The sequence below is a fragment of the Thalia democratica genome, chromosome 4 (assembly GCF_965202585.1).
Source record: "Thalia democratica chromosome 4, ktThaDemo2.hap1.1, whole genome shotgun sequence".
Taxonomy (NCBI): Eukaryota; Metazoa; Chordata; class Thaliacea; order Salpida; family Salpidae; genus Thalia; species Thalia democratica.
Window position 1 is genome coordinate 27,001,587 of NC_139168.1, and position 144,179 is coordinate 27,145,765.

Genomic DNA, 144,179 nt, shown 5'->3' on the forward strand with positions numbered 1-144,179 from the left:
TTTTTGAACGTATTTATATACCATTTGCAACTTAATATCAATTGGTTCATTGTCGACAATTCAACATTTAAACAAAATGAAAATATTAACGCAAAAAATGAAAAGAAAACAGAAACCGAAAACTACGCTTATTTCACAACAGTTTACGTTGGAAGTTGTTGAATAAGATTCCAAAAACGAATAGCATCCATATTTCAAAAACACAACATTAGTATTAAACCGGCCTACACCAGCAAAAAGGTTTCTGACTACTTCAGCAACAAAAGTAAATGCTCGGAAGTATTTAACGCAAATGTTATTTATAAATATACCTGCTCTGCAGATCAGAGCATCTCTTACATTGGAGAAACATCACGGCAAATATTCCGACGAATTACAGACCACTGCGGAACAGATAAAAACAGCGCAATATTTGAACATCTTTTTAATTGCACATCCTGTCAAAACTCTGACATTGTTCAAAATTTTAAAGTTTTAAAACGATGTAAGAAAAGCGAACTTTACAGCCTGGAATTAATATTGATTGAGGAAGAGCGACCTAACTTAAATACGCAAGTAGCATTAAATGGTAAAACAAAATTATTAACAACCTATTAATAAACATGCCTTTAGTTTTAATTACTGAATCTCTAATTTTTGTATTTATTTTAACTTATTCATACGTCATAACTTAAAGTTATTTTTTAAGCTATTCACTCAACGAAAATTTTTTCAAATTTCATTTAAAATTTATCACTTGACAAAGAAATCTTGTATGATTTTGAAAAGCTTTGTGTAATAAAATATAAAAAACAAATTGAACCTATAAATATTAAGTTGCAAATGTTATATAAAAAATTTAAATAGTTTTTAATTTATTGTTCAAACAATATGTTCTACAAAAAACAATGAAATATACTTTAAATCATTCCACTGCTTTGTTTAACTTTCACATTTTTCAATGCTATTTTAATTATCCTTTTTTTGTTATTCTTTTATATTTTTTCTTCAACTTTTCGCCATATACTTTTGTACATAATTTTGTTTAAAAAAACAATTTTTATCTATTTATAAATGCTTTATCGACAGTTTCAAGTAAGATTAATATCAAATCAGAATAAGATGTTTGAACATTTTTTAAATCATGAAAATGTTAACAAAACTCTAATTTTTTTTTTATGATGTTTAGATGAGTCCTAAAAGAATTACAAGCTTTAACCCATTATAAAAACTAAACAAGTTTCATATTAGTTTGTACATATTTAGTAAAAACCTTTAAAAGTTCAGTTTTGGATGTATTTACTTTTTTTTGAATTTAGTTTATGTATCAACTTAAAATTTTATACGTAAAATATATATATAGCCAAATTAGCAGTTTCTAGCAGATCACTTTTGCGTAAATTTTTACATAACTTATTTGTATGAGCGTTCTGTAGTACAAGTTCTAAAATTTATTCAATGTTTGACTTTTAAATACATGACAATCAAAAGCTTCTAAAAATATGAACTTTTTTCGTAGAATGATAATTGTTTATTAGAAAATTCAAATTTATACACGCTCAGTTTATCTGATTAAATGTAATTAAACATACTTGTTTATCAAACAACATTTAGAATTTTAACCAAATTTTTGCTAGTACTTTTATTTTCATTTAAGCGAAAATTAATATGTACTGTAAACTATTTTTATAAAACATTTCGTGACTAATACTTTAAATTTTTATTTTAACTTAAAATGAGTGTAGAAACTTAAGTCCAAGTTGGTATATTTTAGAAAATTAGTTTAGTGCCTTAAATAACAACATGCAATTAATCTTTGTTAGCCTAAGAGCTAAGAAAACAATTTATAACAGATACTCAAAATACTTATCAAAATAATTTGAGATTTTGTCAAATGGTTATTTTGATTTCAGTGCATTTTATTTTTTTATAGAAGAACTGTATTAATAGTTAATAATAATTTTAATGCAAGAAAGTTTACTACGTAAACGATTGACTTGCAATCAGAAAGTTTGTTTCAAACAGTTCGCTGTGAAATTAATACTTCTCCCATGAACAAATCAATACAAACATTTTCCCGCGAGGACCAAACTTTTCTTTCGAATTCAAACACATTCCAGTCTAGTGGCTTTCTTTAAGTCACACAATCCAGTCAAACGTAAAAGCAACATTTACTACTCTTGCCATGCTGTTTTTCCATTCCAAGTTAGAGCAATTTTGCGCAAAACTAAACGGTTTCTAATGATTCAAACAAACTAATTCAAGTTTGCTTTTTAGTAGGTAAAGTCGAAAGCATTTATGAGAAAACAACTTGCAATTAAAATAAATTTAGTATAATTTAAAAACTTACTACAAATGGTTTCATTCTGCGATGAACAGTAGCATTGAACATAAAGTTTTCGTTTTTATCTTATAATGAATATTTGAATAAGTAGTTTTGGTCCTGATATGTTTTTTAAAACAAATTTTTAATTTAATACAACGGCTGAAAAACATTAATTTCACTGTTTGTAATCTGTGGAATAAAATAAAAGTATTTAGCACTACAGCTTAGTGTTTTTTTTATTATTACTTATCTAAAAACTAAATGACGATATACAGATAGGACAACGTTAGCACAAGTTCCACCAAGTATACAGTTAACATAAAAAACACGTCAATTACACAGAGAAAGGCAATCTTGTGTGACAAATTTGGTTGTGTCGTCTTTAGCTAAACAATTGATTATTTAAACACAAAGCTGCTTACAAACAGTTATATAAGCTTTATTTTAATTATTTATATTCACAGTTTTGTCTTTAAGAAGAAAAAAATAGCTTTAATCAATCTAGACAGGTTCGAAACTGAAGTTTTAAAACTAAATGTTGTTTCATGTGATAGTAAACATTTCTCATGAAATTAATGAGTTAATTGAGAACAACAATCTTAGTTTGCGCTGCAAGAATATTTTGTCTCTCAAAAATATTTTAAGTGATTCTTTTTTAGTTCTGAACTTCTTTTAAGATAACATGTTTAAATGATAGGGTTATAAACGAACTATATTATTTTTATAACTTAACTGTGTTTTTAATGAAGTTACGAAAACTCTAGTATGTAGATTCTGCAAAAAATAAAAACATAAGTAAAAAATAATTAAGAAAAGTTGTCAAAAACACGATAAGAAAAATTTTAAATAAATCACTATAACAACATTTTAAAGTAAAGTTATTTAGGTTTGCTAATACTGCAGTTAGATTCAAACTAATTTTAGCGCATTTTCATCATTATGTACTTAAACTTACGTATAAGAGTTTCATTTCGTTTAGCTGATTGTTTTTTCACTAAATATTTAAACATTTAAATGATAAAAAAGTAAATCTAATAGCTCGTAAGAAATTTTTGAGCATGTGGTGTACGACTAGATAACCGAAAGGTTCCTTTGTACACCAGGTCCTTAGACTAAACTTTTTGAGCGCTTTTTTATTGTTCAATAAACAATATAATAAACGATGGTGTTTGAAAACAATGTTCAAAAAAGTTTGATTTGAGTTTAACTAATTTCTAGAGTACGTGTTTTTTCAAAAAGCAGCTAATAACAACGACAACAAAATTTTTTAAATATAAATATAGATAATGATCATAAAGTTAGTTTTAATGCTAAAGTTCTAACTCATAAATTGGCATTAATTAAACGGTGTATCAGTAATGAATTAATACAAAGTTCCACATTCTTTTGTAAATAACGGGCTATATATACAAACAAAACTTTTCACTGGCCGGATTCGTTAAAAAACTCTTCGTGTGTTACGGCGTTTTGAGATATTGTACAACATATATAAAAACTCTTTTTAATCCCAAGTTAATAAATATTAAATAAATCATTTTACTGTTGCCAATCAAAATAACATTATATCTCTTAGAATTAATTACAAAAAACTACTGTTTTACTTAGGTTGTTTTAAGGCAGAAAATTAGTTTTTATGTTAAAGGTTTTATAATAAAGTTTTAGTTACAAATCTCTCTTTCATTATTAGTTTTAGCTTTGTTTTTATGAAACTAAGTCAGAGAAATTTTTCAATATAGGTTGCTTTGGTAACTCGAAGTATTTCTCTTGCAAATACTGTAGAGTTTAAAGCCTAGACCAGGGTTTCCCAAATTTTTTTTCAAATAGCCTCCTTTGAAGAAATTAAAAAAGCTATGGCCCCTTCATGAATATTACTCAAACTACCACTGAAAACATCAAGACCTTTTTTTCTGCTTATATTAATATCTAGTGTAAGTTTCAAAACTACTTATAAAAACACCTGAGACTTTTTTTTGCTCTTCATCATTAACTGCAGAATATCTAGTGTAAGTTTCAAATTATGACCTCAAGGCTCCCCTGTGGCTCCTTTGTGGCTGCTCAATCCCCCCCCCCCCAATCCCTTTGGCCCCTATTTTTTTTTCTAATATTAAAACACTCATTAATGACTATCTCGATTTTAACGAAACAAAAATAGTATTAACATATCTGAAGTAAATTAATCTATGTTTGGAAGTAGAAATAACTTTGAATTCAACAGTATAAATATATTTGTCGATGTGAGCCCCTAGGGAAATTTTGTGGCAACCCCATCTTATAGGAATAAACATGAAGTTAAATTTGAATTGAACGATAGCATTTAAGAGTTTCTGAAAAATATTTTCATTTACTGTAGTTTTTTTTACTTTAACCCATATATAATACTAACAATACAATGTAACCACTTAAAGAAATACACTGCTAGAAATAACTTTTGACGTCAAACGACGCAATAAAATCGTTATTTGATTTCATATTTCTAACTTAGCAAACAAATGTGAAGAAATCTTTTAAAATATAATCTTAAAATAAGTGCTTATTTGTTTAATTTTTTTCTGTATAAATGCGAAAATATTGAAGCACTTACTTCACTTATAAAACATAGTTTATCATCTTTGTCTTTATAGAATATCTGTAAATACTTATTACTTATAAGTTTTTCACCATGTAATAGCTAGGTGCCAGTATGTCTGTTTATAAAATTGTCTGAATAGTTCGTACAAATACTAATTACTTTTCTTTTATATAAATATTGATCGGAGTTAATGGTTTAGTTAAAACTTTTAAGCAATTATAGTTTCTGAACTTTAGAAATTAAAAGCATAAAGTGCAACGTAATATCCTTAAAACATAATAAGGTGAACGAATACAACAAGTAGACAAAATTTAAACACTTTATTATGTCTAACCATTGTTGTTGAGTTTTTAGAAAGCGGTATTTTATTACTCCAATTAAATTAATGATGTTGCTTATGATTAAAGACCGTATCAATAATTAAGGCTAAAAAATTAAAAACATATATAATTGCAATAAAGTGTGAAGTATTTTCGTAAAAGTTAAAGTAGAATGCATTTTTTCTATTTAGTAATTCATCAAATACTAAACTGTAAATAGCTTGCTATAAATAAGTTAAACACAATACGTACTTCATTTAGATAACTTATTTTCAAAATATTGTTTTAGAACACGTTTGAAAGTTTATGCATTTTAGAAATAATTATAAGTCACGCAGATAAAAATAGTGCAAAATATTTGAAGTACGTTAAAGCAAGCATATATAACCCACTTCATTAGTTGCATAAAAGAACAAATTTTAGGTTTCAAACTATAGTAAAATGTATTATGTTCCTTTGCACCAAGTAAAGAATAGCTTTGTAGAATAAACTTAAAACAATTCTTAAGTATTAGGGGCGTTTTTTTTTTAAGTTAAAAATATTTAAAGATTTAGTTTTAAAAATTCTTATTTTGGTAAGCTTTTAAATATGTTTTAGTTTCTTTGTTTACATCACTTTATTAATAGTTATAATGCCAAAATCTTTTTGAAAGTCTTAATTCAATAATCTTGCTTAACAATTTCTAATTAAAGTAAGATAACTTTATTTTTCACAACGTTTCAATGTTAGAAATATTAATCTTTTTTAGTTACTTGAGTTTTAAAAATTATTGATTCTAATTACAACAAGTTTTTTGTTCATATTTGAAAAAAAATTGACTTTTAGAATTACGAAAAAACTTTAGCGTCTGTAATTTAAGATGTAATATTGATGACATCAAGGACTTAAATTGTATTTCTTAAAGTTACTTCATTGATTGAATTTGAATTAAAAACAAATATATATTATTAAAAATATTTTATTTTTTTTATATTTTGAAAATCAATTCATTTAGAAACGTAATTTTAAATTTTTCACTATCACACTTTATATCATGCAAATGAATAAAAAGAGTCATATAGAAAACTATACTTAAACATTAAAACCATTACTAAGATGATTTTCAAAGAATTTTCGAATATTTCAAAACTAATTAGAAATATAAAATTCCATTAATTCTAATAAACTAATATAGTCTGAAAAGTGCTAAGTCATTTTGAAACTAAAATCTTTATTAGAACTTTGCAAAAAAAAAGTTTAAACTTTATATCTATTTAAAAAAAATAAAAGATTAAACGCAATATTAAATTTAAAACTCCATATATAAAATATCAAAAGCAAAAATACTGTATTTAAACACAGCGTATCCGTTTTAGTAAAGTTTTAGCAAACATACTTTGAAATGAGAAACTATTGTGTATTTGGTAGAGTAATACATTACGAGCATAAAGTTAATTTTATAGGCAAATTTATAAATTTTTCAAAAAACATAAAACTATAATGTCAATTATTTTCCTTATCTTAAAAGCTATCTAAAAAGTTTTTTTTTATCTTAGAGAACGCACCTTTGTCTTTAATTTAAGAAAAAAAAAATTTGGTTTGGGGTTTGAATTATTTCATGGGGTCCCTCCAAAAATAAAGGTTTTTTTTTGTTTTTTCTATTAAAATTGCTTTAGAACCAAAAATTTTTTTTTTTTAATTTTTTTTTTTTGATTTCCCTTAGTTTGCATGTTATTTAAACTCTTAAATAGTTATTTTATAAATAATGTTAATATCTTTTACGATTTGGCCCCAAAACAAAATGATGTATATTACACTATCATTTGCCTTGGCCATTTCCTAGATAAAAAATTGATAAAAGAAAAAAAACAATTAATAAGAATGTGAATTACAACAAATGTAATTAAATTATTACAGTTTAATTAAATTTATTGTAATTTACATTCTTATTAATTGTTTTTTTCCATTTATCATTTTTTTATCTAGGAAATGGCCAAGGCAAATGATAGTGTAATATACATCATTTTGTTTTGGGGCCAAATCGTAAAAGATATTAACATTATTTATAAAATAACTATTTAAGAGTTTAAATAACATGCAAACTAAGGGAAATCAAAAAAAAAAATTTAAAAAAAAAATTATTTTTGGTTATAAAGCAATTTTAATAGAAAAAACAAAAAAAAACCCTTTATTTTTGGAGGGACCCCATGAAATAATTCAAACCCCAAACCAAATTTTTTTTTTCTTAAATTAAAGACAAAGGTGTGTTCTCTAAGCTAAAAAAAACTTTTTAGATAGCTTTTAAGATAAGGAAAATAATTGACATTAAAGTTTTATGTTTTTTGAAAAATTTATAAATTTGTCTATAAAATTAACTTTATGCTCGTTAATACATTCCAGTTAGATTTGTAATTTTTAATAAGCAAAACATTCTAAACAACATATTAAGAATTGCCAAATAACAAATTAACTTACGGCGTAATTAACTATCTTAAAACGCTTTTAAACAAATTAAATCAATTATTTAAATTTTAGAAGCAGTTTGACTACTACAAGTAAACTATTTAACAACTACGAAAGTTAATAAAAATCAAAATTTATTTTAAAACAAACTAAAGTTGTTATGTTTTAGAAAAGTAATAAAGTACAGTGTTTAAAGTTTATAAAAAGTTATAAAAAGAACTATTTAAAAATTTGGTATATTTTTTTCATTTCCGTATTTTACGTGTGTTATAATGAGAAAAGTAAACAAAACTTCTATAAATCTGTATTGGTTTCTTTAAAGTTAATATTAATTTTTGTAGTATTTAGTATTTTTTGATAATTATTGAAAATTATAAATCTTAATATTTTTTGTCTATATTTAACTTTACTTTACAACTTTAAGTCATACAATTTAGTAGTGCTGTAAAGTTATCACTAAACTTTAGTAAGAACTTAAACTGAATGCTTTGAACTGTAGAATAAGTAAATTTACTTTACGCTCAGTAAAATTATTATTTAAAAAGCCATGAAAAATTAAAAAAGTCTTTTTCTAAATTATTTTTTTTGGGCTTTGAGAGAAAGTGTTGTTACGAAAGTCAGACATAGTTGTTTAAATATAATTTATAAAGTGTCTAACATTAAATGTTTAGATAAATGTTGTGTAGTAGTAAGAACAAACTAGTTTATATTTGATAATTAACTAGTTATAATTAACTTTAAAATGCGGCAAAAACTGTATTTAAAATTTAAAAATTAATTCTTTAATTTTGTAGAGTGTTAAATTAGTAACTGATTCAAAGCTTGAACGTTGTTGTTTTAAAATTAAAAGCACTAAAATCGTACTCTGTTAATAATTACCAACAAAGCAAGTTGTTAGTAGTTTATTATACTAAATGTCTTAATATTAAGTTTTCAAAATTTTATTTTTTTATTTCTTGATACAGTCGAAGCCAAAAGTGCATAAAATATTAAATAATCAAAGCTTTCTTTTTTAACTACATACCTTTGTGAAGTTACAATTAAATTATATAATAAATTGTAAGTTCAGTTTTTGACTTTATTTACAAAAACTAACAAAGTCTTTTGTTTTACAAAACTTAACATTTTTGTATTGTTTTAATTTTTACTTTTTAAATGTTTTAATTTTAAGAAATATAAACTTTTTACCCATTAAATTTTGGTAAATTTAATACAATCTATTAATTGCTTGATAAAAAAATTAATACTAGACGTTACCAAGTTTCAAGGAAGTAATGCAATACTTTATTTCTAAATATGTTTTATATTTGGTATATAAAGTAGTTTTTAGCGGATTAGAAACATTCATTTGCTTGAAGAAGTGTTCTGAAAAAGTTCTGAAATGAAATTTCTTAAAGTAAGTTCTTAAACAAGAGATGAAATTAAATAAGTAACAGCTTTAACAAGTTTTTAAAACTTTACTTGTATCAAACTACCGAAAAAAAGAAAGTATCAAAAAAGTTACTTTTAAAGCTAACAGATATACACCTTATAGTTTATTGAACAAAAAAAACCACTAAATAACGTTTGGTCCTAGGACCTGGTGCACTTAGCTCCTTAAGTATTAAGTAATTTAAACTTAACAACTTTTATATTGTTTTTAACAAATATCTTTCAAAAAAAAATTGACAATAAATTTAAAGGTTAATGATAGTTAGGTCTTGATGTTTGTTGTGAATAACATTTTTTACTGTAGATAAAAAGTTTTTAGTACGTTAAACAAAAACAAATTAGTTTAGATTAGTAGCTTGTCTTCATAAAACTTTATTGTGAAACTTTAAAAGTGTGAAACATTTAACTTTTAATAATTTTTTAAAACGATACGTATAAATTCTAAACAGTTAGGAATTACAAGCGTCTTTATTTTTTTATCATCACAAACGATTGTTCTTGGTCGTTCTGTTGACGGAAGTGAAAAACACAATGAGCTAGATGCAGTTAATTACTACCCAAGAGAACCAGCTTATATTACTTTCAGGTTTAAAATCAGATAAAAAGAAAAATTATATTTTGTTTTAAATTAACTAAATCTCAATTAAACTGCAGAATTTATGATAAGTATGTTATAGAAGACACATAATGAAATTGAAATATATTAAAGAAAATAAAAATTAAACTTATTTTACAGCTTTGTTATTTTCAGGTTTAAGCAAATGATCAAAACATCTTTTAGAATAGTTTTATAATAGTTAAGTTTTAAATATTTATATGAAATTATTGAAAAAAACTTAGAGAATACAGTAACTAAATATTATTATTTCAATTGAATTATAATTTGTTTTAAATTATTCTAAAACTAAAAGAACTTTAGATTTATAGAAAAAAAATTATGGATGGTACTAGTCTAAAAATATTACTTTTAAGTTTAAACAACTTTTAAAAATATTATCATATAATCTCTTTTAAAAAAAAGTCACAGTTAAAACCAATTAAACTTATTTTAAGGGACTTCCTCGAGCAGAAGGAATGCTCGATGAGGAAGAAAGCTGGCAAGGTGAGGAAGCTGGTGTTGTCAAATGGAGCTAACGCGCTGGCAGCTTGGGACTTTGTCGAGATCAGGTGCAGGAAGTTGAGGGAAAATTTCGTGGCTGCGCTGTGCCGAAACAAAAATTGCAACATAGGGAAATACCGGATGACGAAACCGGATTCGTTGAAGCTGGTGTCAAGGCCGATATTTGCCAACAGAAGGATATCAGGAATGCGGGGGAGAAAGACGGTGCTGGTTCCTATCGCTTGCAGCTGTCAGGCAAAATTTAATTAATCTTTATTGAACTATTTTGTAAAAAAACTTATTGTATAAGTTATGTTTTTTGCAGCCTTTATATTTACAGCTTTTTGATGTTGAAGTTTATATTATTATTTGTATTTTAACTTTTTTTACTATTTGTGATATTTTAGCAAGTAACAAAATTTATCACATTTTAAAAGTACTATATAAGTACACTCATAATAATAATAAAATAACATGAAGTAAAACTAAATTTAATTGTATATTAGAAATTGTTTTCATATCAATTTAATAAACAAAAATTTATTTCTGTATTTCAAATCACATCAAATGTAAAGTTATAAGTAAATAAAATGTTTACCTGTTTTTATTTATTTTTTATAAAACTTAAAAATTAATAGATAAACTTTTAAAATAAATTCTTCTATAGATAAAAAAAAAAGAACTAACAGTTTAAATACTGCAGTTATTATTATGCTTATATAATACAAAGTTTTTAAAAATAGTATTACTAATTATAAACGAAGTGAATTAAAAAAGGAAAACAAAATTTTAATGTTACAAGTTTGTACTGCTAGTCTAAACACCAATTTCATTTGCTACGACTTGAGTTGAAAGTCGTTTCGTGAAAAAATTTGTATTGTCTCATATTATGTTATGTAGCTATTTATGTTAAGTAAAAACGATCGCTCAATTGATAAAATGGTTAATTAAAAATAAATGTGCAAACTAAACGTCTTATTTACTACCAGGTTTCGGTGGCAAAAAATTTGCGACCTTTTCAATTATAATAAGACACTAAACTGCACATGACAATGTTGCTTGTTTATAATGTTATTTAAGAACTTACTCATGCATGAAAATCTTAACAAAAAACTAAAATGTTACATATTCGAAAATTCAAGCTTTTCAGTGTATAATTAGGTAAAATTACTACTAATTTTAAAACAAATTTAATTTAATTAATTCAAATAGTGAAAATACACAAATAAATTGAATAAAGAGCTTTAAAAAAAATTTAAATATATATATACCGAGAAACTTATCGAAATGGAATTGAAAACTATCTAAAATTGGAAATTAAGCTTAGTATCAACAAAATATTAACAAAACTGAAAGTCACTAAAAATTTCAAAATCTAATTTGTATTACGCTAATGTAACAGTCAAAATTTTAATGGATTTGAGAATTACCTAAAAAAATTTCTAAATATTTATCTATATTGAACTAAAAACTATCTAAAATTTAAACCAGATACGAACAATACTCAATGAAAAAGTAAAAAAACCTATTTTGTACCAATATTATATTCTTATTTAAGTTTTATCTGTTTACTAGCTTAATAATAAAATATTGTTTCTGTGTCTGCATGAGTTCATTAATTCCGTTCTTTTTTTGATGCAATTTGTATCAGTTTGAAGTTCAAATATAGCTTCTTTTAAGCACAACCTGCATGTTGTTGTTTCTGGTTTAGAATTCATTTTTAGTTCTTGTTTTTTTTTTTTTTTTTGTGTGTTAGTTTTGAAAGTTCGGTTGCTTGTTTGTACTGGAGGTAGTTTTTGTCGTTTGACGATTTTCATATGCATGAATACGTTTTCAAATAACATTACAGATAAGCAGCATTTTTATGTGCAATTTACTATTTTACTATAGTTGAAAAGATCAAAAATTTTGCCACCGAAACTGGTAGGTTTAATTTGCTTATTTTTATCTTATACTATATTAAAAACTATTTTTTTTTTTTAATAAGTCAAATTGCTTAAATATAATTACTTCTGTATTTCAAATCACATAAAGTTTGACTGATTATGACGTATGCTGTAACAAAGGGACACACTGACGTCAAAATTCTTAATATGAATTAATTAATTTATTATTTGATAATAATAGTTTAATAATAATTTTAACTTTATATTAGAAATAGTTTTCATATTTATAAAGAAAATTAAATTTACTTCTGTATTTCAAATCATATAAAGTTTGACTGATAATGACGTATGATGTGACAAAAGGAAACACTGACGTCAAAATTCTTCATTGCAAAGAAATACTTTATCGTTTTCTAAACAAAATATAATTACTTTAATTACCACAAATTAATACAATTCTGCTTTTGGGATATAAAGCATACATAAAAATTCAAGACTTTTCCTAATGCTTGAATTAACTCTTAATAAAACAAAACTTTTCTGAAGTAAATTCAAACTTGCCGCGATTCTTGATTTTGTGTATTTTTATCTCTGTTAAAGTTAAGAATATTATATGTTTAATATATTGTAAAGGTTTTAAGTGCAATTATCTTTAAAAATATTACGATACCATATTTTTTATGCCAGTGTTTTTTAGTATATATTAGCGAGTAAGTCTATACCAGGGTTTCATATTTTTTTAAAGGCCTCCTAAACAGAAATCAAAAAAGCTATGGCCCCCTCCAACTAGATTACTCAAAAAACTAATATTAAAAACACCAAGATCTTTTTTTTTGCTCCTCATCATTAACTCCAGAATATCTATTTTAAGTTTCAAATTATGACCTAATGGCCCCTCTGTGGCCCTTTACAGCTCATGGTCCCCCTTTGGCCCACTAAAATTAATTCATGGCCCTTAAGGGAGCCACTTAGCCAACTTTAGGAAAATCTAGTCTATATGGTGTGCAGTACAGTAGTGTGCAGAGAATTTAATTTAATTTGCACAAAAGTTTAGTTTATTTAAAAATAACGTGCATTTTGCATTATTAATTTCAAAATGATATTTACAACTTAAGTCTAGAATTTTAATACTATATTTATACCTTAAGCTTTAAGGTTTAAAGTACTCGAATTTTTTAGTACTAAAGTTTTTTTTATAGTCTAGTGTGCACAGAAATTTATTTTCTAGTAGTTTAGTGTGCACAGCTTTAGCGCATCTACTTTAAATTTTTATACACTTTATTTTAGTAAGTATATTTACATGTAATAAGTATATTTACACGTGGCTTAAAACCAGCTACAAACTTAAAGTAAACAACAAACTGTTTACAAAACAATAAAACTTTTGCACAAACGACAGCTGCATCTGACCAATAGATTCGAGAAGTTGCCTAACCATGTTTTAGTTATTAACAGTTTTTTCTTTACTAAAATTTTTGTGGTAGATTTAATAAGAAAAACTTAAAGATATATTCAGTAAATTTTTGATTAACAAATAGTCTACATAAAATACAACTTTTATAAAAGATAAAAAGCTATGTATTGATATTTTTCGAAAACAAAACAAGTTTTTAACCAAATTAGTTATAAATACTTACGTAATTAAATACAGCAGCAAATGCAGTTTAAAATATGCGAAACTATGAAACTAGACCAGTTTAACCTAATTTAAACTCAAGTTCTAGCTTCTTAGTTTTTTAACTTATCTTAGACACTAAGTTTTTAGCAACTTTTATAATAATTGAAACGATTATAAATATATTTAGAAATATTTCCTATAGCTAGTAGCTATTTTTTCGTTTTAATACTAACCTCAAAACACGTTTTTTTATGTGTTTCTTATTTTAAAACGTTTTTTTTGTCTTATTTAAAAAACTTTCTGCTTTATTGTATACTTTGCAAAATATGCTTCATATTTACTCTAAAATTAGGTTTAATAATATTTTGAGCAACATACAACTCACAAAGCATTAGTTAAAAACTTATTAGATAAAAAGCAACAGACTAACTTAAGTAACAAAATAGTTTAGCAAAAAAAATCATTTAGATATTTTTAAAGTCACTCTAATCATTTCTTAAAAGGTTCTCGCAAAGATATCAATTAAAATAGGTTGACCACAAAACACCTAGATCGTAATACAATTAAAAGCTAAAAAAAAGAATTAGGCTAAAAATAAAACTTACTCAAAAATAGAAAACACTTTTTATATAAAACAACACTACTTTATATTCATATAGAAGTGTTGCTTTTTTATATGCATATTTTGTTATGATTTTTTTCGACTACAAAGCTGTTTAGAATATAAATTAATATTTTAATATAATTTCTTGTCTTTATTATTTAAGCCAGATATTAAAAAGCTGTAGAACCCTTCTTTTGTACATATTATAAGGTTTTTTAATGGGTTAAAATTAGTTTAAATACAAAAACTTGTAGTTAGGAAAGTTTTACTTTATTATCTTTAAAAGTAGTTTTAAGAGACTTAGTGAAAAAGGAATTTGAGCAAAATAAAAACTAACTAATATGTCTGCGTTTAATGCAATTGCATACCATAAACTATAAATTATGTTAATTAATTTTAGTGCTTTTACACAAAAAATAGAACATTTCTCATTATTTCTTTTGCTTTAAGGTTTTGTATAAGTTCTTTATAAATTTAAATATCACAACAAAAGATTATAAAAAAAAGCTGTGTACAGTCTGTATACGTTTTACTACTTTAAGATTTTGAGAACTGTGTATTGTAAAGTTTAGTTTTAAAACATTTAAATATTTTACAAGCTGGGAAAAACGGAATGATTGAACTGTAAAGATTAAGACGATCGTTTTAAAAATCAAGTGGGTTGAAACATAATTGAACAATTGCATACGAAACATACATTCGAAATGACAGAAAATCTAACTGTACTTCTACTGTGAAAAAACACAGCTGAGTTTATTAGCTCGAAACTATGTCGAGAAGCTAGTTTAGAAGAAGTAAAAATTAAAGCAGTCGGAGCAGGTAACAAAACAATAACTTTGGATAACTTTTACTGTGGCACACAATTTTTAGTCGAAGGCTACTTATTTCAAAGCAGACACTTCAAAAACAACATTAAACTGATTGTGTAATTGTTGATGTTTTCTAAAAAGTTTGAGTTTGAACTGTTGTTAAAAAATCCACTTTACATTGTACAAAATAAATGCATCATACTGCTTTATTCAGACTTTTTGTTCATTTAACTTTATCTAATATTAGTCTTCAGCTTTTTGTGTTTATTATGCAAACTTGTTAATAGTTAATTGTATTTTTGTAAACTTATACTTTAAAAATGTTTAAACAATGAAATTGTAAAAAAAAACATTTATTATATAAGTACCATAGCTTCCTCACAATCACAATTAAGAAAGCCTTTTAGTTTTTTCGCCCCAAGGTACTAAAGTAGTTTGTTTTGTTTCATATAAAAAATTAATATATTTATGGTGTACGGGCAGTAAGTATTTCTATTTATTTCAAAACAAAACAAATTTTTATTGAGATTTATTAAAATTGAAGTAAATGGTAATATTTGCATTAACTTTGTAAATATTACTTTAAACTGAAATGTTTTTATGAAATGATAAGATATTCAAGCATGTAGTACATTTCTGTTCTGCCTTAGGTGTTCTAAATGTTCAGTTTCAGCTTTCATGTAAGAGTGTCTGTAATACCGTATCAACGCCAACAAAATAAGATCAATGAGAGCTATAAATACGTCGATTCCGAAAATAAGATAGTTAACCCTGAAATTTAAATTAATGAGATACAAAAAATAAAAAATATAGAATAACATACTGCTCACTACTACTCACCAATTCATTTCTACAAAAAGTAAGTTTAATTCCATAAACTTTTTATTACGTTGTTAGTCGCTGAAAAATATGTATATATTTTTTTTTCAAATAGCTTGTTATCTAGTTAGATACCGATTGTAAATACATAGCAAAAAAATTAATATTACAGTTTTAATCACCAATTAAAATAGAATTCGCATACTCATTTTAATTTATGTTTTTCTTATATAATGTTTACAACTTAACTTAGACCGTAATTGTTACACAAAAATAAGTATTGAAATTAATTTTCAATATCATAACTTTACTTTTTAAAACTAAATCGATTAAAGCTAGTATTTTAGATTAAAGTTTTAAAAGTATCTACAAAAATTAAGACTTTTAGACCTACAAAAAGTTTACTTTATATAAAAAGTTTAGATTGTAATAAATGTTTAACACTTAAATTTCATTTATTGTAATTAAAACAGATATTAATGTTTCTAAAGTAACTTGACAAATTTATTTAATCAAATAAAGCTATTTTATCTTTTTATTTGTTAGAGAAAAGTTTTAAGTTTTTATCTCATTAACATGCAGAAAATATAGTAAATTCATTAAGTCTTTTTTGATTTCTGTTAACAATAAATTGATTAGGTTTATGTCCGTCAAGTTTTCAAAATTATAAAACAATTGCTGCAACAGAACATAGAAATATTAAAAAAAAATTTTTTTTTTAATTTTCCTGATAGTTTTGTACTCTATCTAACTTGCAACAGTGGTTGAAACACTTTTCTAAACGATTAAATTTAAGCTTTCAATGATGTTAAAGTCGTGCTAATTATTAGTTACTACATAACAAGGTCATATAAAGCCAACAGACATTGTTTTATTTCAGTTTTTTATTTGAAATTAGAATAAGCTTGTAAAATTTTAAGAAACTGTTTTATGATTATAAATAACTTTAAAAACATATATAACTTACTTAAGGAATATAAACAATTTAAATGTTAAAACTACAAGATAAGGTTGGCTTATAAAAACTTGCTCAAACATATTTTAAGGTAGATAATATGTATTTTATTTTGAGCTAAACATGTTTTGTTTCTATTTTTTACAAAATAGTTAATCTTTGAAATATATTCTATATGTTCAGTTAAGAATGTTTTCCTTTGCTTTACAAAGCTTTTTAATTTGTAAGTTTTTTGTAACTTGTTTAGGAATAAAGTAAGAATTTGAACTAAATAAAAAAACTCTAGTTTGACTGATTTAAATGTGTTTACAGCTATAGAAAAAAATACTAAAATGAATGAATTTAACTACACTGTTTTATCATTTGCAGTGTAGTTTAAAAATTCTATGTAGTTAATAATTTATCTTTTAACCATCTTAGAAATAATATTAACTTCTAATTTAAACTTTTTTACCCAAATCTATTAAAAAATAAAAAAAACTTGTTTACAAATAAACACAGATAGCAATTTTTCGAACTTATAACACAGAAATCATATTTAACTTTGTTTATACATATATTATGTGCTATGCTAAAACAAAACTCATATAAAGTATGGAGTTAAATTATACACTTTAAGTTTTTAACAAAGTTATGTGACATTTTTCTTACATTTATACAGAAAATCAGTCAACACAACTACGTAAAAAAAATCTAAAAACATTTTGTTTATAAACTTTTTTCAAATTTTAAAACATATGATACACTAGTTTTATGATAAACATCATAAGTATCTGCATAAAAAGTCCTTAAACTGCTTTAATTGTAACACTATATGTAAATTAAAGTTTTACCAATAACAATAAGAGTCAATTAGAATTTTTTAATGAGAAAACCGGCGTGATTAAATGCTATGTAATTAAATGTTATAAAAGTACTAAATAGTCAACTTATTTTTTTATTAACTTTTAAACGATATAAAAAGGATTTTATATTTACTTTATGGTTTGTTAATAACACTTATAGTATTTTACTTAGTTTATAGTCTCTAATAACAAACCAGACTTTGTGTCAAAAAAAATTTAAATTTAAAACTGTGATTCTAAAAAACATAAACAAAAACATGGTTTGAAATGATAAAATTACTACGATATGTTTAAAATAAATCAATATTGATCCTTTAATTTTTATAAAAATTAAAATATAATAACGAAATGTTATTTATATAAGTTATTTCATTATTACAAGAAAGTTTTGAGTTTATATAAAAATAGTTTAAGCTTGTTGCTTTATACCTAGATTGTCTTTAGTCTTTTATTAAACTCACTTATTTAAATAGCAAAAATATTTATTAAAACAATAAGCAATTAAAAAGTATTACATCGGAGCTTAAGTATTTCATTTTGGGTTTTTAATGCACTTAATATCTTCAAAAATAGTTTTTTCTTCTTAAGTTTAGAAAAGTAGCACTAATTCTAAATTTATAAACTTAAAAAAAATATTTTTTAAATGAACAAGAAAAGCAGCGCTGATGTAAACGATTTATTATAAGCTACATAACAAAATAAAAACGACTTTTTGATAACTTTTTTTTTACTTTTCTATCGCTTGATTAATATTTATTAAACATTTTATTTAAAACTTTGAAGTTTTAGAGACTTTTAAAATAGTTATTTGTCCTAACTAAAAAATATTTCACCACTTAACGTAAATTAAAAAGCTTATTTAATCATATTAACTAAGTTGCAAATTAGCTTTTCTAATTATTACCTGGCTTCAGTGTGAAAAAGTTCCGATCTTGTCAAATAAAATTTAATTTGATAAAAACTATCTCGCTCTACTTTTTTCTATATATAAACAATATAGGTATATATGTACAGTGATCAGTACTTAAATAAATCGATTGAGTATTTAACTTAAATCAATGTTTAATATTTTATACATATGTACGAGTTTTAAATACGTTTAAGTTTAAGTCAATTTTTGAAAAAAACAAGCCATAGTATACAAATCTTTTTGTTTGAAAATTAAATTTAAAGCTAAAATAAAGTTTCGTATGTTGCATTACATAGAAATGACTTTTTAGTTACAATATTACTATACGGTCTTTAAACACTTAAAATCAGTTTGAGTTAAAATAAGTTTAGAATAGATTACACGTTTGTTTTACAAAGTAATACTATTTTAAGCAAAGCAAATTAGTTTTAAAAACTAGGGTAAAGTTTTAAATGATAACATACACAAAAGCAATTACTTAAGTTTAAATTTAAATATTTAAACAAAAATCAAAGTAAATAAACATTTTATCAGTTCTATCTTTTAAATACTTAATTTACTATTATCTTCATAACTTTCAGTTAGATTTTGTTAAAGTATGTTTTATAAAAAAAAATTACTTTTATTTTTATTACCAATGCTTAAAATTGATAATAAGAACTATTAATGTAGTTAACAAGCTGTTTTGATTCAAAGTTTAATAACTGTTAGTCTTTTAACATTAAAAGTTTTGACACAAATACTTAGATTTATGAAGCTTACACGAAAATCAAAACATTTTTACAATAAAATTACAATTATGTCGTTATTTACTTAGTTAAAAAAAATATTTATAAGTTTTCTAAATTAGTATTCAAACTGGTATTGATTTTGATTTCAGCATTTAATCATTCTACTTAAATTATTGTATTAAATTCAGTTTACAGTCTATCTGTATTCAAAACCTGTATTATATTTACAAGTCAGTAAGCTAAACGAACACTCATTTTTTTCTGGTTACCTAGCGACTTGGTAAACTTAATTCTCACTAGTTTAAAAAAAATATTAAAAGTCTATATTCTAAAAGTTTAAATGGTTCTAGAATTTTAAAAATGCGTAATTCAAGTTATCCAGTTTATTTTCGAATGCTTTTTATGTAAACAGATTTGCTAATAAATAAATAAACTTTTGAGAAGAATTAATATCAGAATAAGCTGTTTTAATTTTATTAAAAATTTACTTAAAACAATATAACTTTATGTTACTTTGATAATTTTTTTATTCAAAACGTTATTTGCGTTTTTTGCTTTACATTAGCTATTAAACTGATTTTTTTGTTGCTGTGTGTTTTAATAGTTGAGGCTTTATACTGTTGTTATACCACATAACGAGTTTTCGTTTAAAATTAGCGACTAGCAACACTTTTAAGCATTGTTTGCTAAAGTATAGTTATACAATAGCAAAAAAAAATTGAACATTATTGTTCCTAATAACATTTAAGTTAACCTTGGAAACCTTTGTTTGGGAATAGTACACTTATTTATTTTTCTATGAATGCAAGTAGTGTGATTAAATAACATTAAACAACAAAACGCAAATATATATACAACAGTAAAACTTTTCAATTGTATTCATTTTGTTTGTTTTTTAGGTTAGTTTACAAAATTTTCAATAGATCGGTTTTAAACAAAAAATGTTTTTAAGTCGGTATAGCAATGACATCAGATGAAATGTTTAAAACTGCAAAGCACAATTAGTTTTTACAGTAATTAGAAAAATACTTTGAAGATGTTGGCAGAGTTTTAGTACTCCTAAGAAAAAAACTTAAAGCTAAAAATACTTACTAAGGAAAAGCTATAGAAATGCTTTAAATTCAAATTTACTAGTTAAAAAATATTTTAGAAAAAAAAACGTGTTTATTTTAACTTATTATTCATCTTTATAAAAACATTTATTTAAAAAAACTCCGCTTCAAGTCTTGTAAAAGTTTTAGATACTATTATTGAAAAGTTTTGTAAAGTAATTGAAACAAGGGTTAGTTTTATTTTATTACAAAAAGTAAAGACGTGGTATTTTTAAGTTGAAAATTGCGAACTTATTATGTTCTTTTAAAACGTTTTTGTAAACGTTTCAGCATACTTTTTACTGCTTCTAGTAAAGAAAAGAAATTTGAGAAAAATGTTTTGTTCTAGTTTTTTTATAATAGTTTTACTATAAAGTTGTAACATTTTAATTAGAATTAATTTTTTGTATTAATGATCAGATTGTTTAATTTATTCAAAAAACAAAACACTGGTTTTAAAGTCCTCAAGTCCTTTTAAAGTAATATTCTTATACATTTTACTTTGCAAAACATAAATTTAAAACAGTATTGAGAAAAACTATATTTTAGTAAGATTTTAACTACTTCATTAGCTTATACAGTTTTTTGATTTTTCTAATACTACTGCTTACATTTTTTTCACTAATCAGCTGATACACAGTTTAAATTTCAAATAAATCATGAAAAACAAAATAAGTTTGTTGTTTTGTCTGATTATATCATCAACATACTGTTCAATTGCCCAAGAAAACGATTGTCACAGTTTGAACGTAAACATAGGGTCAGACTTCCAAGTAAAAATTTAAAACTTGAAAAACAACTCGATAGCTACCAAATGCAATTCGAATGAAAAGCTTTTTTACAAAACCTGCAACGAGATGAAAGTGTTTAATCCGGATGCTCTCTCGGGAATGTACACTCTGAACCCGTCAGAACGCAATTACGTCACAGTGTTTTGCAACGTCACCGACAAATTTGGTTAGTTGTCGAAAAAGTTTTGTGAAACAGTTAAAAATATAACATGATTTTGTTGTTATATAGGTTTATACTCATGTGATCTAGAGATTATTTGGAGGTTAACACTTGTTGTTATATTTAAAAAAAAACTTCAGTTTTTATGCTAATATAAGCTAAATATTAACAAAAAAAAGTACTTTAGCATCAAAATTACAATTTGTAATAAACTTTACTTAAGTAACTTTTGCCTTTTAAAGCTTTTTTCTGTCTTTTTTTTAACGTTCTTAACAATAATTTTTTTTCTAAACTTTTCAATATTTCTTTGTTTTTATATAAAATATTAACAATATTATAAATATTTGTTTTTCGTTCATTTTAAAACTTAAAAACACATTACACTACCAGTAAAAACATGCTTTAAGTACTTACAGTGAATAACTTTTATGCTAAACAAACATTAAACCAACATTTAAAAAAATAAATATTATAAATAAAAAAATATATAAAACTAATAATTTGTTGATTATTTCTTAACAGCAATCACTACGATCAGACACAACATTCAAGGTGAAATAAATATAAAAGGATTTAAAGATAAGTTTTCATACGCAAAACGTGTTGAATATGAAATTCCTTCAAATTACATCAGAGAAATTATCGATTCACATTTGTATTGTCGTCAGTTCATAAAGGTAATTAAATTTCAATGTTATCATCAAAACAAATTTAGCATAAAGTTTGTAAAAAATTCTACTAGAACAAATTAAAGCTTTAAGACTTAAGACAAAAGTCGCTGATAACTAATAAAAACAAAACAAATTACTGATTTTTTGTAAATAAAATATGAATGTATACGTATATGCAATGTTTTCAACCAAATGGTTTGTAAAACTATGTGATTAAATAAAATAGTTTTAGATGCTTTTATCTAAGTAGAATTAATATTGTAATTGGGAAATTTGCATATGCGGTAAAAGTTAGCAACTATTTTTTTTATAACTAATACTTTTACATGCGAATATAGTACGGTAAGGTGTAAATAATGTTTTTAATGTATTGTTCAAAATTGGTGTTATAAATCCCAATACTTAAGTTATAAAACGAGAAAGCCATATAGGAACTAGAAAGAAAAAATATATATAAAGTTAACCGCTTTTTTGAATAGAATTTTATAAGTTGTACCTTTTTTGAAATAACGTTTTATAGAAAAACACTAGACTATCATAATTGTAAGTCTATATGATAGTAACGATTTTGTTTTCATATTACAGTATAGATGTAAAGGATCAATTTTGCTCAAATCAAGCGATCAATATGGATATTGGGCTTCTCAGGACAGCACAAGAAGAAATTACTGGGGTGGTTCTACGAAATCTAACTATTGTGCTTGTGGAATGACTGGTTGTTATATGTTTGATATGTAATGTTTATTAGAAAATACTTAAAAAAAATGTTCTAATCATTTAAAAGTTTGATCTGTTTGGCAGTCGATTTTTCTTATAAGTTTGTTTCCAAAACACAAATAAGTTTTTAATGCTGTTGTATGGTTTTTTTTATACACGTGCAACAAAATATCATTAGTAATTATTAAAGTATAAAAAGACTTTTGAGATGAAGCATTAAGCTATAAGTTGTATATATAAATTTAGTAGGTTTTGATGTTTTTTTTTTCAGTTTTACTAGTATATTATGATAGCTAAATTTAAAATTTAATGTTTTTCAAACATTTTCCAACAAAGTACTAATAGTTTTTACTCAGTGTTTTTAAACAATTTTTAGCAGATTTTAACAAAAAAACTAATATTTATAATACATATTATAAAGTGTTATTTTTACATTTAAAATAGATAGTTGCATCAACAAAGCTTGGAAATGTAATTGTGATCAGAATTCAAAAAGCATCATTACATCAGATGAAGGGTACTTAGAAGAAAAGGACCACCTTCCAGTTGGCTACCTTCGTTTTGGTGATACTGATGGTCCTGGTGAAAATAGCTGGTACCAGCTTGGACCTCTTGAATGCTTTTAATTTTCGTTCAAAAAACTTTTTGTGGAAAAGTTTTCAAAAAAACTTATCATGTTTTAAAAGGCTGCAGTAATAATTTACCTTTTTTATTATTGCACTAAAGTATTTTTATATGTTTTGATTTATTGAATATGATGAAAATCATAAGTATATAGCTTTAAGTAAAATAAACTATAAATAATTGATTAGTTTTCTTATTTTAAATTTTACATAAAAATCACAACACAATCCAAAACAAAACTCTAAAAGTTTTTATAAGTAATTTAAAGTAAAGTACTTGAACGTTTCTTTAAATCAGTGGTCGTCAAGCTAATCAAGTTCTGTGTACCCCAATCTGCAAAAAATAGTATCGGTGCACCCCAAGATCTAACTTTAATAAGCGCCGCTAGTGGTGGGACTACGTAATGACTTTCATTAGTGCATTTCTCCTTAAAAGTCATAATTCAGGTTGTATTTACATGCAAACCATTTAACAACTGAAGCTGAAACTTTTTATTTCATCCTCTTTTCAATTGACCTCTTAATTTGTTTTACCTTATTTTCACAATGATATGTTAGTTATATGGCTTTGTCTTACATACTTATTAATTGAACACTATTACTACAAAATCCATAGTTGAGTATTCTTTAAATACTTTGTTAAATATTGACTACGTACTTAATCTAACTCTATGTATTTTGTAATCTATGTACAGTACACTACCGCTTAAGTACGCAAATTGAACCCGACCAAAAAGTGCGTACTTAGCACGGGTAGTGCGTACTTTTTGACGACATAGTATATTATGAAATTTAGTTGTTTGTTTTCTTTCTTACAACTAGCCACCAAATAATTAAGCCAAACAAACAAGTCTTTTTATTTTAAATAACATTTAATACATAACTCTAATTTGTAATTTTTTTTTATAAATTTTAAAATGATTTATTTTTTCTATAAAAAGTTTCTACATAATTAATACATACATTTAATATAGAAAGTCAATGTCAGTCAATGATTTAAAAAAAAATATTAAGCTACATTTTGTTTTGTTAGAGGAAAAGTACCAAACTACATTGTGTTTACCAAACATTTTCAAAACATCGATGTATGTACATTTAAATTAATTTATGACTTAACTATTTTGTATTTGTAGGTTTTTTTAACTTTGTCATCTATATTTATTTATTTTATAGCATTACAGCTCAAATATCATTTTTTTTTTTTACTTTTCTGCAACCACTACATAAGTATTTAGTTTATTAACATTTAATAACAGGACTGTCACAATCTCAGGTTACTTTAGACTACTCAGGATTACTCACCTTAGTTTAAAAGTTGTGAAAGTCTCAGGCTAACTCAGCAGGTTGGCCATTCTACCTGGAAACATAAAATAATCTGGAAAAACTTGATGATTGAAAATTTAGGTAAAAAAACTGGAATTTCTTATAAGTTCTAGTATAACATCCTTTACTTTGTCTTTCTGGATAAGTGCGTACTTAAGGCGTGATGCGTACCAAAAAAAGTGCGTACTTAAGCGGTAGTATACTGTAATATGTTTTGTAATCTATGTAATCTATGTATTTTTTTCGTGCACCCTAATGAGTTTCGTGTACTCTAAAAATTTCGTGCTCCCCAAAAAAATTTTTGTGTACACTAGTGTGTACCAGTGTACACCTTGACGACCACTGCTTTAGATGGTACCTAACTTATTTACTTAATTTATACAATACATTATCAGTACTTATGTTAAAAACAAAAAAAATATTATTATGCAAAAAAGTTAATAATGTACTTAAAGTTATAAAAACAACTAAATAATATTTCAGACGTGACTTTTTTTTTCATTTTACTAACTTTTAAAGAAGAAGTTTTAAGATTAGTTGACTTCTACAAATGCAGTCTAACGCAACAAAACAGTGACAAAAAAATTCTTTAACAGCGTTTCTTAAACATTTAGCAAATAATGAACATTACCACACGACCATCAACAGCAGTATCCGAGACAACCTACGACCGGTTTCGTCCTTATTAGGACTCACCAAGAAGACATGCAGGCAATGTCTGTCTGATCAGTCCTAATAAGGAAGAAACCGGTCGTAGGTTGTCTCGGATACTGTTGTTGATGGTCGTGTGGTAATGTTCATTATTTGTTATTGATGGCGTGAAGCATCTCAACTTTGTTGATGATGGCCGTAACAAATACTGGTTTAAAATATTCAATTCCAATCCAAACAAATCCGAGAACCGCTTACAGGCCAAGAGTAAGGGTTAGGTGTGTTAGTGACATTAAAAAGAATTGAAAACTGTATAAACAAACAAATAATAATAAATTAAGTAATCACTTTAAGTGGGAATTGATCGCAGGCAAGAATGAGTAAATCTAGCTTATAGTATGTTAATTCAGATCTTAAGTAAACGAGTTAAGTATACAACAATAACAACAACAACAACAACAACAACAACAACAACAACAACAACAACAACAACAACAACAACAACAACAACAACAACAACAACAACAACAACAACAACAACAACAACAACAACAACAACAACAACAACAACAACAACAACAACAACAACAACAACAACAACAACAATTTGTACAGCACTTTTTTTGTCTATCTAACATACAGTTTATTTTTGGAAACACACCATTTAGTTAAAAATCCCCCACTTTAACCTTCAGCTCATATATGCAAGTTGAATTTGAGTTATTTTTAAACTATAGTTTATTTGAAGCTTTTATAATCTTTATAATAGCTAGTTCTTTTAGTATTTTATTTTTAATATTCACTTGGATATTTATCACAATTCAGTTTAAATTTTAATAACCAATAAAAAGCATTAATTCAGATTTATTATTTAAAAAACTTTAAAAACTATTTTTAATTTTAGGACTTTACAAACTTTCCGTATAATTCTAACTCATATTATTAGATTATTAACGTCATTACTATACTTATGATTTTTTAGACTGTATTTTAGATTATTGTATACGTAAAAATAAAAAATAAAGTAAAATTGATTCCAATCTAATACACTAATGCACACTAGATAAGTTTGTGCTAATAGAAAAACTTTGGTACGTAGTAGGGTGCATCTATTGCCCCTCAAAAATAAAAATTTTGTAGTATAGCTTAGTCTAACTTTTTGTGCGTGGCAAATCACATAAACAAATAACACAAAAAAATCTAGCTACCGAGCTTTTACCAACGTCGCGCTATTTTTTTTTTTTTGAAAAAAACCCCTATGTAAATTGTATGGGACCTTAAAATTTCGACTTTCTAGTTTTTGTAACGAAAAATGATTTAAAAAAAATTTAAAATACTTCAATTAAACTTTCTTCAAATTGTCTGAAAACGCGTAGAATGTGTTTTTGTGGTGATTACTACATGTAAAAAAAAATCAGCCAAAAATTCGACGGTATAAATTTTAATTACCCATACAATTTACAAAGGGGTTGTCTTCGGAAAAATGTAAATAGCGTGACGGTGGTAAAAGCTAGGAAATGTTTTTTTTGCGCTGTCTATTTATGTGTTTTCCCACCTACAAAAAAATGGACTAAGGTCGGGACAACGGATTCACCCTATTAAGTAGGCAATTTTGTGTAAATAAAGTCTGTTATGTAAAATAGTTTTGTTTATCAAATAAAAATACTATTTTAATCTAATAAAGTAAACAAATAAGCAATAGAATTTACCCATTTACAAATTAAGACTAAAGTTGTTAGCTTTTATTCCTAAAAATTTGTTTTTATAGTTTATATATATAATAAACAATGAACTTTACCGCAAGATCAACAACAACAGCATCCGAGACAATCCTACGACCGGTTTCGTCCTTATTAGGACTCATCAGGCAGGAATAATCGCGAGAAACCGCTATTGTGATCTTAAACAAGCGGGCTTAAGTACAATGTACTGAAGCGACCGTTTGTGAGTAAAGTTGAAAAAATGACACAGCGTAATCATTCACAGCTCAACGTCTCAGACATTGTCAGCTTGTTGTGAGATTATAGTCTGCGCTCGTTTGATCTTTATATAGTTTGATCTCGTTAGATTTTTATAGTTTAACAGAACATTTATAGCTGAAAAGTCCATGTCGACCAAAGTATTCAAAAAGTGTGCTTAGACTGGTGGCTGTGCGACCCCTGAAAAAGAACCATGTTTTAATTGTTAAATGAAAATGTCGATTACTAGGGAAACTTTCTTAATATAATAGATTTGATTTTGCTTACTTACAACATTTTCAAACTGTATAATATAAGAATTGAAACAGTTTAATGCAACATCTTAACACTTCATAACGAGGTTTCACTTTCGTTCTGTACGCTAGTAAGAAACAGCAGATACTGATTTTGGATTGAACTACCTTTATGACGTGTCATAATAAACTTAATCATTTTGAGAGCCTGTTTGTAAAAGGAAACTCTTAACTAAGTTGTGCCTTACTTTTGAACTATATAAATTTCAATTTAACTTCAGATTGAATCGTTATTAAAACTGAGCTACATCTTTTACTTGTAAAGAGTAAAAAAAAGTATTAGTAACTTTAAACACATACAATCTTAAAACTTAGTGACAATACAGTTTTTTTTTTAATTACATTGAACTAAAATGTTGTTAACTACTCTACTTTTTAAAGATAGTTTGATAATACTAATGCTAAAACTATTAAAAGTTAAAGTTTTATCAGTTAAATTACATTTTTGAAATATTTAATAATTTATTTTCAATGTCCTGTTCTTGAAATAACATTAAACTGTTCTGAAGTACGAATCGATAATTAAAAGTTTTTTTCGTACACCAGATCTTTCGACGAAACTTTTTGAGCGTATTTTTATCGTTCAATAACAAAATTTTAAATTTTATTTAAATATCATGATCTGTAAAACTAAATTTACTTAACTTCTTTGTTCTTTTTTTTTAATATAATTAAATTTAGTTTAAGAACTTAAATTTTCAATTAATACTAACTATACTATTTACAAATTTAACAAATAATAGCTGTTTTATAATTAAATTTTTAAACAGAAAAATAAGAAGAAGGACCCTCACCATATAAAATTTTGTCAACAATAAAAAAAATTCAAAATTAAATTTCACTTATCTAAGTTAGTGTGTTTCTTGAATTTTTTAACATCTAAAGTAAGATTCTAACTCTATAACAGTGCAATAAAAAGTTCAATACCAGAGTTATCGAAAAACAATAACTATAGTCACTGAGTTTTTTAGTAAGATCAAGTTTTTTGTTTTCATTTTAAAAGTTTCTAAAAAAGTAAATACTCTTCTATTCCCTATCCACAATTAAAGTATACATTGAAAAATGAACATTATAATTTATTTATGTGTTCACTGTGAAAAGAGAACAAATAAAAAAGTATAAACTAAACTTTTTGTAAATGCATTTTAAACATGTATCCATTAAGGAAGTTATTGACAATAAAAAGGTTAGCTGAGGGATTAAGCTAATTTTATGCTACTTTTTACACAGAGTAGAAATAATAAGATTTGTTTATAGCATTATACACTAAAGCAATGAATGATTTTATTTTTTGTTTTAAAAAGTAACTATAGTTTTTTATTTGTAAATTTGAATAAAGACGTTTTCAAAAAAGTTTTAATTTCAATACACGATATTGTTGATATTATCATTAGAACTCTCAGTTTGTGTTATAATGTTTTTATAATTATTAGTGTTTTTTGTGTAGTGATTATATTTTAAAACAAACAATGTAAAGTAGTTTTCTTAAGATCTTAAAAAAATTGTGTGAAGCATCAAACTATTTAAACTAACTGAAATTAAAACTAAGCTGCAGTAAATTGAAAGTTATAAAGAAGTACTTTACTAATGGATTAGTTTCTGTGCTTCCATTATGATACTTAAAATAATAAAACCTTTGTTTTAAACTATTTCTTTAAAATACAAAATAGAAATTAAACAAAATTTAGTTTTTTACGAGTTCATAAAGTTTTTTTAATCTTATTTTAAGTAACGAAACGGTTTTCGCTAAAAAATCGACAGTTTTTAACACTTTTGTGTCTAAAACTTATTAGTGACTGTTGTACAGTTAATATATTGTTTTATTTCATTATAAAATGAACAAAAACGTCTTATACCGATAGTTGCAAGCAATATTTAGTTTTAAATAAAATTTTTTACATAATTTGCTGTTTAAATATTTTCAAAATATTGAATATTTTTATTGACTTAACTTAGATATAAAATACGGATTATTTTAAAAACAGTGTAAAAAGCTTTTAATTAGACTTAATTATTTGATTACTTTTAAAGTTTTTCTTAGATAAAAGTTTGATATTATTATTTGTTCAATTTAAAATGTTATAAGTACTTTAATGTCGCTGATTTTAAGTTTAATTCAGAAAAATTTAAGCATTATTTTTATTGTTGTGTGGAAACATTATTCTCGATTTTAAACTAATAATAGTAATATAATTTAAGATTAGTTTTTGTTCTGTTTACATTTAAATTAAATTGTAAACTATGAGTATACTATTTTTATAAGAAGCTGCAACTTTTTTTTAGTTTAGCTTGATTGCAGAAAGTTTATCAAGAAATAAACAATAATAAAAAGTGTTTCACACAAAAAAGTTTCACTTTTTCAGATAAATCGTGCACTGCTGCTGAAACTAAAGAATATTTTAAAGTAGGTTGTTTCCCCTTATTAACAATAACTTAGCATCATACTATAGCTAAGGTAAGCAAGCCATTAATTAACTCAAGAGAAGCAAAGAGCATCATTAAGAAAAACAGAACTGTTTAAATTTTAAAGTAGTTATTCTTGTTACCTTATTTTTCAAATATATTTTTTTTTATTGCTTTTATGTTATTTAAAGTAGTTTCAGTTTTTTATTAAAGTAATGTTTAAAAAAATATTATGTACAATTATTAAAGGTAGAAAAACATCAGAAGCTCTCCAATCTCTAACTCTCCGATCTGTAAAAGAATTAAACATATAATTAAGCAAAATTTTAAAAATAAAGAAACACACATGTGTTACAAAGGGTAGAGTTTGACTGATGTTTTTTACCATAAAAAACTAGTACTGTTTAAGTTTAAATAAAATAAATCTTGAAGTTTTTAGTACTAAAATACATACTTCTGTTTTTAAAATAAAAAGTTTTATTAAGTTTGTCACAAATAAATCTTTATTATGTTAAACTTTTTTCTTCTTACTTTAAAGCCATTTAACAAAAAGTTTTTTTTTTGTACAGTCATAAATTTGTTAAGTTTCTACTACAAGTCTAGGTTTAATTTTGATAATTTTTATTGTTATTTTTATATACTTTCATATTTTTTGTTGAATTTTAGAAATGGTGTTCACTAACTTATCTTAGTAATTATGTAGAATTCTCATGACCAAATAGTTAGTTAAAGATCTGTTCTGATGAAAACCTTGGTTTTTTGTAAAGTTACTGTGCCATAGGTTACATAACAATTCAAATTCTGGCAACTCAAATTATTTGAAAACAATTCAAGGGCCACAGTTTAAAAAGTGTTATATGTTCAAAAAAAAAGCATTTGTAGGTCTGATAATTAAGATTAGTTGTAACTTAATTAATTGTAGTTAAAAAAATAAAATGAAAACTATTTTTAAAAGCTACTAAATTTTCTTTGTTTTAAAAATTGTTATAGAAATATCTCAAAACCAATTGAAAATGTTGCATAAATTTATAAAAAAATGTTGCAGGTGAATAATAAAGTTATTATAAAGTAAGAAATTGTTTGAATTAACAAATAGTAAAATTCATAGAGTTTTAATTGAATTTAAATACATAGTTTGAAAGTTTCCCAAGTTACTGTACAGTAAATATAACTATAAAAATGTTGTACAGGTACTGATAACCATCATACATTACTTTTTTTTTTAATTTTAGTCTGTTGATTTTAAAATAATCTACGGACTTTTTTAATTTTGATTTTTTGATACAACGTCATAGTTACTAAATTAATCAATTTGAAGTTTAATTTAGGTATTATAAATATCTTTAACAGTAAACAAGTTTTCTTAACTATATGTGTAGTAATTTTGCTAAAAGTAAAGTTCTGGGTTTGAACTAGAACTGTCCTCTAAAAAGAGGTGTAATGTACTTATATTTAATAAAACAATGTATACATATGAATTAAGAATTATTTTTTTTTTGCAGAAATTGTTTCTTTAATAAAAATACATATTCTACAACTTTTAGTAATCATCATTAAGTCTATAACTTAAAAGTTATGAAAGAAAACTTAAAGTTGCTTTTCTTATTGGCAACAAGTTGTGTAATAGTTTTAGCAGGTATGTAGTTTTGATTTTAATATGCGAAAAACTGTAATAAAATATACTATATTTGTAAATACTTTTGTAAAAATTGACACATAAGTATATACAAAAATTATGTTTAAACTATTTAGTATGAAAAAACTATTTAAATAAAAGGTTTAAACTTGCTTGATGAAGTTAATTTTTAGTTTATTACTATTTTTTCTAAAGTTATCATGTTTAAAAATTATTACATTTGTGAAAAATATAAAAAACAAATATTTGCCCTTATGGCTTAGATAGTACACTTTTAGTATAACATGTTTGAAATTTTTTTATTGGGAAACTTTTTATTAGTTGTACATTTAACATTCACAGACAAAATAGTATTAGAATTTGTTTATTTGATAGTATATATTGCTTTCAAAACTTTTATTTAAAAAATATATTTATATAGTTTTTAAGCAAGTTTTAATGAAATAAAGTAGTACATTCTTTTAAACTTAAATTGATGTTCTAAAATCATTTAAACTAGCGATAGTAATTGTAAATTTCAAAATAGCAAGTGAAGAGTGTGATCCAGCAAAGTGCGAGCCGCTTCTTGACTGTCATGAACCAAACCAGAAGATAGATTACAAGAACACCACTCACCCTTGCTGCATAACGAGAGTCTGCAGTACGTTTTCACTTTTATTGTTTTTTTGTTATTATTGCCTTTTAACTTAAATGGTGTTTTGCAAGCTATTGTGCTGAATTATGTTTTTGGTTATATTGACAGAAATTATTTTAAGAGACAAAGAACTGTTTGACATATTCATGATTGAATGTTTTTATCCACTGTTAAATATCAGTGTAGTTTTGAATTGTATTTTGTGTAGTAATTTACTAAACTGCACATATACAAAATAACTTTTATGGATGTACTGAAAATAACTTCTCTATATTTTTTTAATAGCTGTTGATTTATTTTTAGTTTTATTTTTAGTGTTATTAAATTTTTTACTGTTACTCAATTGTTAGTTTTTCACATAGTCTTAGAAACTGCTGTTCTGTGTTATAAATAAAGGATACCTGTGAGATATGTTCAAACTTGAAAGCGTTTTAGTTTCTTTTTATTTATTTTCTAAGTGAACTTCTTTTGAAATAAATGAAATTAATAACAAAAAACAATGTACTATTTATTCATACGTCATAATTTAAAGTTATCTTTTAAGCTGTTCACTTAACAAAAAAAAACTTTCAAATTTGATTTAAAATTTATCACTTGAGAATGAAACTTGTATGGTATTGAAAAGTTTTGTGTAATAAAATATAAAAAACAAAATGAATAATATATTGATATTAAGTTGCAAATGGTATATAAAAAACAATGGTTAAAACAGAATTAAACATTATTATTAAAACAGCTTGTCAAGGTTCAAACAATGGTATTGCACAATTTCATGTATTGGATCATTACACATTTATAAAGGACATGTACACAAACTGTACTCTAGTAACTGGAAATTTGGAAATAGTTGGACTGACAGATGAACAGTATGAACTTATTGACTTCACAAAGGTACTAATTTCTAGTACTAAACTCTATGTAAATTGATTAAGATATCTTTAAACTTAAAAGGATAGTTCTTATACATATAAGTTGTACTTAACTAAGAAATATTTTCTACAGCACATAACAGAAGTGCACGGGTACGTTCTCATTCACAGGAATTACGTAAAGTACATTGACTTGAGCTCACTGCGCATCATCAGAGGAAAGTATCTGTACGAGAATGACAATTTCAAATGCGACGGGATACCAGCATCCTCCAACAATTCTCTTCACGTCACTCTAAACGAACACTTGGAAGAGTTGTGGTTTGACAGTTTAACAGGTGCATGAGCAAAGTTAATGGGATAAGTTAAAAGAGCAGTAAATTTTTGGTGCAATTTAGTTATAAAATTTAATTTTTACCCATCATATATATTTCTTTGGTATAAAATATTAAACACTTATTAATACTTTCTTTATAAGTAATTGAAAGCTCATAGTTTTCAATGTCTTTAAAATTGTCTCATAAATGTTGTATATTAGTTTAAAAACTACTTAAATTTTCATGCAAAACAATTTCTGCAGAAATTTCAAATGGGAACGTTACAATTACTGACAATAAAAAATTGTGCTTTGTTGATCAAATTGAGTGGAAGCACGATATATTTGAAAACAAAATCGCAGATCAGTATGCCAATATAATAATAAACAGCACAACGTGTAAGTTTTAGATTGCTTCATAATATATTGATCATATGATCTATCAAAAAAATTAGGTTATAAATTGTAATTATATCCTTGCAGTAGTAAAGTAGTGACTGGAAAATTTTTAAAGTTCAGGTAAACAGGGTGGAAAACCTGGAATCTTGGAAAAACCTGGAGTTTGATAATTTTGGCTAAAAAAACCTGGTAAAACTTAGAATTTTAAGCAACTTTACATGTTAAGTAGTAAAATTTTGATTTGATTTGAAAAACCTATAATTTTTTATCATCATCAATTATTTTATTAAAAAACGCGTTTAAGTAGCTAAACAGTATCCTTTCAATATTGTTACACTATTTAACACAGTTTTTGACCTTAAATTTAACTTAAAACTAAATATGGACCCCAAAACATGTACTTGTAACCTTAAAAACATTTCTCAAAAACCAGTGGCCACCCTGGGTAAAGCTTTTTTTTTGATTTAAAAGAAAATAAGTATCAAAGTAGTTACTTTTTTCAAACTTAACTTAAAATTTACTTACAAAAAAAATCTATATGCTTGATTTTAATTAAGAGATTGCAACAAAGTAAGGCTTCAAGTAAACTTTTTATGACAAAAACAACTTATTCTAGGTCCGAAATGTCCTGATGCATGCAACATAAAAGGTGTGGTGAGCGGAAGGTCTTACAGCAAAAACTTTTGCTGGGCTGTCTCGCCTCTGAGGTGCCAAAAAGGTAGAAAAGTTGTTTGTTTGTTCGAGAAAATATTTGGTTTAGTTTTTTAAACAACTTGTTAAGGAGTTTTAACAGTGAGCTCCTGCTTTCAGTAGTTTATTTATATAAATTTTGAAAAGAAGTAAAAGTACAAAAAAGAAACATAGTAAAAAAATAATTTTAATTTGAAAAATAATTTATATGGTTTAAAGTTAGTTTAATAAACTTTTTATAGATAAGGTAATAAAACTCTAATGACATTGGCTATAATATTAAAACAACATACTGACTTTGCTAATGTGCACTGATTTTTTCTTAAGTGGTTTAACATGAACATAGTTAAACTTTTTTAGAACAAGCTAAACAACGAAAATAAATTTTAAAAATAACAATTTTACACAAGTTGCTCTTTTTAAAATTATTGTTCCAATTTTTTAAGTTATACAGCAACGAACAAAAAAAAAATAAAACAACTGCATAAATTAACCTAGGTGGCCATAATAGTTACTATTTTACTATTTACTTACTATTTTAGAATACCTCACAGAAATTTCATTGTACAAAACTACCTATGTAAATAATAAAATTAAAATTTTCAACTTGCAGCCACAAAACTGCCCTGCTCAGAATGCGTCTCTGGGCGCTGCAATCCGGCCAATGGGAAGTGTTGCGCGACGGAGTGCGCCGGAGGCTGCTACGGGAAAGGCGGGGACACCCACACGTGCAACGTTGGTGAAAGCTTTGATGTTTTAAATGTAACGAGTACTAAACGCCTTTGTACTAGTTTTTATGGTGTTGTAAAACAGCATGCGAAACACAAAAATTGATTAATTTGATGTTTTGTAAGAGCTACTTCTATGATAAGTTTATATTTTTGTTCTTTCAGTTTTAAAAGTATGTAAGCTATCACTTTTACAATAAGTAAACTTTTTTTATAAAAGTACTATATAGTTTTTATTTCAACCAGGCCTGCACGGAAAAGAGAAAACGCGGGATTTGCACAAAGTATTGCGATGAGAAGACGGACGTGGACGTCGAAAGTAACGTGGTCGCTGTTGAGGAACCGTACGCGTACCAGTTCGCAGAATACTGCTTGCAAAGTTGTCCACGTTGGTTCTTGTTAATTTACTTGGTTATATAAAACGTCATCATGTTTACTGTAACAGTTTTTTGCAAAGCTCGTAAAAATTTTACTAACAATAATATTTTTAAAGTTTTCTCAATACTACATCTCTCTAAAAGTGTGTGATTTTAAATTTGCCAATTATGTTTCTCTGGTATTTGCAAATTAATTGTTTCGTACTGCTGACAGCGAACACGGTGCAGTACCTAAAAGGCAGCACTCACACCTGCAGGAACTACTGCCCACGTGACTACTACACGTACGATGGGGGCAACAAGTGCGTCAAGACGTCGGAAAGGGCCAACAAGAAGGACTGCACGGACCCCAGCAAAGGCTGCGACGTCGGTCAGTGGAAACTTTTTCACACAATTATTTCGCGATAAAAAATAATTCTAGAAGTTTGTCATGAACCATAAAAACCAAAAAAAGTTTTAAGCACGCTTTTGAGGCTGAGTAATTTTTCACCCACTTACTTTTAAATTATCATTACGAATTGAAGATCAACTGCTCTTCGATTCGAGCGTTTACCCACGTACCACTCAAAAAACTACCTATTTTAAACCTGAAATTTCTCAACAGTGTGCCGGGGTATAATGCCGGAAGATATGAGAAGGTACCACGGAAACTTCTTACACCGGGACAACATCGACAAGATGTTCAACAAGTCCTGCACCATTATCGACGGCTCGGTCATATTCGAATCTTACTCCTTCAACGGGTTGGTGCTGAGATAGTGAAATATTTACACGGTTGAAAAAAAAGCTTAGCTCGAAATACTTTTGTTAATAGTAAAAAAACTTTGTATCTAAGCATTAAAATTAGTTATCTTCATAAAAGTAGTTGTTTACAAATGTAATATTGAAATTTTTAGTTTTTTAAACAATTTATTAAATATATCAATGTAGCAGTATAATTAATTTAATTTTAGACTGCTTAATAGTTTCTAAACGTATTTTGTATGTTGTTTAAATTTAAACGAGTAAGTTTCGTTAACATCTGTTGAATTTAAAGAAAAATCTGTGCTTGCGAAAATGGGAATTGTACGGACTGTGATGGGGAAGTAAGGTAAAATGCTGCATTCGGCTGCAAATTTTGTTTTGAGCTTTTCTTTGTCTGAACTTTTTTTCTTGCAGTTTCAAAGTAAATTAATGCTTGACAGTTTGTGAATGGTTAAACGGCTCAAATTTTTTACTACTATAACAAGTTGTTATAGTTGGTTGAGTTATTTTTAACTTAAAAAAAGATTCATGCAAAAAATAAAATAAACCATAATTATATATACATGTATACTTACACATTGTTAAATAGTTATTAAATAAAGTCACACTATGTTTTTTTTTTGCAAAACTTTTCGTATGGTTTTTGTTTGCTTTGTTTTATTTAAGTCGAAAGTTTGGATTCCTAACTTTTTTAAAACAGTTTTTTGACATTCGAAAGGCATTAAACTTATGTTTCATCATTTGGTACAAGAATGATTTTGACTTTTATTATTATAAAAAAGTTTTAAATGCACATTTGTAACATTCATTTCAACTGGTCAAAAAAAAATTAAAAAAATTCTAATGAAAAATAAAACTTGCTGTTATTTAAATTTAGCAGTACAATCTTTGATTAATTTTATTTGAACGAATATTACAAGTTATTATAGTTTTATGAGTTGAATATATCTTATTGTGCTTAATACCATAAATTTATAATTTAGTTAAACTTTTTATAGCGTTTCATGTCGAAAATAACTTTTCTAGTGATCAAACTGAAATAAAGTTTCAGAAATAAAATCAGTTTTGTTCTATTTTTCTATCCAAGTTGTTTTATGGTTTCAACAAAGTTGTAAATCGTGGAGTGTTGTTTTTCAAACATTTTTAAAAGTTTTAATGCTTACATGGTAAAAACATTCAAAAACGGGTTTGACTTAAAAATGTTAAATATATTAATTGTAATTACTTCCATTCTTTAATGTTGTTTGCTTAAGATACATTTTTTTTTAATTTAAATAACTGTCCGAGAAACTTCTAAATACCGTTATTTTGAATACAACGCAAACAATGTTTCGCAGAGACCACTTTTGCAACATAAGGCCGTTGCTGGACAAGCAACTGGACGTGTTCGAAAATGTGAGGGAAATTACAGGATACCTGAAAGTGGCCGCTTGGAGTCAGTCAAGACTTGGCCTGTGCCCGTTCAAGTGAGCTCGTTTGTTGTTTATTTGCATCAGCTGTTTGTTCAACATTGAAAATCGCATTACAAAGAGACGTTTTTTGTTCACGTTTTTGCTGAAATAATAATTATGTTTTTGTAAGTTTTTGAGATATTAACAAGTTTATTTTGTTTTGCATACAAACAAGTTTTAAATGGGGTAAAGTCAAATAAATAAAAAATAAACAAGCTTTAAAAATCAAAATAAAATTTTGTCGCGTACACTCCTCAAAAAGTAACAAGGCAGCTAAATAAAATAATTTAAATTTTATTTTACATTCGTGAACTTACAGAAACATTGAGGAGAACTTGTTTAAACTTGTTCATATTTTCACAGGAACCTGGAGAAGATAGGCGGGAGGAGCAGGGAACTGTCGCTAGGCAACTACGCCCTGCAGGTCCACATGGGGAGCAGCTCCGACCTCCGCTTCCTCTGCCTCAACAGCCTCAAGACCATATCGCAAGGTGGTTCGCATGCTGATTGTTTGTGTTTTTTTAATTTTAAAAAAAGCTGGTTTAAACGTAGCTGTCGGATCCGTATGAAGATCATTTTAGTAACTTTTGTATGTGAAATTTGGTTAAGTCTTTTTTTTCAAGTCGTAGAATTACAATTGTCTACACAAGGGTTAAAAAGAAGGGTGTTATGGTGAAGAGGCAAAATATTAACTAGTAATGGGGCGTAATTACGATTTTTTTTCTGCCAAGGTGGTTACTGTGAAAGCTAGTTTTGGAAACCGTGGTTTAAATGGTAATGTCGGGTCCAAAACAAAAAAAAGTTAATTACGCGTTAATTTTAATATGAAATGTTGTTAAGGGGCGGTGTACATAGACCCTGAGTTTGTCAGGCTTTGCCACATCGGCACTATCGAGTGGACCTTGTTGACAAATGTTACGGACTGGATCCACGTTCCGAAACGAAAAGCCCAAATTTGTCGTTAGTTGCAAAGGGGATTTATGTTAGATTTTATTTTGTTGGTGGTGAAAATATTGGTGCAAATCAGTGATATTTTGAGTTTGACGTAAAATTTTCTACGTGAATTGTTGTGCGATATCTCACACGATTCTTTTCTTTGACTTTTACAGGTTAATTAGTTTGATAATTTCCTTTAGTAATCAAAATTATACTTGAGTACTTTGATTTCAAGTATAACAAACAATACGCAGGTATTTTTGAACCTGTTGAGTACATGTTTAACAATTTGTTACATGCGTTAAAATACTTTATTTTAGCTTTTTAAAGACGTGACTACAGACAAAGTTCTAACTCTGCGCATGCAGCAAAATTGTTTGGTAACAAATTACGCTGATGACAATTTTGCAGACTGGTTGACTGCGACGTTGTTTTCCCCAAACAACTTATGTTAATCGAGCGTGCAAGGATATTAGGGAACAATTTTTCTGTAAAGTGAAAAAGTTTCATATGTAAACTGTTCACTATGAAAATGTGTTTGTGGTGCTTGGGTTTAGTGTGCTAAGCTCGTTAAATATTAAAGTGAAGCGAAAATAAGCTGCTAGTTTGGTTTTTCGGTCAAGTTCGATTTTTGAGTGATTAATAATTAATCTTGCGCAAACATTCTTAAAACATCTTTGCAATAAATCAAGTTTGAAAGTAAGTTTCTCGCAGAAAAAAATAAAACATGCTAAAGTGTAACTACAACGCTTATTTCTAAGTTTATTAAGAACTTATTATTTACACTATTTGAAGCTAACTATTATAATTTTAAATTTTAACCTTATTAAGTTTAGGTTTCAAATTAAAAAAAAATGTAAAAGATTGATGTACTTATTCAAGAAACTTGTAACACAATCCATGTACATAATGTATAGTTATTTAGCCTACAAAAAAAAATAGCAGACTAATATACTTTGTACTCTACTAAAAAAAAAATTTAAACTAACGCGTTTTAATACTACAAACATAAAGTGAGTTTTTGTTAAACAGCAAATCGAAAAGATCAAACAGCCTCAACCACAAAATTATTTGTTTTATGGTAAATAATAATAAAATTGTTTCATGTAGCTTATTGCTACAATCATCAGCTATTTAAATAAAAAATAAGCACTCAAACAGGCTAAAATATTCAAAAGCCCTTCCAAGCTGGCTCAGTGAAGATTGGTTCAGTTGTATAAATCTAATTATATTTTATTTAATTTACACTATTTAAAATCTGGTGACAATTTGAACAAATTGATGACGTCATAATAGGAAGCGTGAGGATCCACTGCAATAAGGTGATGGAGCACGTCAAAAGCATCAAGTGGAAGCGGATGATTTTCAACGACGCCAGCCAGAAACTCGAGGATTCCACCTGCAAAAACATGAACGGTTTGATTTTAAACAAGCTTTTGTCTGCTCGCTTTTCGTTGCCCGCTGTACGTGTATTTTTTAGCAGTTTTTTCGTAGAAATGTTAGCTGTTTTTCATAGTCAAATTAGTGTGTTTATTGAAGTGTAAATTTAAAAAAGGCCTATGAAAAACTAAATCGGAAACATAAACTTAAACTTTCGTTGTTTTAGTAAAAAATATGAAACGTTTCCAATAATCGTATAGTGCTATAAAAGTTGCCGCTGGTTAATTTGTTTCTTTTCAAACACAAAACAGGTACCCAAGTTTGCAAGCCAACTTGCAATATCAGTAACGGAGGTATTTTAAAAATTCAACTATTATTTTATTTGCCAAATACTTTTAGTTTATTTATTTATTTTTTCCTTTTGCATGAAGTCGCTGTCAGTTTAATAAGACATTTTTTTTTGAGTTTGCATGGGCTTGTTATAAATCTTATGTTGCGTTTTTAAGTTATTAAATTTTTTTTATAAGTTTTATTACTTTATATCATAACAAATTCTGGCTTTGTTTTTATTTTGAGTTTGAATTAATGTCTGTTTGTTTTATTTAATAATTTCGAAAAGTTTGATACAAGTTCAAAATTTTTTACCTAAGTAAAATAAAAGAATAAACTTTTTTACTGCTTAATTAAATTCTATACCTAAATTGCAAAAGATTTCCTTTTTTAATATTTAGAAAAACCTACTTTATCAAAAAACAAACCAAAAAAGTAATTTCATCACCATGACAACAGCGCCCTGTTACAACGAGTGCGCCAAAGATTACGGTTGCTGGGGGCGGGGCAAGAAAATGTGCTTCAAGTGCGCCTACTACACGGACCGGACCAACCCCGAAGGTCACATGACCAACCTGCCCATGAAGTTCGGCCAAACGTACATACCCGGAAAGGACAACGTCACTTGCGTGATGAGGTGCGACACCAGGTCGAAAAAGTCGGTTTTTTGATTTATTTTTTATGTTCATTTTTCAAAGAGGGAATCTTTCTAGTTGAACGTGATTTTAGACTTATCTGTTTTAAAATTTTACAATCTTTATTTAATAAAATTTACATACTTATGATTTACGTATTCAGTACACCGGGGAGAAAAAGTTTGTTTATTGTCAAACTATTTTTTCAAACAAGTTTTGTTTGGTTTTATTTACACAACGACGTTTCGCTGAAAAACAGCTCATTAGATATGAAGAGCTTTAATTATATATATTTTTTTTGAAACCTTCTCAGTCATTTTTAACCTGGGAGTTTTTTAACATTTTAGTTAATTAAATTTCAAATTTATCTGTTTTTAGTATTTTCATGGTTTCAATTTAAATTTGTGTAGTAAATTATTTTAAACTTTTACTTATATATGTAGTGTTTTTAAATTTCAAGCTAAGGCCACTTAAACATCAAAACAGTGTTTCTAATGTCCTTGAAAACTAATAATGAACAGAAAAGTTATTAAATATATTTAACCTTTTGCGAGCAAGAAAAAAAACTGTAATCGAAAAAACATCTTGTAATTCGCTTTGAAACCAAACGCGAATGCATTATTAAAGCCCCCTTCTGTATTATTGAAATCGCTTTAAAACGCGCAGAGATGCATCAATACATCATTTCGCTAATGGTAATGTGCTAAAGCGCGCGTCGCATTTTCATTCATTCTCGTGCGACCTTTGCAAAGCAAATCAATAGGGGCTTCTCGTTGTGATGCAAACAGGAAGGTAGACTTAATTTCGGCGAGCTGTGAAAACAAGCATGCAGTTTTATTTTAGTTTTTTTATTTAAAGATTTTTTTAAAGCGCTGACTTTTAACATTTAGTTTTGGCATTTTGTGGTCAGCAACTTTGCTGTAATCCATCGGTCTTTTTTAATGTCTTACAAATGCCAAAACGTTTTGAAGCAATGTTTTTGTTTTTACGTTAATACAAGAAATTTTTCGATCAAGTTTACTTTAAAAAGTCGAAAACAAGTTATATTGTTTTAAGGGTGCAATACAATTTTAATATTTATGTCAGACTTAGCAGTAGTACTAAGTAAACTTTACAACTGTGTATGTATATATACAATTGTTTTTTAAAACGTAGTGTTTTATTAATATTATATATATATATAATATATATAATATTAATAAAATACAACGTAAGAAAAACAATTGTTTCGCTGTTCTGTTAAACGGAACAGATATTCAGTTTGTTTATTGTGATGATATCTTAAAACATAAATCAAAACGTACATGAAATTTAAACAAAAACTTTAAGGACTGTTTACAGTATGTATGGTTCTTTATGACGTAATAACTACAGGGTGTACCAAGACGAAGGTCTAAAAGAGTGCTTGCCGTGTGATCCCGAGTGCAAGACTTCCTGTAACGGGCCCGGACCCCAAAACTGCACAGGGTTAGCTGATTGCTAATAAAGTAATGCTTGAAAAAACGATGTTGTTGCTGTTAATTATATTTAAAATAAAGTTTTCATTGCAAGAAACAATTATTTTTAGTACGAACTATAATTTTTAAATCCCTTGTGTTTCAATTTAAGTATCGAGAAAATTATTTTTGTAATTTATCATTGCTAGAACGAAGATAGATGTTAGTATCTTGCACAATTCATCACCTAAAACATTGTTTGCCTATTTAAAAGCAAGCAACTTTACATTTGGCTTGTACGAAGTTTCGTGTCACCTTATATTTAATTAAACATATTTTTGTTTTTATATAGTTCAAAACCTTATATTATGTATTAATTCAGCAGCGATAGTTCAAATATAGCCAGGTCCAGTCAAAGGTTAGCATAATAAAGCATGATCTTTTGTGAATTATTTTATTTTTTTTAGATACAGATAATAAATTTTGTTTTGTTCCAAAATATTTTTGTCTTGCGGCGTGACTAATCCATGACCTTACTTTATAATACCTTGCTAATTTTATTTTTTTCAAATTGTTTTTATAACAAAACTTGACAGTTTTATTTTTGATACTTTAACAACAACTACATGAGTTCTTTTAATTTAATTTTGATCAAATTAACTATTTTTTTTTGTTTTTTCAAACAATTTTATAATACGATGCTTTATATTTGTACACTTTTGTTTATTTTACTTTACAATAAGTAATGGTGACAAACAACTGCTTCAGGTCCGATTTGGCGAACGTGTGCAAGAACTACATGGTCGAGGACGGTGGCGCGTGCGTGGCCGAGTGTCCCACGACCCACTACAAAGTGGACCGCACCTGCCGCAAGTGCTCCGAAAACTGCCTTCCCAACGAAAACCCCCTCTCCGACACCGCCATGTTAGTAACGCGTTGTATGGTTTGTTAAAAAATCAGCCAATGAAAATTGAGAAGTTGATTTTTTGCTGTCAGAACTAATACTGTTGTTTTGATCTGGAGGTAAAAGTTTTTAATTTTTTACTGTACAAAGTTAATTTAATACCTATTTACTATATCTCACACAGTTTAAAACTAAAGCAAACACCTTTTGTTTTGAAGCCAATTGAAGGCGCACAAACGCGTTTCACAATGTTTGCGCTTCGAAGGCAAACACGAAAATTTATGTTTGTTTTGAGCTGATTTGAAATTTGTTCTTCAGCTGCTCCGGTCCTGAGGACGAGCGTTCTGCGGAAGGTTGCGCTCACTGTCACCAGCTAGTGGCCGACCGGTACACCCTGGTAAGTTGTTTTTGTTTCACTTTTATATAACTTTGTTATTATTATAAACAAGCTAAAGTTAGTTGTCACACCCTTGTTAGTTTGTGTTGGTTCTATGTGGTATTTGTTTTTGTTTGTATAACGACAACGTTTACTATGAGATGTAAATGATTTCAAAGCGTTCACTTTATCAGAACTTTAATTTATTTTTTTAGCATTGATACTTATAGTTTTGTTGAAAATAACGTCTAGTAAATGTACAAAAGTTTGACTTGACGATATAAAAGTATACTCACGGCTAACGATTTTATTTCAAAAAAAAATGTAATAGAGTGTTTTAGTTTTTTGTACAGAAACTGATTATAACTGAACTAGTTTTTGAATATGCAAAGTTTTTAAGCTTGTTATAAAATACGCCCTTAAAAGTTCGGTTGAACTTTTACTTCTGGTTTTAGTTTTGCATATGTCAAATAGCATATGGTAAAAGGCTCAAATGTTAAAACAAAAAAGCTTAAGTTGTGTTCTCCGGCATTTAAATACCTATTTCAGTATACTATAGTTCTAAGTTACCATTGTGCTAAAAGTCATATGAACAGCAAGCTACAACAAGTTTACTTTTTCACATTAATACATAAACCTTGTAACCTGTAAATTCAAACTGTAATGGTTAAAATTAAATAGTGTGTTATTTGTATAACTTGAAAAATTGTTGCGAATTATTCAAAACTATTTCTTTTTTATAGTATAAATTTAAATTTACAAGTATGAAAATTTTATCATTTTAAAAGCAATCGATTTGGGTGAGACTAGATGACGTTTTCAAGTTATATGAAGTAATATAATCACTTAAACAAAGACATTTATATATGTTCACTTATAAGTTTAATATACTGACGATTTAGAACAGACTACAAGCGAGACTTGTGTTTTCAATAAACAAATTTATTTGATTTTACATGTTTTGCAGTATACTGGAAACTGTCAGAAGTGTGAAGCTAACAGCAAGTGCACATCGGGTTGCTACATTTACGATGAGGACGGCCGTACAGAATGCTACGAACCCAAGTTAGCAAGTTTCATATATAACTGAAATTCAAACTATATTTGAAATTTTTTAAGGAATATATAAAAACTTTAAAATCATGTACTTTTTATTTTAGTTTTATCTTTAAAAAAATAGTTAAAGCTTAGTTACTTTTCAAGTTTATTGACTTTAAATAGTTTTAAAATTCTTTTACTAGTATAACTATTCTAGTACACTTAGTTTTAGTTGGGTTAAAGTTTATCTCTTTAAAATCTTTAGAAATAGACAAGCTGTATCCTAGTGTTATTCATAGTTTCCTGCATTTTATTCAGTAAAAGCTTGTGTTTACTGCTTTAATACAATTACTCACAAAATGAAATAACCACTGTTTGTATTCTAATATATTTTAAATGGTGTTTTTTATATCTGAACAATCCAACTTTAAAATCATTTTAAATCAGTTAAATTAGCCAAAAGCTAAAACATCAATCTGACTTCACAAAAATTGCTACAAAAACATAAAAATAGTACAACAATAACAAACACCATGATTATGAAATATTAGCAAACAATACAACCGCAAAAGTAATGTAAAGCAAATTACTATTCTTTTGCAAAAAAAGTAGCCAAACAAAGTCAAAGGCTTATTATTACAGCTTGCTGAGACACGTAATTGTAATTTGCATGTCATACTCATAACGATTGACATGCTTTTAAATAAAATGTTATTTTTGCTGCCACACTAATGTAGTTTCTGCTATTTTACATACATTTCTGCTTGTCACGTATACAAATGAACTTTACAATTGTCAGAAACACGGAGCAATTAACATTGTTTTTTTACTTTGCATAACTTGTTTTCAATTTTTTGTATAGTTGGAACTTCAAAACACTTTTTAAATTACTATTAGTTATTTTTTAAATATATAATACTGTTTGTTTTATTTTTATCAGATTTTCAATAGAAAATATACACTAACACTTACTAAATTTTTAAATCTTAATTTTGATTACATAACTTTACATTTCAAGCGAAAATAATTTGTTTTTTTTTTGCCAAGAGAACCTAATACTACAACTGTAAGGTTGTAGAAAATATTTATTAAGATTTATTCGTGAAATATGTAAAAAAGTGCTGTATACTGTTGTTAGTTTTCCTGGGTATGTTTTAGTAATTATTAAGTTTGTTATGAAAGTCCCCAGTTTAATTATTTTAAACAGTACTTTTTATACAGTAATTTTTTTAATTTTGATACGACTTGAACTACGTTTTCTATTAGAGTTTTGCATAATATTTAGTATTACTACGAAAGCAAAACTATCAAGCTTAACCAGTTATCAGTAGTATAAAAAATAAATTGTGAAACTTGAGTAAAGTTTTGCGTTTCATACAACAGCGTGCCAGCTTTTTCAAAATAAAAATCTACAAATTTTTAACCAATTGACCAACACAGGATACCAATATCGGTTGTGATAGGCATCATAGTGGGAGTGGCCATACTTGTGCTGGTGTTTGCTGCGTTGTACTTCAGGTACAAGAAGAAACAAATCGAAGACATCAGGAAAATGTTCCCCGTCAAATACGACGCTGAAGCTGTTAGAATTTGTATAGCATTATTAAAACTTCTGCTATAAACAAAAAAATATCGATTGCTTCAATACGATTTTTATCATATATTACATCTTTCAATTAATTGCTGAATTAAATGAGCTGCAACAATTTTTTTTTTCAAAACAATATTTTAAATTATCTAAAATTCAAAGTTCGAATATTTATGTTATTTAAATAAATGTTAAAATTCTTGTTACCAGGACGACGTGGTTGCCATGGACGTGCCCATGTTGCCAGCGGGAGGGGCGTGCAAGGCTAATCTGGCCCAGTTGCGCATAGTGACCGAGAGCGAGCTTGTGCTGGGCAAGTTGCTGGGCAGCGGGGCGTTTGGGGATGTTTTCAAGGGAATGTGGACCCCGCTGTGCATACAGGTTGACTTAAATTATAGAAGTATAAAAACTTAATAAAAGATTATTTTTTATTTTAAGAGTTTATTACAAATCAATCTATAAACTACCGATATTATTTTTCCTAATGAAAAGCTAAAAAGTATGATAAACTTTAGATCAGCTTTTATCCAAATGGTAACGCAACTTAAATTTTAAAGTTATTCAATTATTAATTATCTTTTTTTTTATATGTTTATAAACATAGATTTAATATTAAGAGTAGGTGGCTCAGTTTTTGCAAGGAATTGTTGATAGAGTCGGGTAATTCCGAACAAAAAACTTGCTTTTAAATGCGCAACCGTTATAAAACCGAAAAAAGTTAACTTGTTGCTAAAATAAGTTAACATTTTAATTAATTTTAAAGAAAATTCTACATTTAAAAGACAATTATAAAATGATAAGTATTTAATGTTTTAATGAAAATAGTTTTAGAATGATTTTTTTTGAAAACATACTATGTACATTTATTTTTTTATAATAAAATGGGAATATCAAACTGATATAGTTTATACTCAGATTAAATCATATTGTTTGCTTGAACCACTAAATATTTCCTAAACATCTATATTCAAACAAGACACATCTTTTTTTTCAGAAACTCATTAATAATATGTTTAAAATATAAATAATGCACGCTATAATATTTGTAAGAAAAAATAATTTTAGGGTGAAAAAGTGCAAATACCAGTGGCCGTGAAGACACTGAAAACGACGGAGGAAATTCACAGCGCCAGCAATCAAGTCATGGAGGTTTGAGTTAAATGAACATTTTATTTTATTTAATAATCTTTGAAAATATTCAAATCAAGAGGCTTTTTAAATGCTTATAAAATTTTTGCACCCTTAGGAAAAATACCACGCGCTGCCACTGATGAACGTATGTATAGAAAATATTGTGATTATTTAAACTCAATCAATTCCAACAGAGCCCATTTTGAAGGGCTTTTAAATAGTTTATTAGGATTGTGGTATATAACAAATTCTGATAAACAAATCAATAAAACATATATATATATATATATATATTATTGATTTGTTACATAAGAAAACAGATTACTACAATAGACAGAAATAAACAGACCTCAAGCCTTACATTGCATTTCATGCAGAAAGCTTGTTTTGCAATTTACGAGAACGGATGTTGTATTTATTACGTAATAATTAGATTTATCATACTATGTACTAGCTAACGATGTTAAATTAAATTAAGACATATTTTTTATTGTGACTTTAAACATAGATCAAATCATAGTGCGTCATATTTTCCGTCGTGTAAAACCGTATTGTTAGTATTTACTGAAATAAATTTAAATTATGAAAAAAAAATGTTTAAAGCTTTAAACTAGCATGCAAAAAATAACCTAAGTTTTTTTTCAACAACTCAATTGTTGAACTGATTGAAAATAACTAATTCTTATTATTGAATTTCACAATAAGGAAGTTACGAAAAATCGGATTTTGCTTGAAACTTTATATGTTTGTCTTTTTAGGAGAAACTATACCGTGTCATTGAAATTAACCTGGTTATTTACAAAAAATAAAGACAATTTCCTTATTCTTTTCAGTTGACAGAAGTTTGATCAAATATACGGAAACTCGCTGATTAGGAGAATTGTGAATTTAAGTTACTCGCTCGAAAACAAATTTATTCATTGTGTCTTCAATTCACGTTTTTTAATCTTAAAATTTCCATTTTATTGATTAATTAATGACTGAAATTTTTATACGTAATTAAAAAAACCTGTTTTAACATATTTGACCATTAGTATGATTGTTTTTTATATAGCTTAAAATTTTTTGTTTAGCAGATGTTTATAAGTTTAAAATAAAAAATGTTTTACACCTAATTTATAACCTCATATAATGCAAGTATACCATATGTTATTAGTTTATTAGTTACAACTACAACAATAAACTTATTAGTCTTCAATCCAAAATATTTTTCTTGTAAATGTTTATTTTCAAGGGAAAATTATTGTATTAAGTGTGTTTATAATCTGCATTAAAACCCTCCAGCTTTTATTTTTTTATGAAAAAGCATAACATTCACAACAAGTTAATTAGTAATAAACATATTGATGAACAAATAAAAGTATAGTAATCTGCAGCAATCACTGATAAAAACATTTAAAAATCTACTTTTGATGCTCAATAAACCAACCCAACGCTTTGATTATTACGTCACGCTAAAGCAAATATTACGTCACATCAAAGCGTTTATTACGTCACACTAAAACAAATATGACGTCACGCAGGAAGCGTACATAATGGCGAGCGTGGACTGCGTGTACCTGACGCGGCTGCTGGGCATCTGCATGCGGGACCAGGTGTCCCTGATCACCCAGCTGATGCCGCTGGGATCGCTGCTGGACTTCATCAGGTCCGAGGATCACCGGGAGAAGGTGACGGGGCGGCAGATGCTCAACTGGTGCCTGCAGATCGCCGAGGTTCGTAATTTTTCAATTGTTAATTTTTTTTCTGTATAAATTTTTGCTGGAGAATTATTTGTCAGTGTGAACGTTTGCACAGGCTATGTTACAAATTTCTTTTTTTTTGTTTGATAAATTTTTGTGGGATTACACTAAGGCTTTAAAGCTCTAGTATGATATCTATATACGCTGAACTTATCTTAATTAAGTAAGTTATAGAGTCTATTTATAAGCATAAAAACTAATGCATATGATTAAAATCGTTTTAAGACCAACTTCTTAATGTTTGTAAGGTGTTTACGCTTTACTCGTTTCGAATTGTTAAATTGTTTAAACAAATTAAGTTAAGTAAAACAGTCATTACTTAAAAACACTGCCTTTGAACTAGACTTTAAGTGATTTTAAAACAAAATTACATACTATAAAGTCTGACTTTTTTTGTGGTCTTCTATACGACTTAATTTAATTTATTAACGTGTTTAATTTTTTTTTTGTATTCCAATAAATTATTTATATATTTATGCAGTATAAGGGTTATACTTTACTTATGTTAGTCTTAAAAGAAAACTTCTTTTATGTAAAGTATTTTAAATTTCATCAAATACCAAATTTGAGTTATGTGAATTTTTAAAAGTTAATTTTGGTAGAACTTAATATTGTTATTTTAAAAAAAAAGTTTACTGACATAGTAAAAATTAATACCATTGATTTATAAACGACTAAAAATAACTCCAAGTACCTCGTGTAAATTTTTGTCTTATTTTTTAACTTTAAACGCGTCTTGCATTAGTACATTCTGTTTGGTGTGACTCATAAAATCAAACCAGTAGTTGGATTGAACTTGTTTGTTCTAATAATGATTATTGATTATACATCATATGTTCAACTTGTAAAAGTATTACACACGAAGCGTAGAATATAAAATTTTACATCATGAACGAAAGTCCTAAACAGTTTCTTGGCCAAAATACATCATATGAGACTGCTGAAATTGCAAGTAGCCTTTCCATAAACCGTAATTACTCCCGGAAATAACAGCCTCGCAAGATCAAAGCCGAAATTACATGGCAATTTGCAACGCAATAACGCGGAGAGGTCGGCCAGACGAATAAATTTTCACTATGACGTCACACCAGGTGACCCGATCAATAATGAACGCGGTGCAGTTTCGCGCCAAATTAGACTCCGAAGGTCGATTTGCGCATGGGGGCTCATTAAAAATGGATGCAAAGCCCTCCACCTGCCGCTTATCTCGTGATTAATAAAGCTCAGTTGCCACAAATTGGCGTTTTTTGTTATGTAAACTGCATGCAAATTCATAAAAAAGCTGTAAGTTATGGTAACTATGGCTGAGCGGAAATTGTGTGATTGTTTTTTTCCTTGGTAATGAAGTTGATGGAGTCTTTTTAAAGTTTTATTTGTGTACTCTTAGTTTGAAGTTAAACTGCATTTATTAAGTATTGTTTCTATATAAATAATCGTTTTCAATTTTTATTTAATTTCAATATCGGGCGGTAGCGTAGATTTGATTTATTTTCAGAAAACGGTAAGGTAAGCGTTTCTCTTGGAAATATTGATTTTTACAAAAGCTATTGGTAGTTAATCACGTAAATATAGTATTTTATTTTCATTATTTTTTTCTAAAGAAGTTGAAGTAAAATTCGTTTATTGTCGACATTGTTTTGTAAAATAAAATGTCTTATTTTTTTTTTGTTCTGCTTAATTAGTCAGTAATTTTCAATTTGTGATTTTTGTATGCTTGATTGAAATTAACTTTGTTTTTTAGTGTTTTAGGACATATTTAAGAAATACTTGATCACATTTATATTTTTGATTTAACAGATTAAAATTTCATGGTTCAAATAATATAACTTATGTTTTAAGTGTTTAGTTCACTAATAATATTATTATACATGATTAACTTTAAGTAAATTTAAGGTTTTTTTTTATCAGTTAATTAAAAATATTCCCAATTTTACTCAAAATAAAGGTCAATTTATATTTTTTAATAATTTTTAATAAAGGTTAAAGTAAAGGTTGATTTATATTCCGTATGCAATGAGTTCGCATTATTTCATTGAGTTTGTTTAGTTCGAAAACCATTAATATTTTATAAGGTTTTTCTTCAGCAACAAATTGAAAGTACTTATAGTTCAGTACATAATTAAAAAAAAAATTATGGTGCATCATATAGAGTTCTTATTATTTTTTTAATAGTACTTTATGATTTATGTTCTATATAAGCTGTTAAATTAACTAAAAAAAATTCTAAATTACTTATTGTCGCTAAGCAGAAAAACTTGTTGTTTTAAGATATACAGAAAAACTAGTCACTAATGATGACTAATTAAAAAATTTCATCTCAATTATTTTAATAATTGTTACAGGGAATGAAATACTTGGAAGACGAGAAACACCTGGTCCACAGAGACCTGGCCGCCAGGAACGTCCTGGTCAAGACGCCCAACCACGTCAAAATAACCGATTTCGGGCTGGCCAAAATGCTGGACTACTCCGAGGACTTTTACTATTCGGAAGGCGGAAAGGTTTGATTTGTGTTGTTTTAGAATACAAGCAGCTACCGAGCTTACAGTTTCAAAGAGTTGACTGATACGCTAAGTTTTTTTTAAATAGTTTTAAACTGTTACCTTACTAATACCTTAAAAATTTACTATTTGAACTTTTAGGTAACAATTTTATTTTCTGTCAAAGTAATGAGTTTTTTCGTCTCAAAAAAAAAAAAACAGTTGTTATAATTAAGTTTTAGTTAGAATTATTTAAGTATACAAATTTAACTTTTCTAACTTTAATTTATATGTTGTTTTATTCTGTGTATTCTAGTTTAAGTAGATACCGTGAAATAATTGTACTTACATATTCCTAACATCACCTTTACATTAACTATTTATATACAAGAACCCGTTTAATTAACAACCCTAATACGGCATAAATGCACTAGAATTGCTTATACAACTTTCTATTCAGCCCAGTGTGTTAAAAATCATAGGTTAAAAAGGTTTTATGGGTCAAAAAACAAATCAAGTTATTAAAATTTCAAGTGTAACCAAGCCGGAAAGCAATCACCAAAACTTGCTTGTTTTGGCTCGGCTTATAAATTTCCGCAAATACTTGAGATATTCACCTGAAAAGCGTGTGGCGTTGCGAAAACATCCCCGCATGACCGAGCATCATTACTGCGTCACAATGACGGTTACCACTTCTCGTTTGCGGTTTTTCCCCCGAAATTCGTAGTATTTTTTGCGCTGACAATTACGGTAATTTTGACATTTGCAAGTTTTCGACGGTTTGTTGCGCCTGAAATGATACCGTTTTCAAATGAATTCTTACAAAAAGGGATTAAAGTGATGTCGGGCGTACCACGGTGAAACGAAAAAAATAATTTGGCAATTAAACATTTCAAATATTTTTCATTTAGTTTTGCATTGTACTTTTTTTTATTTCTCAGTTTCATGCAACATTAACTTGAAGTTTAGATTAAAAAAAAAATATTTGCGGTTTGTGCGGATTTTGACAAAATTTAATTTTTACTGTTGATGATATTTGTACCAATATTTGTATGACTTTTATCGAAAAAAAAATTTCAGCTTCCAATCAAATGGCTGGCGCTGGAGTGCATCACCGAGAGAACATTTTCCCACTTGTCCGATGTGTGGGCCTACGGCGTCACCTGCTGGGAAATATTCACCTTTGGCGCCAGACCTTACGAGGTTTGTTGAAATCGTGTTTGTGAAATTTTACTGTTTTTTACGGAACTGTTTCGTGGTTTCGTCATACAAAAACGCAGTTTTTCATACGTTTTAAAGCAACGTTTTTTTTTGTAAAGTCTCTTTGAAAAATTAGTTTTAACTATGTAGATGATTTTTTATTTACTTTATTTAAAAACGCTTTTAAAAACTTTAATACTTAATATGAAAGCACATAGAAAATTTTGTTGTAATTTAATACTATTTTGGCTTTAAACTGATTGACTAAACGTCATTGTCTAAAGTGCACAATCAAACTTTTTGTCTGAAGAAAACTGACACGTATCCTCGATGTGTCAAAACTGAAAAATATCTCTCAAGCTTGCGGCCAAAAGTCAACTAATTAGCTACTTTTTTTCTCACTCAGTCATTGTAGTAAAAAACGGAAATTGCGTCACCACTAACTTCAGCTGAAGCTTCAACGCTGCTTGAAAAACGTGTATTGAATTGAAAGGTGTGAAAAGGAAGCGGATTGATAAGTCGAAAAGTTTCTTTTCAAAATGTGTTTTTTACACGGGTCGATTCAAGTGTGAAACTTGTTTTTGCAGCCAGGCTTCTTTTGTGCTGTGGGCAACAATGAAATGAGCGGTTTTCTGCTCTCTGTTTGTTCACAACGGTGTGCGCTCGTCAATAACAACTACATTTGTTTATGAGTTGCTCTTTGACAGACACTCATTGAACAGGTTTTCCGCATCGTGTGAAGCTTATGCTTTTGTAAAAAAAATCGTGTTTTGTAGGATTTGTAATACAAAATTATGTTTTGCATGCATTAAACGTTGAAAGTTTTTTAACTACATAACAATTAGACCAAGGTTCAAGATGTTGTGTATGCTTAAAAATCATAAACAAGGAAAGACTACAATTTCAAGGTTTGAAACTTTTTGTTTCAAAACAAACACCAACACCGCGTTGGCTTCTGTTTCATTTGAAAAGCTTTCAAACTTTCTGTTAAATTACCAAGCACAAAGATGCCATCAAAAAATTCGCACAAACAACATTTTGTTTGAAAATTTTCGCGTTTGGCTCACTCCCTTGGCAAAAGCCAACAGTCAACATCAAAAGATAACAAAAGAAAAAGCAGCGCAGTGCAAATATTGAAAATCAAAAAGCAAACTGATGGTTTCAGCTCTGCATCAAAACCAGCACTATAATTCAGCATCGATTCTGCTGTAAACTTGAACTTTTCAGCTCATTAGGCTGAAACAAACAAAGTTATAGTTTGCTCTCTTGTACAACTGAAATCACAACTGCGTGGTGAATAGTGGAAGTTCAAGGCAAACAAAACACAAAGTTTGCCCGTAGAGAGTGAGCCTTTGTTACTACGAAAGGGCAAACATTGTTTTGTTTCACGCTTTCTCGAAGTCCGAGTTGTTTTCGAGGCTTTTGTTTGCCAACTACAAAACTCCGTCGTAAATCTTTTTAGTTTTACGACAGTTTAATTGCTGTCTAGTAAGTTTTCTCGCCGCTTTTCCCCTTTTTGACGGTTTAATTTTTGAACTGTCTACTTTGATTATTCATCTATTGGTTTTGGTTTTAATTTTTAATTTTTTGAACATTTTCATAAGGATAGTTTCATGCGTAAAATTTTTAATCGAAAAACAGGATTCTAAATAATATTTAATTTTTGATTTTAATAGCTTTAGCACCAGCTTTTTCAAATTCACATTCAAATGGAAACTGTGTAAAAATATTCCACAGAAATGATTTCTTTAAGTATATATATTTTTTAAATACTTATTTATAATTATTATAGTAATTTATAAATTTAAAACACTTGTTTTTGGAAGCTCTTTTCCACACAACACCATTTTTGAACTCAAACTTACAACTATTTAGTAATATACTAAGCGCCTGAATTCTCACTTCAACCTGTCACAAATTCAAACAAATAAATTTCAGCTATTTAGTATTATTTCAAACGCCTGAACCAATATTTTTCTCACTTCACTCTTCAAGTTGTCACAAGTTCAAATAAATTTCAGGGTGTGCGGGCCATGGACATGTTGCAGTTGCTCGAGAAAGGCGACAGACTTCCTCAACCCTCGTGTGCCACTATTGACGTCTACATGCTGCTAATCAAGTGTTAGTGTTTAAAATTATTTTGATTTTTTTTATTATTAAAGTTTAATGTTTTTTCTCTTGAAAAATGATACATATTGCTACTATTACATACAACCTACTCATCAAGTGTTAGTTTCTACGTAATTTTATTTTGATTTTTTTGATATTAAAGTTTAATGTTTTTTCTCTTGAAAAATGATAACTAAGTTGATGATAAGAAAAAGTGTTAGTTTCTGTTTAATGCTGAATTTTCAAAGTTAGTTTTGTTCATTTGATTCTCCTTGAGTTTTAAATAATCAAGTTGAACCGTGTAATGATTATTGAATTCTTGAACGAAAAAGTGTAGTATGTTTATAACGAGAAAACTCGTATACACTTTAGAATTACAAACTTATGTTTTGTATATACTTATGTTAGCTTTAGCTTCAGAGTTATCCTTTTGTTGAATACGCACTTTAAGCTTAGAAATGCGTGCTCAACAGGAAATGCGCACCTAAAAAGTACCATTTCAAGTGGAGAATTGCCTTTTTAACATAAAGTTTTTGGCTAAAAAGTGCGCACTCAAAGCAAAGATTTGTGTATTAATATTTAAAACTACATAAAGTTTTAACGCAAGTTTTTTTTAATAATTTTTACATAAATTAAACTGAGAATGTGAGAACAATTTAAAATTTCTTAAGTATCATGATATTTATTCAGTTTTTTTATAAGTTTTAGCAATAGTTTTTTCTAATTTCTTAAATTGAATTTCATCTTAAATTTAGTTTTTTACTTCTCAAAAGTATAAAGCTCTAGTCACTTTTGTTCCTCATGGCACCTAATCATTTCATTATGTTTTTGTGTTATTAATTTTTAATACACTTAGTTTTTGTAGTCTTTATAATCATATAATGGATTTAAAAGTACATAATTTTCTTATTAAGTTAACTACGTAAAAACACTTTAAGATAACTTTAAAACCCTTATTTTTTATTGCGTTGTAAAATTGCACTACTTGGAAGAAATCGCTTCTTTTTCAAATTTAAAAATTAACTTTTGACAAAATCTGGTGAAATTATTTATACTCAAATATTTCTTTTAAAATAAACTTTTAAATAACTTTATTGTTTTTCTACACCCTTGTTTTATTTAATTCTGTGAGAATGTTTGGGAGTTATTGGAAATTTTTATTACTTTAAAGGTATTTAAGCTATTTTAAGTTAAAATTAGCCAAAAAATATTTTATAATGCATTTCAAAAATGTCATTTTTTAATTTGTTTTGATTTTTGTTATACTGTTCGGAAAGCAAAATTGTTTTTGTATCAAAGTATATCAACAGTTTATGTATGTAGAGCTTTTTTTTTTGATTGTTTCTGTAGAACTTCATTCTTTTTAGTTTCAACTATTGTAACTTGCTTTTTCGATCGTTCTAAAATAAATAGCACATGTGTATTTAAAAAAAAGAATAACAAAGCTTTTTGTCTCCTTTCACATAACTTGAGCACCAACAAAACGTTTGAGAAACATAACGCACTTTATTTTACGCGTAAAAGCTCTAATGTAAACAAACAATGCAGACATTTTTAAAAATTACATTGATGTTTTATATTTTATGACTGTTTATAAAGATTAAAAGCTTTGAGAAACAATGTTTTTTACTGAGAATATATACCAATAAAGGCTAAAGTTATAAATTATGAACAAGTATTCAGTTTTGTACTAAGTAAGAGTTTTAGTTTTTTAGTTAGCTGTTATCAATATTTATTCTAAGTACTAATATTAACAGGCTGGATGGTAGAGAGGTTAGGCAGACCAACATTCACTGAGCTCAAACAAGAATTCACCAAAATGGTGGCCAACCCGACCAAATACGTCGTATTAAAGGTACTTTTAATAGTTTTCATAAAAATTTCTACAGTTTTATATCAAAAATAAATGGTTTACTAGCTTTAAAAGCGTTTAGTTTAAATTGACTAAAGAAATTTAATTTGTTTTGGCACAAAATGAACCATCTTTTTTTTAAAGTTAACCAGTTAAAAATACACTTGCAAACGATAACACATGTTTGCAAGCGAAGTTGGAAAATTAATGTTTATTTTTGTATAGTGACAAATTGTTTGTGCTCATTTTGATACATGGTAATGCTTTTTTTTCTTAATTTTTGTATGTAAAAACTTTAGTACTGAGTGAGCGAACTTTTTATTTAAAATATAAACTATATGAATCAAAGTAAATCAATTTTTTTTGACCTAAATTCCCAAGCGGTTTTTATGTAACCTTTTTCAATGCTAAAAATTCATAACTTCTTCAAGCAAGAAACAAAAAACCTTTCATGTAAATTTTACTACGGCACGTTTATAATACCATACTACCGTTGGAATTTTTATTGTTCGTTTTTCCATGAAATTGTAACAGCGGTTTTGCAGGGAAATTTTTAACATGTTTCGGAATTTCGTGCTTTTTTTTGCGTGTAACAAAAATTTTTCATAAGTTTTAATCTTTTTCACGCTTAGTTTCACTACTCTTTGCCTTTTAAGAGCTCTGAAAAAAAAAGCAATACTTAATTAAAAATTTAAAAAAAAACGCATCTGCTAGCGTATATAAAAACAAATTAATCTTGTTTTAAATTTAGCGGATGTTTACGTATTTGGTGTTTGTTTATTTAACAAACTAATTAATCTTCAATTATCTTTGTTTAATTCAGATGAATCATTAAACCATATGCGCCGTGCATATGGGATCTAGACATTTCTGATTAATTTTGTTTTTTTCAACAAAAGAACGTCTTTTAAGGACTAAAATAATGATCTCTTACGTAAGTTTTATAGCTAACTAATTATTTTTAATTTTAATGCGACTGAAATTAAAATCAGGTTAACTTAGCATACTTTTTTGTACTATTTGTATTTCAAAAGTTCAAGCCAGAGATAATTTTTAATTACAACTTTATTATAAAGCTTGGCTGAGTAAGTTTTAAGAATTTCATTATAAAAAACCTTTAAATAAAATTAAATTTTTAAAAAAGTTTTATAAATTATAAAATTATATAAAAACATTATATATATATATATACTTAAACATATTTTTAAATTCAGTCTAACTAACATCCACAAGTTTAAAGCTCATATGGTAATTTCATTTATTCTCCAAGTAAAACCTTATTTATTATATACTTTAACTAACTTCCATTTTTTTCTATAATAAAATTCAAGCCAAATCTTTCTTAGAAGTCAATAGAACATCGTTGCTAATTCGCTTACAAACTTTCTTCATAATTAAATTCGTTGTTTTCCCACCAGGCAAAGCTTGATTAGCAAATTGCAAAATGTTGCGCTTTTCAGCAGCCTTGTCTTCAGAAATCGATTTGAAACGTAAAAGGTTTCGGAAAGATTAACTTTTACTCAGGCTTTAATCACTGGCAACTTTTAGGATTAGTTATTTACAATCTTTTTCAAACCATTTTCTTTAGTGGTTTAAAACTTAGTTATATTATTAATTTCATTATTTAATTCAAGTTTAAAAAGTTTTCTGTTAATAAATAGTTTTTACATTTATTTATATTATGTTATTAAAGTTAAGATAACTACGACAGTATTTTTGATGAAGTTAACAAAGTAGTTCAACTCTGAATGATTTAAAATTTTTAATAATTTAAATTTTTTCTTTATATATTTTACATATAATCCATATATAATACTTATTATGACGGGTCAAATATGCACGAAGACAATTTTGCACGAAAGGAAACTTTTGCACAAGGGGTTACGTTTGCACGACGAGAATAAAACAAGAAACACTAATAAAAGACTAATTATTAACAAAAAATTGAATAAAAAAATTAGCTACCAAGGGTAAGGATTTGGGGTAACTGTGATTGTAAAAAATATGTAACAAGAAGAAAATAGTAGTTTAAATAAAAACAAAAAAAATTAAAAGAATAAAAATACTGACCTAGAGTAGAGGTTAGGAGTTTTAGTGATTGTAAAAAAATAACTAAATCGAAATAAATAAAAAAAGTTACCGACCAAGGGTAAGGGTTAGAGGTAACAGTAATAGTAAAAATGAAGTATATAAATAAAAAAAGTAATTACTTCAAAAAAAACATAATAAAAATTCAACCCTTGCAAAAGTGACCCCTCATGCAAAAGTGCCCCTTCGTGCATATTTGACACCTACCAAATTTTTATACATTAAAAGTTTATGATTTACGTTAGTATTGTTTGCCAAATTTACTTAAATTTTTATTTAATTCAATAGAACGACGACGGTTCCGCTCCAGTGAGTCCGACTATCGACGACGGGGAGTTTTTCAGGCAACTTCTTGAGGAGGAGCACGAAATGGAGGGGGTTGTTGTCGCTCACGAACCTGATGAGTACCTCCTCCGCCAAGACGTCCTACCCAACAACAAGGTTGCCAGGCAACTAACTTGATAAACAAAATGAATAAATATGACAAAGTAGTGGCAGCAGTTTTTTTTTTATTTCATTCATAGGGAAGTCCACCCTGATTTTGCAAATTGATCTTATTTAGTAGAGTTTTGTATGAGCTGTCAGAAATTTTTAACCTATAAATATAATTCAAAATAACTTTTAAGATGTTAGCGATCAAAGTCGATAAACTAAATAGGTTCCTTATAGAAGGAGCAAAATAAAAGAGCAAAAAAAGACTGTTTCAATAAAAATCTGTGTTCCTTCTTCATTTTTAACCTTTTTTTTTTTAATTTTCAAAGTAAGTACATTACTAATATTTAAAATTCAATGGATGATTTTTTTAATTTTGGAAATAACAACTTTATTAAAAAAAACTACCTTTTTTTTCTCGCCTTTTTACTTTTTTAAAACTCAACATTCAGAGTCTTTTAAATATATAAGTAATGCTTTCTAAAAGTTTAAGGTCTCTAGCTCAAAAAAGAAGGAGAAGAAATATTTTTAATGAATTTTTAATTTTCCAAAAACAATGACCCTGAAAAATTTGCAGTCATACGGAAACTTTTACAAAAATTACGAGTTTTCAAAAGTTAAATAATTTTTTCTAACTCTATAGAACTAGCTTGTAGTTTATGCTTAAAGTTTTTATATAAGGGCCAATGTTATTTTTTGTAGAAAAATTAGAACTCTCCCCCTCCTCCTATGGCCTTTACAAAAAATGAAAAAAACACAGAATTTAAAAGAAAAAAATTCAAAAAATTGTCTTTTTCACGAAAAGTTACAACGTTACAGACTTAAAATTTTTATGATAAAATATTTTTTTTATAATAAAAAAGCTTTTGTAAAGTTTTAAAAAAGTATTTTAAGTATAATATAATTTATTGTTTATGTTATTTTTTTAAACTTTAACTTGTTGATTTTTTTTTTGCATACACTTAGACAGAAAAAAAATTGTACTTTAAGGTGACTGTAGTTCATTCACAATATACAGCATAAATTGAAAAAGTTTTAAAGTTTAAATTTATTCTTACAGTGTGTGTCTTTATTATTTGTTTATCAATGTTTTCATGTTTTAAGTTCAAAATTAAACCACACTAAGTTTTGATTCGTTAGTAAGAAAATTTTGGTTAAAATCAAGCATTTCGGATAAATGCAGAATCTTGTCTAACGTTACAAAAGTAAATATCACTTTTTATTTTTTAGTCCTGTGAAACTACAAAATTGAGCTGTATACTGTTTGACATCTGAATTCATACTTTCTTATGAATAAAATTTTCAAGTGCATTTTGTTCGGCCTTCTCAGCAGATTATATCATTCTCTCTTTTTTGAACAACTAAGTTTTCTGCGCACAAAGTAAATTTTCACAGTATACATTTTTTCAGTTCCTTTTGCTTCTTACAAAACATCAAAACTTTGTTTTCGCCTCAAAAACGGCATCAGCACACCACGTGACAGTTAAAATAAAATGATAAGTTGCAGCCACCAAACTCAACACTGCAATATAAAAACCTCTCAAAATTCTTCACACGCGCATTCAATAGCACGCTGGCGTTTCTTTTGTGATCAAAAGCCCAACAAAAACCCGATTGTTTGCCGTGTGTGGGCATATTGCACACAGGAAGTGGAAATTGCGAGAAAATATCTCAGCGCCAGCTTGACTGAAAATGCTCGCCACCGATGAGCGCGTCAACATCTTGGAAAGGCGCGCGTTCATATATTGTTATTGATTTGTCCACACAGTATTTTTTTTTCACTCTGAATAAAGACCGCGCAGAGTTTTTGGAAAGGGTTTTCTTTGTGGCCAGCTTTGTTTGTTTAAAACTATTGTGCTTTACATGAAGGTTGCACTTGTAACAACAACTTTGAAACATGTTCCAGTTTTACCTTTGCAACTTTTGTGCGTTGTGAAGCTGTTCATGTGTTTGCATCTTATGTAAGCGAAATTCAGTGTGTAGTAGAACGTCTTAAATAAATGTTTTTTTTCATCGATTATATAATGTTCAACCTAGTTTTTTGAGTTTCTGCTACAAAGTTAAAATGGTTTATTGTAGATAATAAGTTCATAGAGTATTTTAATTTTTGATATAATTTTTAAAACTAAGAAAAGCATATTCTTCATTCAGAACAAAACAATTGTTAGGTTGATCTTTGAAATAAATTTACAATTATTTCAACACTCTTTAATTTTTGAAAGAGTATCAAATTTACTGTTAGAGCAGAAAAAATAAATATTCATGCACGAAAGATATCCAATTTTCTTTTATATATTTTCAGACGGAATACGCCAACCAGGAGTCGATCGACTTCCACTCGAAACTTTTTAACGATGACGTCAAGAACAATGATGTCATAAACCAACCGAACCGCGACAACCGCAACGACAGGCTTTTCTCCCGAAACACCCCCTCCGCCCGCCTCGACTCCTCCCTGACGACGGCGCCCTCCACCGTTGCTATGACGTCGCCGCAGCCCGATGACGTGTTTGCCTCCCTGGAATTCGGTGCTTCACCGACCATGAAAAAGCTGAAGGTGCAGCTACCCAGTCAATGTGGGTATTTTCTTTCAAATAACAGAAACTAAAGTTGTTTTCTTAAATATCTGTTTGTTATATAATTCCTTATAAATAATTTTATAAGTTCGACAGTTTATAAATAGTTTTATAAGTTGTATAACTTGAAAGTTTTCTTATATTTTTTTCATTCCAGGCGGAACATCTGAGTGCAGGAAAGACTCGGTGGAATCTCAGAGATACACGGAGGATCCCACTCATTCGCAGAGACTCAACGAAGGTAAACTAATTTAAAAGTATCTAAGCAATAATTACAGCGTAAAGTTGAGTGTTTCTGTTTTGGTCAAAACTTCTTTTTGTTTCATTTAATTTTTAAAATTCTATAATTTTTTAAAAGGTCGCAGCGACGGAAGGGGAGAATGCGGCCACCTAGTGTCCAACCCGATACTGGAAGAGGAGGAGCTTTCTCCTTCGTACGCGGAAGGATCTTTCAAGTATGACGACGATCAGTACCTCATTCCCAAGCAATCGACCTCCTCAGGTACAGCATTGTATTTCTATATGTTAATACCCAAGAAAAGTTAACTTTGTATAGTTAGTTTAAGAACGAACTTATTTGTTTTCTTTGTTACATGATTTAATTTTAGACCTGTATGTTTTTTAATTGTCCTTTTGTATACTTTTAAGGGTACATCTTAAATTATTTAACAAAAAATAAGTAATATTTCATTGTTGTGGTAGCTTTTTATTTATGCTGATAACAAACAGATAATAAAATAAATTTTTGCTCTCAGAAACTCAAGAGCAGGGGAGTTCCCAAAACAAAGAAGACTACGCCACCGCCCTCGCCTACAACGAGCCAAGTGTGACGTCACAGTCGTTCATCAACGAGGAGTACATGACGACGGACAGCGGCATTGGGGAGGACTCGTCGCTGAGGAGGCGCCAGGGTTGCCATGGCGACCAGAGGGGCTTTCGAGCGAACTCGAGCGGAAGCGAAAAATCCTGCCTGCTCGAAAACAACGCCTCCAGCGGTTTGTTCCTGGAAAACCCCGAGTACATGATGCTCAACCCTCCTCAAGAGTCGCCAGACAACGACGGGTGCAGCCAAGCGTGAAATTTGTCCCCTTTTTTGTAATCATGAAATTTGTTGATAGAGTTTACACTGCCTCAATCGTGTTTTGAATGTATTGTTTTGAACGTTTCTGATCAAACTGTTGTTTGCCTTTTGTTTTAAGTGGAATTAAAAAAAATAAGTTATGTATTCAAAGAGGTGTAAAAAGTTTTAAATACTTAAAAATAAGTTTCAATTTGTTTAAGATATTAGTTTTTATTAGTTGACTAAACATATTCTATGATCAAAGCTTGTACTATATTTTATTGTCTTAAATAGCTGTTTAGTTGTAAAAAGTACGTAATTTTATTTTTTTAACTCCTTAATACCTTATTAATGTTCTAAAAGCAGAGTGATCAAAAACACTTTATTCCATTTTTTTTTCCTTTTCGTTATTCGTTTGTAAATTACTGTTCTTTCTTTCACGATATTTTCTACCCCCAAAATATTCCTCAAAGCGTTCTGATTTAATCATAAATCATTGAATTTCAACGTTACTTTTATCAGCTGTACTTTTCGGTATTTTCACTTGAAATTGCACTTTTCAAATATAATATGAGTATTTTTGGCTTTCAAATTTTCAATTATCTTTCTTGGTAATCAAATGGATTTATTGGATTGATTTCCAATTTAAGCAGTTCTAAAATTTTTCAATAGACTCTATAAAGTTGTGTTGACATTAACATTATGGTATAGGTTTTTTTTAATTAAGTTTCCAAGTTTATACGGAATTATTACAAAACCTTTTGGTTTCTGCTCAGAAAATACTCTGTTGGTTTCAGTACAATGTTAACAATATTTTAATAGTTTTGTTTGAAATTTTTGGCACGAAATTTTAATGTAGACGAAGGTTACGTGTTGATTAACGTAAACACGTTACAGCTGTTTACAAAGTTCTGTCAAACTTTCTGCTGCTAGCTTTTAACTGAACTACTTGAAAAAAACTTTCAATAAACAAACTTGTCGTATTTTGGTCTTTGCAACAGTTTTCTAACACTTTGTAGTTTATATACAGTCGTCAAACAACTCACAACAATGTTTTTTGCAATTTTTCATAAAAAAATGTAACATTGTTAATGAAAAACTTGTTATCCAGTAACATTTTTAATCTATAGAAATTTTAGTTGTTAGGATTAAAAAATATAGCTTTAAATAATATTTAGTTACCTTTAAATTTTAAGAAAAAAATATAGATGACCATATTTACAGCACATGAAAGTTGTTTTATGAGCTGTAAATTTTAATTTTTTAAATATAAAACTAGGTAGCATTAATATGTTATATTGTTTATATAAGATATTTAAAAAGTTTTTAAAAGGTAGCATTAATTTTGTTCAGATAATATTAATTTTGACTTACGACAATCGATTGTTTTAATAACATTTGTGTGCAGCATTCAAAAAAAGCCCATTAAGTTATGATGTTTTAATTAAAAGAATACTGTCCGACTCTAAAATAATATATAGATTTTATTTATCTGAAAAAAAACTAAATTTGTGTTAGATGAGCATTTTATAATTTAGATTTTATTCATTATTTTGATTTAAATATTTATTGAAAACCAAAAATAACGTTTTAAAGATCTAGTCGCTTAAACAATGCTTCCAAAATTTTTACATAAATGTTTATCAATCACTTAATAATAGTTTTCAAGGTCATTAAGTATATACTACAATATAAAGTTTGAACATAACAATAAGATGTTTTTCTATCTAATTTACAATATATTAAAGATAAATGTAAAAAATATATTGTATCTGATTGTATTTTTTTTACAACTCTTACTCAATTATAAATAATTATTTTTGTGTGTGATTAAATGCAAGCGAAACCTTAACTAACTTTTATACTTTTCAAAAATACAACTTGTTGACTACATCTTAAATAAATAGAAAAAAAAAGATAATAAACGTATACTTAAAGATATCAGATTTAGTTGAGTTATTTTTTAAACTTAGATACAGTTTTATTTCAAATACTTGCTTTACAATGTTTTTTTTGAACTAAAATTTAATCCTTATCTGTTTTACCTTTAAGGTTTAGTATTACGGTTTTTTTTTTCTTACTCTATAACAACCAAATTGTTTTAATATGCAACTATATGATTTTTTAAAGTATGTCAAGGTTTGATTAATGAATATTATGTTTTAAAAATAAACAAGGTATGTAAATTTTAGTTTCAAGTTAAAGTATAAAATTTCTTTATCTTTTAATTTTTTATAAACTTTTTAGCTTAGAAATTTTTACTTTATGTTTTTTGTAACAGTTAAATTGAGACAAAAATTGTTACATAAGGAATTTAATAATAGATGATAGAGTAAAAAAATCAATAAATTAGATTTAGTTAAAATAAATTTATCATAGTCTTTAAATTATTTACTTAACACTTACAACATTGAATATTTTATTAGCATTTGGAAGCAAGCTGTTTTAAGTACTTACAAAAACTTTTTAAACAAAGTTTTAGTACCTTATTTAGCATTATATATAACAAACAAGATAGTTTTAGGGTATAAAATCGATAAAACTTGGGCTTATAATAAACTCAATAACTTTTTACCACAATTAGCTTAAGTAATTAGCTCGAGATAAATAAGTTAGTATCATATTAACTAATTATTAAATTAACAGTAGATGAAAACTAGTAGAACTTTTTTTTAATTTTAGGTTATAGAATATAGAGTTATGTGATAATTACTTTTTGCAATTAACTATTTACTGTTAGATTTGAATAGATCTTTATAACAAATTCTGAAGAAGAAAAAATCTAACTTATTAATAAACAACTGTTTAATAATACACCTTTATATAACTGTTTTAACTGATTTGCAAACAATTCTATTAAATACTCTAAAAATAGGTGGGCTGTTTTACGTAGAAATCTAGTTAATCTTGATACATTTTGAAAAAACTTGGAATTTTGTATACTTTTTCTCTACTAGTTGTGAAACTTAAAAAAGATAGGAAATAGCTATTTAAATCAAATAAAATAAAAAATTTCAAAGTTCATATACTACAGTTATAGTTTATTAAGGGATAAAAAAGACGCTCAAAATATGTGGTCCTGGTGTACGAAAAAACCTTTTGGTTTTGTCAATTTTGATAGTTAAACTAATTATACAGTACTTTATTTCAATAGTTTTATTATATTAAAACATTTTCACCTTAGCCTTAACTTTCTTCCTAAAAGGAACAATAAAGCTTGTACTTACCGGGAAAAAAATTAATAAAAAAACATATGGCTACCTTGTAAAATGTTTTTGTAGAAAGTTTACAGTATATTTGGTATTTGGATATCCTTATAAGCCGTCCAAATACTTATAACATTTCAAGTAACTATTTTAGTACTTTATATTTTTTTCTTAGTTTTAAAGATTAACAGATATGTTCTTTAGAGTTCTGACAGCAATTAAGTTATTCTTTAGTAGTGACTGTTTTTGTTTGGTAGTGTAAAATAACAACTTAATCTTTTTATTATAATAACCTATGTAGAAAAATTGACTGAACTTTTATTGATGTAGTTTCAAGTAACCGTTTTAGTACTTAATAATTGTCTTAAACTTTACAAATATGTTCTTGCTTTTAAGAACAAAGAAGTTATGATTAACTAAAGATTCGGTCTTTTTTTCTAATGAAACTCAAAAAAAAATCATTTTACTGATTTACGTAGGTGAATCTACTGAATGTTTGTTAAAACATAAACATGCTATTTATTAATAGTTAACAAGAAACAAACCAAACTAGGGCTTGTTTTAAGACAGCATTAGAATATATCAAAAACTAAACATGTGATAAAAGAAAAATAAATGTTAGTTTTCTATATTGAGTTGTATATATTTTTTTTAAGAAAAAAAACTGCTAAGTAGTTACTAAATTAACTTTTTCTAGAACTTTAAGTAACATATCTGTGAAGTTTTAAAGTTTAAACTAACTCTAAAGTGATTAAATGGTTCATTGAGATGTTATAGATATTTTGACAATACAAGGTCCTAGGACCAAATATTTTGAGCGTATTTTCTCGTCGTCCAACAAACTATAAGGATATCAAACAGAGACGTGTTTTATGTGCATCCCTGAAAAACGGTTATATAGTAGACAATCATGAAATTTTCTAAAGTGTTTATTGAAAACTACCCAAGAAAATATTTTGTTTTAAACAAACAAAAAAAGTGCCAACCCATTGAAAAAAATCTAGACACGCCCCTGTATCAAAATGTTAGTTACACTGTAAACTTACAACTAATGTATAATACATAAGTTTTAATGAAAGGCAATTTTAATGAAAACCAATAAATTGCTGCCTATAAATCATTTACCTTTCGAAATATGTAATAATTGTTAACTAAGCATCATGTTTTATTTTAATAAAAAATAAAATATATATAAACAAGTGATGTATTTGTTTAATAGCTAAATATCTTGTAGTTTTTTGATAAAGCTTATAAAACTTTATGTTAGTTTTGTTGTAAGTATTAAGAGAAATTATTAACTTCAAGTTATATATCTTCTGGTATACCTAGTTAAAGTAAAATATTGATTTAGAATATAATTCAAACACTGTTTAACTTTTATTCGGGCTTGAATTACTTGCAACCTTTAAAATTGATCATAAACAATGTTTTTTAAACTATTAAAAATATTTTTCGTTAGTAGTTTAAAACTCAATTCTTCTTTGTTTCTATTAATTTGTTTTAAGTTTAAAAAGTCTTCTGTAATAAATTATTTTTACTGAAAAAACAACATCGTATATGAATTTTTATTAATAAATTAAATCATTTCAATAAAGTTAAGAGAATCATGGCAGTAACCTTTTCATGAATTAAACAATGTAATACAACTCTAAGTGTTTTGTATATTTGTCTTTTTTTTATGCAACGTACAATTTGCTTATAATATTTATATGAATATTGTTGTCATAACAGAACAAGATTTTTTTTCTTTTATCCAAGAACTTTTGAAAAAAGCGCAACTCTTAATCCTTTTAAAAAAATTCTATACGTGTTATTTTTATTATACACCTATAATTTATATAAATAGTCATTTCAGCAGAACGACGACGGTTCCGCTCCAGTGAGTCCGACTATCGACGACAGGGAGTTTTTAAGGCAACTTCTTGAGGAGGAGCACGAAATGGAGAGGGTTGTCGTCGCCCACGAACCTGATGAGTACCTCCTCCGCCAAGACGTCCTCCCTAACAACAAGTTTTGCAACTAATTTGATAAACAAAATAAATAAGTTTGATAATATAATGGTAGCAGTTTTTTTTTTCTTTTCAGCCATAGGGAGGACCACCCTGATTTTAGCTAGTTGATCTTATTTTGTAGAGTCTTATCTTAGCTATCTTATATTTTTAACCGCTTAATAAAGTTTAAAATAACTTTTGAGTTACAAGCGATCAAAGTCGGTAAACTCAACAGGTTTCTCATAAGAGGAGCAACTTAAAAATGCAAAAAAAGACTATTTAATTAGAAATATATCTTCCTACTTCATTTTTTAACCAATTATTTTCAAGTTTTCACAGTAAGTTCGTTACTAATATTTATCAAACTTTCATTTTAAATTTTATTCCAAACTTAAATTTTAACAATAATATTACAATTGTTTATTAACGAAATATTATTTAACAATGTTGTAGTCGTCTAGTATGTCTAACTTTTTTATTTTCTTAAAAATAATAAGGTACTGAGTGTTGACCTAGTTATATGTTGAAAAAGTATGTGTATAATTTTTTTTTTTTAAGTTTATGTTAGTATTTATTTTATTACTGTATTTAGTTTTATAAAACTGTATGAGCAGTATACACATTATATATTCTTAGTATTAATATACTGAAACAACAAACATTACTGAAAAAAATCTCGTATTATTCAACATTAATTACTAGTACATATGCTTCTAACATTTAAAACGCCTTCATCTACTTAACACAAACAAGATTGCAGTTTAAGGTACAAACATTTTTATTTTCAAGTCAATAAAAAGGCACTTTTACGCAACAATATTGCCCCACTCTCCGAGTTAGCTCTTCGTACGATTCTAAAGACCATTTTACTTCAATGACGTCATAACTAGCCGCTTGCAGCCAGCTGTACACCCCAAAAACAGAAAGTTTTACTGCCATTGACAAGGCTTCGCACTTCTTGATGGCGAAAGGGCTGTTAACGAGTAGGGTTGAACGAAAGTCTTGGACAGTTTGTCGTAAAGTTCGCACGGAGCCAATGGCGCGCCGCCGATCACGAACAACTTGCTCTCTACTGCCACCAGCTTGTGGCCTCTTCGCGCGTTCACCATGTCAGGCATCGGCGTTCAAGCGTCTTCCACGGCGACGTAACAATCAGCAGATTTTCCTCAGGTGAAAAGCGTAGCTGTACCCTCCACTCACCACGATCCTTTCTTTGAAAACGGCGCATGCCGCCTGGTTTCTCGCCGCACCCATCGGAGCGACTTTATTAAGTTTAACAGCTAAAAGTTTAACAGCTTATAGAGACATTAATTTCTCTCGAAAATTTATTAGTTTATAACCAGTTCTGTTTACATAAAATGATATCGTAAACAAACCGAATGACTTTCACTGAGCAGTTTTAAAATTCTACAATCATTAAAACTTATAGAATATAGACTTTTGATAATTTTTTAAACCAGTGAGAATTAAGTTTACCAAGTCGCTAGGTAACCAGAAAAAATGAATGTTCGTTTAGCTTACTGACTTGTAAATATAATACAGGTATTAAATACAGATAAACTGTAAACTGAATTTACTACAATAATTTAAGTAGAATGATAAACTACAGAACAATAAAATACAGAACAATAAAAATAGTTGAATATGAAACAGTTGTAGTTTGTTGAACAACAAAACAAAAGCTCAATTTATTTGGTCCTAAGACCTGGTGCACGAAGAACCTTTCGGTTATCGAGTCGCACACTAGGGATACCTATTTAATTCTTAGCCAGAACGAATACAGATATACTGTAAACTCAACCACTACAACATTTAAAGTAGAACAAAAAAATGCTAAAATTAAAATCTAAACCAGTTTAGAAAAATAATGTAAAAACGTTTGTATAGAACTCTTTTTTTAGTAACTAAATAACGAAATTGACGTCGTTATATTGTAAAAACAGTCTTCTAGTTTTGATTATGATTTTATTATCTTGTATTAAAATTTTTAGTACTTAAAAACTAATAATTATGACTTCGCAACAAAATAACTTATGAACTACTTTAATAGTTTTTTTAATCAAATAACTGTTTACAAAATTAAAATAGGTTTTTTTTTAATTAAATATACTTTAACAAACTCTAACGAAAAGTGATAAAGATTATAGTAAATCAAATATTTAAAAGAAAGAACTGATAGATTTGTTTATTTGATTTTTGTTTAAATATTTAAAATTAAACTTAAGTAACTTATTTTGTGTGTTTTACTCTTTAAATTGTACCATATCCTTTGAAAATAGTTTAGTTTTGTTTACAACAGTATTACTTTATAAAACTAGCGTTTTAACTATTCTTAACTTATAAAACTCAAATTTTTTTTAAGTGCTTAATAACAGTATAGTAATATTGTAAATTAATTAAAAAATCATATTTATTCAATGGAATATACGAAAGTTTATTTTTACTTTAAATTCTAAAGTTCAACTAAAAGCTTTGTATAAAAAAGCTTGTTATTTTCAGATCTTGGCTTAAACTTCAATCGCATTTAAAACTCATATATATTAATAAAATATTATTTATTTATTTTAGATAAATATGTAATCGATCTATGTAAGTATTGTTAAAAGTTTAAAACAACTTGATAAGATTAGTTTTACTGAAAACTCAAAATTTTCTTTTGATAACATGGTGTTTTGTATAAATAATAGTTTTTCGTTTTTATGTTTTATTTTTGATAGTAAATAAAAAATGTCTTATTTTATTATTTTAAACAGATCATACTATTTTTTATACTTCAAACCTTATTTTCTCTTTATATTTTTCAGAATCACAGTTTAAAGTTTAAATCTACTTATTGTATTTTACCTAGTTTGTCAATTAGAGACTACAAACTAGGTAAAATACAATAAGTAGTATTAATAAATCATAAGTAAACCTAAAGTACTTTTTTATACTTTAAAAGTTAATAAGAATTGAAATTACTATTTAATAAATTTATGACACTTAATCACAAAGCATTTAATCACGCCGATTTTCTCATAATAAAATTCTAATTGACTTTTACCGTTTTTCGTAAAACTTTAATTTACATATAGTGTTACAGTTAAAACAGTTTAAAGACTTTTTATGCAGACACTTATAAATTATATCATAAAAATTAGTGTATCATATGTTTTTAAAACATAGTACTTTTAGATTTGTTAACGTAGTTGTGTAGACTTTAATAAAGTTTCTGCACGAATTTAAGAAATATATAAAAAAAACTTTGTTGGAAGTTTAAAGTGTGTAACTTTTTTTTTAGAATTTTTTTTTATTTCTTTGTTATAAACAGTTTAGCTCCATACCTAAATATAAATTCTGTTCTAGCCTTAGCTAGTAATATATGTATAAACAAAACTAAATATAGTTTTCGTAGTATAACTATAAAAGTTTTTAATTTATGTTAGTTTTTTTTAGTGCTTGTGGTATATAACTTACATTTCGTGTAAAAAAAAGTTTAAGTCAAAAATAAATAGCTCTAAGATGCTTAGAAGATACTTTATTAATCATATACCACTTTTAAATGATACTGCTAATGATAAAACAGTTTAATTGAATTCATTCATTTTTAATTATTTATTTTTCTTAGCTATCTCTATAGTTGTAAAAAAATTTAAGTTGGTCAAACTAGAATTTGTTTTCATTTAGTTTCGATTCTTGCTTTATTTCTAAACAAATTACAAACAACTTAACAAGTTAAAAACTTTGTAAGCATAAGGAAAAAAAATAACTGAACATATAGTATACACTTTAAAGATTTACAATTAAAAAAAAAAGAAACAAAAACAGTTTAGCTCAAAATAAAACATAAGTTATAAACCTTAAAATATATTTGAACAAATTTTTGTAAGTGAGTCTAACCTTGTTTTTTAAACATTTAAATTTATTTATATTCCTTAAGTAAATTTTATGATTTTTCTAAGTTATTTGAAATTATATAATATTTTTTTAAAACTTTACTAACTTTTGCTAATTAGAAGTAAAGTACTAAAATAGAACAATGTGTGTTTGCTTTATAAGAACAAGTTATATGGCAACTACTAATTAGCACGACTTAAACATCATTGAAGCCTTAAATTTTATCGTTTAGAAAAGTGTTTCAACCACTGTTGCAAGTTAGATAGAGTACAAAACTATCAAGAACATTCTTGAAAATAGATAGTTTTTAAGTGTGTATATTTTCTATAGTAGCAAATATTTTTACAATTTTAATTACTTGACGGACTTACACTTTGTCAATTCAACGTTAACAGAGCTCACAAAAACTACATGAATTTAATAGTTTTTTGCATGTTAATAAAATAAAAACTTAAAAAAATTTTATAATAACAAAAAGTTATTAATATTTTTTATTTAGTTAAAGAAATCTGTTAAGTTACTTATGATACATTAGAAACTGTTATAACTGCAATTTTTAGTGTAAAACTTTTTTACAATCTAAACGTTTTATATAAAGTAAACTTTTTGTACGTCTAATAATCTATAGTTTAAAAAAAAAATGTTTAAAAATTATCTTTTATTCATTTAGTTTCAAAAAGTAAAAACAGTTTATTAAATATTAGCTTTAATACTCTTTTATGTATGAAAATACGGTTTAAGTTAAGTTGTATACATCATATAAGAAAAAAAATTTTTAAACTATAAATTAAAATAAGTATGTGAATTTTAGTTTTATCTCATGTTAAAAAAAGTTAGTTTGCTTTTTCGCTATTTTTTTACAATTGCTATGTAATTAGACAATAAAATGTCAGAAAAATATAATCATATACACATTTTTCAGCAGCTAACAAAGTAATAAAAAGTTTTTTAAATTAAACTTAATTTTTTTAGAAATGAACTGGTGAGTAGTTTTAATTGTTATTCTGTTATTTTTATTTTTTGTATCTCACTAAATTCAAATTACAGGATAAACTATCTCGTTTTTGGAATCGTCGGGTGCGTAGCTCTCATTATTCTCATTTTGTTGGTGCTGATATGGTATTACAGGTACTCTTACACGAAAAGTGAAACTGAACATTTTGAACTCTCAAGTCGGAACAGCAATGCCGACAACGTGCTACACGATTGAAGGTTTTAACGTTCCATAAAAACAATTAATTTTTTGCGTAATAAATCTTAAATTTTTGTATTCTTTATCACTCATTGCAATCGAAATAAATCTCGAGAAAATTTTGTTTTGATTTTGATTAAATCAAAGTAACTAATATTAGATTTTGTGTTCCGAAAAAAAAACTGTATAAGTACCTTAGTCAAAAAAATCTCTTAATTAAAATTATTAGTAAGTTATGCTGCATATCTAATAAATTATTCAGTTTCATTTTAAACCCTTTTTTTAAATAAGTTTACAAAAATACAAATTCCCAGCAACAACTTTGTATATCAAAACAAAAGGCTACCGACTAATTTTAATGAAAGCTAAATTATTTAACAAAAAGCCTTATAAAAATGGTACAGCATGTTTATTGTGTACAAAGCAAAGTCTGCTATTAAATCTGGTTGCAACGGTTCCAACTTAACTTTTTCAGAAAACGTCAACAATCAAAAAATTGTTTAAACTGTTGTTTTTGAAATATCTGTTTCAAAAAAGTAGCCTTCGACAGAAAATTGTGCGCCACAGTAAAAGTCTTCCAAAACTATTGTTTAGTTACCAGCTCCGACTAATTCCATTTATACTTCTTCTAAACTAACTTCTTGACATAATTTCGAGCTAATAAACTCAGCTGTGTTTTTTCACAGTAAAAGTACAGTTAGATTTTCTGTTATTTCGAATGTATGTTTCGTATGTAAATGTTCAATGTTTTTTTAATCCATTTGATATTTTAAACGATCGTCTTCATTATTACAGTTCAGTCATTCCGTTGTTTTAGCTTGTAAAATATTTAAATGTTTTGAAACTAAACTTTACGAAACACAGTTTTTAAAATCTAAAAGAAGTAAAAATACATAGACTTAACACAACTTTTTTTTACTAACTTTTCAATGAATGTCAATTTAATTTTCAAAACTTATTCAAAGCCTTACAGAATAAAAGTTTATGTTTATTGTTTTACTTTTTGTGTAAAAACATTATTTATGGTATATAGGTGCACAATAACAGATATATTTATAACTTATTTTACTAAGCTTTTTATTGACAAAGTTTTTTTAAGTAGCTTCATTTAATGTAGTATTACAACTAATTTTTAAACTAGTGAAGTAAAGCTTTATAACTAAAAAGTTTTGTATTTCAAGTAATCTTTGACTATTTTTAAAACTAGTAATTTGTACATTAGAAATATCCTATAGCCTTTTAAATTTTGGCTTTAAAAAAACACTGAAAGCTTTCAAGGTATTATTTTTAATAATTAATTAATCCAAAATTTTATATGCAAAACTAAGTTGTACCCTTTAAGAGATCTTCAGTTATAATTTAAATCTTATTCAATCAGAGTTCTATTCAAAACTGTACACTGTAAATAGCACATTGTATTTAAAAATTCAAAATACCCATTATTTTTCAATTCACTAAACTTCCTATGCAGAATAAATTAGATTCTATGCACTACTACACTGTGCATAGATGCACAATATATAGACTTACACGCTATGTGTACTAAAAAAATGCTGGCATAGAAAATATGCAAGTAACATTATTATAGATAATTGCAATTTTACGCTTTATTAATTTGCAATCACACAATATTTTTAACTTATAATAAGATAACAGTATACAAAATACAAACATCGCGGTAAGTTTGAATTTACCCAGAAAAGTTTTGTTATGGCTAAAGGGTGATTTAAAACATTAGGAAAAGTCTTGAATTTTAATTTATACTTTATAACCCTTAAGCAAAGTTATAACAACTTGTGGTAACTAAAGTAGTTATATTTTGTTTATATAATTTACAAAAAAAATATATCTATAAATAAAAAAAAAGTTATTAATTTTGTTTAAAATTTTAACTCCTATCTGTAGCTTCCCTAATTTTACATATTAAGCTATTCAAAAAGTTTTAGTTTTTTAAAACTAAAATTATAATAACTTAACAATTATTTGCTCAGGACTTTTATAATCGTTAAAGATGTTAACTTACTTTGTGAAAAAATACAATCAAATATAAACGAACTATTTAACTTTCTTTACACTAACTCAAAAACATATCGAAGAAATAAGTAAAACAATCGAATTGGAATGTTCTAATTAAAACTTTTTATTTAAGCTTTGCTAAAACATATTTAAATAAACTACATGAAAACAAGCTAACTCAAGCTAACTCTATCTGGTAACGATCTAGTTTTACTAAGGTATGCTGCCCGCACTAAGCTAAGTATAAAAGCGCCTCAACAAAGTTGGTAACAATCAGCAGTTCTAACCAAGTTTTGCTATTTAGTACTCTTGCTTTATAAAAACCCTCGAATAAGCTAGTCTTGTAAATAAAGTGTTTTTTGCTTAGTTTTAGATGTAGTTTATTTTACACACAGTTGCTTGACAGTGTGTAACTGGAAATAAATGTAATAAGAAAAAAAAAATTAAAACGCTCGATGAGCGTTATTACAAAAGTTAGCAGATGATACATGACTAAACATGATTAGTGTTATTACAAAACAATTACAAAGGCAGCTTACGTTACATAAAAAAGATATAAATGAAAACGCTTAATCTTTTTGTTGTTTTAATTTTTCTTAATAGATATTTATAAAAAAAAAGTTTAAAAAAGTTACGATAACACATAAGATATTCAAGTACTTTAAAATATAACTCACTTTAGATCAATTTTAAATAATACTTTTCTGGTAGAAAACATAAGCTTATTAACAAACTAAATAATAACTTCTATTAATTTTAATTATAAGTTCAAAACCTTGTATACGTTTAAAATTCGGAATGTCAAATGTTGCAAAAGTCAAAAAAAAAGTCATACTGTGCATTAGAACTTTAACATAAAGATACTTTTTAAGCTTTATTTTAGTTCTGAATAGCGATATAAAGGTAAAGACGTCAAGATTTATTTCATGTACGCTTGGCCCGCGAAATTCTTCTCTTTCAAATCTTTCCCATTGACAAAAAAGTTTCCCTACTCTATGATAAATGAAAAATATATAAATGAAAGAAAATACAATTACTAAATGTAGTTTAACATATTAGAAAATTTTGACAATTTTAAGTTTACTGTAGCTGGATCCGGCCGGTTCCTATTTTGAAAAACACTACAAATTTGTTATTTATTCTTTAATTTGTCAAAAAAACTATACATATTTCTAGTGATCTACCAAATACAAAAGTTTTGAGATTTTTAAACTAAGGAACAGAACTTTCCAAGTACATCTGGAAATTGAAAAACAACAACCTAATTTAAATTTAAAAACAATATGCTATGAACTAAACTAGGAACATTATGAATAATATTGGAGAGTTAAAGAATGTAGGCAAGATCTGTAAAACCTTCAACCTGGAAAAAATTGGCACAGCGTTTGCTGACATAAAACGAAGTTTAAACAAAAGACAAGAGTTTTTTTACACCTGTCCGCACTTTAAAAATACAACTTTCAAACTTAGCGTATTTATAGCTGTAATTTTGTTTTTGCTCGTTAATCATTACAGTACCTTTATTTATAAAAGTCATTCTTGATTTGTGTTGTTCTGAATTGGTAACAGTTAACATCTCATTTAAGTTTGAATAGTTGACGACATTTTTTTTTCAACCAAGAATCTGTACAGCATATTTCAAAGTAATGTTTGTAGTTTGTGAACTATCTATTTGTTTATATTTATATTGAGTAAACTTAAATGTTCCTATAGCCCGTAGAAAAAGTGGTTATAAGCACGAATTGATCCCCACAGAATTTAATTATGTTCATTGAAAGTTTTTGAAGTTTGACTTGATATTAGTACCAAGTACAAAACTTTACTGTATGCTTTTTATAATGTAAAGACATAGAAATTTTTTTTAACCCAAATGAACCTAAAACTATCTTTTAAACTAGTCAGTCATTTTCTTATCGCTGAATACTTAATCTTACGTATCTTAAGCCTAGTATAGCTTTTGTTTTGATATTTTTTGCTTATTACATTTTAATTAAAGTATATTAAAACAAAATACACTTTTAAATACGTTGTATCTGACAAGTCTCTAGTTAATTTAAGTAGCAAACGCGTGTAATAAATTTAGAGGACAACTTTTATTGTTATGAATCTAAAGTCGCGTATTATTTTCTACTAAAATGTTTTCTATTAATTCACGAACAATACTAGTTCTATATGTAACCACTACAATATTTTTTGTTTAAGTAGCTGTATGCTTTTATGAAAAATAAAAAAATTTACAGTAAATTCTTTATTTATAAAGTTAGAGTAAAAATTTATACAAAGCTTGTGTTAAATTAAAAACAGAGGAAAGAATAAGATTTAAACTTAATAAAGCAAACCACCGAAAATAAAGATTAGTTAAACATTAATATAAACCTTTTATGCGAATAGCAATAGGTTAGGAAACAAGTTTAATTAACAATACGTAATTACAACAATAAAATATTTTTTTTTAGCTGTGTACGACTTCACTAGACTGAGAGTTGTAGCAACTGATCGTTTTTAAAGATTTCAGCTGTGATCACCCTGAAGCCATTTGACGTTTCTTGCTGGACCAAAACCTTTAGAATTTTTAGCATTGATTCTAAGTATAATGGCTTGTGTCAGCCAAAACTTTTTTTTGCCCATTGCCTAGCTGACAACTTAGCTCAGTTCCGTAACACACCCTGACAAAACTCATATTATATTTCCGATTTTCTGATATTTCGGTGTCCAGCTTTATTGTTGGTAAGTTCCGATTGGTGGCAGTGCGGCGATTGCTGTGCAGAATTCTGTTTAAATTTTTATATTATTATGTGAAGCATTCTAAATTTAATGCAAAATTCACTATTTATTTTTGTGCAAATTAGTCTGACCAAAAAAAAATGTAGTAAAATTCAAATATTTTAATTTAAGTCAGTGTAAAACAGAAGGAAATTTAGTATAAAACAAATTTGCTGAATTTAAACATTTATATTTTAAGCTGTTATGATTAAACTTAAACAACAGTTAGTAAAAAATAAAATGAGTATTTTATTTACTTTTATCTCATTAGTCTTTAGTTTTTACCAACATTGCCCCACTTTTTAATCTTCACTTTGAAGTTACTGTGTCATTTATTAGTCCTGAACAATTATGTTATTCTGTATTCAAGTGGTGAACAATTCAATAACCCTAAGTCTCCTTAGTATGTACACCAGGTATTTAGACCAAATTTTTTTATAAATATAAAATATAAATAAACAATACTAGGAAGTTATCAAAGTACTATTTTTCAGTATTTTGTTTTTCCGTTTATTTATGTTCACTTTGGTGTCTACAATCAAATGATTGAATTATTGATGTATTTTTAAGGGCATAGGTGGAAAGGGGTGTAAGAATTAAAAAAAAACTAAAAAATTAAAATTTTATAAAAAAAATAAAAAAAATAACATTTTTTTTTTGTTTTTTTATTTAAAATTTTTATTTTTTTTAGTTAATTTGAGTTTTGTTCTGACAGAATTTCCCAAATATTGCAAGGAGCACTTTCTAAAAATTTGAGGAAGTTATCTCAAAAAACGGAGATAAATTTTTAGTGACTTAGTTATTTGCAGTTTTAGTTTGCTCTTCCCATAAGGATCCTATTGTTGCCTCCAACTTTGACCAGCTATATCTCAAAAATTATTTTGAATTTTTAAAATCTGTAAAAAGCATTTTGTAGCTTAGTAAACTATATAAAATAAGATCAAATTTCAAAAAAAAAGGTGTTAACTACCCTATGCCCTTAATGTTGTAGGCAGGTACTTGCTTGGAGATTTTAGCTTTATGTTTTTTCCACACTATGTGGTTCTTGGTGTGTGTATTGCAAAACGAAATATCACCAATGGGTTTTTTAAAGTTAAAGTAGATAGTTTTTTTGGATTGCTTTAATATAATTTTTTAAAAAGGGGTTGGAAGAATTACATATATTGTAACTCATTTGTTTGATTGTCAAAAAATGTTGAACTTGAAGTGAGACTGATGCTTTTATGCAACAAAATTAATTACCCATAAAACTCTGAAAACAGCTTAAAACCAATGTGTGACCTGATAGCACAGGGGTCCTAATGACTGCTATTGAAACTCTCTGAATTGAAAGCTGCAAGATTAAAACTCAGTGGTAAACAAAAAAAAACTTTAATAAGAAGTTAATTTTTACTTTTATTGTTTAAAAACTACCTTAATAAAATAATTGTCAAGTTTAAAATTCATCTGGTTTAATGGGGGACCACTTAGTTCCTACTTGCTACAATCCAAAACCCCTTACAAACTAAGGGGGTAAGAGTGATAGTCAGGGTTGCCAAAAAACCTGGAATTTGATAATTTAGGCTAAAAAACCTAGAATTTGAGAAATTTTGTAAAAGACTATTTTAACATGTTCATTAGTAAAATTTTGTGTTGACACAAAAAATATATCATACAAATAATATTTTTTTGTCATCATCAATTATTTTTTGTTAAAAAAAAACACTTAAAGTAGCTTTACCGTATCTTTTCAATGTTTTTATACTATTTAACACAATTTCTTACTTTAAACTTAACTTTAAACTAAATATTGACCCAAAAATGTGTACATTTAAAAACCTGGAGGAAAATTGCCAAAAAAATTTGTCAACCCTAAATAAAATCAATTACAAAATAAATATAAAAGAAACAAAATAAATAACATAACAGGCTAATAAGTAAACAAAATAAAAGTAATTTTTGGTGAGAATTGTGAGTTTTTTATAAAAATATAGATGCTCAACAATATTTATAATATTTTGTGATTTTTTCATTGAATTTACACTTACATTTACTACTAGGTCCTAATTTCCAGAAGGTGTTTTCAAAAAGTAAAGACATGATAAAATATGCATTAAAAGAAATACTCATCTGCTTAGTTATGTAGTATATTTTTATTTACAGTTAGGTACAAAACAATGCACCCACATTTATTTATGATAAACAATGTCTTTTAAGGAACTTTATTAAATACTATAATAACTATTTACAGATCACGAAAAAAAAAAAACAAAGTCTTCAAAGCAAAGACAAAATATTATAACTTCTGGTTACATTCCAATTTTGATCTACATTAGGGTACATCTGTTGCCCTGACCTTAGAGTTTAGCTTAGTCTAACTTTTTGTGCTGGCAAATCACTTGTAAAAACAAAATAAAATAAGCTTCCTAGTTTTTACCACCATCAAGCTATTTACATTTTTCTGAAAACAACCTCTATGTAAATTGTATGGGACCTTAAAATTTTGACCATTGTGTTTTTGGCAAAATTTTTTTTTACATGTAGCAATCATCACAAAAACACATTCTATGTGATTTCAGACAATTTGAAGAAAGTTTCATTGATGAATTTCTTGTTTTTTTTCAAAAAATTAAAAATAACAAAAAATTATAAAAAAATGGAGAAAATCTGAAAAAATGTCTATGAAACTTTCTTCAAATGGTCTGAAAACACGTAGATTTGTTTTTGTGATGATTGCTACATATAAACAAAATTCAGCCAATAACTTGAAGGTCAAAATTTTAAGGTCCCATACAATTTACTTAGGGGTTGTTTTCAGAAAAATGTAAATAGCTTGAAGGTGGTAAAACTAGGAATTTAATTATTTTTGTGCTGTCTATTGATGTGATTTCCCACCTACAAAAAAATTGACTCAGCAAAATTCTAAAATTTTCATTTTTAAGGGGCAACAGATGCACTCTAATATACATGCAAAAGTTCATCATGATATTAGTAAAAATAATATGATTATTCGCTTTTATTTTAAACTAAACTTATAATAAAAATAAAAAATTGATAACTTAAAATAATATTGGCCATAAACATTTCATTTATATAAGTATAACTAAAATGAAAAAATAAAGTTCAAATTATTTTTAAAATAATTCTAATATAATTTGATTACTTCTATTTAAAACCTCAAATAAATTTCTTTAAAACAGTGGCCACCATAAACACAGTAATAAAATTTTTATATATCATAATGTGTTTGTCGTGTAAATGAACATTTGTTTTCATAATATTTTAGAATTAGCTGTTGGTAAGTTTTGCATTAAAATTTTGACTTTTCACCCAGCAGTGAATCTTTTTATAAATAAAATGCCAGATAAAAAAGTAAAATTTGCAGTTGTTTGCTCAAGCAACATGAATAGGAGCATGGAGGCCCACAGATGTATGAAGTGAGTTTGTTATAATTCACATACTTTATTCCAATGTTACTGTTTAAAACTAGTAATTATTTTTTTAAGTCATATAATTTGTATAATGAATTTTTTAATAGCTAAAATACATTGTACATTATGATAAAAAAACAAAAAAAAAATTTTTTGTTTATTTTATTTTATAATTTTTTTTTTTATATTTTGAAATTTTTATTGACAGAATTTTTTAGATATTGCAAGGAACATTTCCTAAAAGTTTAGGTAGTTATTTCAAAAAACGTAAGAGGAGATAGATTTTTAGTGAAATAATCTTTTTTTGTCATTTTATTTTGCGACCTATTGTTGCCTCAAACTGTGGCGCGCTATATCTTAAAAGTTATTTTAACTTTTTAAAATCTGTAAAAAGCATCTCGTAGCTTGCTTATGACTCTATAAAATAAGATCAAATTGTGAAAAAATATTTCCTCCTCTATGCCCTTAATAATTTATAACTTAGTTTTATCCTCTAATAAGGAACTTATTGTACTTCCAGAGTTAAACTGGATCTATCTCAAAAAATAGTTTGAAGTATTAAATAATGTAAAAAACAACTTGTAACTTAACTTAAACTGTTTAAAATAAAATTAAGTTTTAAGAATTGATTTCCTACTACTATACATTTTAAAGTGTTATTTTATCAACAGAAAAAGCTAGAATTACTATAGGCCTTGGGGTATCCAGGGTTTCCAAAACACCTGGAATCCTGAAAGAAACATTGAACTCTACAATTTAGTTTAAAAAAACTTGGAAAAGCGTGGAATTTGAGAAATTTTGAAAAAAACCTGGAATTAATTAAAAAAATCATTACATGTTTAGTAATAAAATTTCAATTGAACACAAAATATCTATCGAGTAGATAAAAAGTTTTTGTTATCATCAAACATTTTATTATCAATAAACAAATTTAAAGAAGTGTTAAGATATCCTTTCAAAGTCATTATACACATTTAACACATTTTTACCTTAAACTTAATTTAATCTTAGAATTTAAAAATAGACCCTAAAAGATGTAGTTTGAAATCCTGTAAGAAATGTTTAAAACCTAGAAAAAATTTGCCTAAAACTTTTGGAAACCCTGGGTATTTAAATTTTTAACTCAACTTGGTTTTGTTTATACATATTTCACTAAGATGTAAGTTGCTTATTAAAAAGTTCAAAGTAAGCGTTGAGGTTTACAGATCATAGTTGGAGAGTTTTATAAGTTCATTATCAAAAGACAGGGTTGCCACTTTACCAGGAAACCTTGAAAAACCTGGAATTTGACAATTTAGGCAAACATAACCTGGAAAAACCTAGAATTTGAGAAATTTTGAAAAAAAAACCTGGAAAATCCTAGAATTTTTAACAAAAATCACTGAAAAAACCTGGAATTCCAAAAATTTTCATATGCTCAGTAGTAAAATTTTGATTTGACTCAAAAAATCTATCATATAAATAAAAAAATTTTGTCTTAATCAAAATTTTTTTTATATAAAAACATATTTAAAGTAGCTTTACATTATCTTTTCAATGTTTTTATACTATTTAACACAGTTTCTTACCTTAGACTTAACTTTAAACTAAAAATCGACCCAAAAATGTGTACTTTAAAAAACCTTGAAGAAATTTGGAAAACCAGGAAAAACTTTTGAAAAAACAAGTGGCAACAGTGAAAAGAGCAAAACAAATCAGAAAAAATAATAATTTTATTTATATTCATTTTCTACAGTTTTTAATCAGCTCTACTGTTTAATTTACTTTTTCTATACCACTAAATAGTTTCTACACAAATAAAAGTATAAAATAAAATAAAAATAATTTAAAAGTAAATTAACTTATCTTTTATCAGAAGTATATTTTAAGAGTATCCCAAAAACTCTTCTTTAGCTTCAAAAACTAAGTTTTAGTAATTATGTTTAAAAACTGATAAGTTTATTTATGTGTTAAAATACACTTTAGTAGTTTAATAGTTTAGATTTAAATGTATAAAATTGATATGATTAGTTAGCAAAATAAAATCGTTTGAAAAATTGAAAAGTTATATTTATTCAAAGAGAAATGCTTTAACTAAAAATTAAAACTTACTTGGTAGTTGCAACAAAAATATTATTTAAGGACATAGGAGGTGTAAAACATTTTTTTTGTTATTTGCTTAAGTTTTTATTAAGCTACTAGTTAACTAAAGCTACTAGTTACTTTTTACAGCTTGTTAAATGTAAGCAACCAAAGTTAGAGTTTATCAAGGTTGTTAATTGAAGGTACAATCTAAAAAAGAAAAAGTTGACTGTTTTGCTAAAAATAACTTTTCTATCAATTTTTGAGCAATTGTTATTTAAATTTCTTAGAGTAATCTTGAATAAATTTTGAACAGCTCTCATGAAACAGATTTCTTAGTTTTTTATATTTTTTTGTTAATTAGCAAAAAAAAAACTTTTTTTATTTTAGTTGTAAATTTAAAAAATATATTTTATTTATTCTGCTTCCTACTATTTGTTAATTATATTAAAAACAACATTTCCTGAAATTTTGAAGTATATAAATTTATAAATGAAGGAGGTGATAGATTTTTAGTGAAGTTTAAAAATTCAGTGAAAACAAGCAATAAAAAACTTGTGTTCTATACAGTTAAACCTGATTTATTTTTCAAAACTTGTTTTTTTGTTTTATAAAAAGCATCTTTAGTCTATACTCTTAAGCTTTCAAATGAGAACCAATTTAAAAAAAAAAGGTTGGACATCCTATGCCCTTAAGTTTATTTTTTATTCTTCATTTTAGTACACGGTTGTTATCAATTCACTCAAAAGGCATAAAGGATCTAACATTAAAAAAAAAACATTAGCTTAATGTATAAATTATAAATCAGTTTTTATAGAAAAAAGTTTGTCAATTAAACTTTTAAATATAGTCATTTTTCTAAAAAGTTACTTACACAAATCTACAAAATACAATCTTCTGTCAATCTTCTTAAATACTTGAAAACTTACTGAAAAAATTATCTAGTTTTTTACATTTAGAGCTAGATACCTTAAATTGCCAACATTTGTTTATTATCAATAAATTATAAAATTGAACTTTATTATAACATATTTTTAGAAAATTCAATGAATTGAAAATCTAATTTTATGGTCAATAAAAGAAAAAAGCTTTACTCAATTATTTAATTTTGAAAACTGGAATTTAGAAAAATTTAGTAAAGATTAGAAATTACTTCTGGTTTAGATTTTTCTAAACAACACCAAGATTAGACTTTAAAAGGTGTAAAATTATTGTTTAAAGTAGTTGGAGGAAATAAATTTAAAGTGAAGAAGTTTTTTTTTGCTTTTTTAGATTGTCCCTTTCATAAGATAGCCAAACTTTGATTGCTTTTATCTAATAACCTACATGAAAATTTTAGAAGCAATGAAAAGTAAGTGGTAGCTTAGTTTTTGATGTAATACTAATCAAAAAGTGTTTCACCCCTACTATGCATTTAACATAATTCATAAATAGTTATAATTCAACAGTGCAGTATTATGAGTTTATTTTTACTTATATATTCAAAAGAAAACCTTGGTGTTTAATACTTGAGTAATAGTACCCAGGGGAAGTTATTACAAACAAATTTTCTTGATTTATATTTATGTACTTTACTTGTTTTTTTCAGGAAAAGAAAGTTTGATGTCCAGTCATTTGGCAGTGGTACCCAGGTCAAACTACCAGGTTCTTCTGCAAACAGGCCAAATGTTTACCCATTCGACTGGAAATATGCAGATATATATGATGACCTCAAGAAAAAAGATAAATACTTGTTAGTTTAGTAGATTTCTTGTAAAATATTCTATACTCTTTATTTTTTAGGTACATAACCTTTGTTCTCATGAAAGTTTTTTTTATAGTAACAACTGTAGTATATTAATGTTTATTAGTATTGTGCTGCTAACTTAATTTTATTACTTTAAATATGTTTGTGTAATTTAAGAGCATTGGAGTTTAGAAAAGTTTTGTACAAAAATTTACACTAAACCTTATATATAACTATAATTGTATACTATGAAATACTTTTCGCAGAATAAAAAATATTTATTTACTTTTGACATATTTTCAATTAAAATATATTAAACATATTGTGAAAACTTTCCAATATAAACTTAGAGGAAGTTATTATTAATTTTTAAGTAAGTAGTTACAATATAGATATCTTTTAAGTAGTTTTATAACTATGGCCATAGGGGGTTCCAACACTTTTTTTTACAAAAAATGACATTAATATTTATAAAGAAGTTTTAAGTACAGTCAGTTTTTATAAAATTTAAAAATATCATTTAAATTTTGGGATATTTTATTTTTTGTAAAAAGTTTCCGATACAAACGTATGGACCGCAAATTTTTTGGGGTAAATTTTCTTGGAAATTTAAAAAATATTAAAAGTCTATCTTCTCCTTCATTTTTCAAGCAATCTTCTTCATATTTTCAGGAAATGTTCCTTACATTATAAGAAAAAAAGTTACTTATGAGTTTTAATAAATTTAAAAAATTAAAAAGTTTTAACAAAAAAAAAGTGTATTTCTAAAATACTTATTACAGGGTTTGTGCGCGTCAGGCTAAGTCAGGCTAAATCAGTTTTTTTGAAAAAAGTTGAAAAACGTCAGGCTAAATCAGTTTTTTTATTTAAAAAATTGAGAATCTCAGTTTTTCTCAGTTCAAATGTTTGAAAATTTTTGAATAAAATAAAAAGATAAATCTTTTTAAGATCAAATTGAAATGTGAATTGATTTCTAGATAAAAATTTAGTTATCAAAGGCAAAATCAGTCATTATTTCTAAAAATAAATTCTTAAAACATTATGTTGAATCCCTAAAAAAAATTTAAGAATCTTCATTATTTTGTTTTGAGTAGATTATATACATCATGATTATGAATATTCAAAAAAAAAAAAACAGTTTAAACATTACAGTTTAGTTTAACAACTTAGCTGTTTGTTTGATTTTGTTTACATCAGCTTTGTTTTTCAGAGCTTAGTTGGTTAAACTTTTTTAATTTCTAATTTAAAGGCTTTATACCAAATACTTTTTAGATTAAAAATCTTAGCAGTTAATTCATATATTTTACTATTTGTTTAAAATTATTAGAGATATTCACAACACTAAAACTTACCTTTAAGATATAAATACTAAGTTTTGTGGGAGTACAAATTTTAGGTACAATTCATTTTTCTTTACAAGAACAAATATTTTAGGTTTTTATTTTTAATTTAAGTGTAAGCTGTTTAAATCTGATCCGACATCAACAATCACTGTATTTATTTAAAGTTTAGGATTTATAGTTATGTTTCAATTTTAAGTATTAGTCAAAATACTAAATTAAACATTTTTTACTTATTTTAATACTTGTGTAAGCGTTTCATTTTAAATTTTAATAAAACACGACAATGCACTTCGTTTTATGATTAATCTTTCGGTTATAATGTTATTACTTATTGCTTAATTAAATTGAGCAATTGTGTTTAGTAATATATATTAAATTTTTACACAAGTAATAGATTAGATATAACACATATTTTAGAATTTATCACTGAATTTGTTATGTTAAGGGCATAGGGGGGATCAATCACCTTTTTTCATAGTTTAGTCTTATTTTATTTAGTTTTAACTAAGCTATTAGTTGGTTTTTTCAGTTTTTTAAAGCTCAAAATATTTTTGAGATAAAGCTGGTTGAATTCGAAGGCTACAATGGTACTAATCAAGACCCCCCAATACCTAAAACGACTTCTAAAAGGGATTTACTTTACTTTGAAAAAATGTCAGACTAAATTGGTATCAGTCAGGCTAAATGGAAAAAAATTCGCGCACGAACCCTGTTATTAATACTTAAACATTTTTAAAGTCGAAAGTAATATTTTTTTGTACTTGTATAAAGATTAGACTGTAAAAGTTTGAAGAAGACTGCTTGAAAAATGGAGGAGGAGATAGATTTTAGATAAAATAGTCTTTTTTGCTGGTTTAGTTTTTACTTCCCATAGGGAACCTATTATGCAGCCCAACTTTGACCGGTAACATCTCAAAAACTAGTTTTAATTTTTTAAACTTGGAAAAAGCAACTTGAAGCTAAGTAAAAACTCTATAAAATAAGATAAACTTTTATAAACATGGCTTACCCACCCTTATATATTGTAGTAACTTATTTAACAACTTTGTCTATAGCAGTTTAGTTTTTAATAAGTCAAATGAAATATAACTTCGATGTACAATAATATTAACAATTAAACTGGTAAATACATTAGATTTTTATTTTAAATCAACTTATGGGTGTTTATGTTGTTTGTTTAAGATTTTTTGTAACCTAAAAACGCTTTAAATTTAATTGTAAAGATAAATTATTGAAGAAAAAAGTTTTGAGTAAACATTTTAATTACCATAAATAAATAATAAAGTTTTATTGGCATTAAATGAAAAACAATATATATGAAAACATTATAAACAAATAAAAATACTTATCAAAAAGTTTTAATGGTAATAAAAGAAATTACCATAAAGTTTTTAATATTTTTATAAACAAAGAGAAATTTTCTATTTAAAAATAAAAAAACTTTGTTTTGTTATGAAAAAAGTATTATAAATCTTAGCGCATAAATTAGGTAGTGTTTATTTAACCACAGTAAAACAGGGTAAATGTCATAACTAATGTAGACCTTTTTAAATTTTGTTTGTTAATTTTTATTTCCCTTATTTTACCTATTGATTTTCTGTTAATGAAATAATTCAAAAGTATACACAGAAATGATTTGATATGTTCTACATTAGTTTTACTTTTTAATTTTTTACAAACATTTTACTAATTACTACTACATTTTAAGTATTAAGTGAAAAACTTTTTGTTGTTTGATATTAAAAATTTATTTTTGTTTGTGTTTATAAGTAAAGCTGAATTTACCTAAATTTTGTATTAAGTAGTTTTTACCTATATTTTTCTAAAAACTTTGTTTTAAAATTTGTTTGTGTTTTAACAGCCGTTTATTTTATTGCATTGAAAATGTATAATAAATAGATGAAAGCTTTGTAAATGGTAGCTCGGTTTGTATTTCACTTGACAGATTGTTTATGAGCTATATTATAGCCTTTTTGATTTGATATTTAAAACTACAGTTATCTGAAATATTAGTAAATTCTTTGTTGTCTAATTTGTTTTTTTGGATTTTGTTCTGACCCTGGATACGGCTTACTTGATTCTACATTAGTAAAATTAAATATACTATTACTGTACCTTAGGGTGCATCTGTTGCCCCGACCTTGAAAATAAGCTTGGTCTAACTTTTTGTGTGTGGCAAATCACATAAAATAACACACAAAAAATAGCTTTCTAGCTTTTACCATCGTCCCTCTAATTACATTTATCTGAACCCCTATCTAAATTGAATGGGACTTTAAAAATTTAAACCCTCAAGTTTTCGACTGAAGTTTTTTTTCAACACGTAGAAATCATCAGAAAAACACATTCTACCCGTTTTCAGACCATTTGAAGGTAGTTTAGTGGAATTTTTTATTTGATTTTCTGTACATTTTTGTGTTTTTTTTTTCGAAAAAATCAATAAGTAACTGAAATTTTCTTCAAATCGTCTAAAAACGTGTAGAATGTGTTTTTGTGATGATTGCTACAAGTAAAAAAATCTTCAGCCAAAAACTTGATGGTCAAATTTTTAAGATTTCATACAGTTTTCATAGGGGTTGTCTAGAAAAATGTAGTTAGCGCGACGGTGGTAAAAGTAAGGAAGCTAATTCTTTCTGTCTTATTATGTGATTTACAACGCACAAAAAGTTAAATTAAGCTCTACTACAAAATTTAAATTTTTTGGGGGCAACAGATGCATTTTACTATACATAAGACATAGTCAGCGTTTGATAACACTTAAAATATTAGTTATTGTATTTATAACTTTTATAAAAGGTTAGTTAATGATTTCTTATTATGATAACATGTGTTAGTTAATTTTATACGTTTTCTATATTCAATATTTACTTAAAGTAACGTTTTTAAACATAGACAAGTAGAAGCTTTAAATGATTGTTTTAAGTATTTTTTTTAAGTTTTACATTTGAAGATAAACTCCAAACTGGTTTTATAACATCTTATTTTGAGGCAAGTTAAAAAAAAATTATAACTAAATATTTTGTTTGTGATTCTAAATAAGGAAATGTTCAAATACAAATTTGTTTCAAGTTACTATTTGTCTGTAGATTTTAAATGATTCAAGATAAGCAAAGTGCGGTATTCAAAAGATGTCAGATAGAAAAAGTCGCACTTGAAACAACTGATTCACAAATTTAGTTTTAACACAGAAACTCAAACGTTGCAGGTACACGCAAAACGGGGTGCTGATGATGTTGGACAGGAACAGGCGCATCAAGGAAAGACCCGAGAAAATACAGAGCTGCCCCGAAAAATTTGACGTGATTATTTCGCTTGACGAGAGGGTGTACGATCAAATTGTTGAAGGTGTTTGTCTCTTGTTGTTTAAACAAGTATTTCATGAAATTATAATAAATATAATTAGCTTTAAAACTGTAAAGGTTAAAACTAGAATTTTGAACAAAAATCATTTAAAAACATAAAAAAACCTCGAGTATTAAACAATTTTTACATATTAATTAGTAAAATTTTGGTTTGACACAAAAAATCTATCATTAAATAAAAATATTAGGTGTCATCAAATTTTTTTTTTTTTTTAACAATGATTTTATACTCTTAACACAATTATTAACCTTAAACTTAACTTTATACTAAAAATAGACCAAAAATGTGTACTTTTAAAAACCTTAAATAAAATCATAAAACCTGGAAGAAATTTCTCAAAAATCTGTTGCAACCCTGTTAAAACCTATCTAACTAATACAAATTTTAATTACAATATAACAAACATTATTATTTTTAAGTTTGGTTTTAGTACTGTTTTTTTTGTAAAAATCTTTAACATTTACGTCACTCATTAGAAAAACAGTTTATTAATTAATTTCATTTAGCACATCGTCAGAATAAGCTTGCTAAAAAGTAAAAACTGATAAGAATATGGTGTGAATTTAGTTTTAATTAGTTTTAGAATATAATGACTTTTAATTGTCTAGCTAAAAATAGTTACGTCATTAAAAGTTAAAAATAAAACTCTGTTTAAAAGGTTTGTAATAGAGTTAAATTATTCTTCATTAATTTTAAGTTATGTTTAAGACAAAATTATTAGTGTAAAAATTTATAAGATTGTATAAATTTAATTGAAACTAAATTAAAAAGTACATTACCAAAAACAACAATGCTACTAAAAACACTAGAAACACGCTGTTTATGAAGTTTTAAGTTGTAGAAATCTCTTTGTTTACAAATTTTCGTCTTGCAAGTTCTTATGAACAATGATTATAGGACTGAGAGATGGTAAGAGTTAATATGAACTTTACAAATAGCGTGTTACTGTTTCTAGTGTTTTTTGTATTATTGTCGTTTTTTGTAATGTAAATTTTAACTTGGTTTCAAGTAAAATTTCTACCATCTTATTTGTTTTTATTCTAACAATTTTGTCTTAACAACAACTTCAAATTGGTAAAGTATAACTTAACTCTAATTTAAACTTTTCAAACTGATTTTTACACTTTACTCTTTATGACGTAACTATTTTTAGCTAGACATTTAAAAATCATTATATATAACTAAATTTACAACATATTCTTATCAGATTTTTGCAAGCTTATTCTTGCAATGTGCTAAATGAAATGAATTAATAAAAAAAAATTGAAATGAGTGACTTATGTTAAAATTTTTTATTATACAAAGCATATTCTTAAAATTTTATAAAAGTAGCTTATTTATTTATACTTAGAGATCTGACTAATCTAAATAAATACTATATTATTATACTCTTAGAGCTTTTTTGAGACTCCGTAGATCTGTTCTTGAATTTTTTTGAGAACAGTGAAACGCCGTTAGTCGGAATAAAGTTTTAACACGAAAACATCTGTGGTGAATACTATATACATATTTATTAGAACTTGTTAATTAATATTCATTTTTTGGTCAACTAAATTATATAAAACCAATTAGTTTAATTTTATCAATTAATTTACTCACACAAATATGACTAATGTAAATAAGTACTACACTCATCAAATAATTAGTTTTATCAATTAATTTACTCACACAAATACGACTAATGTAAATAAGTACTACACTCATCAAATAATTAGTTTAATTTTATCAATTAATTTACTCACACAAACATGACTAATGTAAATAAGCACTCATCAAACAATTCACAGATTTTTTACAAAGGAAGTCGGCGACGTACAAGCAAGTGCACATCATCAACATCAACGTGGAGGACAACCACGAAGACGCAACCATCGGCGCATTCGTTGTTTGCGAGCTCGCCAAGAAGGTTTGTTGCGAATTGGTTTATTACTTATTATTTTTTTATTCTTAGACTCCGTAACCTTATAACGTTTTTCTGATATTTTAAATGGACTTTTTACGCTAGATCTTATTGAAAAAAAAACCCTAAAGCTCCAAAAGATGCATTTGGTGTTATCTTGGTTAAATATCACCGGGTTTTTTTAGAAATAAAATAAAAGCGTTTGGTATTAAAGTTTATATCGTAAGTAATTAATTATATCATAAAATTAAAAAACCGTTTAGTTCAATTCTATTATGACGTCGCACAAATAGAATAATTTGGCAGATTTGCAGGCAATCAAAAAGCAATAATGTTTATTTTTCAATATACTACATTACTATTTTCATACAGTTTTAATTTAAACAAAAATTTTATAAATTCAGATAGAAGAAAGCGGGGATCTCGACGATGACATGGACGAACTGATCCAGGATTTCGAAGAGAAGAATCCCCACAGAAACAAAATATTCCACACCGTCTTCTTCTACTGAGTTTCGTTGTTGGGGAATTTTGAGTTATGGGTTTACGGAACCAGTTTAGGTATCTTGTCTTCACTGACGAGATTTCGTTTGGGCGCAGCTGGTGGGCATTTTAAATACATTTTTGTTGCTTGGTAGCTTTCAAATTCGAACTATTACTAAGTTCTCCTTTAAAACACTTTTATAGGTAGCTGATGCGCTTATGTGTACTGAAATATTCTTATAAGCTATTATAATAAAATAAAACCACGTTGGTTCATAAAGTGTTATTTGCATTTTATTTTTTTTACTTTTTAGACAGCTATTTTTTACTTGAAAAAGATATTTCTAAAATTGGTAAATATTTTAGGTTTTACAAGTTGAAATATCTTTTTGAGCTGCTAAATAATAAAATATCTACAGTTTTTTGTTGTTGGTATAAAACTGAGTTGCTAGTTAGGAAAATTTTTTAGTTAGGTCTTTTTGATGTTAAAACTTTTACTTTTTTTTTCTATACTATTAAGTTGTACAAAGCTCCTAGCAAATTTAGTTTGTTTTCTTTGTTTTAAAAGTTTTTCAGCCAAAAGTTTTTTTTAATATAATTAGTTTTATAAATTTTTATACTAATAAATATTTTTTTTTTTAAACTTAACATCTTTAGGTCAAAAATAGAATATGTGTTTTTTTTTCATTTTTAAAGGCTTATTTTTAAAAATAAATATAAAATAAAAGCTACTAAAATACCTGGATAAGTTAGAATTTGTGCTGTAAATTTTTTCACAAAACTTATGAGATTATTATTTGCCTTAATAAGTTTTTTATTCTTACTTTTTTTTTAATTTTTATATTTTATCGTTTGCTTAATTTTAAAGATGACTGAAACCAACCAAAGCTTTTTTCTACAATAAGTTGAAAACAGAACAACTATATATTCACTTGTTTAAACAGCTTGTAAATCATTTTTTCATAGCATTTTACTTCAGATTACCTTATTTATTACTATTAAGAAAAATAATTTTTTGAAATTACCTCACATGTTTTTATCTTATTATTTTTTTAGTGCTTCAGAAATTTTTAATTTATGTAAATAAATTAAATAGTTTTAGTGAAAAATGTTTCAAGCTGAAATAGTATTCTATTGTTCCTTTTTTTAAATAAACTTAAAAAAAATGCTCGAGATTTTTTTTTCACCGAATGATTATAGTTGATTCAAATGTTTAAAGATTATATAATGACTTTGACTGTAAAGTAACAAGTATACTTAAATTTATAGTTAATGATTGTCAGTTGAAAATGTTCGTTACTAGATTAACTAGTAAAATGATACAACATACGTTCAAAAAAATTTATTTGGTGTAATTTTTTTTTTCATTTGAAATTTTACTTTTAATAGATTAAATTTTTCTTTAGTTCTAGTGTACAAGTGAATGTTTAAAACTTGACCTTATCCTCCCTTTACGGTTTTTTTAAACTACGCTACTTTAGAAAGCTCGGTTTTTTTTTGCTTTTTTATCATGAACTCCTAAATATTTAATATAGTTTTCAAAAATATGACCTTATGCCCTCACTTTGGCCCCTTTGCAGCTTGTGGCCCTTAAAATTCTGAAATGATCTACTTTGGAACCCTGCTTTAAACTTTTAATAAGTTATACTATTTAAAATCTTAGAGAATATTTATCTTGAAAATATTAATTATTATTGAAAAAAACTCAAGATATATTTTTAACAGTAATTAATAGAAACAACATAGTTTTTTTTTATTACCCTATATAAGGTTTATATTAACTTAGTCATTTTACAAAGAAGTTTTAACTTTATTTTTCATTGAAAGGGTTTTTGTAAAAATTTTAAGAAATTTTGTACTGTAAAGTTATTTAAACAAAAAGTTTAGTCAAGTTTTTACATTTCCTGAGTCCTTACTTGTTACATTATAAATAAAGTATAAATCACATTAAAAATGTTGTAAATATCTATAGTTTACTTAAATAATATATGTTTTTAAATATACTACCAATTAAAAATACTATTACAAATAGAGTACTTAGTGTGTTGGATAACTGTTTTAATTTTCACTTTTTTATCTCACAAAATTTACTAAAAACTAAATAAAATTAAAACGTTTCTTAACATTTACTATTTTTAGGAACTAGATTAGTATTGGCTACTTCTTTAGAACTCCTACTTTAGCCTGTATTTATCAGCAAATAAACAATATTGTGTAAGGTTTTTAGAGCACTATTAAACCTTTTTCTCTTAAATTATCATTTTCAAAAAATGTTCAAGAGTCATTGTTTTAGATTGAGAGTACAAGACTAATCCTAACGTACTGTACAATATAGTAATCATTCTATTTTTTGTACCGGAAAAACAAAATTGAACTTGGTTAGTTTTTTTTATACAAATGCTATATTAAATTTTTTATAATTTATACTACAGTGCATACTTACTAATTCGACAATGTTGGAAAGCTTTTTGTAATTATATCAAAAGTAGCAGATACAAATCTAGTACCTAAAACAGTAAAGATTAAAAAAAGTTTTAGTTTTATTTAGTATTTTTAAAAGGAAAATAGTGCAACTAAAAAATCTATCATACACAATAAGTATAAACATTTTTGCGAGTTTAAACTAGAGATACTAATAAGATTTACTATTTGAAAAACTTTTAAAAGACAGACTTTTAAAACAAAGTTTACCTTAAAACTTGATTTATAGTTACGTAATAATATCCTTTTTTAAACTTTTATATGCAAGAAAATTTTGAATTAATCAGTTCTAATTGCCTACTGCAGAAGAAATTGAAAGTACTTTAGGCAATATAACGAATACTAACAAATTTGTAGATTTTTTTGTTAAATAAAAAAAACTTTTTATTTAAAACACACAATAAGTACTAAAACTACTTGCTAGTTAACAAAATTAGTTTGTGTTAAGTACATTCAAACATTTAAAACAAATTTCCATGTAATTGTTAAGCTGTTTAAATTCCAATAAGTAAGGACACCAAAATGTAGAAAAAAATTGACTAAACTTTTTGTTAAAATTACTTTATTCTTCAATCTTGTTCAAAGTTTTTACAATAAATTTTTCTTTAAAATTTGATCATCTTAAATCATATTAACTTGTTTTTTTTAGAATGGTCAAGTTAATATAATACTTAGGTAGGTAATTTTAAAACATTATATAACTTTATTTACTACAAAATATTTATTAGTTGATGTTCAGTTATCAACAGTATTTCTATTTTTTGAATTTTGATTAGTCATTTTTTGAAAAACAATATATCTAGTAAATCTTCAAGTAGTATAACTAATTAGAATGCTTTTTTTTAATTTAGGGAAAAGCAGGCTTAATTTTTTGTAAATAGTTTTGTTTCTGTAAAACAAAATCAACTTAGACTTATACTTTAAATTGTAATTTGATAAAGAAACTAGATCTTAAAAAGTTTAGTATACTTAACAATTTTAGATCTTGACTTTATAGAAAAACGTCAATTTACATTTAAGTACTAATTTAACCTAGACTACTTTACTTAAAGAAAACCATTAAGATTTAATGGTTAATAGAAAAAAAAACTTACATGTATGCTTTTTTTTTGTAACAGAAAACAATAAAATTTATTGTAAACTTTATATATATAGTTTTTTGCTCATAAGTGTTGGTTGTCATAAATTGTACATGAATTTAAAATTTAATTTGTTGCTTTATAATTCTTAAAAATTTTCAGATAGGTTTAATTTAAATTAGTTTGATAAAACAAAAACTTAAAAATAATTAGTAAGAAATAGAACTTAGTACAGCTTTAATATTTAAAACTTGTAAGCGTTAAAAAAGTTGTATATTAAACCGTATTGAAAAGTATATATATTTTGTATTTACTTCATGAAGTTGTAATCTACAATATTTAAATGAGATTTTTGGTGTTAAATAACCAGTTAGGTAATTAAATCAACTTTTTTACATTTTTAGAAAACTTTTTATACTAAATTTATTTTTGTCATTTCCAATGACTAACTTGATGTACTTTTAATTAAGCTCTGACATTTTTCGTATTTATTTAACCCTTAAAAAAAACAATGGACTCTATAACTCTGGTAAAACACAAAAATTTGAAGAAAATTTCAGACATGACAAAATTTTGGCAAAGCAACACAAGCCAACAAAGAAGGACCACAGAATGTTGATAAAAAGTAAATTCTTTTCTACGGGGACTTAATTTAATTGCCAACAAACAAAAGTTAACTGAAAAGTCTTCATATTTTCGAGCAATTCTGAGCACTCGTTTTATCAACCACAAATCTGATTTTTTTGAAGTGAATACCAACACGAGTGTCAGCACATTCGAGCAAGTCTTGGAACTTCTCAACACAGGCTCAACTTGCATCGACTTCCCGAACTTGTTCGAAGCTTTATTGCACTTACAAGTGGAAGAATTATTGCAGCTTCGCTTCGACTACTTCGTAGAAAGCCTGAAACCAAATAACTTTGAAACTTACGGGATTGTTTAGAGAAACCTAAGCTCGATGACAGTGTACATGGAGACATAATTAATAACTTTAAAGAAAGCAACAGGCTACAACACCAGGATTTTGTATTTCGAAGACACATAAGAACAAATGCTACATAAATATGTTTTCTGAAGATTTAAAAAAAGTTTACGAGGTACAAAATGCAGTAGTAGAACACTAATCACGTGTGGTAAGTGTTCAACTAAAACAATTCAATAACAAACTTTTGTTTTGCGTGACAACAAAAAATCCACAATCAGTCAGTTCACTGCACCAGTATGACTTTACAATAAGCAAAACGAAAGATGTCACTTCAATAAAAGACTGTATAATTGTCATATGTTATGAAAAAAACAACTTTTTCACAGCTAGCGTCGTTGAAGACGGTTTGAATACAAGCTTGATACCGTTGACAGTCTATAGTGTGAAAGACTAAAATCATGACTTGAGTTTGCAAATAACAAAAACTTTTTTGCCTTTTTTGCAAAAATAGAAAATCAAATTAATAAACTTTTAACACTTAGATTGCTGATTTGTCACAGTGCTAATGACCAAGTGTATATTTTTTACTACGCAGGTGAACCCGCGAAAATAAACCTCGGTAAAGTGTATTTGATGACAATATGTCAAAATTCCATGTTTGTAGTGAAAGTTGAATAACTTACAAACTTGATTTTAAAGCCGAAAAACAGCGCGGTCGCGGAAAACGTCAAACAGAGGCGCTTTAAAACGATGAAGAGAAAGAGAAAGAAGAAAAAGTGTTCATTATGTTGAAAAAACTTGTGGACACGATCCTTGTTTTCGACTGCAACCCTTATTTTAAACAACATTTCTACTTTAACACAAAACACATGCTTACACTTTCGACTACAATATTCCAATTGCGATTAAAGAAGGAGTTTTGTATTCAATTAGTATGCAAGGGGCGGGTATACGATCCAAAAAGGAAATTTGAAAAAATTTAGTTTGAGACGAAGTCTTACAAGTGCAAAATCGATTGTTTTCCAGATGGTAATAAATCGATAAAGTATATATTGTTAATTAAATAACGAAAAAAAAAACGATCAAAATATTTGGTTTTAGGACCTGGTGAACGAAAAAACCGTTCAGTTTTCAAGCTGCACAACACGGATACCTTTCAACGTCTTGTTTAGGACACTGGACTAATGGAATAAAAGACTGATGGAATGGAAGTTAAAGATCCTGGTGGTATTAGCGTTATGGCAGCCTGTTATGTAAAATATATTTTTCAAATTCAGTTACAATTATGAATCTTATAACTTTTTCTAGAAGTTCATAGTTTTTTTTTTTAATAATTAATTAAGTTATAGTTAAACAACAGTACGTTAGTTAGAAACGTTTTAAAGCATATTATTTTTAGACTTACATGTAAAAATATCTTTCTTAAAGTTAATAAATGTATATTACTAGATTTAAAGCGGAATACTTTTTTTATTTACTTTAAAACAAGGTAACTTATGAATTAAAAAATACGAGTAAATAGTATACCTTTGTAATACTTATACATTTACCAACTAAAAACTATTTGTATCAAGCTAAGAAAAGTTAATTTGTTTCAATATTAGATTTTATATAAAAAGTATAAAGTATTTTTATGTGTCTTTTTTTTAATTCAGCAGATATGTTATGTCATATTATTAAGTTTTGTTGCAAGTATAAGCTCCATATTGAATTGGGGGATTTTTTAAGAACAAAACACTGTTTGTGCTAAAATAACCCTTTGATTAGTTGTATAGGAAGCAGAACTAAGGAGCATAAAGTTAATTTTATAGGCAAATTTATTAATTTTTCAAAAAACATAAAACTTTAATGTCGATTATTTTCCTTATCTTAAAAGCTATCTAAAAATGTTTTATTTTATTTTAGAGAACGCACCTTTGTCTTTAATTTAAAAAAAATTTTTTTGGTTTTGGGTTGGAATTATTTCATAGGGTCCCTCCAAAAATAAAGGTTTTTTTTTGGTTTTTTTCATTATTATTGTTTAGAACCAAAAATAAATATTTATTTATTTATTTATTTTTTATTTTCTCTTATTTTGCATGTTATTTAAACTCTTAAATGTTTATTTTATGAATAATGTTAATATCTTTTACGATTTGGCCTAAAATCAAAATGATGTATATTACACTATCATTTGCCTTGGCCATTTCCTAGATAAAAAATTAATAAAAGGAAAAAACAAATTAATAAGAATGTGCATTACAACAAACTTAATTAAATTACTTAAGTTTAGTTAAGTTTGTTGTAATTCACATTCTTATTAATTTTTTTTTACCTTTTATCAATTTTTTATCTAGGAAATGGCCAAGGCAAATGATAGTGTAATATACATCATTTTGATTTTAGGCCAAATCGTAAAAGATATTAACATTATTCATAAAATAAAAATTTAAGAGTTTAAATAACATGCAAAATAAGAGAAAATAAAAAAAAAAAATTAAAAAAAATATTTATTTTTGGTTCTAAATAATAATAATGAAAAAAACCAAAAAAAAAAACCTTTATTTTTGGAGGGACCCCATGAAATAATTCCAACCCCAGACCAAAAATTTTTTTTTTTAAATTAAAGACAAAGGTGCGTTCTCTAAAATAAAATAAAACATTTTTAGATAGCTTTTAAGATAAGGAAAATAATCGACATTAAAGTTTTATGTTTTTTGAAAAATTAATAAATTTCCCTATAAAATTAACTTTATGCTCGTGCAGAACTACTATTATAATCAAATATAAACATTAAAGGGTTGTTAAAAATTTTTTTTATTGATCAACAAAAAAATAAGCTCAAAAGGTTTAGTTCAAAGATCTGGTGAACAAAAAACTTTTTGGTTATTCATTAATTACAAAATGCCATAATTTTTTTTAATAAACAAGACTAGTAAAAATGAAAGTAATACTTAACAAAGTTGAAGCTTCTGAAACTTATTTAGTTAAATTGAAGTCTATAACTATGAAGATATATATAGTCTACTACGACGATTGTAGAGGGAAGAGGAAGTCTGATGACTTTCTAACATAAAACAAATAAAAAATAATCTAAAACAAGTAATTTTTTTTTGTTTATCATTGTAGACTGAAAAGTAAGACTATTGTTTTTTTTTAATAAAAAACTTCTACATAAAAAAATTAAGAACTGTACTTATAAATACTTATAAATATATACAAGTTACAGGGTTTGTGCGTGTCAGGCTAAGTCCAGCTAAATCAGTTTTTTTTTTTATAGTTGAAAAACGTCAGACTAAATTTTTTTTATTTAAAAATTTGAGGTTCTCAGTTTTTCTCAGTTCAAATGCTTGAAAATTTTTAATTAAAAAAAATTGAGAAATCTTTTTATGATCAAATTGAGATGTGAATTTATTTCTAAATAAAGATTTAGTTATTAAAGACAAAATCAGTCAGAATTTGTAAAAATAAATGTTTAAAAACTTTTGTTGAATCTCTAGAAAAACTTGAAGAATCTTCATTATTTTGTTTTGAGTAGATTATATACGTCATAATTTTGAAAATTCATTAAAAAAATACAGTTTAAACATTACTGTTTAGTTCAACAACTTAGCTGTTTGTGGGAATTTGTTTACATCAACTATGTTTTTCAGAGCTTAGTTGGTTGAATTGTTTTAATTTCTAACTTAAAGGCTTTACACCAAATTTTTTTAGCTTAGAACTTTTAGCAGTTTATTCATATTTTTTTTTGTTTGTTTAATGTTATCAGAGATATTCACAACACTAAAACTTAGCTTTAAGATATTAGTACTAAGTTTTGTGGGAGTACAAATTTTAGGTACAATTAAATTTTTTTTCAAGAACAAAATATTAAAGGAATTTTTTTGAATTTAAGTGTAAGCTTTTTAAATCTTATATGACATCAACAATCACTGTATTTATTTAGAGTTTAGGGTTTACAATTATGTATCAATTTTAAGTATTAGTTAAAATACTATAATAGACATTTTTTACTTATTTTAACACTTGTGTAAGCGTTTCATTTTAAGTTTTAATAAAACACGACAATGTTTTCATTATAAATCTTCTGGTTATAATGTTTTGACTTAGTGCTTAATTAAATTGAACAATGTGTTTAGTAATATATATTAAAATTTTACGCTAGTGATAGATTAGATATAACACTTATTTTAAAACTTATTACTGTATTTGTTATGTTAAGGGCATAGGAGGGCTAATCACCTTTTTCACAATAAAGTCTTATTTTATTGAGTTGTAACTAAGCTATAAGTTGCTTTTTGCAGATTTTTAAAGCTCAAAATATTTTTGAGATAAAGCTGATTGAATTTGGAGACTACAATAGTATTAATCAAGACCCCAAATACCTAAAATGACTTCTAAAGGGAATTTACTTACTTTGAAAAAAATGTCAGGCTAAATTGGTCTCAGTCAGGCTAAATGAAAAAAAGTTTGCGCACAAACCCTGAAGTTAGTTGTTCTTATCAAGAATTCAAAACTAGCTAAACCTAAATTAGTTTAAATATAGAAAAAGTAACATAGCATAAACTTTAAAAGCACATGATTTATACAAACTAAGGATGTACAACTACTCAAATTCTTAAAAAGATGTTTAAAAGCCCATAACTGGAAAAGTAATGTATACAGGGTGGCTACTAAACCTGGGTAATAGAAAATTAAGGAATAACCTAGAATTTAACAATTTAGACTAAAAAAACTTAAAAAGCCTGGAATTTAAACATTTTTTACATGTTAAGTAAATAAATTTCGATTTGACACGAAAATCTATCATATAGACTAGGGTTTCCCAAACTTTTTTTTCAAATTGCCCCTTTTGAAGAATTAAAAAGGCTATTGCCTCCTCCAACAAGACTATCATTTAAAACACCTAAGAACTTTTTTTTTTGCTGTTCATCTGCAACTCAAGAATATCTAGTGTAATTTCAAGATTGCTAATAAATACACCTATGACCGTTTTTTTCTGCTCTTCATTTGCAACAAAAGATTATCTAGCGTGAGTTCCAAAATTTTGAAATTGCCCTTTCCCCCTTTTACTGCACCCAAATTTACTTAAATCAACCCCAGGGGGGCAGTCGCCCACTTTGGGAAACTCTGATGTCAACCAAAAATTTTTATCATTATGATTTTTTTTTAATTTACAACAGATATAAAGTATCTTATAAATATTTTTATGCTATTTAACACAGTTTATTAATTTTAAAATACATAAGAAGTATAAAAGACTCTCTAAAGTTTCTTTGTAACTGTTTAATACGTATGTCTCCACTTTTCATCAGAAACTTACAGTAAAACAGAGCATAAAATTATGAACAGTTTTTTTCCCTAAAAAGAAAGAGTTAAGACTAACAAAGTAATTATCGCAATAAATAATAAGTGTAAAGTTATCATTAATGAAACTAAAATACTATTAACTGAAACAAAATAATAAATTTAAATAAATAAAGACAAATGTAATTGAATTCTTTTTCTTAGCATAATTATGTTTGCTTTGAAAATATAGAGATAGCCTCTAACTTAATGAGATCAAAAACACTATTATAATAATGAATTATTTTAAATCTAAATATCTCATATTTCTTAGCACATACTCTATTATTCATTAAATGTTCTGCAAATGAAGATCTTTTAGCTACTTTTTTGTTTGGTTTGTTGTCTTAATTTCAGGTTCTTCTTCATTAATTTTAACACTCAAGCAGGTAAATGTTCCTTTATCCTGGTTTTGAAATGCCTCAAAGTTTGACCAATATAACTTCTTTTTTGGCAGAAGCAATTAAATTTGTATACTACTCAGCTTTTCTTTAGGTCTGGTGTTGGATACTTCAAGTGCACTTTTAACAAAGGTTATGAGAAATATAAAACAGTGATTATGTAATATGAGACGGTGATCCCATGGCCACAATCTGAAAATAGCAACAAGTGATATACAGTTAGATAGACGGAGTTGCCATGGGATCATCGTTGGGCCCAACACTTGCTAACAATTTTATTGGATATTTAGAATCCAAAATTGCTGAAGATCTGTACACAAGCAATATATGCAAGCAATAAAAATCACAAATTTAAAGTATTTTAAATTTACTTAGTATTAAATAATTGCTAAATAAAAACAAAAGCTGGTTTGGATCAGAACAAGTACGCAAAAAACATATCTTATGATTTATTTTTGCTTACTAGCAACTGGCTTCAAATTAAAACAACAGGGCTGCCACACATTTAAAGTTTTTGAAAGTTTCAGGATGACTCAGACAAATCAAGATAACTTAGGGTATTTTGAATAATTTTATAAAACTCAGGCTGACTCAGATTAGTTTAATTTTTTTTTTCTAAATCTCAGGAATTTTTTTTAAAGGTTTTAAGTGAGATTTATTTGCAATATTCTGTTGTTTTATAGCCAACTTTCTTAAAGAACTTGACTTTTATTAATTTTAAAAATAAAAACAAATTTTCAAGTATTATAAAAACTCAGGATGAATCAGGACAGTTTAAGCTTACTTAAAAAAGTTTTTATACACTTCTGACATTTTTGTTTATACTTTAAGAGTGGCAACCTTGCAAATAACAGTACCACCTAATTCATATATACAACACCAAATATGCAGAAAAAACAAACTATAATACACCGTTTAAAAACATTTATATTCAAATAACATCTCAATTTTGACATCATATGACAATTTCTTGGAAGCTTAGTTTTAAGTCACTTGGAATATGTCTTTAAATACATCTTGTTATCTAATACCACACCTAGATATTTAGGGGACCGGTCTGTTTTACACAAAGTTACTTTTGCACCACTGATTTTTTTTAATAAAAAAACAACATTTAGTTTTGAACTGAGATAGCTAAATTCTTAAAATTATTTTTTATTTAAGCTAAGTATGTTTTAATCAAAACATATTTAAATTATTATAATGCAATACTTATTATTATCCTAGTTTGACATTTATTTTGTATTAACATTTAAACAAGGTATTAGTGTTCTTTTGCATATGGCAATTACCACAAAAACACATTGTGCACAATTTAAGACAATTAAAATATAGTATTATGAAGGCTATTTTGAATTTTTTGAAAAAAAAATCAGAAATTCAAATATACTTACAAAATATGATATAAATAACATTTAATCAAGAAGCGCCTCTATAAAAATTTGTTTAAATTTTCTTAAATTGTGCACAAGGTGTTTTTAAGATTATTGCCACATGTGATACATTTTCCACTTAACAACAAACATCTTTCACAATTTCATAAGTATGGCAATTTTTTACAAAAGAAGCATCACCTCCTTCTTGATTATTATCAGAATGCTTATCTACAAAATCATACCCATGCAACTTTCCAACATGAGGTCTCAAACTAGGTAATTAAGTTTCACATACACAAGTCTATATGTCACTATCAGGAAGTCTTTCCACTTAACTTATTAATTCTTAAATTTTATGTAGGTTTGCATTTATACTTCTTATATACATGTAGACAACACTATTAGTATTCTCTGTCTATAATTCACACATTTCAAATATAATTAACAATTACTATTTCTTTTATCAATACTCATCTCAAAAGATTCATAAAGGCAATCATAGTTGAAATCATAAACATCCTGAAATGAAAAAGAAAATTTATTAAATAAAACAAAATAAAATTTTAAAAGATATTTTTCAAGTTATTAAAGTCTTTTATTTTTTGAGTTGTACATTTAAAATATTTTTTTTAAATATAAATATGTTAAACAGTTTTCTGATGTTATACAAACTAAAATACGTTTATAACAAACAGATATGTTTGGGTCATCAACTTTACAGAAAAAGATTGTATTTTTTACAAATTACAAAGACTCTAGTTTGATATGTAAACACGTTTGTAAAATCATTGCATCTCTTTAAATAAAAACATCCTTCACAATGTACTTATTTAATCTTTGAAATGATATTGTTTTTAGCAAATTTTACTGAAGTCCTTACTTTCAACAATGTCAATTTCAAATTGCTTATACAATACTTACTATAGTAAAATTCATTATTATATGAATAAATAGTAAAGTTAAACTTTACTAATAAAATACTAATACTTTGCTAATATTAAACTTTTTTTAAACAATCCTAAAAAATATAAATTGGTCAATCTTTTACATCTATAACAATATATACATTCAAAATTTGGACGTTCAAAATTATTTTTACAAACTTTACAAACCTCAACAAAAGCAGCTTCAACTAAATTTATTTCATTTAAAATACAAAATGATTTTGATAAGTTTTACAAAAAATTAGTAGTCCACAAGCTTTTTTGGAACAGTTTTAACAATATTGTACACAACAAACTATAACTGATAACTTATTTCTATTGCCAGTGGTTTCTTATTAAAACTTTTATTTTTCTTTGATTTCTTAATTTGATTTCTTCTTATTTAACTTTCTGAAACAAATCACCACTATCCTCAACTTTGTTAACAGTTTCAAATTATTTGATATTATCTATATTAATCAATGATACATTACTTTTAACTTCTTCATTACCCTTCTAATAATCCCCATCTACGAATTTTACAGACTCTTCCAACTCAGAACTTTATTCTTTTGGTTTTTGAGTTCATCCTTTAGTGCTCCAATTTTTTCAACTATGTTTTTCTGACCGTTTCCAAGGTTAGCCTTCAGCTACTTTACTTCTGCCTTTTTTTTGATCAACTATTTTGCCCATTCAAATAACTTTGTCTAATTCAAATAGAATCAAATCATAACTTTTGTAAAAACAAGAAAAGTTTTACAATTTACATAAATCATATTATTGCTATAAAATATAATTTTAGTTATATGTAATATGTAAATACTTTCTTAAAAAATTATTGTAGCTCTAATATAAAAACAGCGCATTTAATTAAACCCTTTAAGTTTTTAAAATAACTAACTAACACTTTGATAATATAATTTGTTGTAAACTGGGCTATTTAGCAAATATTTATTTCAAAGAACTCAGTTATAAAATAGTTTTTCACTCTATTTAAGATCTTGGTTATAGTTAAGTTCTTATTCAAATAGAAATAGGTTATTTAAAATATGCTAACTAGGTAGGTATTGAATTAGAAACCATGCTTGACCGGTAAACAATTTAAATGTCATTGTCCTGTTTATTTTCTTTTCTTTGTGGCTTTGTTTTTGTTTTAGAATAGACAAGTTGTACATAAAAACTAGTTTCATTAGATTTTTAATAGACATGTAGTTGTGTTATGCTTAATTCTTTAAATTATTCTCCTTTAATGGATAAAAGTGATGTAAATAAAAGTATGAAAGATTACTAGCTAAAAACTAATGATTGTCAAACATTTGAAATTTTGGTATACATTTTGCAAAAATAATTTTGTATAAAAAATTTAAGGGCATAGGGGGGGGGGGGGTAAACACCCTTTTTTGGTTTTTGATCTTTTTTTATATAGTTTTTACTAGGCTACAAGATGTTTCTTACAGATTTTAAAAATTCAAAATAATTTTTGATATATAGCTGGTCAAAGTCGGAGACAACAATAGGATCCTTTTGGGAGGCGCAAACTAAAATGGCATATAACTAGAAATCACTAAAAATCTATCTTCTCCTACGTTTTTTGAGATAACTACCTCAAATTTTTAGGATATGTTCCTTGCAATATTTAAAAAATACTGTTCGAACAGAATTTGAAAAAATCAAAAAATAAAAATTTTATAACAAAAAAACTAAAAAAAAACTTTTTTTTGTTTATTTTCATATAATTTTTTTATTTTTTAAAAATTCCTTCCAACAGAATTTTGGCACTTAGTAAGCTTTTTGTAAGCTTTATTTTAAACTAATTACTGTTAAATTTTCTAAAATAAACTTTTTCCCCTGTTTATATACTTTTTATAACCTGTATTTTTTTTTTGTTAAATCAACAAAATGATTAATTTTTTTTTACTATAAGAATTTTTACAATTGACTTAGTCAGAATTTTATAAGGCATTATAGCATAATCTTATACTATAAATCGTATTTTTTTTATATTACTGTACTTTTTGTTTGTAGTTTAAAAAAAGTCTTTGATGCACTAGTTAATACTTAGTAGAGATATAAAATTTTAATTACAAAAACGTTTTTTTAGTGGAGTGAAAATAAAATAATGAACTGAATTAAAAAACAATGGTAAATTGTATAAAAATTACTAATTAAAACAAATTTAACAGAATTTTAAAGATGTCTGTTGACTTTGAGAATGGAACTGAAAAGTTTATTGATGACTTCACGTACGGACAGTTCACTGAAATTTTTATGAACGATCAGGGTGTATTTTGGAATTCTTGCAAGCATGGCACCATACCACCAAATGCTTTCCAAGCAGGAACTGTTGTGATCAGAAACAAGACGAAAAAAGTTTTCTGTGTAAGAGCAAGCGGCCGAAACTTCGTAAAAGTGCCTGGCATGCTCATTGAAGGAGAAGTTTTTGCTAGAATACCCTATGGAACAACAGAGCACAGGCTTTCAAAATATGAAGTTTTGACAGCTACAGATCCAAGCGTTTTGTATTGGGAGCAAGCGCAAAACGGACAAACTAACAAAAACACATTGATAGTTTGCCAGCACCTTTTTCGTTCAAACTTAAAAAACTTTGAAGAAGTCCTGCACATTGGAAGGACAATTGCAGTCACTTCCGGTACAACTTGGCAAAACGGAAGCTTCGAACAAAATCAATCAAGAATTACTATAAGTGATGAAACAGTTCTTTGTGGCAAAATTCATCCGAGTCATAGGTGTCTTTATGTGCCGTTTGTACACGAGTACATTTACAGACACTACGAGGTGCTGTGCATAAGACCAGTTTCTTCATTGAAACTGCTGAGCCAGAAAACAGTTTTGAAGACACTCTTTAACCCAGACTGTTTTTGGAGCTGGGACAAACAAAAAGATGGAAACGTTTCTCTTAATGCTGTTGACTGTGGCAAGATAAACATAGAAGGGCAGCAGAAAAAAGTCTATTTAGCAACTATGGACTGGTTTGGTATAAAAAATGTTGCTGGGTTCTTGATTGAGGGTAAACATTTTGCTACGCTTCCGTTTTCTGGTGAAAACATTCATAAGTCATATAAAATTTTGACTTCTAAACGATCATTTGAGTGGATAAAATACAATGACTTGCTGAAAAATAAGAGCTACAAAAGTCACAAATTCACCTACTTTCCCAAGCACGTCTCGGCTTTTCCTGGATACCATTCTGAGCATGATGAATCTAAAACTCTATCTTATGTCCATCTGTCTCCAAACGCCATAGTGACAAGATCAAAAGAAAGTGGCAGTGCTGTGTTTGCTCTTCCCCAGTGTTCAAAAATCACTTACTCAAACTTTTACAACAGAAAATTTGGAATGATTGGCTTTCTGGACCATTACCAAAATATGGATGCAAAAAGATTATTAGGGTTTTATTCTGACCTTTACAAGCGCTACACTGGAAATAAAGGTTTTGAAGTTTTATGTAGTCGAGGTTTCGCTGAAACTAAACCGAAGTTGTCATTAGTTGAAAAGGTAAATACATTGCAATGTCATGAGTTTTATAAAGGTCAATTACAATCTACTATAAAAAAGTTTTAAAATGAAAAAGTATGGTTATGTTAATGTTTTATAACCTTTCAGTCCATATAGACGTTTACATTAATATAATAAATTAAATCCGGATTTTTATAAATATTGGTGCAGATATTTGCTGATTAAATATATTTTTTTGTAATTTGTATATTTAAAAAAACTTTTTCTTTATTTCTTTCTCAGGCCTTTTGTTGCAATATAAATGTATTGACTACAATTAAGTTCGAAGATATCATTAAGTTTTATTAGTTTACTGCCATCAAATTAAATTAAATCTATTTTTTATATATAAAATCATCAATTCTTCTTGCTAAAATAAATTTATGCTCTCACTGACTAAGCTGTATTTTCTAAAACATCATTTTGTTTAGTTTTTTATAGTATTACATTTTATTTTGTTTTTTTGTATATAGTCTGTTAAAGTTTTTTTTTGCTTTGTTCATTTAAAATTTTAGTTTGCTTAAAAGTGTAGTGTCTGTAAATGTTTTGTAAGAAAATATTAATAAAAAAATACTATTTACTTGATTATAAACAAAAGAAGTATTTATGCTTTTTTCTTGCACTATGTTTACATTAACTATTTTACTTCTACCAATATAACAGTTTACAAAGTGAAGGTATTTCTTTATTTATGAAAATTCTTTTGTTGTTTATTAGCACACACAGAAATATAAGTATTTGTATTTGCCTTACTTTTAGCATTTAATGCATCCAATAAATAAAATCGTATAATATGAATGATTAATGTAAAGCCTCTTACAAGTGTACAGTTTGTTTTGTTTTATTTTTTATAAATTCAAAATTAGTGTTTTTTATGTAAAGTGATTAAGATAAGTATAAAAATTTTATTAAATACTCACTGCAACTTTATCTTATAAAGTTGAAGATTTTTTTTATAATTTTGATATCAAACAAAATTTTACAAGTGTATTTTTGCCTCAACGTTGAGAAATTAGCTTAGCATAATTTAATGAATTTCTGTAACATTTTCATAACAACTTTGAGCTTCTACATAATAATAGGTTTATAAAAGTTCAAAACTCTTAAACGTTTAAAAATCAGACAATAATATGCATAATGTTTGTAAAATAAAAAAAACAGTTTAGTTTATATGAATACTTGATGTCTGTTTTTATTGTAGAAAAAAGTATTTTATACAACATTTCTTAGTGTAAATTTGACCCATTTTTTCTGTCTACCAAATAAGTTTAATTGTTTTACCTATTATTTACAGTTTTATTTCTTTTTCATACTCTATTAGTTTTTTTTAAAGAAAATTAAGACAAGGTTTACTAGCTGTACATATTAATATATTTGTCAAATGAAAATTAATCAAGCAGTTTGGGTTTATCAGTGGTATTAACATTTTTTGATTTGAACTACTATAAATTTATTAAAAAGTTGAAGTATACTATTATTTGTAAAAGTTGATTGTTTTAACTAAATTTAATGAAAGTAATAAGCTTTTATATTCGTAACTTTTAATAAATGTGGTTTAAGGTCCGATATTTCGTCTACTTTTATAAATATTGCGTTAAAATTTGACAAATTAAAACCTAGAACAAGATAAGTGTAGAATTATTAATCTTTAGCTCATTTTAGTTTACATGTTTATTCTTGTTTCAGATAATTTACGTTGTTATTAAATTTACTTAATTCAACAAGGAGTTATTCTTCATGTAAAATATCTTATTTACTAAAATGAGCTAAAGGTTCACAATCTTATGATTTTACAGCTGTTTTTTGCTTTAGAAAAGCTCGGAGATCTTGTGAAATAGAATCAAAACTTAAGAATTGATTAAAAATCTTTAATTTGAATTTCTTTTAATAATGAATTATACCACAAATTGACTAACTTTTTCCAACGGTGATAACTGAATATAGCGGTAAAAATTTCGTTTTATTAAAACTGCACTTGACTGCCGACTGTAACAACATCTACTATGACTAGCAAGTTTATCAGTACAAGTAGCTTTGTATTAAGTTTGTTGTAAACTCAAGTTTCCCAACAATTACATCGTAGTTATAGCTTATTGCTAAATAAATTAAGTGCCACAATGTTGTAAAACTGACTACGGTAAAATTATTTGTAGATTTTTTGTGTGTAGAAGAATAGTTAAAACAAATCTAATTAATTTTAAATCTACTTAAATCACGTTAACCATACACTTCGGCAAGTTTTTAATAAACCTTTCATTGTATACATATTTTTTAAACATTTCTTCAGTCATGAATTGTCATAACTGATTTTTGAAGCTTAGTTCTTTTTAGTAAAGGTATATAATTGATAAGCTTCTCTGAGTTTTATTTTATTAAATCTTAAATGTTTTACGCTTTTAAAAAGTAGTATTTTTTTTATAATTCTTTAAATATAGAGTTTAAAATCATAGAGGTTGATTCAAGATTTAAGTTATTTTGAAATATATGAGTATATAAGCAGGGTTGCGACAAAATCAGAAAAGACAAAAGTGGGGGTTTTCGAAAAAAGTCTTGAATTTTCATACGAACATGCTCTTAATACGAAAGTTTATAATCATTTACAAACTAATATAACTAAAATTTTGCTAGTTTTATTTTCTAAAAAATTGATTTAATCTGTATAAAAACTAATTTTGAAACCATGGATAATTAAAATCTTTGGTTATGTAGTTTTAATTCGGTTTAAATTAAGAGTTTGATTTAGAAAAGTCAGGAGTTTTTTTTCAGCTCGATAAAAAAAACTAAAAATATGTGTCTAAGATAATCAAAAAAGTTATTAGCAATATTAAAGATAACAGAATACCTCAATTGCCTAGAGATGAAATGTCTTTTTTTAATGTTTTAGCAAATATGACTAGAATTCTATATACATATTTACAAAAAAAAAATCAATCATTAGGCATATAACTATTATTGTAGGTTTATCCAAACAGTATTTTGATGCCTGCACAGTGGGCTGAAAACAGAGTTCAAGTGGAAAATTATAACAAGTTAATCTTACTTAAAAGAAAATTATACCAAGTGTTAAATGTTGTTAGACAGAACGTGATTTCTTTGTTTCAAAATAGGTTTTGTTATTTTTCTGCTTCAAGTATTTAAGAAGTTATGTAAATTTAAATCCAACCAGTCTTTGCCTTTTACAGTTTTAAAGTTACCCCAAATTCTTCATAGTTTTTGTTAAAAATTGCTTGCAGAAACTTACAGAAAAACACCTGTAAGACTTATTTTCTAAAACTTTTTTGCAATTTATTTTACATTTGTTATAATTTGTATAGGATATACAATAAGTCATTTAGAAACTATTTTTTTTCTGTTTTAAAAAACTGATGTAAAAAAAGCTAATAGGGGAATTGTGTTTTAAAAAATACAATAAAGATATAAAACGTATATAGCAATACTTGGATATAAAGTAGTATTGCATTTAACATAAATCATAATCTATTTCTATGTAAGTTTTATTTTAACCTAAATATTTTTTTCTTTTAAAATGTAAGAACACACTTATCGAAATTATTAGAGTGACTTAAAGGTCACTTTTTTTTAAATATTTTTTTAATTCTATTTTTTACTTTTGTTTATTTGTGGTTTAATAATTATTAAACTTATACTACTACCTTAAAAAAAAATTTAAACCTTTATATAAAGGCTTTAACCATGATAAATAAAATTAAAAATTAAGTGTATAAGATAATAAAAAAAAATTATAAGCAAGATTTAAGATTTAAATATTCAGTACACTAATCTAGTCTTATATGTTTGCAGATTTAGAACTGCATTTATTGTTTTGTTTAAATACATGAGTTTTTTAAATTTATTTTGTTGAAAACTTGAATACTTTCTTACTGTAATTGTACCGTGTACAGATTTTTGTTTATCGAAAAACTTACTGAATTATACTTGAATGTTTATTCTTAAACTAATAAAAGAAAATGAACTAAAAAATAAAAAAATAGTTAATAATTAGAACAGGGGTCGGCAGGCAGTTGGTGCTCGCGGGCCAAATTTAAAGTTTTCAGAATCTTCGCGGGCCACAGTTTTAGTTTTAGTGATATTTGAATAATCTTTAGGCTTTAATTTTAGTCACACCAGAGATAGTTTTACTTTTATTCACTTTATTACTTTAAATGACTTTTAGCTACAAAAAGAATGCCTATTTAATATATAAATATCTATTGGAATAGAGTTTACATTGTTAAATATACTTAAGTCTTGATAGAATATGTACTTTCTTAAAAACTTAATGAGTTAAACTTAACAAGTTATTTTTATTGTTTTAATTACAACCTAATTCTCTATAAAAACCGAGCTTGAAAAAACATTTATAGGTCACTTTTATACATTTTTTATGTTATGAACCACCTTTTCATATTTAAAAAAATGTTAAATTTTTAAAATAGATTTTGCGTCTTAATAGTTTGTAATCTTTTGAAAACTTAGTAGTTAATTAATTAAATAAAATTAATACCTATTTCTACTGTAGATAAGCTAAATAAATTTTTTAACATAGTTAATGCTCGAATACTTTAATAAAATACTTTATTAGTATTTTAAACGGTTGCCACTTCAAAAGCAAAAATGTCTGAATTATATTAAAATTTTATTAAAAGTTAAAATAGCTAAAATTTCTAGTTTTAGTTCCAAAACAAAGCACAAAAATGGGTAAAACCATTTAAAAGCAAAGGTGCAATGCACAAATATAAAATTTTTAAAAGTACAACTTGTTGCTTATATTTTTAGTATAAAATTAAATTAAAAGTAAAAAACCTGTCTTACATAATATAGAAAATCTTAAAAGATACTGTTAATCTGCTTTAATTTTTTAATAAAATATAATTATACTGTAGATTTCTTGTGTCAAATCGAAATTTTATTACTTTACATGTAAAAATTGTTTAAAATTCCAGGTTTTTTCGATAATTCTCAAATTTAAGGCTTTTTCAGATTTTTTAAGTATAAATTGCAAGCTTTTTAAGAATTTTTTGGCAACACAAGTTATTCACAGTTATATGTATACAATTAATATAAATAATAATTCAAATTATATTAGCTGCAAGAATTAAAATTTAAAATATATTTTAATTCAAACAAACACTGTGCATTGAACAAAACATACATCATAAATTTAATTTACCACACTTTAAAGCAAAAAAGTCAGTCCGAGTGATCAAAACTAGCCTGATATTTTAGCATAAAAAAAGCAATTCAAGCCAAAAACTGAAAAATGACTAAATTGGACTGAGATTTGAAGTCTTCAAATAGTCATAGTCTGAGTGTGTGGCATTTTTTATTTGTTTATTTGATCGAATTTTAACTATTTTGATAAAAAATGTTTAAACTTAATAAATTACTATTTCTCAATCTAGTTTGAATTAAATAGGTAGTTTCAAAAAACAGCAACTGTTTATATTAGTATGCAACGCATAAAAACTAATTTATTTTGCCAAAAAACATTGTTTGAAAAATCAAAAAGTATAACTTACAAAAACTTTTTTAATTTACGTCATATATATTGTTTTATATGTGTTAGTACACACTTAGATAATTACATGTAGAAACAATAATGTTAGAAAATTAGGCATAAACTAAAGTTTATCTCGTTAAGTATTAAATAAGGTGGTTTAAAATGTGAGCACCTTTGTACACTGGTTTGCATAGTAATTAATTCAAAATGCAAAGAAAACTTCTAAAAAATTAAAGGTGTCAAAACCAAAATCAAATTGACCTTATTTTATGTTATTATGTTATTTCAAATGTATTTGTGCACACTAAAATATAACATTTAGTAACAAAACATCTGTAATAAGAACTTAGGTATAAAAAACGTGTAAAAAAAAACTAAACTGTAAAGAAATGACATTTTAGTTAATTACTGTTCATTACTTTTGTAGAAAACGGAAAACATTTACGTTTAGTTTATTTACAATATAGGTATCATATAATTATCTTACTAATTTAAAGCACTTTTTATACTCTTTTTATAGAAAATAATTTGCTGTTGTAAGAGTAAAGTTATTATGAAATTGAGAAAAAAAACTAGTGGAATGCTAACCTATCTTTTTCACATTTTTAAACTAAATAAGTAAAGTCTTTTAATTGTTTTAAAATGTTATACAGGGACTTAAAAATAAATTAATCAAAAAAATTTAATTTAAAATATAATTTTGCTCAGCGGGCCACATTTACATGCTCGCGGGCCGCAAAATTTTCTTTCGCGGGCCGCATTTCATTCAAAAAAGTAACGTGCTTGCGGGCCGCAGATTTACCCTTCGCGGGCCGCATTTGGCCCGCGGGCCGCAGTTTGCCGACCCCTGAATTAGAACATGGTTAGGCAACTTCTCGAGTCTATAGGGCAGATGTGGCAGTCTTTTGTTTATTACGGGCCAGATTTATTAAAAATAGACTTTCGCAGGCTAATTTACTATTATGAAATTTTTAATTTTAGTTTTTACTTTTTAAGTTTAAGTTATCCTACTAAAAAGATTATAAGAATATAATCATACCACAAGAACCGCAATTTACTCAAAATTTGAGCTATACCATGTTTTTATATCTTAATTTTTAGTTTAGTTGTTTGTTAAAGGATTAACAATTTAAAACCATGTTGCAGGTCGGATACAGTCGGCAAACAATATTTTGGGTGCATGTTAAGTAGAACCTAAACCACGCAAATCTCAATGTTTTGTAAATAATTTGTCTTTAGTTGCTTTGTTGAAGTTTGTAGCTGATTTTAAGCCGCGTATTTTAAATATGCTAATTTAAATAAAGTGTATAAAAATTCAAAGTAGATGCACTAAAGCAGTGGTCTTCCACAACTTTAATAGCAATAAACTACTCGAAAATAAAATTCTGTGCACACTAGACTATAAAAATGGGACACTGAAAAACACTTTCTTACATGTTTTGAGTGTTTTAGTATAGAAATAAAGGATAGTGTACTGTAAATTTAAAATAGCAGTTTTTTGTAACTTCATACTGATTAGAATAAAAAAGACTTACTAAAATGTATTTTTCTTAATTTACTTGTAGTTTTACTTTTACAGCTAAAATTTAAAACTTTAATTTTATATATGTACTTTAATTGATAAAATTCTTACTAGTATTTAGTATAATATAAATTTATCCTTTTTTCACGATAGCCATATAATGAATTGTTTTACTTAATTTTAAAAATTTCTTCTGTCTTATAACATTTGATAAACTACTGCACTCTTTATACTTTATTTTGTTAGTTCATATAGTTTAAGTTAAAAGAGCTATCGATATTATAAGACGAATATAAACAATGTTTTTAAATATCAAATGTTAGACTCAAGCAAGTTTTATGTCTATTAGTCTTGTGCATTTTTGTACTTTACATTTAATTTAAAATAGTTCAATACTGTATTAAATGTTTTTACTTTGTTTAAATTTTACAAAAGAATTTTTATTTTTACTATTTTATTTCGTTAGGTAGTTAGAATTAATTATGACTTTTAAATATGTTTCAAATATTTTTGTCTCATTATTCATACGGTTATTTAGTATCGACGTATTGATTCGAATCGTTAAGTGTTCAACTTAAGCATAATAAATCTCAACACTGCTTATTTGTTTAGTTTGGAAACATCTTTCTATTTTTTTTCAAGTTTATTTATGTTTTTTATTAAAATGATTCCATTTGTTGAAATACCTTCAAAGTTAAAAATAAATAACTGAGCCCTGAATACTTAACAAATGTTTGTTTTAAATTAAAACACCACGTTCGAGTAAATATTTTGTGAGCAAAGCAATTTGTTTTAACAAGTATTATCATTAGTTTATTGCATGAAAAAATAAAAACACTTAAAATATTTGGTCCTAGGACCTGAGACACGAAAAAAAAATCGGTTATCGAGTCGCACACCTCTTGGATACCTTTTAACGCCTTGTCAAGGGCAATTATTGAAATTAATATAAGTATTAGAGTATAATAATGAGTAAATAGGTGGTAAATTAGCTCGTTATTAAAAGCATTCAAGCTGGTGCGCAAAAACTTCCGCAAAAAAATATAACGCTTGTAATTCTAACATTCAATGCAGTTGGTGTGTTTTCGTTTAATCATAGAAAAAGTGTTATGCAGTTAAAAGTTGCAAAGTAAAATCAAGAAGGAACAGCCGTTGCATCTGTATTGATTTGATTAGATATTCGGTGGTTGAATATTTTTTTAAATTATGATGATACTGTTTGATATTTTAATAATCGTTGCACTTAAATGGTAGCAAAATTCAGTCTCAGTAGCGATCACAAAAAATAATAACTTTTTAAGTAATTTATCTTTCATTTCGTATACCATTAATACTACGCTTCACTTTTCACTGTCTACTGATTCAAACTAAAACTTTTTAACAGACCATGAAACGTCCCCTCATGTCTAGATTTTAGAAAAAGTTAATCTTTATAGTGTTTTTCGTTTTATCTACATAATTACTTTGAAAACTTTTAGAAACAAATCGAGTTTGACATTAAAGTAAATAAAACTCAACAGATTTTGAGTATTCTTCGAAATCTCACCTAAATAACTTACTTTTACTTATAATATTTGTTGGTTTTTTATTAAAAGTTCAATGTTTGAAAAATACTTTCATTTAAAGTACTTTAATTTCTAGTAACTCGTGCTTTCTAAAACAAAAGAAATATATTTTTGAACAAAAGTATCTTTTTACTTACCTAATTAAAAATGAAATTTCTTGTTTTGTTTGTGGAAAAAGTCAATACTAAATTCAAACTGAAGAAAAAACAGGATAGTTCAGAAAGTATTTTTTGATCTCAGTACCTAGTGGACAAAAAAAAACTTTTAGGTTATTGAGTAATACACCAGGGTACAATTTAATATCTTATTACGGACTATATAAAAACATAGTTTAAGTGAAACAGATATAAGACTTAACTTGAAAAAATCAACTGTTATAGTTATTTATTTAAAACAATAATAGCAGTAAAAAACAGGAAGCTTTTTCGAACAACTTCAAATTCACAGCTACAGAAAATGTCAAAATGAATAAGTTCTAATTAACATTTAGTTACTAAATAAAGAAAGTTTTAAAAGTTATTTTGTAACATTTCCAAAACTTATTTTTGTTAAAACACAAGAATGGAAACTGGTGTTAGATTTGCACAACTAGAACTGTCGCACGAAAGGGAACCGCTCAGTTCCAGCCCGCTCAACTCCCACCCAATCAAATCCTAGAACCGCTTACCGACTAAGGGTAAGGAGTAACAGAAGAAGTCTAAAAAAATTAAAAATAAACAAATAACGAACGAAAATTTAAAATAGTTTGGGCGGGAAATGACCGTGAGTAGGAATCGTTAGTATACCCGAACAAACAATTTTTTGAATTAAATATCTTTATTGCATGGAATATATTTTATTATTTGTCTCATAAGAGTTTTCATCAAAACTTTCCACCACGGAAAACGCTATTCTGACACGGTCTTTTTTAAAGAGCATTTGTATAAATTATCTTGTAGATAATGGATATATGTGCTTTACCATTATAACGTCTTAATCTAATTGTTTTATACAGCTGTAAATTGAACAGGCAATTCGTTTCATTCTGATAAATTATAACAATTGTTTAATTACGTTACTCATAATAATTTGCTACTAAATGAGTTGAATTGACTTTCAAAATATAGATGGTAAGATACAGCAATATGGTTAGTTGGTCTGAATTATTTTATTTAAATGAAAACATATTTTTGACTTTACTAAGCTAACTAACGCACTAAATTTTAAATAAACTAAAATAATATTAATGTAACAAAAAAATCTTTTTTTATCATTATAGTATAGTTATTTTGTAACATTTTGAACTAATTTTTTTTATTTATCTAACAAAATAGTTACACTTTCCTATTTTATTAGTATATAAATCATTTATGTATAAGCATGTATTTAATTTCAACTGAAGAATAACAAACTTTATACTTGGAAGTTAGTTCCTTAACTACGATGTATAAATTCAACTTTTATATTTCCATTCAACAAAAGAAATTTTTAAATTACTATAAGTTTATAAAAGTACGGATTGTTTAAATTGTAGTATAAGTTTAAATTTGCCTAAAACTTTTTTTTAAAGCTACAATAATAATGCCCAACTAAAATCAAGGAGTCTGTTTGATAAACGTTACTATATAACTACTCTTAGTTAGAAAATAATGTTTTATATATTAAATTTGTGGTTTTTTGTCAGTTTTCAAAAACAAATCGAAATACAAGTTATCTTTTTGATAGTGAATATAAAAATTATACCAAAATCAACTAAACTTCGAAAGTAAGAAACGATACTAAAAGTTACGAATTATTTTGAATAAAGATATAGGGTAAAAATTAAATGGATATAAAGTTTTTTTTTTATAAATAAATATTATAAATTTGTATGATTTTATTAGCACGAAACAACATACTGAAAAAAGGTCAAGTTGAACGCTTTTATAACAAAAAAAAGTTTGATGTTAAAATTTATTCTCATAATTTGCCAAACTCGGGGTTGCCACTGGTTTGGGGCAAATTTTCTCCAGGTTTTCAAAATTTCCTCCAGGGCTTTAAAGGTACACATTTTTGGGTTTACTGTTAGTTTACATTTAAGTTTAATTAAGGTAAAAAAAAAGTGTTAAATAGTATGCAAACATTAAAAAGATACTGTGAAGATACTTAAAACGTGTTTTATAATAAAAAAAAAATAGATGATGACAAATTTTTTTACCTATATAATAGAATTTTTGTATCAAATAGAAATTTTAATACTTAAAACGTAAAATTTGTTTAAAATTAGAGTTTTTTAAGTGATTTTCGTTTAAATTTCTTTTTTTTTTCAAAATTTCTCAAATTCCAGCTTATGTGGCAACCCTGTACACTTAACTGAACATTATAGATAAACAAGAAACAACTTTATTTTACGTATCGCACCTAAAAGTATTTACATGTCATACACTTTTAAATGTGTAGCCACAATCCGTTCACTTTAAAGCCAAAAGCAAAACTCAAACACAATTTTCCTAATTTAAACCAGTACACAACGTCAAACACGCTTTCCAAATTACCTAACTTTCTCATCAACCTTCTAGTTCAGATCGATCCTGCTCAACAGATCGCCCAACTCGTTGAAGTACTCGTACAGGGCCAGCGTTCCGAACGCCTGCGGGTCCACCACCACGGTCACCGTCTTCCGCAAGTGGGCGGTGCTGAGGTGCGTGAAGCCGTACGTCACGCACATTATGATGTCATCCTCGTTCGGCTGCGGCTCCTGCCGCGTGTTGGTGCCGGCGAAGGTGGCCTTGCTGAAGTGGTAGCCGTCCTGCTTGAGGTAGAGCTCGAGGAAGGAGCCGCGCATGTAGTGCGACTCGTAGCACTCCTCCTTCTTCCACAGGAACCGGTCGTTCTTCAGCTGGTCGTAGCTGTCCAACTTCACCACAAAGTTGAAGTAGTTGTCGGAACACTGGATCTCGGGCATTTCCACGAACACGTTCTTGCAAAACAACAAGTAGTTGTAGCAAGCCCTGATCGTGCCCACCTCGCACTGCTTGATGCCCTTGAACTCGTCCAGGCTATTTGGGTTGGCGCCCTCCAGCGGCACGCCCTGCTTGGCCAGCTTCTTCACGTATACCTCGTCGTCCTTTTGCTCCGTCATCTGGGTAACTTCGGCATGGCGGTAAAAGTTTGGTTCCGGATCGCTGCTCAGGTGCGTGCAGCAGACGAACCTGTCAGGGGTCCACAGGCACCGCTTGCCCACCACAAACTTGTAGTCGCCCTCCCACAGCAAGTACACCTGCTTGGTCACTTCAGTATCAGGGTCGTGGAAGATGGGGTGGAAGGTCCTGTTGAGCTGGCGGTGCTCCGGGTCGAACAGGCCGTTGTGCGGCGGGTAGATGGACGTTATTGATATGTTGAGCGCGTTGCAGATGCAGGGCAGGGTGAGCGCGTTGGCCGCGAACCCGCTCTTGATTAAACTCCTGGCCACCTGGAACCTCGACACAACCTTGTTCAGCTTCGGGAAGAAGTCGTAGAACCCCTCCGCCTTCCCGAACCACACCGCCACCTGGTACTGCAGCATGGGGGCGTGCTTCGCGGTGCCGTACAGCCCCACGGACACCGCGTTGAACAGCGACGACCCTTTTTGGTCGGTGATCACCGCCGTCAGGTAGTCCATGTTGAACTTGGCCAGCGTCTGGTTGGAGGTTTCGTCGCGGCTGACGTAGTACTCGTCCAGGTTGAGCGGTTGGTTGGGCAGCTTCGGAATTTCGAGGTTCTTGTCGGCGTTCTCGTTGGCGAGCTCGTCCAGGAGGAGGACCTCGTCTTCGTCGCAATCCCGAAAGTGCTTCAGCCTCGCGTTGTAAACAGAGTCTGTTGAAAAATTATTTGTGTAAAAATGTTTTGAAGATTGAAGGCAAGAACCACATATCAGTTTCGTCAAGCGTGATTTAAAAACTGAACTTAAGAAATGAACGTTTAGTTAAATTATATTTTAAAATTCCTTAAGGTATAATTGTTTTAAAATTTGAAACATTTTTATAGTTTAAAGCATTTATTTTCATTCTTAAATAAAAATACCAATTATTTTTCTATTTTAAATTGTAAAAAAGAAACTCAAGGTTTACTTCATTATATACATAACACTTATAACTTACAAATGTTTAAAAATACTAATTGCTTATTATATGCTTGTTAATAAACATACGAACGAAACAAATTCAAATGTAACAATATTTTATTCATTTATTGTTAGAATATAACAATAACAACAATTTTCAAAGTACTTGATTTAAAGAACTGACTTACGTATTAATGTTACAAATTAATGACATAACTCCGCGGAGTACTTAAAAGAATAGAAGATAAACAGTAAAGAAGAATGAACGTATTTTTTAAATAAAGTAAAAAAATTAATACCTAATAACAATCTAAAATATATACTAATCGTATACAGTTTTAGTTTCCAAACATTATTTATCAGCTACAAGTATAAAACTATGTCAGTTTGTTTGATAGTTGTATAAATAACACAATTTAAAACAACTAATTATAATATTTAAAACGATTTAAAGAACAAAACAAAAAAAAAATCAACTTTTATGATGCATGTGAGGGTACTAATTAAAGTTTGTAAACTAATAATGTATATGATCAATATACAGAAAATGCACACATTCATCTTATTTTTTATCTTCTAATATTTGAAATACTTACTTTTAAAAACTACGTTGATTTGTTTCATTAGTTTATCACATTTAATGCGGGTTAGTTCAATAAATCAAGTTTTCCGCAAATTGTTGTTATTGTTATATATAACTTATAAATGTTTTACATTTACTTCTTTATAACATAATAATTTTAACATAACTTGTATATTTAATTTGTTATGTAAAGACTTTTGAAGCAAGTTTTACTGATGAGGAATCATAAATTTTATATAAAAAAATTTCAAACATATTACTATAACTTATTTGTGTATAAATATTTAAGCTTAACAACTTTTTAGCTGTAGTTAGTAAAAAATTAATACCAAAAAAATAAAGTTTTAACAGCTTAAATTTCAGCCTTAGTTATATTGAGATAAGTCAACAAAGTAGCCTCTACGTTTATATTATCAATCATTTTACAAAAAATTGTTTTAATAATCTGAAAATAAGTAAACTTTCATGTATATAAAATAAAGATGACTGCTTAAAAGTTTATATGACATTTTGTTTTAATTATTTAAAATTTAATATAGAAAACTAAGTATTTTCAATAATTTAGCAGCAATTATCAAACTAACTGTGTATAAAATATTGTTGAAAATTTACATAATTAAAAAACATTTACAATTTGTAGAACTCAACAATATTGTATAACTATAAACAGTAAATAGTTTGCATTCATATCAAATTACTTATAGTTTTAAAACATATATACTCTGCTATAACATAGCACAGAACTTATCAAACTAAACAGCCTAAAAATAATAAAGTGAAACTTTTAGTAGTTATAATTTTTAATTAATGTTTTATAAAGTGTGCACCTATGCATAATTAATTGCTGAAGACTTAACAATTTTAAACAAAATTTGTAGTAACATACATAGCTAAACTATAAAAGCAGTAATTTTCATGATAAACTAATTTTTTATTTAATAGTCTAATACTATCTTTTTTTAATTTTTGATTTTTAAAAGATTTAAACCATTGCTTTATTGGTTTCGAAAACTCGTTTTTACAATGGCCCCTTGGCAAAAATTTAAAAACAACCACAGACTTTTATCAGGTATTGCCCATTTACTACTAATAATATTTTTTTGAGACTTGACTAGTTATTGTCCCTGACAGCCAAAATTGTCCAACCCTGTTCTTTGCAATTCTTTATATATATTACTTGAGCAAAGGAGACTTACTTTGTGTAAACAATACTTCAGGGTCAAATATTGTTCAGCTAGCTAAAAAGTAACAGTCATATGACTGCTAACAATTTCAAAGATACTGCCCTTTCACTTCCTTATCACTTATTGCCCCTCTACTTACTTGAATTACCCTTTGAAAAACGCTGCTGAAAACGTTTTACTATAAAACTAAGTTTAATTTTAAACTTATATTATAAACAATAAATTTCACCACACAACCAACAGCTGGTCATGTGGTGAAAATCACTGTTTATTTTCAATGGCAAAAAACATGGCGGCTTTATTGATTATGGCCAAAACAAATACAAATAATTTAAATCTTAAAATTTATATACACTATAGTTATCTTGATATTTTTATTTGTAGAGGTTTTTTAATACTATAAACAATAAGTGAATTTTTTTCAATCAGTCTAGTTACAGACAGATTTTATATAGATTTATGCTAAGTTACTATAAAACAGTTGCTCAATGTTAGTTGCTCAACTAACATAAAAACTATTTTTTTTATTGTTGTTTTTTGTAATTTAAGCTAATTAATTTTAGTATAATATATTCTCAAACTTATTGAAGTTAGGAACTCTAATTGTTTTAAACTAAAACCATAAGCTTCATAATTGGTTTACCTTAATACTAACAACTATATTTTCTATAATAAATCTATTGTATAAAAAAAAAAAAAATAAATAAATGGTTTAATACCGAAAGAGCATACAGGGTTGCCACTCTTTAAGTAAAAAAAAAACTGTCTTGAGTGACTTTAAACTGTCTTGAGTCATCCTGTGTTTTTCAAATCCCTATTTTATTTTTTAAACATAAAAAATCGAATTCTTCAACAAAATTGTTTATAAATAATAAAATATTGCAACTAAATCACTTTAAAAGTATATAAAAACCTGTTTTGAGATTTTTAAAATCTTAAAACTATCCTTAGTTTTTCATTAAAAAAAAAACGTAGTTAGTGAGCCTGCGTTTAAAAACAATCAAAATAGCATAGATTATCCTGAGTTGTTCTACGTCATCAAAAGATTTTTTAAAACTTCGAAATACCCTGGGTTATCCTGAGTATCTTGAGTGTGTGGCAACATTGATAATAAATAAATACTGTAATAATTTAAGTAAGTACATCCTGTGTTTTTAATTCTTTTCTAATATTACTTAGTAGTTTTTAAGTTATTTTGTAAAACTAATTTTTTACCTAACCTTTCAATGTAATGTAAACTAGTGAACAACATTACTTATTTTAAACACTTAATTGATAATGATTTAACTATTATTTTATGATACTATAAATCTTTAAAATGAGTGCTATTTTTAATGAAATAAATTATATTTTTAATGCAAACACATTATTAATATTCTAAACCATAATGACTAGTTTACCAATTTTGTTAGCATTTTTGAATTTATTACAATATTATTAGTGAAAACAAAATAAACTAAAAAACAATTATTTTATTTGCTGAATTCTTAATAAAGACTTAGTTGTTCAAGTAAATAAGTTTAGCTACGTTTCAAAAATTAAAGTCTTTTGAAATTTTATTTATTTCTATTGCATGAGTGTATTACAATGTTAACAGAATTTAAAAAACAAAGAACTAACCTGAAACATCCATTATCTTTTATCTGACTTTATTTAAACTATTAAAATCTAAAAAAGTGGTTTTAAGCCATAAATAAATTAAGTACACAAGTAAAACGAAACACTTTTTAACTTTAGTATAAAATATGCAGTTTACATAAAAAAATGTACACAAACTAAATCAAGTATGTACTTATATGTTTATTAAAAGTTTCTTAATTAATTTACTACTTTAATAGTTCTAAAAAAAATTACCAAAAGTTTTTTATTCAAGTTACAATCAAAACAATAAACTGCCAAAAAATTAAATTAAGGGCATAGGGATGGGGGTCCAATATTTTTTTTACAAAAAATTACATTGGCTCTTGTTTCAAAGCTTAGAGTATATGCTACAATATAGTTTTTACAGAACAAAAAAAAATAATTAACTTTTGAGATATAACAAGTTTTGTAAAATAAATCAGATACAACCATATAGAATTAAAAACTTTCAAGGGCAATTTTCTTAAAATTAAAAAAAATTAAGCTCCTCCTTCATTTTTATAGCAATATAATTCAAATTTTAAGGAAATTTACTTTTTAATATTACAAACAACTTGTTGGAAGCGGATTAAAAAAAAGAACTTTTAAAAAATATGACCAAAATAAAATAAAAAATCTTTTTTTTTTTAAATGTTTTTTTGGAAAATTTAAAAAAATATGTTTCCTACAAATTGTTTAAAATTTATTTAAGATTAATCCGCGAAAGCTTTAAAAAAATTGCTCAAAAAACAAAGGAGGAGATAGTTTTTAGTGAAATAGTCTATTTTTGCCCTTTTAGTTTGCGCCTCTCGCATAAGGAACATATTGAATGCTTATACTTAACTTTGATTGATTATATCTCAGAAGTTACTTTGAATTTTAAGAAGCAGTAAAAAGTAACAAGTAGCTTATTTAATTATGTAAAAAAATAAGACTAAACTTGAAAAAAAATGTTTTGCCTCCTTATGCTATCAAATTATTTTGATTGCTTATAAAAACATCTCAGCAATGTACACATACAAATTAATGGCATAGAAGAGGGTAAACACCCTTTTTTGGTTTTTGATCTTATTTTATATAGTTTTTGATATATTTAAAAAGTTCTGTTGGAAGAAATTTAAAAAAAAATAATAATAAAAAAACAGTTTTTTTTTTGTTTTTTTGTTATAAAATTTTTATTTTTTTATTTTTAAAATTCTGTTCTGACCGAAATTTAAAATACTGCAAGGAACATTTCCTGAAAATTTGAGGTAGTTATCTCAAAAAACGTAGGAGAAGATAGATTTTTAGTGATTTCTAGTTATTTGCTGTTTTAGTTTGCGCCTCTTATAAGGATCCTATTGTTGCCTCCGACTTTGACTGGCTATATCTCAAAAAATATTTTAAAATTTTTAAATCTGTAAAAAGCATCTTGTAGCTTAGTCATGGTTGCCACTGATCAAGCTGAGAAAAATTTCCTGACTTTTCCTGACTTTTTATCAAAATTTTCCTGACTTTTCTCAATCAGTCTTACTTATATTAATTGTTCACTTAGTTTAATAAAATATTACCCAAAATATTTAATATAAAATCCTTAAATTAAAAATCAATTAAAAAAGAATATACTTAAGTAACTGTGTAAAAAAGACATAAAAAAGTAAACTATATATCTGTTGTATAAAATATTTCCTCTTATCATTTAGTATAAAATTTGTAACAAATAAATATACTCTTATTTACTTTAAAAACTTAAGTTACTCTACAAAAAATACAAATAATAAGTAATCTTGGCATATACCTCTCTTATAACTTATTTTATAAATTTAAACAACTTTGAAAAAATTATAAGGAGGTAAAGTATACACATTAACTTGTTACATAAAATACTAAACTAACTGCTTAGTTATAAAGAACTCAATTATTTACTTAAACAAAAAACACATTGATTCTAAAATTATGCTAGATAAACTTTTGTGTATATATCACAGTTTCACTATGGAAGTGTCCTTGCTACAGATCATCAATACTAAAAAGCATACAAAATCTGCTTGTTCAAGTAGGGTACTTATTCAATATCTTAATAGAAAAATTTTGCAGTTTTATAAAAGGTATTTTACTAATTTATACGAGGTGAAGGCATTGGAAATAAAATTAAAAAATTTTGTAAATTTCTAGGAAAATTTTGGAACTTTTTTCTGACTTTAAAGTACTTTTAATTAATTTTTGCCATTTGAAGGCTTTGGAAAATAAGGAATTTTGTAAATTTAAACTGACAAAATCTGACTTTTTTTAACTTTTATCAAATTTCCTGACTTTTTTTCAAAACCCCCTATTTTTTCCTGACTTATCCTGACTTTTGTCATTTTTTCAAATTTTTCCTGACTTTTCCTGATTTCCTGACCGAGTGGCAACCCTGCTTAGTAAACACTATATAAAATAAGATCAAAAACCAAAAAAGGGTGTTTACCTTCCCCCCCCCCCCCTATGCCCTTAACTAAAGCTGTTGTGGAACAAAAATAATAAACTTTTTTATTAACGAAAAAATTAATGTATTACCATTCGTAATGCTATTTTAGCAAAGTTTAGTATCAGGGTTGCTACTCTTTGAGGCAAAAAAAGTTAGCTTGAATGACCAAAAACTATCATAAGTTCCACCAAGCTAGCTGAATTTATTTGAGTCAATGGAAAATTAAAAAAAAAAATATATATATATGAGCCAAAACTATAAAAAAAACTTCTGTTAATCAAGCTTAAATACCTAAAATACCAAATACAATAACAAAAAGACAACTTAAAAAAAATACTAAACTATCCAAGTTGGTCTGAGTTTTTTTTTGTAAAACTAGCTTGAGTTATCGCAGGTAGCATGTGTATGTGACAACCATGTTTGTTTATTTTTTTTATTACTCAGTTGACTTTTTTTAGAATTTAAATTAGTCTCATATTCTTATCATGACCTATAATCTTATAACTTTTCATACATTTTTGGTGTTTAAACGTTTTAGGTAAAAATATCAACTATTTATTACAGGGTGGCAATTTAAGCTAGAATCTTGGAAAATATGTCTGGTATTTGAAAATTTATGCAAAAATATCTGTAAAAACCAGGAAACTTAATGAAGTTCAAATGTGTTTTATAATGAACGAAGTTCAAAAAAATAAATTCTTTTTTTTGTGTTTCTTGTCTTATCTAAAGTTCATGATTTTACATATAAAGTAACATTACAGTACATTTTGGGTAATTTAAATACATTTAAGGGCATAGGAGGATTAAAACACTTTTTCACAATTTGATCTTATTTTATAAGTTTTTACTAAGCTACAAGATGCTTTTTACAGATTCTAAATATTCAAACTAATTTTTGAGATATAGTTGGATGGCAAAAATAGGTTCCTTATGGGAGTTGCAAACTAAAATGGCAAAAATAGATTATTTTACTAATAATTTATCTTTTCTTACAAAATTAAAACAAATTAAAAAATAAAAACTTTATATAAAAATAAAAAAGATTGTTTTGTTATAAATTTTTAAAAACTGCAAAGAACATTTCTTGAAAATGAGAGGTAGTTTTCTGAAAAAATTTAGGAGATAGATTTTAAGTGATTTTTAGTTATTTGCTGTTTTAGTTTGCGCATCCCATAAGGAACCTATTGTTGTCTTTGACTTTGACCGTCTATATCTCAAAAATGATTCTGATTTTTTTAAATCTGTAAAAAGCATCTTGTAGCTTGGTAAAAGCTATAAAAAATAATATCAAATTGTGAAAAAAGTGTTTACTCCCCTATGCTCTTAAATACAATTAAAAAAAACAAGGAAGCCTGAATTATAAAAACCTGAAAACAAATTCTAAATAACCAGTTGCCACCTTGTTATTACTATAACTACTTTTTATCTGTTTTTAAAAAATTGTATAATGAAATTTTCCAAAAACAAAGTATAGCTAATCCCAAGTTTCATAACAAAAATAGAATTGAAGCAAAGAGGATTTTTTAAAAGAAGAAATTTTTTGTGAGTATTTTTTCCTAATTAACAGTTTTATGATAAAAATATTCTAAGTACACAACATTAAATTTGCTATAAATAAAACAGTTATACAGGGTCACGCAATTTTAAGAAAATCATTCAAAGACTTAATATTTTAAAAGCATTTTTTTTGTGCTTTTTCAGAATAAATCTAAAATTAAGACAACACAAGCAGTTTCACATAGTTTACTTTTGATAAAAATATTTTCAACATTATTCTTGTATAATTTAGCAATAGTTTCAATAATAGATTACCAATCTTTGAAGGAATAAAAGCCAACACGAGGTACCAAAATTAGCTAGATTTAGTTTAAGCTAACAAAACAAAAGTTACTAAATACCTGAGTAGTTACAAAAAAAGAAACTTATGAAATTCAATATTATAAAATTAAAGGTTTAAAACTAAAATATTTTTCATAGGTGTAGTAGTATCTTCGTTTAAATTAGAATAAAAACTAACTTGTATTTTCAAAACCCTTTAAAAATTTTTAAACTAGCCCATAAATAAAACTAACCCTTTTAAAATGTTGCAGTTGTTCAGTATCAAGAAAATGGGCAAACTAAAGATTTAATGAAATTGCTTTTATATTTAAAAAATGTTGAGAGTATAAATTAAACAATTTATTTTAATTTTCTTGATTAAAAAACTATGTTGCCTCAGTATATACATCACCTTTTTAACTTTAAACAAGTTATAAACTACACTTTGTTTATTATTTTAAGACTTCTAAAAAGAGCTAACAAAGTAAGACACTTTACAATCTTATTGAAAACTGTTAAACAATAAAGCAATAAAAAACAATACAATATATTATAAGCACAGTATTAACGTTATTATATTTAGTTGAGAACTTGCATCCTTACATTCATAGATATAGCTTTATCTTGTGCACAAAACCTGCAGTTTACGTTAAACGGTTTTACTTCTTTGTATATGTATTCTTATAAGTTGTCTAAACAGTTGTAAAATGTTTCAAATAAAATAAACCATTATTGACACCATAATCAACACCTGAAGACAAAAAACCATAAAAGTTAAGTTACAAATATACTGGTGTATCAAACCTGCAGTTTACGTTATACAGCTTTAGGATATTGTATATTCTTATAATTGACTTAATATGTTTAAAATCTATAAAAAAAGCTGTCCTGAAGTTATTAAGAGTCTTAAAACAATCTTGAGTCTGTCTGATTTAAAATCTAAATCAAAATATCTTGACTAATTCTGAATGTCCTGAGTGTGTGGCTACCCATTAAGCTAGTCTAAGCTTGTTGAAAACTAAAAAGTAAAATTATACTTAGTTAAAAATCAAATAGCAGTCATTTAATAAAAGGTAATACTTATTTTACAAGTACATCGAACACATCTATATAGACTAGAAAATAATTTCAAATTTTTAGTTTATTTTTAATCAGAAAATTAAAAAAGCTCAAATAGAAATTTACTAGCAAACGTGAACTGCAGGTTTGGAGCACTAGTATATACCTGTAACTATTACAAATTATACAGGTTTTTTTGTCTTCAGGTGTTGATTATGACATCAAATGGTTTATTATTATTTAAGGGCATAGGGGAGGGGTAAACACCCTTTTTTGGTTTTTGATCTTATTTTATATAGTTTTTACTAAGCTACAAGATGCTTTTTACAGATTTAAAAAGTTTAAATAATTTTTGAGGTATAGCCGGTCAAAGTCGGAGCCAACAATAGGTTCCAATAGGCGAACTAAAACGGCAAAAATAGACTATTTTACTAAAAATCTATCTTCTCCTAGGTTTTTTAAGATAACTACCTCAAACTTTCAGAAATGTTCCTTGATATATTTAGAAAATTCTGTCGAAAGGAATTTGAAAAAAAATAAAAAATAAAAATTTTATTTAAAAAATAAAATAAACAAAAAAAAACAGTTTTATTTTTGTTTTTTGTTATAAAATTTTTATTCTTTAATTTTTTATAAATCTGTTCCGACAGAATTTTCTAAATACTGCAAGCAACATTTCCTGAAAGTTTGAGGTAGTTATCTCAAAAAATCTAGGAGGAGATAGATTTTTAGAAATTTCTAGTTATTTGCCGTTTTAGTTTGCGCCTCCCATAAGGAACCTATTGTTGGCTCCATAAGGAACTAACTTTGACCTGCTATATCTCAAAAATTATTTTGAAATTTTTAAATCTGTAAAAAGCATCTTGTAGCTTAGTAAAAACTATATAAAATAAGATCAAAAACCAAAAAAGGGTGTTTACCCCTCCCCTATCCCCTTAAAACTCTTTACAACTGTTTAGACAACTTATAAAAAAACATACAGAAATTATTAAAACAATATAACGCTAAGTGCAGGTTTGGTGCATAAAATAAAACTATATGAGTGTAAGGTTGCGAATATTCAGCTAACTATAGAAACATGATTTTATAACCATTAATTTTTAAACAATAAGAGGCAACAATAAAAACACTTAAAATAACCTCAAAACAAATTTGGATCAAACTCGTCTTTTTTAAACCAGGGTTGCCACTTTTTGAGTCAAAAAACTGTATTGACTCCTGAGTCATTCTGAGTAATTTTTCCAAACCATCATAAAAAATTAACTTATCAACTCAATAAACATTAAGTTCTTAAACAAAATTTATCACTAAATATTAAAATTTTGAAAGTAAATTAATTTTATTTTATTGAAAATATATAAAAAACTGGCCTGAGATTTTAGAAACCTTTTAAACTTCCCTGACTTCACAATAAAAAAATAGTTTTGCCAAAGTTATACGAATTTCATTCGAAAATTTCAAACAAGCATTAGTTATTTCTGGTCATCACAAGATTTTCAAATTTTTCAAACTATCCAAAGTTATCCTGAATACTCTGAGTGTGTGGCAAAACTGCAAAACTTAAAGTGGCCTAAATTTCTAAAACTTTATAAAAATTTTTAAAGATAAAAGTCTAAGGTAATAGCATTGCAGGCTAAAAGAAATTATAGATGTAATATCCATCAACTTCTATAGCAGACTACTCCAATTGTAAATAGTGTTCTTTATTTTTTTAAATCAAAATTATCATTGAATACTTTTTTCATTTAGTTTATTTTTCTGAAGTATTTACTTATTCAAAAAAAAAAGTTTTTAAATTCTAGTTTAAATTGATTAATATATTAGTGATTTAAAAATAGTAGAACAAGTTATTAAAAAATATATTTCAGGACTTAATACAACCATTTTTTAATATTACATTTTACATCTAATTTATATAAAACTTAAATAAATTATTTGGTAATTACCTAGGATGATGTCGCAACAACATCAAGATGAAGTTATATTATATTCTATGCCTTTTATAACCATAACTTTTGGCTGAAAATCAATGTTTTAAGCCTAATATGTTTAATCCAAAAAAGAGACTTTGTTTTAAACAAGCTGCATAAATACATTGTAAGAATTTAATTTATCTAATTTAGACTAAAAACTTAATTGAATTTATTTTACAAAATTGTAATAAATATAAACTATTGTATTGATGTAATTGTTACATATTGTAAAATAAAAGCAATTAAATATTTAGTATTTATTAGTTTATGATAAATGAGTTTAGCTTTATTTATGTATTAATAAATTATAAATTTTTAGCTTTAAGTACAAATAAAATAAAATAAATATTAAATAATTTCAGCCTGATATTGGTGCAACATCATCCTAGTTAATTGCCAATATTTTTTTTTTTTTGTCTTTAAAGTTCTTTTTTTTTCCAAAATTTTGGCTATAAGACAAACTGTTTTTAAAAAAATGTGTATAATTTTTAGCTATTAATAAAAAAAATCAACATATTTTAAAGCAAATTACTCTACTACAATAACTTTTTTGGTTTTTTATCATTAATATAACTTTAAAATACTATTTACATTCATATATTATAATATCTTTTATAAGCTGGTCATGCTATTGTTCAAAAGTTCAAGTTTTAAATCTTAAAAAAAATTGCAAAAGGCTGTTACTCTGCAGGTTGATACATTCTTGCACATAAGTTAAAATCCTTAACAAAATTTGTTATCATAGTTTATCTCTGATATAATACAACGTAAACAAAACCATTACTTGTTTTAGATCCCTTAATCAAAAATGTGGACCTATATGAAAAATATCATAGTACAGCTTTCCACCACTTTAGCTTTGTCTGAATTTGTTGAAGGGGTTCTGTCCAATTTTGATAAAGGAAAAGCAGTTTGTGCAGTCTTTTTGGATTTAAGTAAAGTGTTGATAGTGTAGATAGAAATATCTTACTAAGGAAATTGGAATGTTATGGTGTGAGAGGAAATATGCATCTACTAATCAGCTCATATCTAGATAGAAGAAAACAATTTGTTAGCTTTGGAGGATATGAGTCAACCTGTGAAAAGTGTGCAGTTGGGGTTACACAAGGGTCAGTATTAGGACCGTTGTTATTCTTAATACATATAAATGACCTACAGAACAACACTGGTCTTAACATTCTCAACTTTGCAGATGACACAATGTTATACAAAACATATACAAAAGACACATATCTAAATGACAGTATAAATTTTAACATAGAACTTAAAAAGGTATCAGATTGGCTTATGGAAAACAAACTTCAATTCAATCTTATTAAAACCAGATTTTATATCAATCAAAAAATATTTTTTGGAAAAATAAAGATCCTAATGTAAAAATAGGTAAAACAGTTATATCAAACACAAATAGCTATAAATATTTGGGAATAATTATAGACAGAAATTTAAAATCGTCAGAACATATAGAAATTATAAAAACAAAATTACAAAAAAACATTGGGTATATTATATAAAATCAGACACTTCTTAAATGAAAAAGCATTATATTTGATCTTTAATTCTTTGCTTATGAGCAATGTTAGTTATGGCTTGTTGTGCTGGGGAAGAGAAAATAAAAAATGTATAAATGATATTAATGTTCTCATAAACAGAGCACTTAGATGCATACATTATAAGAAATATGATGACAGTGTAAGAGAATTAAAAACTCGGAAAAAACGTTGAGAGTTTGTATCTATATGAATTAGGTCTGTAAATGTTTAAGTTTAACAACAACTTGTTACCAGATAACTTTAAAAATTACTATAAAAGTGTATAAAATGTACATAATTACCGTACCAGGTCTTCAGAAACAAATTTTTCCTACCTAGATTTAACAGCAAAATAGGTCATAAATCACTATTCTTCCAAGGTAGTGAGTTATGGACTAAGTTACCTTTAAGTTTAAAAGTATAAGTCATTTTGGAAGTTCAAGCATGAAATTAAAAGTTGTCTTTTAAATAGTAATTCTTTAGGTCATTAGTGATCATTCCTACTCGCCTATTTACTTTGTTTAAGGAGTTAATAGTACTTGTCATTTAATATCCAAATTTTTATAATTTTTTTTTATATTTTAGTTTTTTTTTTGTCCAAAAGTTGATATGTTTGGTCACAGTAACATTAGTTTAGTCTGGATTTTAGCATTTTCTATGTAAATATTTCTAAGATTGTAGTTTACAGGGTTGCCACTCCTTTTTTCAAATTTTTTTCCAGGTTTTCCAAATTTCTTCCAGGTATTTAAAAGTACACATTTTTGGGTGTATTTTTAGTTTCAAGTTAGTTTCTATTTAAGAAACTGTGGTAAATAGTATAAAAATATTGAAAAGATTCTGTAAAGTTACTTTAAATGTGTTTTTTAATATAAAAATTTAATGATGACAAAAAATCTTAATTATATGATAGATTTTTTGTGTCAAATCAAAATTTTACAACTGAAAATGTTAAAATTATTAAAAATTCCAGGTTTGTTGATCAAAATTAAAGGTTTTTCCAGGTTGTTTTTTTAATTTCTCAAATTCCAGGTCTTTCCAGGTTATTTTAGCCTAAATTGTCAAATTCCAGGTTTTTCAGGGTTTTTCTATGTTTCCAGGTAAAGTGGCAACCCTGAGTTTAAGATTACTATTTAATAATTCATTTAATATCCAAATTTTTGTTTATTTTTTTATATTTTTGTTGGAAAGTAGATTTGTTTGGTTACATTAACATTGGTTTAGTCGAGATTTTAGCATTTTCTGTCCAGTTATTTCTAAGACTATTCTTTAAGCTTACTTTTTTGAATTAAGTTCAGAATACTTACAAAATTTTTTTATTCTGCTTACAAACTTTTTTTATATATATTTTATCATTATAATTTTTTTTATTGCATGAAAATGTAAAAAGAATAGTTATAAATGTTTATATTTTAGCAGAAAATAAAGTATTTAAAAAGCAAGCTGAGATAACTGTTTCAAGCAAATTTATGTTAAAAAAAAATCACTTTTTGAGCAAAGCAAAGTTCTTCTTTTTTATGTTTAAAAATGTTGTTTTCTTTCTATTATTTCAGTTAAGACTTAGACAAGTTTTTCAGAGAGAAAAGAGATTTATTTTGAGTGATTTAATGGAAAGAAATTTGTTGTTGTTAATATCATTGTTGTTAAAATTATTATTGTTTTTTTTTTTACTTAATAGTATCTTCATATTTTCATTTATAAAAGTTAAGTTCAGTTATTGTAAAAATCACATCTTTAAAATTCAAAAAATTTTTACAATAGTTTACTTAACTATTTAAATGTGAAATAATTTTATTTTTCAACTTAAATTATCAAATTAAAAAAAAATACCTTTTTAGCACAAAATACTTAATTAAAATGATATATTTATACTATACTTTTTATTTAGTTTAAGCAAATTTTTTTTTATGGATACAGCTTTATTTTACTTTCTTTGAATATTGCAGCTTTACTTTTTTTTTTCAATGTTATAGCTTAATTTTACTGTTACTTATTTTTTGATAAGTTAAAATAAGTTGGTAGTAGAGTCAAAATTCTTAAACACACATAAAAAGAAGGAAAAGACTTAATATATAAATTTTTTTTTCTCTTTTTTAAATCATATAAAAGGGTAATTTATTTGCAAAGTTTTGGATGAATTTTAAAATTAATATTCAGATAAAAACTTAACCTTTAAACATAAAGTTAGATATATATTTATGTGTATATAATGTTAGATACATGTGAGTGTAAAAATTCTTTAATTTTTTTGGAAAATTCTTTATTTATTTTTTTTTTAAGAAAAGTATTTAATGTTGTCAAGTTTAATAGTGACATTTTTCTTAGAGCTTTTCGTTTTAGAGCTTATATTTTTCATTTTTAGCTCATTATAACTTTGATTAAGTATTTGGGTATGCAACTCGATGACCGAAAGGTATTTTTGCTATCCAGATCATTGAACCAAAACATTTTTGAGCAAAAATTTTTGTTTTTTCTTTTTGCCTTTTGTTTAATAAACTATATATTGCAAATTCACATAAAAGGTTTGTAAAAAAATAAACTTAGCTCAGCTTTCAAATTAGTTCAGTTACAAAAATGGCTTTTATTGATAACTAACAAATTAAACCTCTCTTAAATATCCCTAAATTATACTATAAAGATTAAAATTATTTGATAAAGGCAACGTCGTTTCACCAAACAGGGATCTTCAGGCCTGCAAATGAATAATAAGACGATGGATAACTTAATAAACAGTTCAAAACAATTAAGTTATTCAAATTTATGAAATTTACGAAAATCAATACGTCAATTTAACATTATTGTTAAATTGAAAAAAAAATATATCAATTTAGAAAAAAAAATGTTTTTTAATTAGCAATCTTTATACTTACAAATACTGATATGCTTTATACAGTTTTAAATATAGCTTAGAACAACAGAAATAAAAAATGACTTTTATAAATAAAGGTACTGTAAAAAAAAACAATTAAAAACAAAATAACAGCTATAAATACGCTAAGTTTAAAAGTTGTATTTTTTAAAGTGCGGACAGGTGTAAAAAAGTTCTTGTCTTTTCTTTAAATTTCGTTTTTTGTCACCAAATTCTATGCCATACTGACCCAATGTTAAAATTATAAACAGTTTAGAAAATACATAAAACACATTACAAGATGATGTATAAAACATTTTTGAGGAATTAAAAATAAAGATGCCAGTTAGTGTGAATAGCAAAGAATTTAAATAAAAACTGTATAAGTTGTATTTTATACTTTGTTTTATTAATAAATGAAAATTAGTTCGAAACTAACAATAAAATAAAAGTTAACAACGAAATAATAAATTTGTTAAAATTATTTTACTTGAAAAAAGTATACTTTTTGATTTCATTGCTTTAAACTATATTTTAGCGGTTATGGCTGATGAAAAATAGCATCTGTTTATGTATTGAATTTGTTTTATGTCCTTTAGCGGCACCTTTTAAAGTGTTTTAAAAATAAAATTGTTTGCATTTCTTTTGTATTTCTTAGAAAAAGTAGCTTACAGTTATTAAAAAATAGTAAAATTCAATGCTTAACATTTTAAAAAGTACTTGGTTTAAAAAAAAAGCTGTGAATGGGCATAATGCAGATTGGTTAGTTATATGTTAACTTTTTAACTAATTATTTTTAATTTAGTAATTATTGAATTGTACTATAATATACTGAAAACAGTAAATCGACGGTTTCTTTATGAATAATTTAAAATTTGTACATAAAGAATATTCAGATTGTCATTTTTTATGTTTATAAATAAATATTAGGCGAAAAATGTTTTTTTATTGTTTGAAATCCTTAAAAACTGGAAAAAAAAATCCGTAATGAACCACTTTTACTATTGGCTACATCACTATTCATACTGTCCCAATATTTAAAAAAGTGAATTGTTTGGAAATTAAACATATTAAACTAAAAGATGACGTTAAAAAACTATTGAACAACTAAAAATAAGAATGCTAGTAAGCGTGGAAACCAAAGAACTTAAAAGAAAACCGTAAAAATTATACTTTTAATAGAATGACGCTCATCTAAATAACTTGTATTCGAAACTATTAGAAAAGTTTCTAAACAATAAGCTCTTAACATTTTACGATAACCTTGATTAATAATAAAAAATACATATAAGCAGTTTTTTTTCGGTAAGTCAACTTTTTCTTAATAATTTACACACATAATCAAATATGGGTTATACAGTTTTAAAATATTTGAGATTTTTTTTGGCTACCGAGTTTTATTTGTTTGATGATCCAAGAGCTCTAACAACGGCAATTGTAAACTCTTGAAATTTAACAAATACTTGCTATTTGGCATATGTTGACAATTTTTTGTTTGCACTTAATCAGACTCAGTACAAGTTTAGCTTTTTCAAATCTAGCGGTTCAAAAACTCTTAATTTTTAAAACTTTAGACAAGAACGCATTAAAAGCACGGTTGAAAAAGTTGGTATTAATTAAAAAAAAAGTTTTATTCTATGAAATAGTTTTTTTTAAGAGCATTGAAAAGAGTTACACTTTTTATTAAGTATTAGTTTTTTAGCTTTGTACTTTTTTTTAAAACTATTTCATTGGTGCTCCGTGCCTGGTTTTTATTTACCATTTTAGCAAAATAAAATGAGTTGCAAATGATACAAAAATGTTCAAACTGATAATAAGAAATAATTTTAATCTTTTAAGGTCGAAAATTTTAATTGTAAAATATATTTTTATAAGTATAATTGTTCTTACTAGTTCTAAAATAGATTTTAATTTTGACTTTGTATTGTAACAAATAAAGCATACTTAATTTCACCGTTAAAAAAAGTAGCTTGTACTGAAGAAAAAAAGGTTTTAGTTATTAAAGTGAGTGATAGTAAATTTTATATAGCTTTTGTTAAAGATAGTATTTATTTTTATTTTAAAACTACCTAAACCTGGTGTTGAACTTAATTTAGTTGTTAAAAAAAACTACTCAGTAAAGTGTGAACTATACGGCAGTTTCTTTTAATTTTAAAATTTGATTTACTTTTGAGATGTAGTCATTTTGTTGAAAGCTTAGGAAGCAAATAAATGAACCACAATTTGTTCCATTTTAAGTTTACTCAAAAAGTTCAAAATTCACTTGTATTCTACCTTCTCCATTATTTTCAAACTACTGACCTCCAATTTTCAGGAAATAATCTTTGCACAGCAATTCAAAAATATTGTAACATTAAAAAATATATATAACAATTCTATAACCAAAAACAGACTTCAAAAAGTAAAATATGTTTTTACTGAAAAGTTTAAAAGTTGCTACAAAAGGATTGCTTATAATTAAGTTAGGAGTATACTCATACTGTTTAAAAAATATTGGTTAAAAACTGCTCGAAAATATGAGTTTATATTTAAAAAGTTTTTATTTACCTTTTTAGTAAAAATCAACTGATATTTAAGGTTAAGGTAATAAATATTTGATCAATATTTACAAAATTGACTTCAACCCTATTTTTTCTAAATTTCTTAAAAAAACAGGGTTGCCATAAAACCTGGAAACCTGAAAAAACCTTTTTGACAATTTAGACTAAAAAACCTGGACTTTGAGAAGTTTTGAAAAAAAAAATCTGGAAAAACCTAGAATTTTTAAGAATATTAACATATCCAGTAATAAAGATTGGACTTGACACAAAAGATCTATCAAATAAATATAAGTGTATTCTCATCATCTATTTTCTTTAATAAAAAACACATTTAAACTAGCTTTACAGTATCTTTTTAATGTTTTTATACTATTCACTTAAACTTAACCTTAAACTGAAAATAGACCTAAAATATGTACTTTTGAAAACCTGAAGAAAATTTGCCAAAAACATTTTGCAACCCTGAAAAAAGAACAAGTAAAATTTTATTTGTAGGACAGTTTATTTTGGAATGGTTACTGAAAAATTAAAAATCTATGTTAAAAACAAGTGTCTTAAATGCAAGAAAATAAAGTAAATAAGTTTTAAAGACTGAAAAAACACTTTATTTAACTTTAATGTCACGCTCGAATAATTTTGCCACATAATTTTATACAAAACAGGCAACTAGTACTAGTAAAAGTAACTTAGTAATGATATCTTTAAAGCCATTTCGCTCAATTTATTAAAAAGTATTCTAAAAATGAATTATGGGTATTTATCTCTAATTTAAGAATTTGTACTTTTTAATAGTTTCCATTTAATTTTCACACTTTAAAAAGTGAAAAATAAATCTAAATTCAGTATCAATGGTAAAAGTTTTTTATTCAGGTTAGTATATATTACTTATTGATATTCTTATTGTAAAGTTAATTTATGAATATTTCAAGTTTGTTGTCAAGACAATGGACCCATGTATCAAAACCTAGCCCACTTTAACTGCAAGACACATAAAATGAAGAATAAAAATATCACAAAAAGTTCATTTTGCTTTAAAAATTTAATTTCAAATATATGGATTAACCAGGGTTTTCATAAAACCTCGAATTCTGGTAAAACCTGGAGTTTGACAATTTAGGCTAAAAAAAATAGAAAAATTTAAATTTGTGAAATTAAAAAAAAAAACTGGAATTTGGAACAAATATAACTATAAAAACCTGAAAAAACTTGAATTTTAAACAACTTCTACATGTTTAGTAGTAAAAATTTAATTTGACACAAAAAAAAATTTAGTATAGATAACTTTTTTGTCATAATTATTTTTTTATTAAAAAAGACATTTAAGGAAGCTTTAAGATTTCTTCTCATTGTCGTTATACCATTTAATACAGTTTTTTACCTTAAACAGAATATCAAACTAAGAAGTGACCTCAAAACGTGTAACTGTAAAAAACTCGAAGAAATTTTGAAAACCATGAGAAAATTTGCCAAAAACATTTGGCAACCCTTTAAACTGCCAGACACAAGTAATGAAGAATAAAAATGATACAAAAATTTTATGAAAACACAATTTAATTTGAATTTTAATTTATAGATTATCATAAATATCAAAAATTTTTAACACACAAACTTATACTTACTACTAACTTAATACGCTATAATGTAGAAGGATTTTTTCTTTTCTCCTTCATTAAACCATTTCATTATTAAAATTTAAATAATCCTTTCGATCCCATAACAGAAAAGTGAGTTTCGAACTCAAATTTTTCTAGCCTCTCGTCAATAGAAAACCCTAATAAACAAAAAAGTTCAGTCCTAAACACTTTAACAAGATACTGGCCAGAAAAATATTAATCTAGTACATTGAAAAAGGACTCATCATTAATAGAGCAAAGGCGCTGTTAAGAAATCGAACTATAGATTAAAATAAGTTATAAAACTAAATCAACAGTTGATAAAAATTATTACTAACAAACATTTTACTTAAATCAATTATTTTTTTTTACTTTAATCAAAATTTGCACTTCTTTGCAAGAAACAAATTTATTCGGAAGCATGCTCCATATTTCAAATGACCAAAAAAAGAATGATTTATACCAAGCATCATTATTGAATTAGTATTTGCATGTAAACGTTTGGCTGTTAATTTTTGCCAAGTAAACATTTTTATACGGTTAGAAAATTGATTGCATACTAATTGTAGTTTCGCAATAACTATTTAAAAAAAGTAATTAGTAATTCTTCTGTATTCTAAAGTTTTAGTATTAAGTTTTGTTAGTCTATCAAGGTAAGACCTATAAAAAATATTGCAGCAGCTGGAGACTAATCTGGTGTGTTTTCTTTGAACAGAATCTGAATGGTTAATATTTGTTTTAAGTATTGAGGACAAACTGGTGTGCTATATTCGAACTTAAGACGAATTTCTATGAGAAACAACTTTTCAAAGATATTATACCTCTATCAACACAAGTACCAAACGAAATAACGCTGTGGTCATTAGCATTGGTTAAAGGTGAATCAACCGAGTGTGAAACTTAACTCTACCTAAACTTATATAATTACAAAACATTAAACTATTTCTTTATGCGTATGTGAATCAATAAGTTGTGTAAAAAGATTGTTTGTATAAAATTTGATAAAACTTTTGTGACAGTCATTGTAGGTTGTGCTTGGAACATTCGAGTCTATATTTGGTAAATTGAAGTCACCTAAAATGTATAAAAGAAATATTTTTTTGAATTACTTGCCTGATTAGGTCGATCATATTTGAAAAAATTATTAAAGATTTAGAAGAATTCTGAGAAATGTAGACACATAAAATCGCAATTTTAGTCTATTAAGGATTAAATCAAAACATATGAATTCAAAACAATCAAAGGAAATAAAGTTAGTTTTAAATTCAATTACAGCAACTCCTCCCCTTTTCTTAATCTATCATTACGAATAATATTATTCCCTAAAGGACTAATATTTGGATCAATGATATTAGGATTTAACCATGTTTAAGTGAAAAAAATAAGTCGAAACTATTTGTTCACATTCAACATTTAACAAAACTTATCTTATCTAAAAAAAGTTAAAAGTTTATCTTATTTTGGTATATGAAACTTTTAACAAAATATATTACTAGAGTTAATTATTTATATTTCCCGTGCTTGAGGTTTTAGTACATCCTCTTCCGTCACCACTGTTTGTTAAACTCTCTGTGTTAAAACGCTGTATGTTAATCTTAAGATACTTGACTTACTAGACCCAGGGTTCCTTGGTGTTGAACTTAAAGGGCTGTCCAGTGTTCTGTTTCATCTGTTCTGTTATGTTTATTAAGTACCTATATTAAAAGTTCAGCATCTTCTTGTTTTTCTTTCAGTTAAACTATTAATCTTCTAAATTATAATATCTCTGATTTTGTACGTTCAACATTGATGTAGATGCTAATTTCTCTTTGAAATTTGCAATTTTTTAAAGGATTTTTAGACTAAGTAATCTTTTTGTATTAGGTTAGTTGTTCTCAATACAAACTGGTCTTGTTTTATTGCTATTGTATTTACCCACACGGTATTAAGTATTTATTTCTGGCAACTTGTCAGAGTTTAAAATATCCTGAATTATCTTGAGGTGTCTTTTAGCATTTTCAATTGTGTAAACTGATGGACTGTTACAATTTTCAGGAATATCAAAAATTATGACATTTAAAGCTTTTTTTCTTTTACTTTTCTTTCAGTTTTAGCATTTATTTTTTATCTTACCAATGTCAATTTATGTTGATGTTACTAACGAAATCAGGTTGTTTTGTAATTGAATTATTGGACATTTTTGCATTTACTAAACATTTCAAAACTCTCAAACTTATTGGTAAAATGTTTCATAAAACTCTCACGTAGCAATCTAAAATTCTGTTAAAGGGAATTTCCGGTATTTTGTTTTCTGTAAACCTCCATGTGGCTTTTCTGCGTTTTTTGAATGTTTTTTTCTAATTCCTTGATTTTCTTCTCATACTCATATTTCAAATTACTGATTTTTTTTTCCAATAGTTCATATTTAATATATATTTTTTTCCTAGTTGTATCAGGCGCTCTTTTGTTGGTCAGCTAGCTTTACTGTTATCAAGGACACCTCTTATATCTGCTTCTGACATACTTATTTATTTATATATAACTTTGTTTTCTTATTTAAATAGGCTTGTCAGTTTTTTGTTTTAAATCTAGTGAAGCTTTTTTAGTAGTATAGTTTTTGTAACAGTTTCAGTTAATAACTAATGTTAGTAAAAGCTTTGTATATTTTTACATGTTACATAATAATTGTTTAAAACCAAAATCAGTTAGTATTTTATTATAATAATAGAAAAATTAGATTTTAATCAGACGCAAATATAATGTAAATAAAAAAAGGTTTGTTTTGGTAACTTAGATTGTATCTCTACACCTATAAACTACAACTTAAAAGAGTTTTTTCAAACTAAAGTAAACAAAAATAAATAAAAAAACATTTTATGTATGTACTTAATTAAAACTACTTTTTAACAAGTTTTAGTAGTTTAGACCAGCGGTCTTCATTCAAATCAAAATCTGTGCACCCTAAAATAAAAAATTAAATTCTTTTTACCCCAATAAGCGAATATCTAGTATAATTTTCGAATTTCCCGTAATATCTAGTGAAGGCTTTCTCAAACATTTTTTCATCCTCCAACAAGATTTCTCAATAAACTGATAAGACTTTTTTTGCTCTTCATTTTCAACTCCGGAATATCTCATGTAAATTTCAAATTATGGCCTTGTGGCTCCGGCTTTTACATCTTGTTGCCCTCTAAGTTACCTAATTTTTTTCTATGATATATGGTATAAATTTCAAACCTACCATTAATAAAACCTAAGACCTCTTTTTTTATTTTTTATTTTTATCATCAAGTCCAGAATATGTGCAAGTTTTAGAATTTAAGATAATTATCTAATTTACAATTCATCCACGCTAAAATAAATTTCTTACACTAAAAAGTTTCGTGCCCCCCAAAATAGATTCCTTGTACACTAGTGTGCACTGGTGCACACTTTGAAGATTACTGGTTTAGAAAATATACTTGAACTCTAAAAGTAATTTATTTGCTACTTTAAATACTATTTAGTTCCAGTACTCTGCTGTCGTTATACTTATTAATAAAAACATTGTATTATTATAAAAACAGTTTTATACTTAACATAAAAAACTTGAAAGTTTAGTTTAGGTCAATCCAAAGTCTAAATGTCTATCAGGTATAAAAAGTTAATATTATTAAAGAATTAAAAAGTTATATTTTTATTAAATTTAACGAAAAAATTAGTAGATTTTGAGCTTTAAAAGAAAGGTAGACGAGTAGCCAAAAAACACAGTAATAGACGTGCGGAACTTTTTATGACAAGTTTTTTGTTGTAGAATAACTAA

General features: G+C 26.4%; 5 protein-coding genes across 7 annotated transcripts; 4 read left to right on the top strand and 1 right to left on the bottom strand.

Annotated features, from left to right (window-relative positions):
* Window positions 1–21,291: 21,291 nt before the first annotated feature.
* Window positions 21,292–23,399, top strand: LOC145833186 (contactin-associated protein-like 2). The gene is made up of 4 exons (XM_082940384.1): window positions 21,292–21,391; window positions 21,908–22,062; window positions 22,642–22,771; window positions 23,218–23,399. Exons 1-4 carry the CDS (start codon window positions 21,292–21,294, stop codon window positions 23,397–23,399), a joined length of 567 nt encoding a protein of 188 aa, XP_082796510.1.
* Window positions 23,400–31,545: 8,146 nt separating this feature from the next.
* On the top strand, window positions 31,546–64,156 carry LOC145833793 (epidermal growth factor receptor-like). 3 transcript variants are annotated; one of them, XM_082940980.1, is made up of 32 exons: window positions 31,546–31,681; window positions 32,208–32,321; window positions 33,052–33,206; window positions 33,318–33,522; window positions 33,765–33,899; window positions 34,516–34,617; window positions 35,203–35,324; window positions 35,564–35,705; window positions 35,909–36,064; window positions 36,299–36,437; window positions 36,731–36,784; window positions 37,776–37,904; window positions 38,253–38,380; window positions 40,122–40,241; window positions 40,995–41,193; window positions 42,545–42,637; window positions 43,375–43,530; window positions 43,829–43,907; window positions 44,854–44,951; window positions 46,365–46,506; window positions 46,723–46,893; window positions 47,578–47,661; window positions 49,167–49,358; window positions 51,728–51,886; window positions 52,946–53,068; window positions 55,087–55,186; window positions 56,932–57,029; window positions 59,403–59,555; window positions 61,849–62,122; window positions 62,280–62,363; window positions 62,481–62,624; window positions 62,878–64,156. In XM_082940980.1, the coding sequence occupies exons 1-32, from the start codon at window positions 31,621–31,623 to the stop codon at window positions 63,198–63,200; spliced, it is 4,434 nt and encodes a 1,477-aa protein (XP_082797106.1). In that variant the 5' UTR covers window positions 31,546–31,620; the 3' UTR covers window positions 63,201–64,156. The 3 variants fall into 3 exon arrangements, with proteins under 3 accessions (XP_082797106.1, XP_082797107.1, XP_082797108.1); XM_082940981.1 differs by lacking the exon at window positions 36,731–36,784; XM_082940982.1 differs by lacking the exon at window positions 35,909–36,064.
* Window positions 64,157–81,543: 17,387 nt separating this feature from the next.
* On the top strand, window positions 81,544–92,820 carry LOC145834071 (RNA polymerase II subunit A C-terminal domain phosphatase SSU72-like). Its single transcript, XM_082941405.1, has 5 exons — window positions 81,544–81,642; window positions 85,286–85,429; window positions 89,972–90,111; window positions 91,917–92,035; window positions 92,434–92,820. The coding sequence occupies exons 1-5, from the start codon at window positions 81,563–81,565 to the stop codon at window positions 92,539–92,541; spliced, it is 591 nt and encodes a 196-aa protein (XP_082797531.1). The 5' UTR covers window positions 81,544–81,562; the 3' UTR covers window positions 92,542–92,820.
* Window positions 92,821–107,209: 14,389 nt separating this feature from the next.
* LOC145834054 (uncharacterized) lies at window positions 107,210–109,069 on the top strand. The gene has a single exon (XM_082941381.1). The coding sequence runs from the start codon at window positions 107,216–107,218 to the stop codon at window positions 108,602–108,604; it is 1,389 nt and encodes a 462-aa protein (XP_082797507.1). The 5' UTR covers window positions 107,210–107,215; the 3' UTR covers window positions 108,605–109,069.
* A 10,368-nt stretch (window positions 109,070–119,437) lies between these two features.
* LOC145834818 (uncharacterized) lies at window positions 119,438–124,620 on the bottom strand. Its single transcript, XM_082942329.1, has 2 exons — window positions 124,573–124,620; window positions 119,438–120,938 (listed from the first exon to the last, which is right to left on the bottom strand). Exons 1-2 carry the CDS (start codon window positions 124,583–124,585, stop codon window positions 119,659–119,661), a joined length of 1,293 nt encoding a protein of 430 aa, XP_082798455.1. The 5' UTR covers window positions 124,586–124,620; the 3' UTR covers window positions 119,438–119,658.
* Between the last annotated feature and the right edge of the window lie 19,559 nt (window positions 124,621–144,179).

What these genes read in the sequence shown, in the direction of transcription:
- LOC145833186 (XM_082940384.1), top strand. Translation starts at nt 21,292, where the DNA reads ATGAAAGTGTTTAATCCGGATGCTCTCTCGGGAATGTACACTCTGAAC. An exon ending in CAACGTCACCGACAAATTTG is followed by an intron (nt 21,392 to 21,907) that starts GTTAGTTGTCGA and finishes ATTTCTTAACAG; the next exon opens with CAATCACTACGATCAGACAC. An exon ending in TTGTGCTTGTGGAATGACTG is followed by an intron (nt 22,772 to 23,217) that starts GTTGTTATATGT and finishes CATTTAAAATAG; the next exon opens with ATAGTTGCATCAACAAAGCT.
- LOC145833793 (XM_082940980.1), top strand. Translation starts at nt 31,621, where the DNA reads ATGAAAGAAAACTTAAAGTTGCTTTTCTTATTGGCAACAAGTTGTGTA. An exon ending in TGCGACACCAGGTCGAAAAA is followed by an intron (nt 41,194 to 42,544) that starts GTCGGTTTTTTG and finishes TAATAACTACAG; the next exon opens with GGTGTACCAAGACGAAGGTC. An exon ending in TGGCCGACCGGTACACCCTG is followed by an intron (nt 43,908 to 44,853) that starts GTAAGTTGTTTT and finishes CATGTTTTGCAG; the next exon opens with TATACTGGAAACTGTCAGAA.
- LOC145834071 (XM_082941405.1), top strand. Translation starts at nt 81,563, where the DNA reads ATGCCAGATAAAAAAGTAAAATTTGCAGTTGTTTGCTCAAGCAACATG. An exon ending in GTACGATCAAATTGTTGAAG is followed by an intron (nt 90,112 to 91,916) that starts GTGTTTGTCTCT and finishes AACAATTCACAG; the next exon opens with ATTTTTTACAAAGGAAGTCG. An exon ending in TTTGCGAGCTCGCCAAGAAG is followed by an intron (nt 92,036 to 92,433) that starts GTTTGTTGCGAA and finishes TTATAAATTCAG; the next exon opens with ATAGAAGAAAGCGGGGATCT.
- LOC145834054 (XM_082941381.1), top strand. Translation starts at nt 107,216, where the DNA reads ATGTCTGTTGACTTTGAGAATGGAACTGAAAAGTTTATTGATGACTTC.